Source organism: Sminthopsis crassicaudata, chromosome 6, assembly GCF_048593235.1.
Source record: "Sminthopsis crassicaudata isolate SCR6 chromosome 6, ASM4859323v1, whole genome shotgun sequence".
Lineage (NCBI taxonomy): Eukaryota > Metazoa > Chordata > Mammalia > Dasyuromorphia > Dasyuridae > Sminthopsis > Sminthopsis crassicaudata.
In genome coordinates this window covers 216,749,234-216,893,412 of record NC_133622.1, presented here as the reverse complement: position 1 = coordinate 216,893,412, position 144,179 = coordinate 216,749,234, and the positions used below count along the sequence as shown (strand labels likewise).

The window sequence follows — 144,179 nt, the reverse complement described above, 5'->3', positions numbered from 1 at the left end:
AAAAAATCATTAGTGATTAGGATTTGCTAAAGTTATTTAGCAGCCATTCTTTAACTGAAAGTGATTAGGGCCTACCTTTTTTTTTTTTTTTTTTTTTTTTTTTTAATAAAGCATGCCAATGGCAATACTAAATTTTTAACTATGCCTGAGGATATTTTTCTCTAAAAATGAATTCCAGTAATAGCTATGTATGTGTAAATACACACACACACACACACACACACACACACACGCATATATAATATGTATGTATGTGTCTGTGTATATGCATATATTTACATAAAAATAAATAAAGATGCTCACTATTTGGGAGAGCAAAAAGAATGCAAGTGAGAAATATGTTTTTTGACAATTTCAAAACAATTTTATATGACTTGAGTCTTTCATCATTAGTGTAAACACTAAGTAACAGTAGTCTGGTTTTGTGCAACCTGAAGATCCAAATGTGTTTAAAAGATACCATCATGATTTGATTTTATTTTGCTATTTTTCAAATTAGCTTTGTTAAAGTACTTTGTTTACATTTAATATTGATATTGCAGCATTTAATAGAAAAGATGGTGATGACTTAACTAAATAGAATATGAGCATGACTTGGTGTGGATTTAAAAAGAATACATGTTGTCAATATTTTATTATGTGGGAAAATCATTTGAAACATCAACTACTCTTTAATAATTGTATTTCCTGAATAAATGTATGTTTATGACTTTTCTAACTTAAATATTTTATGTTGTCTTTTATTCTGTCAAAAAAGTTTGGCAGATTACACTTTATCTTCAAAGTCTTCAAGGGAAGGATTTTTCATTGGAAAGAACAAAACAAAAATGGCTGACAATTTGCTGATAATCCAAGATAAATAAGGATAATAAGAGTACCTAGCTGCCCTTAAGTCATCTGTTCCAGAGGAACTACATCCTTATATACTAAAAGAATCACTTTAAGCAATGGTATATGAAGAATCCAGGAAAACAAGCATTTTGATATTGGGAAAAAAAAATGTAATAGAATCTGCAAACCATAAGCAATAGAACTTCATAGAGAAATTCTAGAACCAGACATTAATAAGTAAGTGATTACTCATCATGTAGATGCAGAACTGGAAATGTTTAGCTTGGCGAAAATAAGACTTGGAGACATAAGCGTGTATTAAGCATTTACCTCGTGCCACGTACCATGTTAAACACTGAGGAATACAAAAAAAAGAAGCAAAAGACAGTTAAGGAGCTTACAATCTAATAGGGGAGACAAGATGCAACAAAATTTTTCAAAGCAAGCTATACACAAAATGAATAGAAAATAACTAACAGAAGACACCAGAATTAGAGGATTTGGGGAAAACTTTACAAAAGAAAGCCAGGGAGGTCAGTAGTTGGAGTGGAGGAGGAAGAGCATTCCAGGCACGGAATAGCCAGAGAATGCCGGGAGTTGAGAGATGGAGTGCCTTGCTTTTGGAACAGGTAAGGGACCAGTGTCACCAGACTGAAGAATGTGTTGGGGAATGAGGTGGTGTAAGAAGACAGGAAGGCTTTAAATGCCAAACAGCATCTTGTACTTGAATTAGGACTTAGACCTCTTTATTAGCCGGGTGGAGGATAGATTAGAGTTAAGGAGATGAGCCAGGTAGGCTGGACAGTAGTCTGGGTGTGAGGTGATGAGAGCCCAAACCAGGGCAGTGTCAGAGCTATGAGACTCTGCAAAGGTCATCTCCAGGGAGGCAAGAGAACATGGAGAGTCCAGGATAACTCCAGAGGGACTGGAAGGATGGTGGTGTCCGCTTGAGGAACCTAGGGAAAGTAGGAAGGGGGAGGCAGAATGACCTCTCTGGTGTGCTGTAATGAGGATTCCTATTCAAGTAGGAAGGCCTCTGGGATTCCTCCCAACTTAACCACCTGTGATTCTGATTCAGGAATTGTTACAGAAAGGCGATTCTAGGTTCTCAGAGACTGCCAACAGCATAGGTTTGGGGAGATCCTCCTTAGCTTGAAAAGTTTCCGTTATGGACCCAGGTACAAACTGGTCTAGCTAAGGTTGGAGTCGGCTTATGATATTGGGGTCAGCTGTGAGGTGATGAATTTACAAACCACAGCAGTTCTTGAAGACCACCCGGTGAATGAATAAATGTAAAAGCATTTACAAAATGTTTGCTATATACAAAGCATTATGCTTAATACTCGGGGAGAAACAACACAAATGGGAAGTTTCATTTTTGGTTTAGATGGGATGAGAGCTACAAAGCAGAGAATAATGGTGATATTAGTGATAATTCAGATCACAGGGGCTGTAATCTGTATGAGGGGGTCCATCTCATACTAAAATCAGATCCTTGAATTTTGTTTTTAAATGCCCAGCAAATTATATTTATTTATTACAAACAAATTTAAAGTCAAGTCTCAGAAACTCAATTTTTTAATATGATTCAACAAATGAACATTTGAATAAGAATTAGTTGAAACATTTTCTCTCATATGAAAACTTTTATTGTTTTAATAACGTTAAATCACCTACTAAAGTCCCACTTATGCTTATTGCACAAACATGATCCTCTAGTTCTTGAAAGAGCTAGTGGCTCATTGATTGGTATTCTGGACCTGAAGTGAAAGAACTGGGTTCAACTCCTGCTTCATATGCTAACTGTGCGATCCCGGACAAGTCATTTAACCTCTGTCTCAAGTTGCCCCAGCTTTTAAAATGGGAAGCATAAAAGCACCCGCCACCATGGGTGATTGGGAGGCTCAAATGATATAAAACTTGTAAGGTGCTTAGAACCATGCCTGGCATATAGTAGGCATTTAATCTGGTTCATTTCTTGTAAAAACCGTGTCATTGGAGCATAAAGTGTGACAGGCCTTCCTACCACGCTAGCAAAACTTCAGATACAAAACCAGACTCAAAAGAGATGATCACAACAATGTTAGCCACCAGGTAGTGAGTTTTTTAGATAAAACAACTCAGATACTGACTCCTAAGGCATAGAGTTCCCATCATCCTTATCAATGGCAGGAATTTCTGCAAAGGCAAAGCCACAAAATTCCTAGATTGTTTGCTGGAAATAGTTGCTAATAAGTATCAGTTAGTGAATGTCTGAGTTAGCACTGGAACCCATGGCTTTCTGCCAAATCCAACATTCCATCATTCCATCATTCATTTGTTGCTTCTCATGAAGGAGCAAATGTAGACAAGTAATAATTTAGTTAATAAAAGCATTCTTCTAAAATTCATTTTTTAATTTTTATAAACCTAATTCCTAAAACTAATTTTTCAGGAGTTCAGGTTGTATGAATAAGATTTATCCTCAATCATTTTTGTAAAGGGAGCTATAACCCTTTTGAAGGATTTATACATTTTGAAGGAATTTATATTCTCAGCATGTAGCATAATTTCCTATACTGAATAGGTAAGTGATAAACGCTTATTGATTGATGAATTAGGTATGTTGCTAGAAGTTTTTACACACAATGAAAGTTGTATATGTAATCAGGCAGTTTGCCTTTAAAGTGCAAAATATTTTATAAAATAGCCTTGGGTTTGTTTTCTGCGCGTTGATTTTTACAAAGTTTTGTTTAAAATTTGTTATTTCCATGTTTGAAATAAATTTATACAGTTAAATTCCAAATTGCACACTATCTTTGCTTCTTTGTGAAATGAAAGTTTAGAAGTCAAAGTCAAAGGTCCAGCAGACTTTAGTCAAAATGATTTTAAGAGTGTCATCTTCCACAACTATAGAACTCACCAAGGAGTAGTGATCGTTAAGTTGGTAGGGAGCACCTGTATAGTGTCTCACTGTGCAGGAACTCAGTGTTCATCTGTGGTCACACTGAAGCACAGCAGGATCTGAAATGGCCAATTCTATATGCCATATTTTAGAGAATTTACTGGGCGGTTGGAGGAGGAACTATAGTCCTTCCCACTCTTGAGTACAGTTACAGAGAAAGCGGTTAGATTTGGAGGGGGGGAGGAGGGAGATTTCAATTCTATACAAGGAAGAACTTCATAAGAATTGTCTCCCCTTCATATTTCTTAACAGGGCACATGATGGACATAGTTTTAACATCCAACAAAAATAACCCTAACATGTTTATAAAAGAAAGACTCTTAGAGATAAAAATGTTCACAGGTGGTTCATCTGTAACAATAGAAAGTTAAAAAATGATATTTTAATGATTGGGAAATATCTAGATAAATTGTAATTTTTCTTTTTTAAAATATTATTTTTCCCAATTACATGTAAAAACAAGTTTTGACTTTTTTTTTTTTTTTTTTGAGTTTTAAATTTTCTCTCCCCTCTCTGATGTGGTAAGCAATTTGACAAGGTTACACATGTTCAGTCATGGAAAATATATTACTGTATTAATCATGTTGTGAAAGAAGACACAAACACAAAAGAAAACCATGAAAAAAATAAAGTGAGAAATAGTATACATTGATCTGCATTGAAATTCCATCAGTTGTTTCTCTGGAAGTGGGTAGGATTTTCATCATGAGTCTTTTGGAAATGTCTCAGATCATTGTATTGATGAGAATAAGTCATTCAAAGACAATCATTCTGTAAAATTGCTGTTACTGTGTACAATATTCACCTGGTTCTGTTCACCAGTTCACAAGAAAACAAGCATTGACTTGCTATTCAACACTAAAAAATTAACAAAACTTTTAAAATATATAGTCGAAAATCAAAAGGAGACAAAGTTAAACAATTTTAATTTTACAAAAATGGAATACATTTTATTTTGCTTGGTATCTTATTCCTCATTTCTCATTTTGTGTAATCATATTTTTCTACAATTATATTGAAGATGATTTTAAAATTTCAAAATAATATGACAGTCTACAAGAACTGAAAACTACGTGCATCAAGAGTTGTGTGGGAGCAGATGTCATTTCAGACCAGGTTAAGTCAGAAAGTTAGCTAAGAGATGGCATTTGAAGCTGACTCAAAGTGAAAGGGAATAAAGTAGCCAGGGCTTCAGATACAGAAAAGTATAGGGCAAATGTGGAGGACGTCAAGTTATCATTTTTGGTCAGTAGACAAAAGTACCAGAGAGAAGCAGTATGACACTAAGGCTATCAATTATCATCGATAGAATGGTAATAGATTTTAGAGGTGTTTATTATAGTTCTCTTTACCTTCTATATGAAAGTGTTGAATTGATAGTCAAAAAGACCCAAATTTTATTCTTGAGACAATTTGTGGCTGTGTTCCCTGGGAGAAGCATCTACTTTCTGCCTCAGTTTCCTCACCTGCAATAAAGGTGTTAAGAGTCAGTGGTCTCTTAAGCATCTACAAGCCTATAAAATTCTCTGGACTCTGGTTTATCAGTCACAAGAAGCTCTAAAAATGTAAGGGCATGGTGATTTACTGAGCTGCACCAAGTCCAGCTGTTCTCACCTTACTTGTCCTGAGCCAGATAGACACATAGCTACCGTTTGATTATATAACCTTTTAAAGTATACATTTCATGGTAAGGCTTTCATGACCTCACTTGTCTAACTACACTACTATATATTGCTTGTTATGTTATTGATGCTTTTTGTAGAATGGAAAAGAAAAAACAGCATTTGCAATCTGTGAGGCTTAACTTGCAGCCAGCTTAGAACAAAGGGAAATTCAGAAAGGTCCCTATTGCATCCTTTGTCCCTTTGGTATTATGATTTAAGTGCAAGTGTTTTTAAAAAATAGCTTTAAGTGTTCCAAGCCAAAGCCTGAATAACTATAGCAGTGTTAATTCTTATCTACTGAAGGGATGTATTTTGAAAACTGCTTAACTTTAGAAACAAACTTTCAATTGATCACAATTTTGCCAGAACTATTCTCCAGTGTCTTATGGAGTGAAGTTGTTTTTTGTTTTAATTTTAATTTCTGGTTTGTTTAGTCTCTCTCATGCCCAATAAGAGGAATTCAATATAATTCTGCCCAAATTAAGAGGATTGTCTTTAGATACTCTTTATCTTTGGCATTTATCTTTGGCCCTCACTTCAGTGGAGGATAACTGTGGGGATGGAGTACCCTTTAATTTTGATTATTTAAACTTTGGTAAATAAATATAAATCTAAGATAATTTAATGGTTAACAGGAAAACTCCATAATTATCTTTCTGCCTATGGCTACATCTGTTATTTGACATGAATTTTTTTAAGCACGCAGTGCTTATGTTAGTATATAGAACATCATTTATATGTTTCAAAAACTTACATTTATGTTGAAAGTCTGTTCCAATTTTTAGTACTTTAAGAAATGTTTTGAAGTAATTTGTACAATGTACCTCATGGCAAAAGTGCAAATTAGACACAAATATGTGGTTAGTCTGTGAGAAGCTCAGGGGTTCCAGAGGTTGCCTTGGATCCAGGAAAACCTGTATTCAACAGTATCTTATTGCTTATATGTATTATATTGCTTATGACACATCTGGCTATTTATTGGCTCCTATTGTGTGGCATTAAGCTTTGTGGCATATAAGTCATTCTGAAATTTCAAAATAATGCCAAAGTATGCAATAAAGCTTTAAACAATATATTCAATGGGTGACTTGTAGTAGAAGCAACCATCTATAACCTAATGAAGTCACTTAGTGCTCTAGACCATGGCTTCTTAAACTTTTTCCACTAGTGCCCCATTTCACCCAAGAAGCTTTTACATGACCTCCAGGCATATCAGTATATAAAACAGGTATACAAATCAAATATTTACTGATAATATATCATAATTTCATAACCCCCTATTCAGCTATGAAACCCTATGTGGGGTCTTGAACCACAGTTTAAACTCTAGGACTCTAAGTGACAAAGCTCTGCATTGGCAGAAAGAATCTCCCCCTTCCTCTATCAATGGAATTGCAGGCCCAGTCCCTATTTGTATAGTACATCGTTTTAGATTTTTGTTTTTGTATTTCTAGCACCTAATAGTGCCTGACACATCAAATAATCAATAAAGATTAGGCACTTACTACTTGGCAGGCACTATTCTGGGGATAAAAAGAGGCACAAAACAGTCCCTGCCCTCCAGGAACTTACAATCTAATGGGGCATACACACAGCACCCCATTTAATAAATGGTGACTAAGTGACTAGATAATAGAGGAACCACCTATGAGACTGTATTTATGAACCTACTTCTGGAAATGTCTGATGATATGGAATGAAGGAACCTGGGTCACTAGTTCAGAACCTGCCGGTAATCCCATGACTATTTTCTTCCTGTTTACTGTGTGTTAAAAAGAGACATTTTGGTTGGCTCCTAAGGCAGAATTGCCTCAAAGGATTCTAATGACATGTCCTTGACCTTGGTCTTTTTTCTCTCCTGGCTGTGTTTGAGGAAACAGCTGTTGTAAGCCTCCAATATGGAGAGAGCATTAATGGCCTAGCTTCCCATTTTGTTCAACATAAAGCCAGGAGCATATGTCCCTGCTCTTCCTTCTGTCCCTGCTGCATCTATTCTTTACCATTCTTAGTTGAAAGATTGTTGAAATAGAAAAGACTTGGGTACAGCCTTGCAAGCTTTGAAAGTTTGGGAGCTAGTGACAGTTTGGGGGAAGCTAACCCCTGTCCATCGGCACAGTCCAAAACAGTAGATTTATCCTGAAATCCAGATGCTGGATCTTACAAACAAGGGAGCAACTCTGTTCATTTGACTACACCAAAATTGGAAGTGAATTTGATAGAATGACTATTCTATAGTTTTTAAGGTGAGACCATTGTTCCTAGGAATTGAGAATGGTTTAAGGGAATGTTTTATGTTAATGTTCTTTCTAGATCAGTAAGAATCCCTTTGTCAAAGTGAATTGACATTAGTTAAATGATTCTGGAGTGCTCATCACTGGAAGATATCAATGATGTAAGGGAGATAAAAACTATACCTATTGATTGATTTTTAAGGAAAACACACCAGAATGGGCACTCAAGCACAGAGTATTAGAAAGACTACCTTAAAACCCTAAGAAGAAGATATAGCTAATATAGCTCTATAGACCCAAATCATCAGTATCCTCAAGATTTCAAATTAGGATCTTTCCAGAGTACATCTGGGCTACATTTGATTAGAAAGAGCATTGCAATTCAAATCAAAATAGCTCGTTAGCTGTGGATGTTGGGCAACAATAAACTGTAATTGCCAGATGTGTGTGTATGTGTATAAGCCATATGTTTATATTTGTGTATATATATGTGTATATGCAGCATATATATGTATATATATATAGTATATGTCTATATGTGTCTATATTTGTATATACATGTGCGTATATATACAGACATACATATAACATAGTGTTTTTAGGTTTGAGAAATATTTATATTCCTTATCTCATAGCCTTATAAAATAGATTAAGTTGTTTGGTTTTTACTTAATCTGTTTTTTAATCTATTTTAAGAGCTTTCTGTGAGAAAACAACCCCTGAAGCTTCTTTGCACTTTATCATCTTTAGAAAATCCACCTGGAGCAGCAAGAGATTAATAGCCCTTCATAGGATTACACAGTCAGTAAATATCACAGGGATCTAAAGTCATCTGTTTCTGCCTCTAAAGCCAGGTCTCTCTCTCTTACACCAGGACTCCTTTGGATGAGGTAGATATCACAGATTTTATTACTCCTATTTTACAGATGAAGAAAAGGCTGGACATGATGAGAAGTAAGTGGATATTTGGGCCTGTTTCTCCTGATTGAAAGTTGAGTATACTTTTCACTGTCCCATAACGTCATTTTAAAATGGAGATAAGATGTCAGAGCTGTAATTGGTGTTTGTAGGGCAGCTAGATGGTACAGTGGATAGAGCTGCAGGTCTTGGAGACATTACTTTAAAAAAGAAACAAGTATAGTTGTTGAAAGAAGAGTTAATTTCTAGTCTCCGGAGCTGTATCACATTGAGCAAGTCACTTACCATTTGCCTCAGTTTCCTCATCTGTCAAATGAACTGGAGAAGGAAATGGCAAATGACTTCAGTATCTTTGCCAGGGAAACCCAAATGGGGTGATGAAAAATTGGACATGAGTGAAAATGACTGAATAACGATAACAGTATCAACAGTTATTTCACCTGGGATCCAGTTCCTTCATCTGTACAATGAAGGGATTATATTCCACGATCACTCCATTCTAAATTGTGACCCTGTCCTTTGTGTATTTTATGTGAGGTTGGAACATCATACTGTGATGTTTTAAAAAAATTTCCGAGAGACATAATTTCTGGATAATTTAATCAGTTTATTAATAATGCCAGCATTTTAATAAAAGGTTGGTCATTTTGTCATCTCTCTTAAACTAAAGGCTCCTAATGCAGTGGGCTCACAATTCATACATTCTTCAAAGAGTAGGTATTCCGAGGGTAGCAATCAATTCTGACTGGTTAACAATTAATGAGAAAATGAGTGTTCCAATGGGAAAGTGGGCTGTACTACAATAAGGATCTTGGAGTATGATTTGGGTCACCCAAATTTTGGTCAAAGAGACTTAGCAATGTCCATACCCTCTGTCTGACAAAAGTAAGACCCCACATTTTCCCAAACCTGTCTGAGAAAACATAATAAGCAAAAATGATCCATCAGACTAAATTTATCATTTCTTTTACTGTGTTTGATAGATCTCAGTCATCCTGGCTAGGTAAATCTTTTAGAAAAATTTGCCACTAGTCGATTTCCAGATGAGGGAATAGAAAAGGAAAAGAACCTTTATTCTAGTACAATATTAGTTATTAAATATGAGAGAAATAATCTTTTCACAGTACTTTAAAGGAATCCACAGGCAAGGTCACTAGAAACATAAACAGTGAAAATAAGACCACAGGGTAGCTAGATAGTATAGTGAATAGAGCACTGGCCCTGAAATCAGAAGCACCTGAGTTCAAATCTGGTCTCGTACACTTATTAGATGTGGCCCCAACTGCCTTGCCAAGAAAGAAAGAAACAGAAAAAGGAAATAATACAGGCCTACAAATACCAGACTGAAGATCCTATAGATAGCTTTAAGGGGTGTTAAGTCATCAACTTCACATTTCCACCCCCTTCCCATTTTACAGAAACTGAGACCCAGAGGTAAGTAGCTTCCCCAAGGTTACATAAAAGACTACAATCCCAAATTTTGCTATTCCAAAGGCTCTCACATCTAGATAGAGAAAGGACTTGAAGTGTTTCATAAATTTGCAAGATGGAAGTCAGAAGACAATATTATATAAATGGTGCATAATATCTAGTGGATTCCCACTCAGGAAGATCTTCCTTGGTATCCTGCTTTATAGTTGTGTGAAATCAGAGTTCAGGGACATACAAATCAATATTGGTATCAAAGTTGGCAATATTAACTGCATCAAATGCACATAGGATAATTTGTGTACTGAGATAACATCACAGCAAAATGCAATAAAAATGTCCTAATATTTTGATAACCTTTAAAATGTCATAATCAAAAGGGATTCAGTGAGAAATATGGTTCTAAAATCTATTGAGTCATCTGTACTTTTTTGTATCAAGGTTATAAAATTTATTTTTGAAGGATACATTTGCACCTTAATTTTCATCAACAGAAGTAATCAAGAAACTAAATTTTTCTCTTAGGTGGTTATTAATCCCTTTAAAATTGGGGAAAGAGTTTACTATTTTTAGATGGATCATTCAAGGGCCCCTTGCTATGGTATGTTTACTGCCCTAACTACTTCAAGGGAAATAATCCTTCTGGTACTGATCAGAAAGAGGGAAGCAGGGCATTGTTTCAGAATTAATAGTGAAAGAAATATGATAAAGGTTTTTCTTTCAGATTAATAAAGACACTTCAGACTAGGATGGTTTTTAAAAGGTTTTTAAATATGTCTTAAAGAGGAAGAGAGTTTAACTTTTCACATCCTTAAAATTACAAAGAATAAGCAGGTCTAAAGCAATGATGTCAATCTCACACAGAAATGGGGGTAGCTAGGGGATGCCATAGTTCAGAGTCTGGGTCTTAGAATCAGGAGGACTCATCATCATGAGGTCAAATCCAGCCTCAGACCCTTCATTACCTGTCTGTGGGCCTCAGTTTCCTTGTCTATAAAATGAGCATTCCAGTATAATTGCCAAGAAAACTCCAGATGGGGTCACTTAGTCTGATGTGACCAAACAACAACAAACATAGAAAGAACCTTGCTAGCTTCACGTTGACTTAGGAAACCAAACATTAATTAACATTATCTATGTCATATTGTATTTTTATTTTGTTAAATTTTTTCCAGTTACATTTTAATCGGTTTTGGGCTGCTGGGTGGTGCGTTTGACACCTCTGATTTAAAAATGGAACCTCACCAAAAATAAATAAAATAAATAGTAAAAACAAATTTATAATCTTTTAAATCACAAAATAGCTTTTTAAAACATGTTTGTAGATTATGTGTTCAAAGGTATATAATCTGTGTGTAAATTATTTTTTCTCTTGCCACTTGGATCCAACCAGAAAATAATTTTTGTGGCTTTGTGTTTGGCCCTCTCCGGACTCAGGCCCTGGGAACATATGAATTTGACTCATATCTGGTTTTGTTCTAGACACAGGTAATTGTGATGTGATAGCCCTTGGAGTAACAAGGCTTGGGATTGTAACAAAAATCTTGGGAGCTGTATCTCTCTCAATTTAGGAAGAGAGGAAGCTAATGTGAGATCAGGATTGGAGGGTGGTGTTTTTTCTCCCAGAATGAACTCAGGAATTTTTGAGAAGTTCTCAAGAGCTGAAAAAGAAGAGGTGGCCAGGCTTCTCCAGACATAGGAGCAGCAACTAAACTGTAAAAGTAGCAATATCTGCAATTCTCCTTCTCAAACCTAAGTCTTCATAGGCCTTCTCTAAAGAGATAAGCAGAGAAGTTGACGAGTATAATTCTTCATTTTGTATCATGGACACTTAACTCTGGTAGCTGAATCTTTGAATCATGGTACAAGCATAGGCTTTTGTTTTGATTATAGCTACAAATAGGAACAAAGGAAAAGTTGAGTGATGCTTTATAAAAATTAACTAGTTAAGTGAAATTAAATTTTAAGTTCTGTCTCAATGCACAAGAAACTGAAAAATTCAATTATCAATAGTCAGTTGAACATTTCTTAATAGATTCAGGAATAAAACAAGAATGCCTTCTTCCCCATTATTATTTTATCCCCAAAAGCTTGAGATTGAAATTAGACAAGAGAAAGAAACCAAAAGCATAAATATACTCTAAGAGAAGACAAAACTATCCTTATTTTCAATTTTCATGATTATTTACTTAGAAAAATCCTAGAACAGCAAAGAAAGTTAACAGAGACAATAGTTTCAATAAGTAGTACCAAGATACAAAATAAGTTTACAATACATTTCAACATCACAGTAACAAACATTCATAGTCCTCAGGAGTTTATGACCAGAATATCAGTAAATGAAAAATAGGTATTCATTTCCTATCTCCCTCCTGAATGAAAGGAGCTATGGTTTTTTGTTTTGTTTTGTTTTGTTTTGAATTAAATAATGAATCTTTCAGTAGTAGCAAGATTGTTCCTTATAATTCATGGAAGTCTGATTACATTTTGATATATTTTAAGGAAGAGTATTGATTAAAAACAAAAATCCTTCTTAACCCACCAAAGTATAAATACTCCTCTCCTTTTCACTGGACAGTGTGTTATGAAATACAAAAATATCTTTTTCCTCACCTTTGCATATGTCACCACTAAGTGGTGCTAAAACGCTGCATTTTCCAAAGTCCTCTAGTTGTTTCTGCCAACCCATATCTCATTTTAAAATCATTTGTTTTTACAAGTTCTGACTCTATTTTAAAGAATTTTAAACTGAATAAAAGTAAGGAAATTAATCTCTCCTCCCTTCCTTTCTCCCTCTCTACTTCATCCTATCAATATATTGCATGTGTTTCCTAAAATATGTTTTGCCATTCAGTTTACTAAACACTTGTATTAACCACCAATTGTGTGAAACTCATTATATACATCTGAGAATATGAAAATGAAGTAGAATTTAGAATTTACTGCTAACGATCTGAATTCTCTATGAACATACTTAGCTGTACAGGAAACCAAGTTGGTATAGTAGATTAAAAATACTGAACTTGAAAATAGGAAGGTCTAAGTTCAAATCCTGCTTCAGATATTTGCTAGTTGTGTAAGAGTGGGCAAGTTACTGAGCCTCTCTCGACCTCAATTTCCTCATCTGTAAAGTAGGGATAATAATAACATTAATAAAAAATATATGTGAAGGATTTAGGAAATCTTAAAGAGCCAGTTAAACAGTGGTTGCTATTGTGTTGTGTTTTGTTCCTTTTTCCAAATGAGGATCAGCAACGGATGAGATAATGAGCAGGTGTTTTTGGCCAGAGTAATTCATCAAACTTTGTACTAAGATGTAGAGGAGTCGTTAATTGGTGGCAGGAAGTACCTGTGATAATGAGATAACAAAGTGTTTAGCCACCATTTTACAAAGACCAGAAAATTAAGTTGAATGCTCAATGACAATAACCATGAATTATGACTTCTTTGTGTTTGTGTGTGGGTGTGTATATACATATATATATGTATATATATACATACATATATGTGTGTGCATGTATGTATATATATATATATGTGCATATGTATATAACAGTAATAAACATTCATAGTCTCCAGGAGTTTATGACCAGAACATCAGTAAACTTAAAATAGATATTCATTTTTTCTTCCCTCTCAAAATAAAGAAGAAATTATGACAGTTTGTAACAGGAAAACTTTTAAAAAGGAAAAAAAAATTATCTTTTTTGCCTTTTATTTTTTCACTTCGAGATATTTCTACTCAGTGCACTGAATTGAAGAATCTGTGGTTCGGACACATAGACTTGCAGAACTGATACATTTGAGAGTTAAAAAGGAATTCAGAAATCACATTGTCCAACTGCCTTGCTGTATTGATTGAGGGAATAAATCATATAATTTCTCTGAGTCTTAATTTCCAAATAAGGGGTAATAATAATTAAAGGAGAAGCTTTGCATAGAAGACAAAGAGCTAGATTTAAAGTTTAGGGAGAACTGGAAAAGATCCTGGAAAAGTGATTGTGAGCAAATCATTTAAACCCTCAGTGATTCCTGGGCATTTTCTAAGATTAAAAGTTAATAGAGAGGGTGCTGATCTGGATGTGTAGAAGAAGTTGCTATACTGATAAAATCATTGGTGAATTCAAAAAATAAAAATGCTAAAAATAAAATTAAAAATGCTAAAAATAAAAATATGTTGGGGCTGCTGGGTGGTATAGTGGAGAGAGGATTGGACCTGGATTGAGGAAGACTCCTTTTCATGAGATCAAATCCAGTCTCAGTCATTGGTTAGCTGTGTGACCTTGAGCAAAAAAATTAATCCTGTCTGCCTTAGTTTCCTTATCTGTAAAATGAGCTGGAGAAGGGAATGACAAACTACTCCAGTATATTTGCCAAGAAAATCCCAAAATGGGGTCACAGAGAAACAGACATGACTGAAAAATGACTTAACAACAATAAATGTTTAAAATATAAATACTTTATAGATAAAAATACTCTACTTCCATATAATCTGGATGATTGTGAAGAAATCCCTTTATAAATGATAAAGCCTCCACAAAACCATAGAACTAGAACAAGAATTCCAAGGTGATTTTGCCTATCTCCCTCATTTTTATTGATGAGGAAACTGAGGCTGAAAGAGGTAAAGATAGATAGATAGTCTCTGCTCTCTAGGAGCTTACACTGTAATATTGGAAGACTAAATACGGAAGGGTGCTGAAAGAGGGATGTAAGGGTAGAGGAAGAAAATGTATCAATGAGAGGAGGAGGCTTCAAGGCTGGAGAAGTTTTCCAGAAGAAGTAAATGGAAAAATGATGGTAAAGTCTTCAGTTATGAGCTGAGCTAAAGGAGGGAGTAGGAAAGTTTGTTAGAACGTTTTGTCATATGTCAAAATAGAATTTGCTTCTCTGTACCTTCTACTACAGTTCATAGTTTTACTCCTAGCACCCTGTGGAATAAGTCTGACTTCTGAAAGTCTTTCCTGATTCCCCTCAGTTGCTAGTGTTCCCACCTCTACCCCTCACTCACATATATGGGGTGTTCCAGAAGGACTAGCACTTCTGGTGCTCTTTTCAGGACTGTTCATCTACTTTTGATGTCTACCTGGTACTCAACTCTCACCTGTGGCTCCAAGAAACTGTTGTAGCATGAGCAAGGTCCATATTCCAGTAAAACTGCTTTGGCAGATGAGCTAAACCAGGATGAGAGTAACTGAGAAGTCTCAAACCCTTCAGTGAGTTAGGGGAATGTCTGCTCCAAGCAAGCATGGGAAACTGTTCCCCAGTAGAATCTGCACATGAGAACCATTTGTTCTATTCAGGCAGCTGAAGCAGACATTGGAGGGCTTTGAGCTTGGTCAGAGTAGGACACCAAGGTCATCCACTACATCCTGAGCCATCACCAGTCTTCCTTAATTTTTGTCTTGTCATTGCACTTTGATAACTCTGAAATGGATAGCGAGACTGATGATTTTGGGCAATTCTGCCTCACTTAAATTCAAGTTAAGCCTTCACCCCTTGAAATCATTGCAACTGAGGGGAATCAGGAAAGACAAACAATGGCAGTATCTCTTTTCCTCCCCAATCTCTTGGTCAGGGGTTCTAGAGTCAGGGGTCTGGAATTAAATCTAGTTTCTGATACTTTACTAGCTGTGTCAGCCATTCTTAAAGACAGAACCCTGAACCCTGAACCCTGAATCAAAAAAAAAAACTAAAAATAAAAATAAAGGTAGGGGAGAAGAATAAGAAGAATGTGAATAATCAATCGGTTCTGGGATGTATTAACAATATTACTCAAAGTGCTGAAAATCTGTATTAATGAATTATATTCTTCTAAAGCCAGAGCTATAATTTGTCTAGTCAAGTATCTGGCATGGCAAACAGAGCTTCTCTGGGCATTGCTTTCATGAAAATCCTAGAGACAAGGCTATGAAGAAAGATCCAAAAAAAAAAAAAAAATGGTGGAAGCTTTAAGATAGGCCAGATAGAACAAATCCATGCTGTTTTTTCTGTTGTTCAGTCTGTGAGCTCCTTTTATCTCCTTTAGTGTCACAGTGCCTAACACATAGTAACTGAGATGTCTGACTCTCAGACATCCTTCCTTCTCTCAGTTCTGCTTCTGATTCCTAGATTTTTTCATTAGAGGTCTCCTATGGTACTTTCTTTTGCCCTCTACCCCCAATCCCTTACAGTTTCCTTTTATTAGAATATTAGAATAATTAGAATGTGAATGTGAAAGTAAGTTTTTGGCTAGTAGGGACTTATCTTTTTGCGTTTTTATTTTATTTTCAGCACTTAGCTTAGTGCTAAGAACATTATAGGCTCTTAATAAATGGTTATTTTTTATTGACTTGTTGAATGAGTTATTCCAAAGTGGAATGGACTATCTTGAGAGATTCTGGGTAAGCCCCTTAGTGAAGGGATTTGAACAAAGGCTGGGTGAAGGATTATCAGTGATATTATTAGATCCTTTGTCAAGTACAAAGGCCCTTCTAACTCTGTGTTTCTCCAACTCTAAGCCTGATTTTTTTTCTTTGCCTATTTTCCAAGGTGACTTTGGAATTTTCAGATACATTGGTGACTATCTTTTCTTTTTAAAGATACATCTTTAATGACTTAAATATCTCAGAATCGTTTGAACCCAAAGCTATTCTCCAGAACTTTAGGTTTGGGTAGGGAATATTGAGATAGATATGTGGTATAGATCAAATCTAGCTTCAAATACTAGTTGAATAACTTCTGTTTGCCTTTGTTTTTTCATTTGTAAAATGGGGAGAATAATCGCACATACCTCCCAGGATTGTTGGGATGATAGAATGAGATTACATGAGTCAATCACTTAGCAAACTCTAAAGTACTATGTAAATATTGACTATTAGTATTACCTTCAAAATATATCACATATCCCGAGGGCATTAGTTAAATGCAATAGCCATTAAATTAGGTGTCATATACTGCTTGCTAAAAGTTATTTCTGTATCAAAATACATCATGGCAGGACTTAGTAGACTATTGTACAAGTTTTGCTCAGGGTTCTATCTCTAAAATTTAGACTGACACAATTCAAAGACTTTCCTCTGGTTGAAAAAAAAATATTTTATTGAATGTTCTTTTCTTTTGCTTACTGACATTTCTCAGTGATATTTCTACAGCCCCATCCATTCAAATCTTCCTTTCAACAAAATGGAGTCAAGTGAAAGAAATTAACATATTAGAAATGTCCAAAAATATATGCCTAGGGGCAGCTAGAGGCCCAGTGGATAGAGTACCAGCCCTCAAGTCAGGAGTTCAAATCAGACCTCAAACACTTAAAACTTCTTAGCTGGGTGACCCTGGGCAAGTCACTTAACCCCAATTGCCTCAGGGGAAAAAAAGTATGCCTAATTCTAAATCCATAGGCCTCCACCTGTTTCTGCCCAGAGGCAGGAGATTTCACAGTGAGTTATCTGAAGTCATGACTCTTACTTACACTGATCAAATAGGAAGTCTTCCATCATTGTTTTTCTTTTTGTTATGGTCATTCTATAAATTGTTTTCTTGGCTCTGCTTAGTTTGCTTTATGTAAATTCATGCAAGCCTTCCTCAAATTTCTCTGAATTCTTTCTATTTGTTATTTCTTTCAGTGCAAGAATATTACCTTTTATTTATATACTATAACTTGCTAAGCCATTTTACAGTTGGTGTGGGTCCACTTTCCTTCCAGGTCTTTGCCTTTACAAAAAATAAAAAATACTGTTATTAATTTGTATTCATTTTTATTTCTATGGGACATTGTCTACTGCCTTTGACCTCTTTGAGGGTGAATGTTTAATAGTGATATCAAATCTAATCTTAGATGTTTATTAGCTGTGTAATCTTGGGCAACAAAGTACTATCATTGAAATTAGAGTGTGTATAGTCTACTAGCTTTTTTTTTTTTTTTTTTTTTTTTTTAAGCATAATTTGAAACTTTCCTAGAAGAGTTAAACTAATTCATAGCTTTGCCAACAGGACAGATATATCACTGTCTGTTTTACCATAATGCTTCTAGTATTTACACAAGACTAACTTTTTCTTTGATATTTTGGTTCAAGTGAATTCCCAGGAGCCCAGCCTTCCCTCCTGGGGCCTTGTCTCCTATTTTTTTTTTTTTTCCCTTGAATCTTGATTATAATCTGTTTCCGTTTGAAATGACCTATGAATTCTAAAAACTTTATTTTTTAGTTAGGTGACTTACCTGTTCCTAATACGGAGTTTTTGAAGTGAACTCTGAGAAGAGTAATGTGGCTTGTTCATTACCTGGTTTTGTTAAGCAGTGAAAAGAACTAACGGGCAAAATAATAATAATAATGATAACAACAATAATAAACAAGATTAGAAAGAGTTAGAGATAAAAAGGAAGCCACTTCAGAATCATCACGCCTTGCCCCAGGTGAGTCTCAATCACTGGTTGGGGTCACTGAGGGTTGTTAAAGATCTACAGAAAAATGAAAGTTTCCCAACTTCCTCCCCAACACATGATGCTTATAGGAGTTCTATTAGCTAGGTTTAATCTAAGAAGGATTGCCACAGCAGTAACATGGGGGTCATACTTCCTCCTACTAGCAATAAATTAACTATCCATCCGCTAATTACTGGTTTTGAAGAGGAGTTTTTTGCTGATTTCATCTTCACAATCTGCTCAAATTCCTGGGAAAAAAGGGAGGTGAACACTCTGGGACAGGTTATAATATATAGCTGAAAGGTGAAATGATATTTTCATTATTATTTGTCTGTAATTTTTGATTTTTGGGGAAATGTTTTTATTGTATTGGAAATAATCATTCCTTTAAGTGGATTTTATAGTGATAAGGATTAGATTTGTGATTTTAGTGATAGAATTCCCAGATGAGAAAACTCTTTTATCAATATAGGCTGAAACTTTCTCTGCTGCACAACCTTAGAGAGGGCCTTCATCTCTGGCAGTTAAGACTTTCCCAGGATCACACAGAGCTTTATACAGAGTCTGGCACATAGTAGGTGCATAATAAATGCTTGTTGACTTGAAATAGTCAGTATACAGATTAAAATAAAGCAAGATGTCTGATTTTCTAAATTGAGGTTACTAATACTTTATCAATTAGAAGTTCACCGAGTGCTTGTTGGTGTCCATAGGAACACTTCCTTTGGGAGGTAAAATAATAATCATCAAAGTTAACTGCACATTAGTTACAAATGAAAAATCTGTGGGTGTCAATCACACCAGATATTCACTCCCTCTAGCTCCTGCTTGTGTCATTCTCAACATGATCATTATAATGTTGATTACATCTTCAGGTAACAGGTCTGATGGTTAATATTCTACTACTAACCTCAATTTATATTTTTCATAGTCCCTATGGAATCAAATGATATAGAAATAATTCTGGGGTAAAAATAATGAAATCTAGTCACCTGGGGAGGGCCAGATCTAATTTAAATATTTGAGTTGAGCTGTATATGTTTAACATATATTGATTGCTTGTCTGGGGGAGGAAGCAGGGGAAAGGAGGAAGAAAAAATTTGAAACACAAGGTTTTGCAGAGGTGAGTACTGAAAGATATTTGTGCATGTTTTTAAAAAAATAAAAAGCTATTATTAAAAACTTTTTTTAAAGAAAGAATGATCAAATAAGAAAAACAGCTAAGGACTCTGAATTTCTTCTTCCCCTCTTTTGCACCCCACTCAAGATAACTTCTTACTGGCTTAGCTATAGCATACTCCTTGCCATGATTTTCCATTTCTCCACCTACCTGTTTTTCCTAAGATTTCTGGCTCTTACCAAAGGAATCAGAATTTTAAATTGTTCCAATAGTGCTACAATTGAATTTCAAAAGTCAGTATGCCCTACAAAAATTTCCTCTAGCTTAAAACAATGAGCATCAGTCTAAATCTTGCATAAATCTAATACTTAACTTTCTCTTTAAAGTATTTTTTTTTTAATTTAGGGCCCTCAACAGATGTTAATAAAATATAAGCAAGTTTATGTAGATCTCTCCTGCAGACTTCCATGAAAACCGTAACAAGAAAAGACCAAAAAGGTAGCTACCTGGGTTTTTTAAAAATTTATTTGTTTGGTTTTATTTTTTAGAGACTCACCCTGATTCATTTCAGTCAGTGATTTCTTTCAGACCTGTGTATTTTTCTGGCTGGACCCTTCTAATCAGAACTCTGTAATTCTCACTGTTCATAGGGCATCTTAACCGAAACTTATATCCCATTTGTCAAATCTACCTTTAATGCAAGGGTAGAGTAAAGACACATAAACAATGGAACAATTATGAGAAACAGTACAAGTTTAGCACAGAGAACAGCTTGTGGCTTTGCCATCTGAAACATGTGTTTGTAGTACTTCACTGCACTGCTGAGATGGCAAAGGATTTGGCTTGATCTCTTGGGCTTGGTAGTTTCTGGGTCACATTTGAGTCCAGGAACTTTTTAAAGGGCTAGTTGCAAGTGTGAATCTTTTTTTTTTTTTTTTTTTTTTCCTCATTAATGTTCTTCTGATCTTTCATCCTAAATCTATTTTAGGAATTTCCTATACCAGGAGTACTTAATTTGTGTGTGTGTCAGATCCCTTTCACAGTCTAACGAAGCCTATGGACCCTTTCTCTGAATAATGTTTTAAGTGCATAAAATGGAATACATAGGATATAAAGAGGATCAATTATATTGAAATAGTTATACAAAAAAATTCAAAGATTCTATGTTAAGAACCACTCTTTCATAACCAATTTATCAAGTCTGAATAACTATTTCCTTAAAAAATGATCAACTAAGATTTAGAACAGAAGGGACCTTAGATGTTGTCTAGTTCAACCCTTTTTTCTCTACAAATGAAGAAACTTGAGTATCAGAAAGGATAAGACACTTGCTAAGACGCAGGACCCAGAAAAATGCCTGGCACATAATAACCACTCAGTAAGTGCTTGAGGAATTCAAGTGAATTGAATTTTTCATAGTATCCTAATCTTTTTTAAATGGTAAATGGGTAAAAATCTAGAGGCCTAAACTGGAAATTTGACCTTCAACATTGCATTCACATGACTTATTCAAAAATAGTAAATATCAGGCATATCACAGCTATCTACAAAATAGAGATTTCTGGGTGTCAGGGACTGTTTTGTTGTTGTTGTTGTTGTTTTGTTTTGTTTTGTTTTTGTGCCTGACATATAGTAGATATGTTAACAAATACATGTTGGTTGATCAATCGATTTTCAACATTTCATCTTTTATTTATAATGGACAATCTCCTGACTAATTTAGTTAACATAGTATTTTCCATCCTACAAAGGAAAGGAGACTAACCATTCCTTGACCATCCCTGAGAAGCATGGTACTGAATAGGGAGAGCACTGGATTTGGAACAAGAGCACCAGGAATAGAATTCTAGTTTTTTTTTTTTTTTTGCAATGCAATTAAATTGAAGTTGGCTCTCTCCTTCTCAACTCCCATTAAAGTTAAGGAATATATTGAATTTAGAATTTAAAAGAAAATGTTAAACTAAGAATCATAAAACTGAGGTAAGAAAAGGGGATCTTGGAGAGCACGTAGAAGGAAAGGAGCTGTTTAATTTCCCCCCCTTTAAACGGGAAGCCCCCTCCCATGGAACATAGTAGGGGCTTAATAAATGCTTGTTGAATGAGTTTGTATCTCCTGCTCTCTCCTCCCACTAAAATTTCCTCTCTCTGTGTCTTTTGCTCTCAAGGTTCCTCTCTATTAAAAGATCATAAAAAGGAAATGGGGATAATTCATTCCGAGTATAGCTGCTTCTTGATCTGCAGATTAAAAAGGGAAATAATATATGATGAAACATGGCTAGATGTCAGGATCAGAGATGAAGAGCTAGAAGGGACTGCGGTTGTGTGCTGGTCCAGCCTCCCCCACCAGAATTTTACAGAAGGGAAAACTGAGGAAAATTAAGGAATTTGCCCAAGGTCGTCCAGGTGGTCTGCTGTAGAAATGGGATTCTGATTCCAAAAGCTCTCCAGTTGGCAGGACACTCAAGATGTGACTTCGGGACTTTTCTCGGGGGCCAAAGACTGCTCGTAGTCGACTAAAAAAAACCAAAAAACAAATCAGAGTTTTTAGCCACCGCGACATCTCTTTGTCAAGTCCCAGCCAGCCCAGGTCCCTTTGCACTTTTTTATATACGTGGGAAGGAGACAATTCTAACCTAACTGAGGGCAGAAGGGACAGGCTTTTTACCTTTCAATCCCTCACTTCAGCCTGCTCCGATTTCAGTGGAGAGTGTCGGGGCAGGAAGAAGAGATAAACCGGGCAGGGAAGGGAGAGCTTTCAAGCTGGTCTTTCGTCCACCAGCGCAGCGGCCTCTCAACCTGCCCCACAAACCAGCCAAGTCAGGGATTTTTGCCTCTTCCCCGCCCCCTTTCCCCCCACTACCTTGTCACTCACACCCAGGGGACACGCCCCCAAAGCCTTGCCCGCCTCCTCCCCCTCCACGCAGCCAATGGAGACTCGCTTCGGTCCATATTAATGAGCTCGAGCCGTCGCCGCGCCAATAGCGCTCGGGGACGAGGGCTCGTTTTGCATGTACCTAAGTGATTTGCATAACTCCGCGGTCTGGGGCTCGAGAGCCGGAGCGTGCAACCCTAGAAGGGAAAGGGAGGCCCGCGGCGGCTGCAGCGCGCCTCGGAGCGGGGGCTGTGCGATCGAGAGCCGCGAGCAGGGGCTGAGACGGGGGTGGGGCGGCCCGGGCGCGGGCGGAATGGCCGAGCGGCCCGCTCCGCAACCCTGAGGGGCGGCGGCGGCGCCGAGCGAGGAGGGCCGAGGGAGCTGCCGACTGCCATGGCCGAGCCCCGGCCGGGCTGCGCGTCGCCGCTGCCGGCTCGCCGGGGTCCCTGCTGAGCCGGGGAGGCAGCGCTGAGGGGCGAGCCGCTTCTGCCCATCCATGGAGCTGCAGCCGCCGCGGGCAGCCAGACACAGCGCCAGCGCCGCGAGCGGCTGCGCCCGGGGCTAGGAGTGCGGAGAGAGAGCCCGGCCGGCCCGGCCCGGCCCCACCGCGGAGCGCCCGGGCGAGAGCAGGGGGCGCAGCGCGACGTGAAGGCGGAGAAGGCGGACGCGGAGCCGCGGGAGCCGCAGGAGCCGCAGCCCGGGCTGCCGGGCGCCCGCCCCGGGCCGCAGAGCGAGGCGCTGCGCTCGGGCGCGCCGCGGCGGCGATGCCGTGCCTCGGCTTGCTCTGCTTCTTGGCTCTGGGCTGGGGCTGCTCGGCCGGGCCCAGCGGCGCATCCCCGCCGCCCTGCCCGGCTCCTTGCCGCTGCGACGGAGACCGCGGAGTGGACTGCACCGGCAGAGGGCTGACGGCCGTGCCCGACGGACTGAGCGCCTTCACCCACTCCCTGTGAGTCCCCCGCCCGGCCGGGAGGGAGCGCAGCCCCAGGGCCCAGCGCCCCGAACTTCCGAGGCTGCCAAGGGCTTCCCCGGGGAGAGCCGGGAGCGGGTCCCGGGCCGGGAAGGGCCGGCGGTGGAGCGAAGGAGGAAGGGAGGGAGGGGAGAAAAGGAAGGGGGAGGGAGGGGAGAAAAGGAGAGAGAAGAGGAAGGGACGGAGGAGAGAGGGAAGGAAAAAGGAAGGAGGGAGGAGAGGAAAGAGGGAGAGAGGGAAGAGATGGGGGAAGGGGAAAGAGTGAAAGGAAGGGAGGGAAAAGGAGAGGAGAAAAAAGGAGGGGAGGAAAGAGGAGGGTAGAAGGGAAGGAAGGAAAAAGGAAGGAGGGAGAGGAGGAAAGAAGGAGAGAGAGAAGAGATGGGGAAGGGGAAAGAGTGAAGGGGAGGGAAAAGGAGAGGAAACGAAGAAGGAAAGAGGGGAGAGGAGAGAGGAAAGAGGAGGGTAGAAGGGAAGGAAGGAAAAAGGAAGGAGGGAGAGGAGGAAAGAAGGAGAGAGAGAAGAGATGGGGAAGGGGAAAGAGTGAAGGGGAGGGAAAAGGAGAGGAAACGAAGAAGGAAAGAGGGGAGAGGAGAGAGGAAAGAGGAGGGTAGAAGGGAAGGAAGGAAAAAGGAAGGAAAAAGAGGAGGAAAGGACACAAGAGAGATGGAAAAAGGAGAATAGAAGGGAGAGAAGAGAAGGAAGGAAAGAGAAGGGAGAGAAGGGTGAAGAGGAAGGAAACTGGAAAGGGAAGGGAGAAGAAAGAAAAGGAAGGAAAGGAGAGGAAAGGAGAGAATAAAGGGAGGAGGAGGGAAGGAAAGAAAAAGGGAGGAAGCAAGGAAAAAAGCAAGGAGTGAAGGATGGGAAAAGGAACAAAAGAGGAAGGGAGGAAAGAAAGAAAGACAGCCGGCAAGGGTGGAGGAAGGGCGAAGGGGCCGGCGGTGCTGGGCCTCTGCCATGGAGGGTTCTTGAGCTCTGGTGATGTGTGTGCCTTGCATTTTCCTGTGTCTCTGCACGTGGAGGGAGGAAACACCTGTGATTCCCTCCCCTCCCCCCTGAAGTTGGCAGTTCGATCAGATCCAGTCCAGAACAGATCCCTCCCTGCAGCCCTCCTGTAAAACCAGGGTCTTCTGAGGAAGGGAGGAGGATTGAGGGGATTGCTTTTGACTTTTAAAGAGGGACGGTTGATCTCTTGGAGGCTCAGGTGTCAGGAAACCTCAACTACAGTTTTGGGTGGTGCATGATAAGTTACATTGTATCTTCTTTCCCCATACATTTCAGCAGCTTATTGCCAGCTGACCTTGTTGATCCATGGACTTGACTGGAGAGGGGTCCTGTGTCAATAACGAAGCTACAAAGAAGCCCATTAAGGGCCCAAACCCTCAGTTTAGAAAAAAAGAAAGTTGGAAATAAGTAGGTGTCCCAAGCACTGGGCTTCTGTCACTTACACAGAATATCCTGAGTGCAGATCCTGTTCTGTGTCTGCTGAGTCAGCTGTGGAGTGATGACTTGAGGTCTGGGGGAATTGGAGACAGATCATGCATCTGACCCTAAAGCTGTGTCTCTGGGTCACTCCTTTATCCTTCTGAGCTTCGAGTAAATAAATCGTTAGGACCTGTTTACATAGATGAATGCGGTTGGGGTGGATGGAGAACTGGTTAGTCAAAGAGAAACATTTATTATACTCAGCCGCTAAGTGCTGGATTCAAATCCATAACTGAGCTAGTTGGAATGTTAATCCCAGATCCTTCCTTCTCTTCTCATCATTATAGTGTGCATCTAATAAATGATTAACTTAAGAGAATTAGAGGGAATGTAAGGATGTCTGGAAAACTGTTTGGAAAGCTCTTGTCTCCAAGAGGGATGAGGTTTTGTTGTTGTTGTTGTTGTTTGTCAGACAAATGATGGAGAGGGCTTCTTGTGTCCTATAGATAGGATTTCTAATGAGTAGAAAAATAGAGAGTTGTTATCAGTATGTTCCATACCGTTGCAGACCACCTCGGGCTTTGCCATTATGGTTAGCTTTTTTTTTTTCCCCCCTACTTCACTTCCCCTCTTGGTAATTGTGCCTTTGTAAGTATTTTACTTTTAATTATTCATGTAGTATGCCTTCTAATATTAATCCAAGCAATGCTGCCTTTGAATCTAGTGTTGAACAGTTTTATTCCCTAATAAAAGACCCTGAGATTTTTTTATTAGGTTAGGTAAGCTTTTGGTTGGAGTGAAGGGATCATAGGATCATGGATTTTTAAATGCAAAGGATTAATTTGGAGGTGATCACATCTCACCTCTCATTTTACAGGTGAAGAAATCAAGGGCTAGAAAGGGAAGTGAATGTGTCCAACAAGGTAATAGAGGTAGAAAGGGCCTACTTCAAAAGCCCTCTGATGAAAAAAACTATACTAACATAGGGAAAAGAACAAAACATTTCATCAATGGGAAATAGAAAGTAGCTTGAATTTAAACCTCAACTTTTTCATCTGAAAAATGAAAAGCTTGGAATAAATGGTCTCAAAAGTCTCTTTTGGCTCCATAGTTATGATCCTCTGGTTTTGTGTTTGTACATGTACTTTACATTAAAGAGAAAGTAATAGATGTACCCTAGCAGCTTTTTTGAGGAGCTCAGACTGGGTCTAGTTTGGTTGGCCCTCTCTGTTGATTAGATCCAATAGTAGACATTTCCTCTAAAGACATCTCATCTCTTACCATTAAAAAACAATGATGTTAAAGGGCCAAACTGAGAACAGAACTATATATTTTAAAGCTTATTCTGAGTATGAGCAGTTCTACAGAATTGAGGTTACCTTTACTTAACAGATTGGCTTAAAAGATTGAATTTTGAGGTTTTCTATTGGTTTGGGGAACTGGCAGGAAACCCACTCCATCAATGAAAATGCATAACTGTAATTTGTAGTCTTAAAGCATTGCTTAGGGCCTAAGTGATTTATACATAGTGACATAATTCCCATGGGCTAGTAGGCTTTGAATTCCAGTGTCCCCGAGTTCAAGGCTAGCCATTTATTTACAATTCTATATGAGAGGGACTGATACCATTTCTATATCATGCCTCTTAGAAAAATTTAATCTGACTTCTGTCTTTGTGATTCCATATTGTTCAAGAGTCTGCTGAGGTAACTAAGTAGCTGAAAACACCTGTAAAATATTTGCAAATTTAGTGCATAAATAAAGCCTTCCTTAAAATTCTCTTTTCCTCTTTTTGTCTTCCCCTCTTCCCAAAATAGTAAGAGCAGATTTCTATGATATTAACAATAATATATGGCACGTAAACATTTCTCTGTTTTTTTTTTTTAAGTCAGAAATGTTTAAATGCATATAATAGTGATTTCTGAGTTCCTTGAGCTCATCAGCTAAATAGCTCTGAGCTGGAAGGAAGCTCAGAGGCTGTATGCTCAGTCATAGGATCATGGAGTTTTAATTGAAAGGAGAGTGTGGTTCAATGGTTAGAGAACATGACTTGTAATCCAGAAGACCTGAAATTCAGATCTGGCCTCAGACACTGAGTAGATAGATGTACAACCCGGGCAAGTCTCTTCACCATCAATTGCCTCAGTTTCCCAATCTGTAAAACGGGGATAATAATATCACCTGCTTCTCTGGGTTGTTATGAAGATCAGGTGAATGACATGTAACGTACCCATTATTTATAATGTCCCAGTTACAGAAATTTGAGAAAATTAAGAGTTGGAGGGAGTTAGGTATTCCAGGAAGTGGGGAGGTGAGGAATTGAAGAGTTTCCCTCAGGGGACTGCTCACATGCCCAGGGCTCACAGGCAGAGCATGAAACATGTCCTGTGGGGAGCAGCAAATAGGGGGCTCTGCTGGAGTGGAGTGTGTGAGGAGTCAGGAAGATGAAGTCCATCACAGTCAGCTTGATTGGAACTTGACTGAATATGGAAGATAATTTCCTTTTGTTCAAGAATGAATTAGGAAATCTGTCATGGAAAACTGGAATAGGAATGTTTGAAGAATCCAGGGAACTATTGTTGATTTGGGTTTGTTTTCTGTGGGCATATTTTTATAACTGGAAAATAAGGTTGCTAGTGATCTGGTGATCAGAATACCGTGTAAACAATTTTCTAATAGGCTTTATTTAGATTAAAAGCATCTAATATGTGCCCTGAATTTATCTTGCACTTTTTTCTTCTCTCTTCCTTCCTTCCCTCCCAAATTTTTTTCAGAATTTGTTAGTGGCCTTTTCTGATAATACCATTTTCTACCTGTGTGGCTTTCAGGGCAAATACTTTTGTTTCTGTAAATGAGAGGTTTAGACATCATTAGGGGTTTGTATGGGTTATGGAACCCTTCTTAGAATAACATTTTTCAGTGCAGAAAATAAATAAGAGGATAATACAAGAAAGCAAATATATTGAAATGCAGCTATTAAAAGTATTTTTTAAAAATTGTGAACTTATTCTGGTTGAGAACTAGATCTTTAAGGTGCTTTATAGCCAGTCTGTGATCTTTGATCCCTCTATTTCAGACCTTCCCTCTCAAAATCTTCCTCAAGGTATTGGGAGAGGGGGAAGTACTGGCAAAGTAGAGAGGGATGTTTTATTCAATACTTTTTCTCTTCTGACAGATCATCTGAAAGCCTTTTATCTTTCTAGTATCACTTGTTCCCTTGTAGAAGGTGATAATTAACTTCACAATCTGTGCCTTTTTGTTTATATTGATTTTTATAGCCAATTAATCAGCAAGAATTTAAAAAGTAAATAGTATGTTATTTTTCTCCAGTTACAGGTAAAGATAATTCTCAACATTCACTTTTTGGATAAGATTTTTGAGTTTCTAATTTCTCCCCCTTCCTCCCTCCCATTCCTCTCTCCCCAAGACAGCAAGTAATTTGATATAGGCTATACATGTGCAATCATGTAAATATATTTTTACATTAGTCATGAAAAAGCAAATATTTTAAAGGTTTATTACATGTCAGGCACTATGCTAAATTCCATAGCTACAGAGAAAGGCAAAAAAGGTAAGTTCCTAAGGAATTTAAATTCTAATATTGTCTCCAGGTATAATTTTGGGAATTGCAAGATTAGTTTAGCACTCTGTCCTCTGCTTGTTTCCTTTGTCTTGCTGACAGCATTTAGATTTTCCCTTTGCAGATGTACTTGACTCTAAGCAAATATATTATGTGAAAATCCAGATTTATGCCAATAAAAAGTGCACTGAAAGTGCTTATTTTTTTTCCAAAAGGATCCATTCTTTAAATAGATGACTAATCTTTGGTAAAATATTAATTATTTATTATACTTTAATCATTAACATCTAAATTATTAAGTATTAATTTATTATTAATATTAAGATATTTAGTAAACTATTAAATAAAAAAAACCAAAGTACTTATTTTGGGGATAATTTTCTTATTAGTAAAGTGAAGTCTGCATATAAAGTATTGTGACCATGCTATTAACATATCATTAAATATCACTGAAGTGGATCTGTCTTCCCTGTTTTTGTGAACTTCTCTACCATAATGCAGATTACCAGCCATTCTCATATTCTTTTTCCATGTTTGTCTGAAGGGGTCCACCCAAAGGTTTGGGGGCCTTTTTCAATGACTCTTGAGTTCCTAAAGATAGAAGTGGAGCAGAAGGGCCAAGCTGTGCAGTGTTTACCCTTTATTTTTACCATGTGATCAGAGATTAAAATGATTTGGTCACGATCATGCAGCTCATATGAACCAGAGGCAGGATTGGATCCAAGTCTAATTGACTCTTGACACCAGCTTTCTTTCTATTTATGCTGTTTTCTTTTACTTTTAAAACTTTTTTTTTCTTTTTCTTTTTTTTTTTTTTTTTTGGTCATCTTTGTGAGGATGGAAAGTGTTCTCATTGGAAAACCTGACTTGTCAATGACCAATAAAATATTGGTATGTAAATCATCCACTTTCCTTTCAAGAAGAGTGGAAGGAGCTCTAGAGTATCCTAAAGACTTCTGTAGCCAAACTAATATCTAAGAACTTTTTCCGTTTTCATGGACAACGTGAGTCTTGTGTAGACATTGGATTGGATTTTTCAGGTTTAAAGAGCATGAAGTAGTGGGGAGGGCACCAGAGACCCACCTGGGTCACTGGGTGACTTTGGTGGAGTCATTTTCCATTGTCTGGAGATCTGGTTGAATTCCAAGGACTTTGAAGGTCCTTTCTCACTTTGAAACATTATATTTCTATGAGACATGGAGTTAATAAACAGGAGAGTCTCTGTGGTTAAGAGATTGCTGTACTCATTGAAAAGTTTTTTCAATGACTTTTGTTTTTGTAGTGTTTACTATGGGGGAAATGACCTATTTCCTCCCTTCATTTGTCAGCTATGGAAGTGTGTATTTTCAACTACTCATTCATGGATCTTATTATCCAGTGACTAACTCTAGTTCATGAAAGTAGCCTAAAATCTGTTGGTGTACCTTTGTTAAAGATTAAACTGCCAGATGTGCCTTTGGCTCTGGAATATATAACTTACAGCTCTCTTGATAAGAGAGAATTTTTTTTTTTTCTTTTTAAAGAAGCTGGATTTTTTTTTTTTTTTAACTCAAACTTGTAATTTCAGAGGGAAAGAACTTTTTCAATACAGATGAGCATCTGGCATTGTCTTCCCATTTTTGAAAACTTCCTAGACCTCCAAGAGATGAAGTAAGTCCAGAATCATGCTATCCAAGATGGTATTAAAGGGAAAAGCTAGATCTTAAAAAAATCCCTTGAGTGTGGCCACCTATCAGACCAGGGCCTCCAACTGCAGCTGTGGTCTGAGATTTAGATCTTGGTAGTTCTAAAGTCCACTTTTCTAGAAATAAAAAGTTATCCAATTTTATTGCTGCTTTCTCTCGCTTTTTAAGTTTTTTTTTTTTGTTTTTTTGGTCAATAAGATGAAATCTTTTAATTTTTTTGTTTTTGAGAATGGACAAATATTGGAAAGCCAGTCATGCCAATGAAAGAAGAAACGATATTTAGCAAATTAGCACCCATCACACAAACTACTATGTCAGCTCTGTTCTGACAAATCTTTTGTGCTCTCTCTACCTGATTGTCAAACTACTGGAGGCCATGTATGAATCTGCAAACTGTCCTATGCAGAATGATCTTAGAATAACCTGGGGTGGGGGAGGGAGAAGAGAGATTTTTGTTGCTTGGGTTAAGTATTGAGAATCATCAGCTTTCTAGAAACTTTAATAAGAGTCATGGTCTATTCAATAAATAACCATTTAAATAGCAAGAGGTAATTATATAGTGTGCTTCATTGGTTCTGTTCAGGTGCAGGGAGAAAAAAAAAAGATTTTAATTGAAACCCTGTTAGAAACTGATGACAAAGCTGAGATTTTTCTTTTTTTTTTTTTTTTTTTGTGTGTGTGTGTGGTATGAGGTCAGTTGGGCTTCTGGTTATGAGTTAATGACTTTGAGTCTCAAATTTTAGTTGTCTGTGTTTACTTGTGGTATAACACAAACTAACTAGCTTAACAGATAACCAGGGGCAGGTAGGCCTTGAGAAGTGGATAAAATTCTGGCCTGGGAGTTAGAAAGACCTGAATTCAGATCCTAACTTGAACACTTATAGCTGTCTGACCCTGAACAAATCACTTAATTCCATCTGCCTCTGTTTCCTCAACTGTAAAATGGAGATAATACTATTTTGCAGAGGCATTCTGAGGTGCTTAGTACTGTGCCAGGGCATCTACTAGGTGCTTAATACTTGGTAATAGCTGCTTAATCAATGCTTATTTCCTTCCTTGTCCTCCCTTTTAAGCAGATAGTATTTCTTTTGCATCACAAGAACCCAATCATGTAGGGCTAATATCTTCCTATTTTATAGATAAGAAAATTCAGGCTCTAAGAAGTTGTGATTTGCTCCAAGGGTACAGAACCACCCATTGAGGTCTTCTTGACTCCCAAATTCAGTGATTTACTCACTGTTAAGTCTGATTCTCATCTGTCCTGCTCTGCATTGTGGGTGTGAGTGACTTTCAGGGCAATTCTCCAGAAAATCCTAGAAGCAAGAAGTAAAACAGAATGTCTCCTTCCTTTTTTTTTTTCCCCAAGGAAGACTTTTCTGTCTTGTGTTCCTAGGGGCCAGCACATATGAAAATAACTGCCTAAATAACCTTCTGAGGAGATGTAATCAGTGCCCACTGCAGGAGGCAGCTGCCACAAGATGGATGGGCAGGAGGGCTACAGAGGTCTGGTTTTGATTCCTCCCTTAGGCACATATGCTTTGTGATCGTGGCCGAGGAGTTTGTCTGCCTCGTGTTTCATGTTTCATCATGGAGATGATACTACTCAGAGTGCCTGCTCCATACAATATTAGGAGACTCAGTGATATTTCTTATTGAAAGTTGCTTTCAGTGTTTGCAGAGTGCTACATGAATGCTGGCTGAAGGTATTCTAGAACCCACAGTGGTCTACTGTCTGGGTGAGAGAGAAAAGAGCAGGGAGAAAATATCAAATGACAATAGATTTGAACTCAGGTCCTTCTGACTTCAGGGCCGGTGCATCACCTAGCTGCCCCCAAATCTCTCTTCAGACACCAACTATGTGAAGGGGAAAGTCATTTTCCATGAGTAGCTTTGCCAAAAGAGCCTCCAAAATGGGGTCATAAAAGGTTGGACAGAACTGAAGCAGCTGAACAACAATTATGACAAAAATGGACTTAATGATAGCACTTACCTCTCAGGTGTGTTGTGAACATCCAATAAGATAGCAAATGGAAAGTATTCTGCAAGTCCAGAATGGTACATAAATGCTCTTATTATGATTACATAAGGAGATTTTGAATATTTTGATTTAATTTGTAAAATTATTTGTGATTTTTTTAGCTGGGTCTTTTTTAAAAAATATCTTCAGTGCTTAGCACAGTGTTTGACACATACCATTTAATAAAGATTTTGCATTCATTCATTCTTGTACATAGTTGGTGCTTAATAAATGTTTATTGATTGATTGACAGTAGAAATTAAATAGTTATCCTAGGCCATCAGGGAGAGTTTTTATTTAAAAAGTTGAGCAATTTGGTGTCACTTGAAAACAAAACTTGAGCCATTAAAAAACAAAACAAAACTATAACCTTGGTCATATGTTTGAACTTGATGCACAGTACTTGAGTGAGTTGCTTGTAGTTAGCTGCCCCAACCCCTGCTTCCTTATTTAAAAAGTTTTCTATTTGGGGAAATTTACTTTAATAAGAGTATCTGAAGAAGGACATAAATTTGGCCTGGAGACAGCTGCTTTACCTTGGAGCGGTATTAGGCACTGCTAAAGAATGTGGCCAGCTCGCCTTCAGAACTTCCTTCTCTCTTCCCTCCCCCTCTGCTCCGCTGGAACGTTCCGATGGGTAACTTCCAGCATAAACCACTGTGTAATTTAGAACAAGTGACAACATCTATAACCAAACTGGGAAGCCTGCTGAGAATTTCTTTAATGTGTAGCTAGATGGAGTTTATAATTCTCATTTTTTAAGAGTTGGGCGGGCAGGTCCGTGCACTTCCAGATGGCATTTTCTTCTCTAAAGCCTGGAAGGTACCTGTTTTGTCTTGAGTCATTTTACCTGTCTTTCCCTTCCCAAGAAGTCCTTGAAGGAACAGCCAGGATATGCTAAATGGACTTCAGATAGAGCCTGGATTTCTACATCATTCTGGATTTTTTTTTTTTTTTTTTTTTTTTTTTTTGGATATACATTATGGCAATGACAAGAACTGAATGAGACGTCAAGGTTAATAAGTCAGTAGGTCTAAAGCTCAACCTCAGATACCATGTAGTCTGACTCTATCTAGCATTTGGAAAAAATGTCCTCTTAGTTGTCGAGGGAGGCCTAGTGATTGTCTTGAGGTAACATTAAGTAATAAGTCAGTCAGGATTTAAACCCAGGATTTTTGCTTCTAAAGTTAGTATTCTTTAAACTGTCACATGGCTGTATAATTCATAGGCCACCTACATGCCAGTACATGACTACTGTAGTCCCAGGTGGAAGAGATCTTAGAGATCATTTAGGCTGAACATCTCATTTTACAAGATAAGGAGATTGGACCCAGAAGGTTTAGGTGATTTGTCTGCTTCATAAATGGGTGGTGAATTGAATTGCCCAAGGTCACATATAAGTGGCAGGTGACTAGGCTGGAATTGAACTTGTATTCCCAGTCCAGGAAAGGAATATGAATTTACATAACAGCTACTATGGACCAAACTCTGTGCTCTGAGATCGACAGACCTTGCAAGATAGGTCATGTTTGAATTATTCCCATTTCGCTTTTGAGAAAACTGAGACAAGCAGAAGTTAGGAGATTTGCTTACTAAAGTCACATTTGGCCTAAAATCAGCGTCTGAGGCAGTATCCTACTCTGCTCTTCCTGACTTCAGGCTCGTTCCACATCACCTGGCTTCTTTAGGGGTATCTGCAGAAAGTGAGACACTGCTCTTTCTTGGTCTTGGGCCATGAAGTCCCTCCTAACGGCTAAGCTTTATTCACAGTGGTTCATTTTAAACCCAATCATACTCTAATATCATTTAATCATTTCTGGGAGCTTTATAATAATCTAATTTGTGACTTTTCACCACCTCTCTAAGGCTTCTCCTGATTCCCCTTGCTACTACTACTTTGCCCCACTCCTTGTTCTATGTATTTGCTATATATATGTACTTGTACATGTTTTCCCCTAAGAGAATATAAGCTCCTTGCAGGTAAGAACTATCTCATTTTGTCTCAAAATTTCCAGTATGTGTGTGTGTACATACACATATATACACATATATATGTGCATGTATACACTCATATGTATCTCAAAGAATCTGGCTTTTAGCAATCCCTAAGTACTTATTGTTTTTAAAATTTTGTTAATTTTCATTGCTCCCTCTTGGATCCTTTTCAAATTCTCTGTTATATTTTTTTAGACAAGTTCCAGACCAAACTTGACTGATATTATGTAGGAACATCACTATGCCTTTAAAACAGAGAATACAAAAATGAATTTAGAGATTCAGAGGTCAACCAACTCTGCTGCTTTTTTTGTGTGTGACCTGAGAGATAAGGGTGGTTTTATATGTTTAGGTAAAGTGTGTAATTTCAACATGTAAAAACCGTTTTTTAGCTTGCAGGTGTTTGAAAGCAAATGGAGGCCAGCCATGGTTGTGATCCTTGATCAAGGGCTGACCTAGAATTTAGAATAGAATTTAGATCTGAAGGTTAGAGGTCTAGTTCAACCTCTTTTTTGAGAAATGAAGAAGCTGAGGACCAGAGAAGTTATAAAAGTTATACTGTTTGTAATAGAGTTGAGATTTGAACCCAAATCATTTGACCAGTCATGAACTGGTAAGACACAGAGAGAAATTGACTTGTCTGAAGTCATTCAGGATTAGAACTCAGGATTCATAATGCAGCATATTTCCCAGTGTAATATATTGCCCTAATTGTTTTTACCTCAGTAATGGCTTTCTTTTCAATCCAGACATTAATCAGGATGGATGAATGAATGGAACAAGATTTATCAGTTAAGAGTCATGCACAAAACTCTGGGATACAGATAGGAAAGCAAGACAGGATGCTATGTGTGAAATATTTTGCTAGACTGGGGGCCAGAAAAAGTACCTGCCCTCAAAAAACTTAACTTCTCCTGTGGCTTTAAAAAACACAGTTTTTCCTATTGTGGACACCCAAGTAGCTCATTTCTAAGCCCTTAATAAGGAAAAGCTTTCTAAGCATTTGAGTTACCCAGAAATACAGAGGTTATTCCATCACCCTTGATGGAAGCCTTTAGTTCTGCCAACATGTATTAGATGCCCACATGTACAAAGCTAGGTAGCCCTTGAGGATAAAAACAACCACCTCAAACACCACCATAAATAGTCCTTGCCTTTAAGGAATAGATACGTGTCCAGACACAGATGTCCAAAGTCCATTGTTGGAAGGGAAATCCTTCTGGGTTAGCCAGGCTGACCTCTGGGGGCCCTTTCTGAGACAGAATATGTTCTTTACCATGTAGGTTCTTTCTTTTGTTTAATAGTATTCTTTTCTAATTAAATGTAAAGATAGTTTTCAACATTCATTATTTTGTAAGACTTTGAGTCCCAGATTTTTTTCTCCCTCTCTTCTATACCTCCCCTTCCCCAAAACAGCAAGAAATCTGATATAGGTCACATTCAGCTTTTCCTCATCTGAAAAATGAAATTATTTGATAAGATATCTGACTTTGGGCCTGGAGTCTTCCTGACTCCTGAGTTCAAAAGTAGCCTCACACGTTCCCTAACTGTACACCTCTGGGTAAGTCATTTAACCCAGTTTGCTTCCGTTTTCTCAGGTAAAATGGGCATCATAATAGCACCTGTCTCCCAGGTTGTTGTGAGGATCAAATGAGGTAATAATTGTAAAGGGCTTTGCACAGTGCCGCACATAGTAAGTACTATATAAATGTTATCTTTTTATTACTGCTGTTGTTCTCTTGTGAAGTAATCATCAAAGATGCTATCTATCATTACTACTAGTGTTCTCTTGTGAAGTAATGATCAAAGAAAGTTATATTTTCCTTTTTCTTGATGAGTGTGTGAAGATCAAAGTGAAAGCCCATTCTGATCTGATATCTCATTTTCTTTGGTCATGAGAAAATTTAGATTAGTCTCTCAGCTATCATTCTGAAAATTATATTTAGGTCCTTTAAGAAACAAATTAACAAAGCATGGTTTTTGTACCTATTTTGTATCTATGGTTTTTGTAACCATTAATGATATTGGGTCATTCATCAAACATAGACTTGAAGTTACTTTCTATCTCAGGTGGCGGGGGGCCAGTGAGACCAGTCTGCTGGGGTGCCAGGTGAAAAAAGGCCAGGCTGTTTGGTATGTCTCTTGGTTTCAGGATGATACTTCTATAATCTTTAGACCTGCTTGATTTTCTATTTTCTGGCCCTAAATTTCAGTGTATTTAAAGAATGATTAACTCTTTCTTTTTGGGGGAACCTCTCCTTTTCCTCCAGAGTAGTACAGTATTGTTGCTGTTCAGTAGTTTGTCACATCTGACTCTTTGTGAGCACATTTGTGTTTTCTTGTCAAAGGTATTGGAGTAATTTTCCATTTCTTTCTTCAGCTCATTTTACAGATGAGAAAATTGAGGCAAATCGGGTTAAGTGATGTCCAAGGTCACATAGTAAGTATTTGAGGCCACAATTGAACTCAGGAACAGAAATCTCCCTTATCTGCAGGAAGCACTCTATCCACTGAGCCACCTAATGCATCATTATTTCTGATTTCTTTTTTAGTAATGAAAGGAGGCACTCTGAAAGTAGATGAGAAACACTTTGATTTGTAAATTCAATAAAGTTCTTAGGTTCTTCCCCATGACTTTATTAGGGACAGAGCATTTTGGGTTGCTTTAAATCTTAACAATAATAAGGTCTCTAAACGTTTTTCCAATGCATTTTATTGGTATTTTATATCTAGATTTCCATTCTGTTTGAAGAATCGCTTACTATTTTGTGTCAGAGTAGAATCTCACACTTTAAAAAAATCACTTTAAAGAAGAAATTTTTACTGGCAAAATCAGTCTTATAACAAATAAAAAAAATGGCGTGGTATTTTTGGTATTTACATGAAAAGCTTCCCAGAAAGTTTTGAAAGTGTGAATTTTGGTACAGATATGATTTTAAAATACCCCATAAATCCAGCCCAACCCGTAGCAAATGTAGCAGCGTTTAGAACCTGTTTAGACTGGCCGAGTGTTTCAAATACAGTTGTGCATTTTTATGTCCTTGTTCTGTTTAAAAAAAAAAAAAAATGTTTTGAGATTTTTTCCTCATTACCATCTTGACATCTGCCCAGTTCCACATGAATAGCTTGACCCAGTCCCTCAGCGGGGAAACTGCTGTAGCCTTGCTTTCAATAGCCGTGTTGCTGACAAAGAAAACATATGGAATATTTCATTCCTGTCTTTCGCAAACAGAGTGTGAGGCAGGAAGGGCAGACAGCGGAAGGCTCCGTCCATTCGGCATGCTCTGCTCCATTGGCAAGATTCGTCGGCTAACCACAGGGCTTACTGTTAGTAATCAAAACGCTTTCTTGCAAAAATCCCATTATGTGACGTTGCATGTTTGTGTTGGTGGGAGGAAATCTTGCTTTTTGAACAGATCAATTTCAAATATCGATTGGAATCGTTTTATAGTGAGGTTTGTTTCCATGGTCCTGTTCCTCAGCTAATGATAGATTTTACCAACGGGGATTTTTCCCCTGCAGTACATTTGGACACCAATCTTCTGTGTTTGAAGTGGATATTTATCTGGCAGCTCCACAAGATGGGAACACAGATGTTGGGTTCCCAGTGGAACATGCCTAGGGGACTGTATGCCTTCATGTTTATCTTCTCCTTGTCAGTCCACAGAATGAGACTAATTGATCATCTTCATATCCCAGCAAGGCACCCATGGCTTTGGCCTTCTAAAGTTTCTGTTGTGGGCTCTATCTATCAGTGTTGAGCTCTGCTTCTCTTCCCGTGTAGTCAGCAATTGCTTATAGAAGGGTATTTGGTTTGTGTCCAGGAAAAGTGGGCATTGGAGCCAACAGCCTAGAGAGCGGGGCACAGGCATATTGGAAAAGGCAAGACTCTTGGGGGCATCGGAATGGACAGCAAGCTGTGTGCCGCTTTCTCCGTGCTTTCTGTCTCCCAGAGGGTGTTATGAAGAAAAACACTTTTTAAACTCTGAATGGCCTTATTAACATATTATTTATTTTTTCTTCTTTCACTGATTTTTGAATAATTTGGATTTTTTGAGCTTTTTTTTTGTTTGCTTTTCAAGATAACTAGCTTTGTTTTCCCTCTGTTTTTCTGCCTCTTTGAAATGATGCCTCAGCAAATGGAACCCAGGGCAACAAAGAAAGGAGAAAGATAACTTTTAAGCAGAAAAAGCAGTGATGTGAATTTCTCAAGCACCTCTCTTATCCCTATGTCTTTGGCCCTAAGGTCCTGCTTATGTGTATATGTGAGGGCAGTCGAGTAGTAGATCTCTTAAGGCCCCTTTCAGAAAAGCTTGAAATCTGACATCCAGTAAGTATACCCCTATTTATATCTCCATGTGTATGTATGCATCTCATGTTTATGTAGACCATACATGCACGCACATATATGAATTAGCCTTGCATATAGTTGCCATTGACTTTATATAATCCTCTTCCTTTAAGATGCAGCTCACACAGCACCTTTGGAGAGAAGCCTTTCTCTATCCCCAAACTGCAAAGAGAAATCTCCCAGATTACTTTGTATCGAACTCTTGTGTATATATTTGCTATGATTCGTTTTATGTCATTTAAAAAAAATAAGTATTTTTCTTCTCTATTAAAATGTAAGCTCACTGTGAATAGAAAGTGTTTCTGGTTTTTTATACTTATATTCCCTCTCCAGCACCCTTAGGGCAGAGAACTATTGGTGGTGGTTTTTGTTTCAACTCTTAGTATCTCTAAGACCTTGCACAGAATTGGCATGGGGAATGCTTGTGTATGTATATGTGCAGATTTACTTATTTCCAGACAAGAGAATTTGTTGCTGTGACCCCATTTGGATTTTCTTGGCAGAGAGATGGAATGGTTTGCCATTTCCAGTTCATTTTATAGATTTGGAAACTGAGGCAGATAGGGTTAAGTGACTTCTTCAGGGTCAGGCAGGTAGTACATGTTTGAGACCAAATTTGTACTCAGGAAGACGAATCTTCTTGACTTCAGGTTCTGCATTTTGTCCATACACAATGACTGCCTTACTTATTTCAGTTTTGGAGAAATGCTCATAGGATTTACAGATTGAGAGACATCCTGAGGGCATTGTCCTTTTGCTTCCTTACTTAATGATTTATGCTTCCTTGATGTGAGATCCTACATCACAATTTACTTTGTGATTGTGTTTCTAATGAAGAAACTTTGCTTATAGAAGAGACTTTTGCTTCATTAGTTTGGTTTCTTTGGTTGCTGTGGTCATTATACTGCAATATTCTTTGTTAAGGTTGGACTTTTTCTAGAGTTTCTATTTGGTGTAATATGTTGTTGATATACGAAGAATACTATTTGTGACATTCTCTTAATTTGCTTTTCTTTTTTTTCTGAGCCCTAACCCAGCTTTCATATTTAAAATAAAAGTAAATATAGAGATCTAAATATACAATCACACATATAGATAGATAAGCATAGAAAATAATTTAGGGGAAGAGAGAAAAGAAAAGAGAATGTAGTAGGCAAGATTTCCTGAAAGAAGTGGCTTTTCAGTAAAAACCTGGAAGGAACGGAAGGGTTCTGAGAATTGAAACAGGAGGAGGGATAAAGCATATGCAGTTTTAACTTTCCTCCTCTAGGTCCAGGAGAATCTCATTTTAGGTCACCATTTAAAGAGAAAATACCCAGTCATTTCTGGATCTACCTGTGACCCACTCATCCTGGAAACTGACCCTGCCCTTGGAACTCAGTAAAGTAGTTAAGCAAAGACAGTTAAGTGGCTAGAAGGGGCAGCCACCATCTTTCTGCTGAAAGGAGGGATTTTAGGCCTTATCTATCTCTGGAAACATTACCGATGCAGTGGTTTCTTGATCTGGCTTCCTTTTTTTAATCCATCTTTTCCTTTGAATTGTTGTGGTTGATGTATATATTGCGCTGGCTCTGTTCTTTTACTCTTCATCCATCCATTCATTCCACTCGCCTTTTGTTTGTCTGAATTCCTCACATTTGCAATTTCTTACTACACAAGAATTTCCCATTAAATTCCCATAATGATCATTTCCCAATTGGTGGGCACACACTTTGTTCCCAATTCTTTGGTACCACAGAAACTGTAGTTATGTGTATATGGATATTTGAACATATATTGGATCTTTCTTAATGTCTGACGTTGTTTGATATATGTCCAGTACTAGGATCAATGGGTCAAAGGGTATGAACAGTTTTGTCACTTTTCTCACACAATTCCATTTGTTTTTCCAAGATAGTTGGGGCAATTTACAGCTCCGCCAATGATGTTTTTGTGTGTCTGTCTCCCATGGTTTCTCCAACTAGCAGTGACATTCTCTACCCCTGGCTTTTTTCTGTGATTTTTGCAGTTTTCAGGTGTCAGATGAAACCTTAGAGTTACTTAAATTTTCATTTCCCTTACATTTGATGATTGACTTTGACTTGATTGATTGATGATTGAGTGACTTTTCATCAGAGAGCAATGATAATGTGCAGTTCTCTTGACCATTCCTTTTTAACTGAAGCTCTCAGTAAGACGCCTGAAAGTTCGGATTTTTACCAGCTTGAAGTTATTTGGAAGTCTGACTCTGCATCATGGTCCTAGAGCCATAAAGCATTTCAAAGGTCATCCCGACCTACACCAGTTTACGAACTCAACTTTCCTAAGCCAGGGGGTGCAGAGAGGGCTGCTGGTGGTGGTGGGACTCAGCAAATGGTGCAGATCTATTAGAGACTGGTCCCAAAAGGCAAGCTTTTCAGGTAGGTGGGGGAAGACATGGGCTTTTGGTCTACCTGGTCCTCAATTAAAGGGAAAGGGGAACAATGCTGGATTTGGCATCAGAGGACCCAGGTTCAAATCCCAACTCAACAGCTGTTGTAAATTCACTTTTGGTAAGTCACTTTTCAGTTCTAACTCAGCAGTTCCTTATCTATAAAACAATGGAGTGGGACTAGAACAGTGTGATAGAGCTGAATCCCTAGAGCCACAGATTTACTTAGAAAATCACATTATTTAGATTGTTTTGCACTTTTATTTATTTTGTTAAATATTTCCCATCTGGGAGCTCATTATCCCTGAGAAACTTCCAGGTGGTGCCTGTGTTCCCATGTCACATTTAAGAAGGTGAGTTTTGAGGAGCAGAGCTTTAGAATTGTAAGGAATATTTGAGGTCATCTAGTGATTTCCCCTTCCCTCCCCCATTATACAGTTGGGGAAATAGGCCTTGAGAGGCTAAATGGAAGATTCTCTTAGGTTTGTCTTGACTTTATGGGTTTCAGTTTCCTCATCTGTGAAATGAAAGGCTTGGGTTAGGAGCGCCCCTGGATACCCTTCCCTTCACCACCGCCCCCTTCCTCTCAGTTAATACATTTGGGAATCCATTCCCCCTGACTCACTTGCATGGGAGCTGAAGTATCAGTCAGGTTGGCTCCCTCACCTACCTTCTGTTTGTTAGAGCTGGGGTTTCAATAATGCATTTCTCTTAAGGTAAACCTTCGAAATGAAAAATAAAAGGAAAGTATGTAGAACAGCGATTTCCATATAGCTTCTCCCTTTCCACTCCCTGGAATTTTGTGCTGCTCCCTCTGAAGATATTTTCATAGGGAAGTCAACATAAAAATGAATCACTAATGAGTGTTCCATATTCCAGTTTATGTTCTCTTACGTGTTTCATTTAATCAACTTTGTATTAACTTAGTAGGGCTTTTTAGAGAGTTTTAACACTTGTTTGAGCCTGTGGACTAATGTTAAATAAATTGTTAATATTTTACAGACTTGGTGTGTTTCTTTGGGGGTGGGGATGAGGGGGGTGGAATGGTCAGGGTTCTTTCTGTCCAAAAGAGCTTTAAGGGAAAGAAGTCATGTCTCTCCCAAGGGCAAACATACTGGCAGCCTAGTGTTGGTGTTGAATATACAAGCAATAGTAAACCTCCAGCTTGACAATCATTGACTTTGGGATTTTTATAGTCAATAGATTCCCGGAAACATTTTAGTTTTTAATTTTCAACCTTGTGATATGTTTAGTCGTTGACAGAGTGGGTGAAGAGACAGCCTGGCCCAGTGGAAAGAATGCCAGACTTGGGGACAAGAATACCTGGGTTCAGATCCTCCCTCCAGTGCTTTGCAGCTAGCTGTGCGCTCAGGGACCAACCCCTGGACATTTCTGAGTCTCTAATGTTTGGATTACAGTCCTCCTGAGGCGGAAGTGAGACACTGCCTCTAAAGCTCTTTGTCAGTCTCTCAAGGCTGCAGAGAGGCCAGTTGTTATTCTGAAAGAGTCGCAGTGGTCCAGCTTCTCAGGGAGTACGTTGTGCATGTGGTATTGGTGTTTTCACAGGTGTCCGGATTGGAGGTGGGGGGAGCCCCTCTTCAGTACCAGACAAGGTACTGTCCTGTACCACTGGGAAAGGAGGTTGAATCTGGAGCTAGAGACTCGGCATGGACAAATCGATTTAGGCCTCAACTTCTCTTATTGTTAATAGAAGTCTGAGGTGGGACCCGATGACCTTGAGACCCTTCAAGCTTTTAATGTGGATTCTGTGGTCCCAGACAATGCTGAACCCATACGGTGATGGGCCCTCAATAGGTACTTGTTAGCTGTGCCCATCTCACTTGACCTCTGCAAATAACTAACGTGACCTAATTTAATCCATTCCTTGAGGGGATAGTAATATTGATCTTGGCATTCAGTAGCAGAAGGAAGAGAGGAGAAAAAAAAAGAAGAGGAGGAAAAGAAGGAAAATAAATGCTTGTTTATTATTATTTTTTTAAACAGATGAAGCCATTGAATCTCCTTCTTGTGTCTTCAGCTATTTATCTCCCATTTTATCCTGCATGTGGCTTGTTACTTTCCATGTTGTCTCTCCCCTCTGTGAACTTCTTGAAAGCAGGGATTGTCTTTGGCCTTTCATTATACCTCTGGTGCTCAACAAATTGCCTCGATGTGCTAGTAGGTGCTTTTTGAATGACTGAAGCTCCAGGGAAACTGAGCCTTTCCCCCCTTTCAGAAGCCAACTAGATGGCACGCTCCCATTCCAGCTGTTTGCTGGATACTCCTCCAGCCCTACCCCTGCCATCCTCCATCAGTTCATGTTTTAAAATTAGAGATCTCCATCTAATCCTTTTGGGCTCTCTCTCTCCTCTGAAAAGCCAAGTTCTTTTTATTTAATGCTTCCATTAGCTCTCCTGAAGTTTGTGATAGCTCACAAAAGCACAATAATAAATACTTCTTTGGGTTCCTATGTTTGGCAAAAAGTCTCAAAGCTTCACAATGTAAATCCTCTTAGTCTCCGGTTTGGATCTTCACCGTGAGTACTTTGGAACTTAACTTTGGAAAACTTCCATCTCATAAGAGTCATCATTTGGATGCTGGGCACTCTCTACGGACTGGGAAGGATGAGGAATGTGTGACCTCCTCCTATGAATGTGTAGCTAGCTGAGTGGTATTTTTTACCTTGGATGGTTTCAGTATATTTCCCCTAATTACTGGTTTAACCAATTTCTAACCTCCTGCCCAAAGTACTCACCTTTTTATGAGGCCTGTGGCTGAGTGAATGAAGTTTTGGGGGTCTCCTTTCTGCCTTTGGGCACCCATGCTCTCGATGGCCCACAACCTTAATTTCCTTTCAGGAATCCTATAGACCCAGCCTTCCACCATTTACACTCCACTGCTTCTCTGTTAACCTCAGCTGCTGTGATCGAGCATGCACAGACTTAATTATTCCTTTCTGGCCTAGTAAGAGATTTCCTTCCAATAATTGCTTTCGTTAGCCCTTTCCACTCTGTTAAAGGTGGAGTTTGTTTGGAGAAACCTCCTCCCTTGCTTGGTAAGAGACTCCCCCCAAACCAGGCAGTGCCTGAAGCTGTCTCCCTGCAGAAACATAATTTGTACCTTTGAACAAAGGGTGCAGGGCAGCCACAGCACTGGAAGGCCTATTCTTGGCTGGCCCAGAATTAGAAGGTTGGGACTGCATTCTCTGCAGCCCTCAGGAGAAAAGTCATTTGGACTTGCTGAAGCATCAGTATAATCGAAGCAGGGATTCTTCTCCACCAGTCCATGGACCACACTTTCCCCCCCCTCCAAATATAGGTATCCACTTCAGAGGGCTTATGAACTTGGAGGATAAAACATATCTTTATTTAATGTTTCCTTCGATTATGAATTTTTAAAAAATTATTCTTAGAAGGGGCTCATAGTTTTTACCAAGACTTGACAAGAGTCCAATGGGGTCCACAAAAATGGGGAAGAACTCCTTCTCTAGATCTTGAAGGGAGCAGAGAGGTCATTTCATCCAGGATCCCCCGTCTGATATTTTACAGATGAGGAAACTAAAGCTCATGCACATAACTTGCTAACTCAACTCAGCTGGTAACCTTAAATCCTAAAACATTCCTGGGTCTCTCTATATTGCTTTGATAACATATGTTATCATGAGGAAATGCGACATAAATTCAGTTGCAAGAGAGTAAGAGATCTCTGCTATGTTAAACAGTGTAGTTCCATAAAATGTACTTCATAAAACAGAGAAACTTACCCAGTCTTAGTCTTTGTGGACCAGGAGAGAGGTTTTGTCTTCTTTCATTTTTACTGTGGATCTAGTTATGTGTCAGCTCTTCAGGGAAGGCCTTGAGAGGCCAGGGTAGGGATAATAAAACCTATATTGCAAAGAGTAAAGGCCATAATTTTTCAGTAGTTGCTTATATTTAGAAAAATTTTGGGTCCCAAGTTCAAGTGTGGAGTTGAAAATTTCTGCAGGAGCCTGGTGCCAGTAGAGATTCCATACAAGGCTTTTGTTTCCAGCTCTGTGGGGTGTGTGTGTGTGTATGTAAACTCTGAACCAATTTTCCAGTGTTATTTGAATTCTTCAGAATATCTGTGATATTAATATGTTAATTTGTGGGCCTTCTTCTTAGGACCCTTCACACCAAAATCAAATTCCATTCCTGTTGCCCAGCCTTCCAGTGGTGACCCTTTTTGAATGTATCTACACTGGTCTTTGGATAAAAGACCCATAGTTCTAAGACTTGAGAGGTTTGTTAGTTCTAGAAAAATTACAAAAAGGACAGAATCTTTTCTCTCAAGGAATTTCTGTTCTGTTGGGGAAATAATTCTAGACAATGGATTACCAGTTCACCAAAGTAGAACCTTTCCATGTTACTCTTTAGTTATGATTTATGTTCTCTCTTAGTGGACTCCGAATTTAATACTTTGTGATTATTAGTCATTTTTCATTGGGTTTTCTTGACAGAGATATTAGAGTGGTTTGCTGTTTCCTTCTCCAGATGGAGAAACTGAGGCAAACGGGACTTGCCAGAGTCCCATACCTAGGAATTGTCTGAGACTGGGCTTGAATAGCACTGCAGGACTCCAGGCCTTGCCCTCTATCTGCTGTATCACCTAAGCTTAGCACTTCTGGTAAGGTGGGGAAAAGGTGAGAAGGTATAGGACACTACACTTGGGAGGCAAGAAGATCTGGGTTAAAATCCTACCTTGGCTAGCTGTTAGCCGTGTAACCTTGGGCCATGTTGATGTCTCCGAGGGAAATTGGACTTTTCCAACTGTATCTTAAGATTCTCTGTTATAATAATTTTAGAAAATTCTGAAAAACAAATTTACAGGTGCCTGCCTTTTCCCATGGACCTGTGATTCAGTAGACTGGTACTCAGAATCGACTATCACCTGTCAGTTCTTCTGGCAAGTAAAGAATATTTTGTAAGGGGACTCCCAGTACTTGGGATCCATTGTTCTAGCTCCATTGGGGATAGAAAGAAAAAATACAACTAATCTCTTTTCCTCAAGGAGCTTGCATGCTATTGAAAACTTTGGCAAAACCTGCTGGAGTTTCCCAGGCCACCCCCATCACCTCTAAAACTTATTGAGGTGTGAGAGGACTTTGGGGGAGTCTATTTTTCAATATTCTGTTTTTGTTTTATTTTTTAAACTTGGACTGATTATGTCATCTTTCAGAAATTAATTAAAAACACTTAAGTTTATGGCGATATAGCCAAAGGTTCCCTTTGTTAAAGGTTTGGCCCTAATAAACAATTCAGATACTTTGGTTCTCAGGTGTTACATTCTCTGCACATTTTTAAAGAGTCTTAAATATTCAAATAAGATTTTCACTTTCCTTTTCCTAGTTTCAGGTGACTTTTACCTTGACAGTAGTCTTTTGCCACAAATATCAAAAAACAACATTTCAGCTAAAATCCATGTTAACTCAGTGTAACTACACAGCTCTACCAATGAAATCTTAAAACTCAATAGATAGAGTGATGTGTGAATCATTTTATAGACATCTCATAAATATTGGAACTGTCAACATTGAAAGACCACTCTTGTAAATGAAGGCAAGAAAAGATATTTTTAGGAAACCCTTGATTTATTATTCTATTACAACTGTTTGTGTTAGATTTTATGTTGATTTAAGGAACATTCTTTCTTGCAGACATCATTGGAAAACACAGAAAAGGATGCAGAATGTTTAAAAAAAAAAAGGTTTTGGGTTGCTGTTTTTTTGGCTTTAATATCTTTAAAATACATTCTTTAAAAGCATGTTGCTATCCTTTCCAGAGGGTTCATATGATTTCATATTTCATAATGACTTTGCCACCTAAGACTCAAAATAACTATTTATATTTAGTAATTCCTAGTTTTTATTTTGTACTCCATTTTGGGGGAGAGTCAGGATATGATAGTTGATAGTGGTAGTCACTTTTTCACAATTACTGTATTTAAAAAGTATTGGTCTTGGAAACTGAGAACTCCCCGGAGCCATGAGATGTGGACCTGGGGCTGATTTAAAAGAGGCATATTTACATGGCCTCACAGATAAAGAAGGAATTCATAAGTAAAATTAGAAGTAATGTAAGAAAACATGCTTCACACCACCATCCCTTTCACCCTGTCCACAATTTCCTCTTTTGATTTAGTGTCTTGGAGCAGAGCCAGACTTGTATATGTTAAAAACTTTTAAATACATGGGATTGGAAGCAACTGTAAAGGTCATTTTGTCCAGTCTTATCTTTTTTATAGTTGAGAAAATTGAATCCTTTTAAAAAAATTTCAATCAATGGTATTTTATGTTTCTAGTCACATATAAGGATGTTTTCTTTTGAATGGGTAACTCCATTTTAAAATTATTTTTAATTTTAATAGCATTTTCCCAAATACATGCAAGGATCGTTTTCAACATTCATCTTTGCAAAACCTTGTGTTCGAAAATTTTCTCCCTCTCTTCCCCAGTACCCATTCCCCAAGGCAACAAGCATTCCAATATAGGTTAAATATATGAGGTTCTTTTAAACATATTTCCATATTTGTCATACGGCACCAAAAAAAAAAAAAAACAACACCAAAACCAAACAAACAAACAAAAAAAACAAACCATCAAAAGGGGAAAAACATAATAAAGGAAAAAAACCTTAGCAAACAAAAACAAAAAATTGAAAATTCTATGTTTTGATCCACCCAACATTCATCTTTTAAGATTTTGAATTCTAAAATATCTCTCTCTCTCTTCTCTCTCTCTCTCTCTCTCTCTCTCTCTCTCTCTCTCTCTCTCTCTCTCTCTCTCTCTCTCTCTCTCTTTCTCTCTCTCTCTCTTTTCTTTCTCCCTCCCTTTTTTTCTCCTTCTTCCTCCCCAACACAGGAAAAAAAAAAGCCCACGAGAAAAGAACCCCCCCCCCAAAGTGAAAAATAGTATGCTTCCATTGGCTTTCTCTCTCCATCATTCTCTCTATGGATGCAAATAGCATTTTCTGTCCCAGGCACTGTATTGCTAAGTCTATCATAGTCGTTATCACCTCATCTTATTATTACTGTGTACAATATTCTCTTGGTTCTGCTCACTTCACTCAGCATCAGTTCATGGAAATCTTTCCAGACTTTTCTGAAATTAGACTGGTCATTATTTCTTACAGAACAATAATATTCCATTATATTCATAAACCATAACTTATTCAGCCATTCTCCAGGCAACCAAGACAATATAGTCACTGTCCTCAAATAGTTTATACTTTTCTCCAGGTTATAAAACATGTCTCTAAGTAAACAACATAAAATATATGATCCAAGCAAATATAACATAATTTTTGTGAGAAGGGATTAGGTCCTCACCACTAGGAAGGAAGATTAGCACTCCTTGAGGGAAACTGGATGGCTATTTTTAGGAAGTACGTTGTCAGTTATAGGAAGAACTAAAGCATGGGGTTCAAGACCTCTTTGGCAATCTTGCAGAAAGACTGTGAATAGACTCAAAGTACAATATCAGAAAATTATGAAACAAACTCATGAATCCCTGGATTAGCTTGTCAGTGAAAGAGCATTTATTAAGCACCCACTATGTGACACACTAAGATACAAAGAAAAAAATGAAATATACTCAAGGAACTGAAAATTTCTGGGGAAGAAAACCTACACATATAACTAAATAAATAAATGCAAGCAAAGTAAACGCTAAGTCATTTCTAAGGTTGGATACTCAGAGCAAGATGGGTTAGAAAAAGTTTCATGTAAAAGATGGCCTGTGAGCCAAAACCTTGGAAGGGAGGGGGAGATTCTGAGAGTAGGAAATGAAGCTGGAGTGCATTCCAGGGATTGGGAATGTAGAAATAAATGGATGATCATTTTTAAAGGCCTTATCGTTTGCCAGGGACTGTGCAAACATAAGCAAGATTGTTCTTGGCTTCGAGGAGCTTACATTCGAAAGGGGAAAGGGGAAACTCAAAGGAAGTTGGAAGAGAATGACATTCTAGGGTGACACGAAGGATTAGAAAGAATTTTATGGGTGTAAGGGAAGAGGAAGTGGGCCAGTTTGTCTAAATCCTAGAGTTTGTGAAGGGGAGTCCAGGAACAAGTTGAGGAAAGTTAAATCTGGAGGTGAGACTGAAATGGCTTAAATGCCAAATTAGAATTTCTATAAGATTTTTGAGGGCCTTCCAACTTGGTGGTTCTGGAATTCTACACCCAGGGTCACACAATTTTGTGGAACCAAATAGAATTAGCCTCTGGTTCTCTTCCATCTCATTGCTTTTTTTTTTTTTTTCCTTACCACACCAGTGCTTTTTAACATAACTCTACTGGAAGTATCTAATTAAAATCTAACTTTGACAATGATTTTTCCCCCTTCAGAATATAAAATATCAGCATTTTGCACGTCTACTAGATTTAACTAGATTACTAACACTTTGAGGTGAGAGACTGAGCCAGCTCATCCTTGCATTGCAGAAAGACCGTTGACCTATAGTGGGCTAAATATTTGTTATGTGGGTGCCCTGAAGATAGTCTGGAAATTATGATGGTGGTATTTTGACTGCAGCGTCCTATCTCTTGGTCCTTTTATAGAGACTGCCCCTGTGTCCTCACACAGAGAACAGGCACATTTCCAAGAAGATAAGAGGACCACATTCTGCTTGATGGATTGGATTGACAGATTGGAAGTAACTCCCCCAGAATGATGGCTTTGTTAAATTGTGTTCTCAGAGCACCCTACCTGACCCTCTCTTTGGTGGGTTGTGGTCACATTAAGCTGTCACTCGGAGTATTTTTGAGAAAGGATGGGAAGGAGAAGTTATTTTTGAGTCTAGATATTTCCAGCCAAGCTTGAAGATTATATTTCAAGGCATTAAAAAAATTATCAATTGACCTTAATGTACCAATTAGAAACTGAGCCTTCAAAATACAATGAAGATTATTTTGTTTTGTTTTTTTCTTTAAGTAAGAAAACTCTCCAAAAAGAAAACCTCTTTTCTTAGAAGTATAGTAAATGAGAAGCAAAAACTTTTGAGCCAGGGACTGGGAAAAACCCTCACAAATACCATGAAATTTATGCAAAATTGCATGTGGGAAATGGTTCAGACTGTTTGGGTCACAGGGAAATTTTACCTTTAGACACTGACAATGGGATAGAGACCATATTTTAGAATTGTCCTAAGCCAGACTGCCTCATTTCATCCAGCATTTAGGACACCACCCGACAACGGGACCATCTTTTCAAGCCCTTTGCTTCCGATCTGGAGGTGATAAGCTTTTCTATAATTTCGGGCTACCCTAGTCGCTATTTTAACTTTGGAGGCTGCAAACATTGTTGTCCAGAGGCAAATGTCTGAAGGGTGCCTCTCCCTGTTGCCGCTGCTTGCATCCCCAGGCCTCCTGCCCTCCCCTCTCCCCTCCTACATCCCTTCAGCTTCCACTTGTCCTAGGCCGCAATAGAAAGACTTCCCCCCTCCCCCTTTGTTACTGATGATAATATTTAAGCTCTAAAATTTTAACAGTATTTCAGTGGTAAATAATGGAAATTGTGTATTCTGCTTAATGGGTTTCAGAAAATCCCTGGCTACTTTTTTCCCCCCTTTAAATACAAGAAAACAGGCGTGTAATGCCCCATTGAGAAAAGCCTGTGGGGGTGCTTTGTACAGGTCTTAATTAAGGGCTTTGAAAGCCCAAACAAAAGGCAAAAGGAAAATGCTACAGCGTTATTGTTATTGCAGCCCATTGGCTCTGCTGAGCTGGCCTGGCCATTGGTGCCCCTCTGTCCATTCTGAAACTGAATGACACTTTTGTTCGTGGTTAACAGAGGTGAAAGAAACCAATTATGGGGCTGTCTCTCTCCATGGAGCAGCTGCAGTTGGGTTTAACTGCAGGCAAATATGGCCTTTTCTACCCCAAGGATGTTGGGAGGACAGTTTATTTTTGTCCAAGCTATATGTGGAAAACCCAAATCTGCCTGGCCGCAGTTAGGAATGTGGGCTGAGACTTATTGGGGAAAGAAGGGGCTTTAATAACCTGCCTGGCTGCTCCACATTTGTGTCTAGTGTTTGAGGCCATTTGTACAGATTCTGAAAAGGTTTTCATCAGTTAATTAACAAGCATTTATTAAGCACATCCTATTTCCCAGGCATTCTGGGAGTACTGGTGAAAACAGGCCCTGCTCTTAAGGAGCTTCTGTTTAGTTAGGGGAGATGCATGGGCACGTTATATAGAGAGACACAAAACAGATACGAGGTGATTATTTTTGGATAGCGGAGAGACACTAGCCCTGGTTGGATGAGGAAAGGGAGATTGTGGTATTTTGGACCTAGAATATCTCGTCTATGAGTCTAGATATCAAAGACAAGGTATTCTGAGAGGCATTGGTGAGGAGAGCATATTTCCGGTGTGCAGGGCAGCCACTTGCAAAGGCATGGAGGTGGGAATCAAGAGATGGAGTGCTGTGTGTGAGGAACAGTAAAGCATGAGTCAGTTAGCTGAACTAGAGTCTATGTGGAGGTGAAGTGTGTGGAGTAAAGGTGGAAAGATAGTTCGGGCCATGCTGGGCAGAGGAGTTTTTATTTGATTCGGCTGTAAGAGGAAACCATTGAAGTTTATCTAGTGACATGGCCATCCCCATAGCTTAGGAATAAGACTCTGGCAACTTTGTGAAGGATGAATTGAAGTAAGTGATTGAGTCTCGAGTCAGAGAGAGCATTTAGGAGACTGTTGTCATGATCCAGGCAAAAGGTGGCAAGAGAGTCTTGTCTTGGAGAGGGGAAAAGGAGGGAAAGGCACCGATTTGATGAGGTTTACTTTGAAATCTTTGCTTTAAAAAACCAAAACAAAAGGAAAAAATAACCCAACAATATTATTTGTTCTGTAAACATCTCTTAAGTGACTGCCATCTCCATATTTATCTGTTCATCTTTTTCCTTCTGACAGCTTTTAAAAGACCCCCTCTTTCACCTTTTCAGAATTACTGGAATGATTGTGAATGCCAGCTCCCATTTACATAGTGTTTTACTGCTTACAAAGCACATTGGAATTTATTCTTGGGACTCAAGAGTGGTGGATTGCAGTGGTTCACAAACTTTTCTGGTATGTCAGACCCCCTCCCCCTTCAGACCACCTACCCACTTGTTTTCACTCGCCACTGCTCAGGGATTGGGAGAATGCTACAACCGAATGAATGGTCCAGTGTCCCTGAGTCTGCACTATGGCCTGGCCACCCTTAGTGTTGAGTGAATATATAGTTGTGGAATGATACAGGAGAAAGATGCAGGCCAGTTTCACCTGAGCAGCTGCCACACTGGGTGCAGCTGGTTCGTCCTGCTTTTGGCTCCTTTTCACTTCATAAAGCAAGAAACTGAGGCAAAAACTGGGCTAAAAGGGGCAACTGAGGCAAAAAAGTTCCAGGAAACTTAGGAGGAATGATAATAATAATTGACATTTATTTTTATTGTTGGGCTTGTGATTTCATCACTTGAGGAGCCTACCTCGTAGGGAAATGATCCTTCAGTGGACATCAGCTGCTGCTCTGAAACGTGGAGCCTGGAGATACCAAGAGCCCAGATTTCCTGATGGAGTTAGAAGGTCTTAAAGACTTGGAAGCCAGCTTTCATCATCAGAACCAGGCTGCCTCTGCCAAGGTTAGGTAGCAGTTTAAAGTTCAAAAAGCACTTTGTGCAAATCCCATTGGAATCTTGTGTCAGCTTGGTGAATGTACTGTAAGTGTTGTACCCACTTTGTGGATAAAATAAAGGAATCCTTGGCCGCAGTGACTGGGCTGACTCGGTTCCTAAACATTTGGAAGTGGGATTTGAACCCAGGGCTTCCAGATGTTCCTTCTGACACAAGAGGAGAAGATGGGAGGAAGATCAGATCAGAGATGTCTTTATTTTTGTTCCCCCTTTGCTGGGTGCTGGGTTAGGTTTAGAAAGCAGAGTTGCATGCAGAATTTTAGGACAGTGGGCAGGTTGGTTACTGCCAAGTCTTTTGGACTACTAATGACTTGCCATCAGTAAAGCTCTCCAGCATTAGTTAGAGTCCCTTGGTTCTGTGGCTGGGGTTATGGGAGCTGGGTTCAAATAGTGACTCTATTCTTTACTAGGTGGTTGATTTGAAGCAGATCACCTTGATTCTCCTGGTTCCTATTTCTTTTTATGTAAAATGAGAGCATGTTTAAAAAAAACAACAACAAAAAAACAAGCAAACAAACAATAAACCTTTTTAATCACTAACTCTGTGATGTTAATGAACCCAAATATTATCCATGTGCTAACAGGTATGTTTTGTAGGATCTGTCCTCTCACATCTCAGCCCACTTCTGGATCCTCACTTTTCCAGCCTCTAGTTAAGATTAAATATAAAAGATATTTGGGAATGAAAACCTTGCAAAGTGAGAATTATTAGATTATCAAAAATTTGCCTGAAAAATTTTGTACCCTTGTGTCAAGGGAACTACATGGCTTTTGCGTGCCAAAAAAGATGGCTCAGTCACCTACTACAACACAGAGGACTTTCTTGGTAATTTGGGGAAATGATAAAAAATCCAAATTACTCTTTTAAGATACTAACAACTTTGCCATGAAGTTTTGTACATTGGCTTCATTGTTTTTCCCTAGCTCCCTTCTCCAACACATTCTCTTTTCACCTTAAACAATTTCTGCTACAAATTCAAGTACTCGTTAAATGTCTGCATCCTCTCATGCTCTATTGTTCATATAGGGCTTTTGTTCTACATTTTCAATGAGACTGATAGATTGCAAAATTGCAAGTCATGGGGTCATGGGACCCTGTTCTCATTCACCTCTGAAATATCTTCTTTAGATGTGAGGAAATGTGCTCTGCATGTATGTATAAATATTATAAATGTTTAATATGTATGTATATGTACATATGTGTGTATAAACACATCCTATCCTGTAAAAATCAGATAATTTGGCTTTTATGGAACTTGTTATCTGAAAATAACTTTTTTTTTCCCTGAGGCTGGGGTTAAGTGACTTGCCCAGGGTCACACAACTAGGAAGTGTTAAGTGTCTGAGACCAGATATGAACTCGGGTCCTCCTGAATTCAAGGCTGGTGCTCGATCCACTGCGCCACCTAACTACCTCTAATAACTAATTTTTTAAAAAAATGTCATGACACCTAAATCATGATTAAATGAACCTCATGTGGTAGAAAAAGGAAATTATTAGCTGAGATGGCTGCTAAATCTGAAGATGAAACTTTAAGCCCCAGAGAAACTAAACTTCTGTTATCATGTCTCTAATCATCTGTGTGGTCCTTAACTTCTGTGGGCCTCAGTTGCTGCATTCATCTGTAAAATAATTTTATATAATGCTTTAAAGTTTGTAAAAATACATAACAAATATTTCCTTATTTTATTTTCACAGTAACCATGGCAGATAGATACTGACATTACTCTCATTTTACAGATGAGGAAACTGAGGCAGACAGAAGTTAAGTGATTTGACCAGGGTCACCCATCTCGTAAGGGTCTGAGGCCACATTCGAATTCAAGTCTTGCTAACTCCGAGTTCCGTTCTCTTCTATACTGCTTTGCTGCTTCTATACATGCTTGAGAGGTTTGGGAAAGATCCTTGCTTATGGAGTCAGAAAACTTGAATTCAAATCCCTGCTTTTCTCCTCTCTGCATTCTGGTCTTGAACAAGTCACTAAAATGAATTCAGAAAGGTTCTCTGAAAGAGCTCCTATTTATATAGGACTTTTAGTTTTGCCAAGTGCTTTCCCTGTGAACTAAGTCTCAGGTCCGTGCAGAGGTTGGGCAAGATTATTTTCTGTTCTAAATCTCTGATTCTTCCATCTCTCTTGAAAATTCTTGACTTAAAATTATCTTTCTGTTTTTAAGATTGTTTTATGACACACTCAAAAAAATTTCTACTGCATTTAGTTGATGGTATGAAAAGTTTTGTTGACCAATTATTGACCCCATATTAAACTATTGAAAAAGGGATGAAGGATGTTGGTAAATAACCTCTATCAAACAATAAATAATAGAATGGGAAGAAGACATTGAAAAATTTCCCATCAATTCTCATCATTCATCAGGTATTTTTTCCTACAAGCTACTCGATGATTAATGGTTTTCCTCCATTTTTAAGATTCTCTTCTTCAAGAATCCTACCAGGTGCATAGTAGACTATGTAGACATTGAAGTGATGTAGGATTATTCCTATCCAGTTTCACATAATGGGGGAGAGGGGGAGGGAGATTTGGAATTTGGAAAATTGGAAGGGAAAAGAGAATTTGGTTTTGGCATACAGGTGTGAAGTATTCAACTCTACTTTAAGAAAACACAGTTGAAAATAATTGAAAAAGGCCAAATTGGAAATCAGCGATTCACATTAAAAATAATTCATTCCAGTTCATTTAAGAGTGAGTGCCCTAGCAAATTCAGAAGTGTTGGTTTGTTAACTACTTGTTTAAAAAGGGAGAAACTGCAGCATTAGGAGAAAATTCCAAATGAGGATTGGTCTGAAATAAAAATAAAGTTATAGGATCATTGATCTAGATCTGGAGGGGCCCTGCAGGTCATCTATTCTAAACTCTTCAGTAGAACAAATCAGGTATATTGAATAATGCCCAGGAGACTAAACTCTATTCCATTGCATCTTTAGAAAGTGAAGTGAAGATTTCCAGATCGTAACACTAGTACTCTCACTTAATTTTTCTTTTCCTGACAACTATTGTCTTATTTTTCTTGTCTTTTGTAGGTAGCAAAACTCCTTGTCTAAAATAGATGTCTCCATTAATTTTCTCCTCTCACTCTTCTTAACCAATTACAGCCAGGCTTCTGACATTATCCTTCCACCAAATCTGATCTCTAAGATCAGGTTACTAATGATCTCTTAGATGGCAAACCCAATGGCCTTTTTTTCTATCCTCATTTTCTTTGGCCTCTCCACAACCTTTGACACTGTTGCCCACTCTTTTCTCCTCAGTACTCTTTACTCTCTAGGTTTTTGGGACACTACTCTTTCCTGGTTCTCCTCTTCCCTATCTGACTGTCCTTCTGAGTCCTTTGCTGGATCCTCTCCAGATCATACCAACCAGCTGCAGATATTCCTCTGGACCTCCTTCTCTTCTCTCTCAACTATTATACTTGGTGATTCTGTCAGCTCCAATAGGTTTATTTACTATCTCTATACGAGGATTCTCAGATCATGCCCCGTGTCTCTGCTAACCTCCAATCTTGCATTCCTGGCTACCTTTCAGACACCTTTAATTCAGCCTATCCAAAAATAAACTCATTATCTTTTCCCCTAATCCCTAACTTCCTCCTACCTTCTCTGTTACTGCAAAGGATTCTAATGGGTCCCAGATCCCTTTGTATCCAAGACCTAGAAATCATCCTGGACTCCTCACTAGTCATATCTAAGCTATTGCCATGGGCTGCTGATTACACTTTTGTAATCTCTTTCAAATCTGCGCCCTTCTAGCCTTTGCCCCTGCCCTGTTGCAGACCCCTCATCCTTCACATGTGGCCTATGGCAGTAGCTGCTTGTGAGTCTGTCTGCCTCAAGTCTCTCTTCACTCCAATCTGTTCTCTCTTCAGCCAGTAATGGGATTTTCCCAGAGTGCCAATTTGGCAATATCACCCACCTCTTCAGTAAATTCCACTATGTTTCTTTTGCCTGCAGGATCAAGTATAAGATGCTCTGTTTGGCAAAGCCCTTCATAGCCTAGTGCCTGCCTACTTTTTTAGTCTTTTTACTCTTTAGTCCAGTGACACTGGCCTAGACATTCAGTGAACAAGATTTCTCCAAGTATTCTCTGGCTGTCCGCATGTTCTCCTTCCTTATTTCTACTTACTGACTTCCCTAGCTTCCCTAAGTCCCAACTAAAATCCCTTCTTTTCTTGAAGCCTTCCCCAACCCCTCTTAATTTTAGTGTCTTCCCTTTATATACAGTTTGCTTTTGAATATTTGTTTGTCTCTTTTCTCCCACTAAATTGTAAACTCAATAAGGACAAGAACTGTTTTTTGCCTCTTTTTGTATTCCCAGCACTTAATCCAGTGACTTCATATAGTAGGCACTTAATAAATAAATGTTGGGGGCAGCTAGATGGCGCAGCCCTAAATTCAGGAGGACCGAGTTCAAATCTGATCTCAGACCCTTAACACTTCCTAGCTGTATGACCCTGGGCAAGTCACTTAACTCCAGTCTCAGGGAAAAAAATAAATAAATGTTTAGATCTTGAAAGTTTTTCACATAGTCCACACTGATAGCACTGCTGCTCTCTCCATTATAAAAAGGATGGATTCTGCATTTTAAAACTTTTTAGAGGGAATATTGGAACCTGATGCTTATCTATAAAAATAATCACTTTATCTTAAATTTAACTTGTTTTTAAAACATTTTAGAAAAAGCACTGTATAGAAACACGGTGTATGTGTGTGCTCGAACACGGGTATGCACATGTGCACACACATAATCACTGCCAAGAGTTCCTTTGTCATTTATTTTAACACTGTGAAATAGCAGTCTGCCTTTGGTTTACCCACCATACATGGATAATTATGATTCCCCTTAAAAATAGGAATTTGTTACTTTCTTAAAATTGCCAAAAAAAATAGGCTCCTTGGGTATTTTTAAGACAGCGATTACCAAGATACAGAAAGGATTTTAAAATAAAAAAATGACTGTGTATATTTGGATTGACTGACATGTTTACATTGGGTGTTCTGGAGGAGCTGTCTAAGTGACTGCTGGCACTATGGGACTAGGGTTTTCTCCTTCCTCCCGTAAATCTCAGGCTGATCCTGACTAGTAATCTCATATTGCCTTCTAAATATTGGGTGGGTCAACAAGGAGACTGAAATAAAATGGACAAAAATGATTGAAATGTAAAGTAGCCAGTTAACCCCAGCCACGGAAACTGGTTTTTCTATGGAATGAAAAGTATGGCTTATATATAGAAAAAATGATGGACACCTCCATTGTCCAAAACTGGGGGGAGGGCTTAAAATACACTGAATTTGAAGGTTTGAGCCCCTTAATATTATTGGAACTGTATTGATACCTTTGGCCAAAGTAAAAAAGATACGGAGCTATATCATAATTGGACTACCATGAAGTAGATTCTAATTATTGAAGTCTTAGTGATCTTCAGAAATGTCTCTCCTATTAACATTTTCTTTATTTTCATAGGATTATAAGTTTAGGGCAAGTGGGGCCATCTAGTTCAACCTTATTATTCTATAGTTGAGGAAACTGAGTCCCAAAATTGTGCTGAAGGTCATGTAAGTAGTAGCACTTTGTGCAGCAGCTGCTGGGAGGTTCAGCTTCCCAATTTTGTCTTACATTGACAGGTCTTCCACAAAGAGGGCCTGATTATTCCTCCTCTCCACGTTGCAGGGGTAATTGTAAGTTGCCAGTGATTTCTAGTTCTGCAGTGCGCTCCCTAAAATCAGTTAACCAATTGAGATTAATTAGCTTTTTCAAAGGGATTTTTACTGAGAAGGTACTGCAGTTAGAAACATTCCTCCCTTCCCCCCCAATCAGGGCCTAGCTCTCCCCTTAAATATGTATAACAAGGGCTCTGTGGGAAGCCGCCTGAGACATAGGGCAGACTCCCCACTCCTGATGAGCAGAAGTACTTTCCTCCCTTTGCAGAGGCCTCCAGAAGTTCTCCTGCTGCACTGCTCTTTGTTGGGCCCCAGGATCAGTCTTGTGACTGATCCAATTTACAAAAATCTGTTAAGTACCTGCTGTGTGCCCGGCTGCCCTTCGTTCTCCCATCTCTTTCTCTCTCTGTCTCTCTCTCTGTCTCTGTCTGTCTGTCTGTCTCTCTCTCTCTCTCCTCTCTCTCTCTCTCTGTCTCTCTCTCTCTGTGTCTCTCTCTCCTCTCTCTCTCTCTCTCTGTCTCTCTGTCTCTGTCTCTCTCTCTCTCTCTCTCTCTCTCTCTCTCTCTCTCTCTCTCTCTCTCTCTCTCTCTCTCTGTCTCTCTGTCTCTCTCTCTGTCTGTCTCTCTCTCTGTCTGTCTCTCTCTTTCACCCCCCCCCCCAAGGACTCATGTCTAATTATTGACAAATCAAGGATTCTTCTGATTCCAGATTTAGTGAGTTCAGAATTAGGTGCTATAAGTAGACTTGGGGTAAATAAACATTTCTAAAGATTAAGCAATCTTAAAAGATTGGCAGAGTAAAGATAAAAATAGTAATCATGTTAGACAAATGAGATGCAGAGGAAGAATATAATATATAATATATATAGTCATTAGAGAGGGGAGAAGGGCTCATAAGTTCTGAAAACCTACTCACAGTGGGAATGGGTTGAGTAGCCAACACTACATCTATAAGGGTATATATAGTACCCTCTAAATTCTACTAAAAAAAATAAGGAGGAAGGGATAGCTAGATGGGGTAGCAAAGGATGAAGGAAGAAGACAAGGGAGTGATCCCTGGATGGGAGGAGGTTCAGTAATAGTAAGCCAAGTTATGGAGCAGAGTCAGCAGGGATAAGAAAGGCGCGTGTATGTGGGGTCTGTGTGTGTTTGAGTATATGTGTACATCTACATATCTGTACATAAATATATCTTTTCTTAACTATAACCTACTTGGGGATGATGGGGGGAACGAAAGGGGGAGAAGGAATAAATTAAATAAGGTATGCAACGGAAAATAAAAGAACAATTTATAAGGAAGAAAAAATAGGCACTTGTGAATATAATTTCTTCTAATATATGTATGCTTTTTTAAAGTTGGTATTTGTTGTCATGTATTTTGAATCCTCCCTGATGTTCTGCTGGACACATGATAATACTCTCTTTTTTTGTTTGTTTCATTTTGTTTTGTATTACTTTTCTGTTTTTCTTTTTGCTTATTCTGTTTCTTCAAATAAAATAAATTTTGGGAAAAAAAGATTAGGCCATCTCAAAATGGAATTCCCTCTTCAAGTAGGAACTAGATCCCTTGTCAGATGTGATGGAGAGGTGATCCTCATCTAGGTTCACGTGGAACTGGATGGTCTTTGAATTCCCTTCTAGCTCTTGAGTTTTTGTGATTCTGTGAAATTGATCAATCAAGTGGGGAGGTTTTCCAATGTATTTCTTATTTTCTGCATTGAAATCTTCAGTGACTCCCTTTGCTTTCTATGTAAAGTACCTCTTCCTTGATCTGATATTGATAGTTCAACCCAATCTAGGTTTCAGCCTCTCTTTTTCTTCCTTTTTTCCCCATCAATCCAGGGATTCTCTGTAGCCAGACTAGACTCATGCCTCTCATCTCACACTATCCTTTATGTTTTGAAATGGATGGACCTCTACCCTCTTGCTGCCCCACGGTTTGCTTTCCTTCCCGAAATCCTTCTATCATGTTCAAGTGATACTTCTCACCTGAAGCCTCTTAATCCCTTACCCACATTTCTTATATGTCTCTTTTTGTACTTATCATATCCTCTAATTGTAATGATAAAAGCTGATCTCTTTGTTGTGCCTTAAGGCTTACAAATCCCATAATAGGTATATGTAGTAGGTGATGTTAGTTCCACTTTATAGATAAGAAAACTGAGGTAAAAAAGAAGTTATGAGACTTGGTTATTGAGCATCATAGTTTTCAAACAAGATCTTTCAGCCACCCAAGTCCAGAGCTCTTACTAATAACGTTCTGCCCTAAGTTTGTTCTACTTGTTTGCTCACGTGTCCCGTGTACATAAGTGCCATAATATAAAAAATGGAGGACTTAGATTTGAATTCTAAATCTTTTGCTGACTATATGAGGTAAACTGCTTCTCCTCTTTTGGGCCTTAATTTCTTTATCTGTCAAAAACAACCACCACAGCCGAACTAGATGGTGTTCTGAGTTAGAGCGTTCTTAAACTGTTTCCACTCGGAACTCCTTTTTACCCAAGAAATTTTTACTTGAGTCCAGATATATGAGTATTATAGGTATATAAAATAGATATACAAATCAAATATGTTCTGATAATATATCATGATTTTGTGACCCACCGCCCCATTTAACTGAATTCTTTGAGGCTTCTACAAGCTGAGATTTATTCCCCCCTCTTCCCCAGCACCTTGCAAATAGTAGGCATTCCATAAATGTCTGATTTGGATTGTTTTGACTCTTTGATTTTGAGCTGAATGCTGCCTAGGCTGAAGCTCCTGCCCTAGTCCCTATCCCAGTCCACCTGACTTTTCCTTCTATCCACCCCTCTGGAACTTGTCAAATATTATCAATCTGTCCTTCTGATTTGACCTGTTTTCACCTTATAGAAGTTATTTTATATTTTCTTTTCGTTGTATACATTATTTCTCCCAAGTTGAATGTAAGTTCCTTGAGGGAAAGAATGGTTTTGGTTTTTTGCCTTTGTTCCCTCTGCACTTAGTAGAGTGTCTGGCCCATAGAGGTACTTAATAAATGCTTGTGAGGGGCAGCTAGATGGGGCAGTGGATAGAGCACCAGCCCTGAATTCAGGAGGACCCGAGTTCAAATCTGGTCTCAGACACTTAACACTTTCTAGCTGTGTGACTCTGGGCAAGTCACTTAACCCCAGCCTCAGGGGAAAATAAATAAATAAGTCCTTGTGAAATTGGGAGTGGAAAGTAGGTTATATGTGTAGAAATATATTTTTATTGACCACCTATCATAATAGTAGGTTCATAATTACAAACAAGAAATGTGAAATCGTTTGATAGATTTTGTGTAAGAAGGCAGGGAAATAGAGAACTTATTTTAGAAAGATTTGGGTATAAAAAATTAATATAATCCTCTAAGTGTCACCAGGTAGCTTTTCTTTCTTCTCGTGTGTTCAAACACAGGATAAATGTAGTTGTTGAAAACTTGCATGATCCTCTCTGGATATGTTGTGTGCAAAACAAAGATTAGACTATCTTGTTGGCCAGTCTTCCCCTCTCCCATCTTCCAGCTGTCCTAGGCCAGTGCGTGGCATATAGGCTGTTCTCAGTAAATGGTGATTTCTTCCAGTGAATGAATGGAAAACTCCACTGGCTGGAATGCTTCATTTCTCAAGGGTTCTAGATAGCTGAGGTTTATTATCTTCCTTTTGACTACAGCCTACCTGTGTGTCATGGCTTAATTGCTGGCATGTCGTGGCCCATGCTAATTTAAAGTAATAGCTTTCCTTGTAATCATGATATTGTTCTCCTTAGATCTTGGTGCTGCTTTGACTAACAGTTGATTATTAATGGTGCATTAGAGTTAATTGCTGTATCTGAAGAAGAGTTTGGAAAACAAGTTAGGTTAAAAACTGACAACTGGGACAGAATCGGGTTGAAAGAGAATTTACAGGGTTATTGGTACTAGCCGGCTCATAAGTTGTCCTGCATTGTCTTAGTAGCTGTTCACCTATTGGCCAAAGCAGAAAGCACTACCCGATCATCTGAGTGGTTTATTAAGCATTTGTTAAACACCCTTAATATGTGCCAGATACTATGGATGTGCTAAGTGCTGAGGATATAAAGCTAAGAAAAAGCACAATTCTGATGCTCAAGTAGATCCCTATAATGGAGAAGACAATATCCAAGTAACTATGCCTGTGCAAGCTATAGATGATTTATATCTATGTCTATAGCTATATAGTAAATGGCAGGTAGTCTCAGAAGAATAAGAGCAGAAATCTTCTGTAAAAAGTAGATTTTAAGCTGAGCTTTAAAGGAAGAGGCTAGGAGGCAGAGAGGAGCAGTGAAAGCCTTTCTGGGATGGAGATGGAAATGAGGAACAATAATTAGGCCAGTGTAGCCTGGATCTTAAGGTGTCTGCAGGGCAGAGAAGTGTAAAAAAGACTGGAAAGGTGGGGAGAGGCCCAGGGACTTTATATTGATATTCTTTAAGGAATCTAGAGCACCTGGAGTTTATTTTTTAATTAAAGCCCTATTATGTGCCTGGTGCTGTGTTGAGGAAACACATAGAAGATCACATTGAGGGGCAGCTGATTGGAGAATGGATGTGGATGGAGAGGGACTTGAGGCAGGGAGACCGGTTAGAAAGCTACTGCTTTAGTAGTTTGGGTGGGAGATGATAAGGGCTCAAGTTAGGTGTTGGGAGAGCAGAAATGACAACATTTTCAACAGATTGGATATTCTTTGTGAGTGAGATTGAGGAATCTAGAATGACATCAAGGAGATAAGCCTGGGGTCAGGGAGGAGAGTTTTGCCTGTAACAGTAATAGCAAAGTTAGGAAGCTGGGGAGATTTTGGGAAATGATTGATTTCTCTTTGATTTGTGCTGAGTTTGAGATGTCCAAAAAGTGGCATAGTGGCAAAGGTAGCATGCCTTGTAATCCCTAAGACCTGAGTTCAAATGTGACCCAGATGCTTATGTGGTAGGCAAGCCGCTTAACTTCATTCTGCCTCAATTTCCTTAATTGTAAAATGTGATTCATAACAGTATCTATCTCCCAGAGTTATTGTGAGAATCAAATATTAAAACAAAATGTTTGGCACTCTGCAAAACTTAAAGCATTATTGAAATTCTACTATTACTAGGGGCTATCAATAAGTATTTATTCAGTATTAACTATTCTCCAGGCAAGACCCCTTTTGTGGATACAGAGATCTTGTCTGCTGTAGATCAGAGGTCATGAATGGCTTTAGGGATCATCTGGACCAGACTCCACAAGAGGCAGAGAGCCAGGGCTATCTAGCTTGAACTAGTTTTGAGGGGCTGATTGTTATATTTTCTATGGAGGCATTAATACTTTGGAAATTAGCAAGCTACAAATCAAGGCTTGATTTATTTATTGATTTCTAGACCTAAGAAATAAATGCAGATGAAACTTAAAAGTGTGTCCTGGCTACATTTGTTTCCTGTAGAATCACTTGTTAAGCATTTGCAGATACATAGATAGATTGTTACCTGCCCACAGGTACAAAGTAGTAGGTGGCAAAACAATTCATTCGGAATGGCAGGAGCAAGCTTGAATGACTGATTCTCCAAAAGGAGTAACTAACTTTGATTTTTGTCATTATGATGTTCTGTTATTGAATTTCTTGACAGATCTTCCTCATATCACTACACTACTCCAATTGGCTTGATGACTATGTTGACTTTTTCAAGTGGCTAAAGAAAATTGTTTTGAGGACTTATGATAATTTTTTTTTAAATTTTTGATATGATTGTAGATATTTTGGGTTTCACAAAATAAGAGTAGGGAAACTACTTAGTAGAGTTGGGTCTGATTTTACTATAACTCTTAACTATACACAGATACATTTTTCTGATTAATAACATCTATAATAACTTGGCTTGGGAAAAGCTATAGTGAATTGGGACTCATTCCTAAAAGTATATGCCATTGTGAATGTTTGAAGTGGAACAGAAATGATCTCAAATCCTTGTGTAATGGTTTTGATTTATTACTTGAAGGATACATAGTGATTTTTTAAATCCTCCCAATGGTTTTTGCATATTTGGGGGTTTATTTCACGGAGTGTTTCAAAGTTGCTCTTAGCCAAAACCTTCATGCCACATGGCCTTCACAGAATTGAGTGCTTGCAAAACCTGCATGAGAGACTGTTTTAAATCCCAGGAAATACACTTCCCTGAAAGCCTTTACCTATTGGTGTCAGGCCTGGAGGTATATATTGCCTCATTGTCTAGAATTTTCTTCTTTCTGCAGCAATGAGAAGGTGCCAGAGCTTTTATATCTTGTAAATCAAAGTTCCTTTGCCCAGGCTGATTTATTGAATGTGTAAATAATACTTTACCCGGACATGCGTTTTCCACATTTGGCAGTGAAGGAGATTGACTAGAGTTAAGGAAGTTTGTTACTGGGTCTCCATTAAAAAAAACAAAAAAACAAAAAAAGCCACATCATTTTACTTCTTGAAAAAGTATTGGTTTTGGCAAGGTGATTTATAGAAGAAAGAGCTTGTTCCTTTCAGTCACACTTGTCATGATCTTATCACAAAAGATTTAGAAAAATTTAGGGCTCACTCAGCAGTCTCAGAGCCCAAGAGGTGGTTATGGGACAGTGGGAACAATGAATAAATAGATGGTGTGATGATGATGATTTCAGCTTTCTCCATCCCCTAACAAATGTCAGCAGTCTCTGTCTGCTTGCATAGATGCTTAGTCTTGAAGCTCAATCAAACTATTGCCAGAGTATGAATGGGGAAAGAAAAAGACTTGAAAATTCACAGAACTTGATCTTCTTCTTATACTTGGGCTTCTAAAGAATTTAGCACTGTTGATTAATCAAAAAAGTAATCCCTGGTTATCTCCATTTTACAGAAGAGGAAACTGAAATTCAGAAAAAGTTGAAATCATTCACCAAGCATTTGTTGAGTGCTTCTTATGTGCCAGGAATTGCTAGGATAGATGGCAAAAACACTGACCCTACTCTACAGAAACTCCTGCTCCAATGTAGAATGCAAACAGTTCTATACAGAGAAGATATTACAATACAAATTGGAGGTAATCTTGGAGGAAAGGCACTAGATTTGTAGTTAGAATTTGAGCAGAGCTGTGAAGAAATCCAGCAAAACTTTAGAGGGAGAGATGAAGAGGGAGACCATCCAGATAAAACAAGAATCAGCCAGTTCAGAAGCATGTCTGAAGAAAAGCATAGTCTACCTAGATATTATGTTCATGGAGAGGATTAAAATGTCCTGCAAAGAAAGGAGACTTGTTATGAAGGGTTTTAAAAGTCATCCAGAGGATTTTATGTTTGATCCTGGAAGTAATAGAAAGCTTTTGGAATTTGAGTGGGTGGGAGGGGATGTGTGACATGGTTGGGTTTGCACTTTTGGAAAATGACTTCAGCATCTGAGTGAGGATGGATTGAAGCAGATAGAGATGAGATGAAATTATTTGTTCAGTCATTTTTTAGTCCTTGTGCAAGGATCAAGGAGAAAAGCATGAAGCATTATTTTTCTACAGTAAAATTTGTGGCCATAATGGAATATAAAATTGTTAGCTCACTGGACTAGCTATTTGGGCTGGATTTCTATATGAATGGTGATTTGAATGAAGAGAGTTTCTATAGATGACACTTCTCACAATGCTTGTTGATTTCCAAATGATTGTTGAAAAGGAGCTTCTTTTGGTGGAGTTGTGAACTGATTCAACAATTCTGGAGAGCAATTAGGAACCATGCCAAAAGGGCTATCAAACTGTGCGTGCCCTTTGATCCGATAATATCTTGTCTTGTTGTCATGCTTCATTTTTGAAGAGAACCAAAATGGACATCACTATGTTAGAGTCAAGTTACAGTGTGTCTAACTGTGGCTGATCAGAACAATATGGGCTCTGAGTGCTCTGCCACAGGTCGGGCACAAATAGTCCCTATGAACATTTGGAGTAGCTTCTGTAATTTTATCTATTTCATGTTCCTTTGGGCTAATTCAATTCTGCTTTGTTCATAGAACACAGCACCTTCTCTGATGAGAGCATGGCATGCTGGGCTGTCATTTCCCAGTGTCTCCCTTGTCATAGAATGGATTCTAAAGTTCTTAAGATAGATCTTGAAAGTGTCCATGTATTGCTTTTTCTGACCACCTTGTGAGTGCTTGCCCAGTGTGACTTCCCTATTAAACTTTTTTTTTTTTGGCAAGCATAATCTGGCATTCTAAAAGTGTGGCCAGCCCAATGGAGTTTGGATGCTTGGAAGTTTAGTTTGAGAAAGGACCCCAGTGTCTGGGATCTTATCCTGCCAGGTGATCTTCAGAATCCTCCTAAGATAATTGAAATGGAAGAGATTCAGTTTCCTGGCATGGCACTGGCAGCCTGTTCAGGTTTGGTAGTCAGTCTAATACCTCCCTTTTCCCACACTTGCCTTTGGAGCCTCCCAAACACTGAGTTAGTTCTGGCAGTGCATGTGTCAATCTCATTATCGATGTGGACATCCCTAGAAAGTAGACTGATTAATGAATAGAACCAGCTACACCCAGCGAAAGAACTCTGGGAAATGAGTGTGAACCACTACAGAGAATTCCCAATCCCTCTATTTTTATCCGCCTGCATTTTTAATTTCCTTAAAAGTTAATTGTACATTATTTCAAAGTCCGATTCTTCTTGTGCACAAAATAACTGTATGGCTATGTATACATAAATTATATTTAACCTATACTTTAACATATTTAACATGTATTGGTCTACCTGCCATCTGGGGAAGGAGGAAGGGAGGAGGAGAAAAATTGGATCAAAAGGTTTTGCAATTGTCAATGCTGAAAAATTACCCATGCATATGTCTTGTAAATAAAAAGATATAATAATAATAATAATTTTAAAAAAGAAAGTAGATTGCTAAGGTAAGTGAACTTATCCATAGCATTCACAACTTCATCATTTACTGTAACTAGTTCCACATGTGGATGGTGTGGTGCTGGCTGATAGAGGACCTGCCTTTTATTGGTGTTAATTAGCACTAGCACAATTAGCATACAATTAGCACTAGCAGCAGAGAATTGATCCATACTTTGTGGTATCTCTGCTTTAGAGTCTGCATTGAGTTTATGATCATCTGCAAACAGAAAATCATGTATCAACACTCTCTCCACTTTAGTTTAGGCATGTAACCTTTTAAAGTTGAAGAATTTATAGGTCTATATTCCAAGAACATAAAAAAGGGAAAAGGACCTGTTTCTACAAAAATATTTGTAATAGCTCTTTTTCTGGTGGCAAAGAATTGAAAATCAAAGAAATGCTTATCAATTGTTAAATTGATAAGCTAAAAAGAATTGCTACATCAACTGTGGTATGAAATCTTATTGTGCTATAAGAAATGATAAGCAGGATGGTTGCAGAAAAATCTGGAAAGACTTATGTGAACTTTTGCAAAGTGAAATGAACAGAATCCGGAGAATATTGTAACAGCAATATTGTTTGATGAAGAATTGTGAATGATTTAGGCATTCTCAGCAGTACAATGATCCAAGACAATCCCAAAGGACTAATGGTGATGCATATCATCTACCTCCAGAGAAAGAACTGATATTGTTTGAATACAGACTGAAGCATGCTGTTTTTCAATTTCTTTCATTTTTTCTTGTTTGAAAATTTTTTTTGTACAAAATGAGATTTGGGGGCGGCAGGGAGGGAAGTTCAAGGTTTTAGAGTCAAGAAGTTCCGAGTTCAGATCCTTAACTCCACTATTGTTTAATAGTTACTAGTTTTATTTAAATAAATAATAATAGTTATTATTTAAAGAGTGTAATAGTTTTATTTAAATAAATGCCTAGTAAAATATCTTAAATTTATTCCTGGACATCTTAGATATTTAAATTAATTACCAATAAAGGTCATTTGATATTTTCTAATTAGGGAAGTTTGCAAAAAAAATTTCCCATTTCCCTGCAAGGGTACAATTTACATTAAATTAATTTTTTTCCATTTTGTATTTATTTCTAGAAGACATTGGGTTTTATTAAAAAAACATGCAAAAGTTGCCATTTTCAAAATGTTATGCTATATTTCTGGGTTATTGGGGTTTTTTCCTCCACTTACACTTTTTTTTTTTTACCCCATTCTGCCTAGTGAAGGACACACCCATAAATGTCTCCTAGGCTGGCTTGCTTCACCTAGCACACAGACAATTACAGTGTAAAATACTACCTTTGGAAATGAAGTAATGCGTCTTTCTTAATTGGTGAACTCTTGTAATTTTGAAGGTGGTATGTTTAGTCTCTGTATATCCATACGCTTATTAAGTCTGGTAAATGTGCCTACACTCACAGGAAAAATACCAATCTCCATATGGACTTTCTCAAATACTTACAGCGTGGTTGGGAGGGGGAATGCTAGTTTCTCCTTTGTTGTTGCATTAGATCCTGCTGTTCTATTTCAGAATATTTAATTTATCTGTTTAAAAAAAATGGATTGTGGACTTCAGTTTTATTTCATTTGACCTATGTAATTATCACAGAATCCATGAGAACCTTCCATGGCCTGCTGTGTATAATCTATACTGACCTCCATATGGATAGACTAGACCTGTCATTTTATTGAGAAAGGAAACTTCTAGATGAGACAACTTTCTCTACTGATGCAGGTCACCACCTTTTCAGTCTCTTGGTTCCAGAGACTTTCGGCTCATAGAACTGAGAAGCTACGGAACTAGAATGTGTCAGAGACTGAATGGGAACCTGGTTCCTCCTTGCTCTGGAGTATCCAGTAGTCTATAATGTCTCTGCTATCCTTACATGTTCCTGCATACATCCATTCATACACATATGCATATGTGTGTAGGCCCAGAAAAGGGAGAAGCAGATTCCTGAGGTAATTTTAAGTGGTTCAGCTTCATGGAGAAATGAAAAGATGATGGGACTTAGACCTCAGACTTTGGAAATGCATCTTGACTTTAAAAGTCATTAATAGCAATATTTGAAAAGGTATCAGACAAGAAAGGTCATTCTTGGAAGCAAATGCCCTTTTTTCATAAAATGAAGTATAGTTTTCTCCACTTTCTAGAAAAGAACATTTGTTTTCCTTTCTGTGGAAATGAAGGGGGAAAAAGACATTTCAGGAATGCCTGTGCTTCCAACATCAAAAGGAAATCAGAATTTTTTCCTCCACATATAGCCCTTTGGGTATGTGAAGAGACAAGGCATTTCTTCCTCCTTCCTCCCTCTCCCTCTCCCCTTTTTTCTCCAAATTCTGAGCGATTCCTTCTCAGGCCTTGTGCAGATGATCTCCAGGTTATCTGTGGTGACCAGAACCAAACTGAATTGTACTAATCTGACAGGACAGACGACAAAACTATCACCTTCTTCTAATGTAAAGTAATTCACGTTAAGTTTTTCTGAAAGGAGCAGATGCTGCCATATCCCTTTTGAACCAACACTCTGCTTGCACCTTCTTTTTCAGACCAACTGCTGTTCAGCCATACTTCCATTTTATATTAAGAAAATTGATTTTTGGTTGCATATCACCTTCTTATTGCTGACCCCTCCCCCCATCAAAATGTTTAAATGAGCTTCAGCTTTGTGTTTCCACTTTAGAAATGAATAAAGTTGCATTTTCACAACAATAATTATATAGAGAGTTGAATTTTCTCTGTTCTTCATCAACCCCATACAATGGAATTTACAGGGTGGGAGTTCAGAAAACTACTTAACTGTTTTTAGTCTGTTTTGCATTTTTTTAAAATCTAAAGTTACTTAAGAATTTGTTTCTCATTTTTGGGGGCATTCTGTTTACTTCAGAAAAGCAAGTTTTGGCTTAAGATCAGGAGCAACTGTGTCTGCTTGAGACACAAAGTAACGGTAACCAAGGGGTGTTTATGCCAGCTAGCATGAGAATAATTATTTAGTTAAAAGAAATCCAAAATTGGACATCAGAGACATGGTTGTTGTTTTTTTTAATCTCTAGTTAAAATATGTAGGAACCAAAATAATTTTAAATGATAAAGGTAGTCTTATAGTCGTGATAGGGATCAAAAATTATTGAATAAGTCTTACAAACTCATAGACTTAGAGAGTTCTTTGTGTCTAAGAGCACTTACATGTTTTGTCTGTGGTAAAATAAATAATGGTTCAGAAGCAGGATTTGCTCTCAAGTCTTTCTTGTTCCACATCCAACACCATTATGTCACATTGCCTTTGATTAGGATATTACATCTATGCTGTAACCTAAATCAGTGATTTTCAAACTTATTCGTCTAGGTTCTCTGAACAATTATTCTCCAGAAAACTTTTTTAATGAATTTTGTCTGTCTACTGTATTAGGATAGCTAGGCGGTGTAGTGAATAGAACAGTAGGCCTGGAGTCAAGAAGATGTTCTTCCTGAGTTCAAATCCGGCCTCAGAAATTTAGTAGGTATGTGTCCCTGGACAAGTCACTTCACTTTGTTTGCCTCAGTTTCCTGATCTGTAAAATGAGCTTTAGAAGGCAATGGCAAACCACTCCAGTGTCTCTGCCAATAAAACTCCAAATGGGGTTATGAAGAATCAGATACAACTAAATAACACAATTTACCATATTGGAAATTAAAATGTCTCAGTGTGATTATGAAAATTGATTTCTTGTATCCTTTGAGAGGGTCTCTGTAAGAACAGCTTCCTTCCTGCTTGGTAGCTAGGAGATTATCACTGAGAAGCTGTCAACATGGGTTTTAAATTGGACTAATAATGGAACATTTCCTATCTTTTTCTTGCCAACTGTTAACTTACTTATAACTTACTGTGTCTTTCAGCCAAATTTATTTTTTCTTTACATTGGTAATCTTGGAACTTAGTCTTTCAAAAGTACTCTTTGAAAAGAAAAATCTTCACTGAAAAAATTATCCCCATTCCACAGAGAAAGGATCTGGGGTTTCAGGGGCTTAGAAAGGCCATAAAACACAACAAAATACCTGGTTGAAGCTTGCTGGAAGTCTGGTGAAATACCCCACCACATAAATATCAATTGGGAGAAGGCAGACCTGAAGCAGGAGCTCCTCTGCCCTTAACTGCATTCTAAGCAGGTGCCCATTTGAGATTCTCAGTTTAAGGCTGGTAGGAATCTTAGAAATCTTCTAGTCCAGCACATCTCAAATTGTAGTCCAGATACCCCTGGGGATCCTCAAGACCCTTTTGTGAGATCCACAAGATCAAAACCAGTTTCATTAAAGTGCCAAGACATTTTTATTTCAAATATTGATAGATGTAACCCACATAAATAAAAGCCTTTTGAGAATCTCAGTAATTTTTAAGAATATAAAGGGATCTCTTGGCTTGCTATCCATTTTATAGATAAGGATTGAAATTCAGTGGGAGAAGAATTAAATTTCTTATCTAACATCGGAAGCAGAGGAGTGAGTGACTTTTCCAAAGCTACACAAGTATAAATCAGTCAATAAGCATTTAAGTCCTGTCCTGAGTGCTGTGGATACAAAGACAAAACTAAAAAGCAAATGGTCCTGTCCTCAAGGAGCTTATGTCCTATTGAAAATAACTTGGATTTGGATCCAGAAAACTTGGGTCCAGATCCAGTTCCCTTTTTGTTACATTCAGTTAGTCTGTCAACATTTATTAAGCCTCAACAGGCCAGGCACTGTGTAAAAAGCTTTGATCCTTGTCTCTCTCCCAGAGTGAATTTTCTTGGCTGCCATATTTTAGACACCAATGTCCGTGTACAACTGGTCTGGAAGTGTTGCTTGATTACATCTGGCCCTGGAGAAAGACTCAGAGAGAGGAACAACTCTTGATCTATATCAATGTGTGTTTGCCTCAAACCCAGGGAGTTGCAGATATTAGGGCCTGATTCTCATTTTCAGTGCTGGGGCCTGTTGCTTGTATAATTCAGTGACTTTTTTTAACCTGCCAAATGATATTAAAGATGTAATCAACAATATGGCTGCAGCAATATTATTTTATCTAATACAATTAGGGGGACCTTTATTCAAGTACAGATAACATGGCCTAAATCTCTCTATAGTTAAAATTGAATAATTCCATGGCAGAGGGCCCAGCCTAGGAAAGGATTGAATGGAGCCCATGGTATTACATGCTATTATCTATTGGCAAACAGGTTAAGCTTGCTCAGGGAGCATTTTACAGGATTTTTAAAAGGTGCTTTGTTGAAACACGATGTTCTTCTTTACTCAGTAGACATTTTAGTTTTAGTGAAGTGTGTGTGTGTGTGTGTGTGTGTGTGTGTGTGTGTGTGTGTGTGTTTAAATAAAGCAAGCTGGAGAAAGGAGTTTTATCCATTGACGGAATTTTGGCAGTTTTAATTAAACCACAGTGGTCTTTCCGATTTGTGTTTTTTCATTTCATTGCTGTGGGTATTTTAGATGGTGGCGGTTTTGTCTGATGAGCAGAGAATTGCTGTAGGTTTTCTGATCTCTCTGACCCATCGAAATGTATTGAGAATGATTGGAAGCATCGGGTACCGAACACAATAGGAGAAGTTGAGCGGACTGATGTGATTTGTGGAGAAAAACACTTTCCCAAGTCGTATGAACTGAAACACATAATGGGTCTGGGCCTCTGATGCCAGCTGTGTGAGGAACTCCCATTTTTCATAGGGAAATTCCCTCTACTGATGCAGATCTCTTTGCTTCTTAGCTGCTTAGGGCACTTAAGAGGAGAAGTAAACTGCTGCAGGCTTTCCCCTTGTTGGTTATCTGCAGTTTATCTTGTTTGTAAGGGGCTGTTTGCCTGTTGTTTTTGAGAGCAGGTTTTTTCTTTTTCTTTTTATTCTCAGTACTCAGTATCTGGTATATGATAGTTGTCTGATAAATGTTTGTGGACTGCCTCAATGTGTTAGTGAGACAAGAATTGGACTCGGATGGATAGAGCATTGGTGGGGTAAGAGAACCTGAGTTCAAATCCAGCCTTAGATATTTGACACTCACTAACTGTGTGACCCTGGGCAAGTTACTTAACCCTAATTACCTTGGGGGAAAAATAAAAGAATTGGACTCAGGTCTTCCTGACTCTAAGATCCACTGTGCCAACCTGCCTCTCTAATTTTATATTTTAGGAAATCAGTTAAGTTTCACTTTATCTTATGTCCGGAGGCTTTATTCCATCAGCACAAATGTTTATTGCTTTGATATTACTGTGATGGAAACTTATCCTACCTATTGCTATTCCTTTGGTTCTATTTTAGTAACAATAATAATTTTGTTAATTTGGTGATGATCTGGTATCAAAAAAAATTGATCATGTGATCTTGGATAAAAATACATTGCCTTTTTGGGCCTTAGGTTCTTAATTTTTCAACTGAGATGATTAGGTTGGATGATGTATATTCAAAGTTCTAAAATTTATATAAAATATATAAAGTTCTAAAATTTCTTTTGTTTCCAAAGGACATTTTTTTGTGTGTTCTGAGGCAATTGGGGTTAAGTGACTCACCCAGGGTCTCACAGCTATGAAGTGTTAAGTGTCTGAGGTCACATTTGAACTCAGGTCTTCCTGACTTCAGGGCTGGTGCTCTATTCATTGCATCACCTGGATGCCCCTTAAGGACTTAAAGAACAAACAAACAAACAAAAAAACTTAGCAAATATCCTGTTGAAGTTCTGGGACAAGTCATTTATCTCTGACTCTTATTTAAAAAAATGGGAGGTTAAGCTAAATGACCTCCGAGTTCCAAATTAGCTCTGACTTTCTATAATTTCAAGTTACTTGGGAAGAAAATGAACAGAGGTCGTAGATGACTACTATTATCTGGCTTCAATACAAGTTATTCTCTAGTCTAAGAAATAGGTGAATGAATAGAAAAGATTATGTGTTTGAAGGGTCTGGCCTGAAGTTAGCCTTTTGCTCATCAGGTTCCAATGGCTTGAAATTTCACCAAAAACCAGTGCCAAACTTCTGATTCTAAGAGATGGAAGTGATCCTTGAAGCCATGTAAGAAAGCTCTTTTGTATTCCAGATGGTGGAATAGAGTCCCAGAAAGGGACATAATTGGCATTAAAACTCAAGTCCTTACTTGACCAGCATTGACCTGGCCTGGAAATTAATTATTCATGTTGTTCATGGTAGTTAAATACAGTATATTGGAGGGGAAAGAACAATGGACCTGAAGTTAAGAAGCACTTTGGATTTGATTCTTGCCTTTTACAGCTGCCCTGTTTTATATGTGTAAAAACTTAACTTATAATTTAATTATTATAGATAAATTGGATGATATGTAAAATATGTGAATTTCAGTCATAATATATACATGCACACATACATATTCATAAACATAGCTACTTAGACATAAACTATATGAGTTATTGTTGAATAAATTATATTTATCTGATTTGAAAATAGTATTATAGGATCATAGAGTTGGAAGAGAACTTTGAAGCCATCTAGTTCAACATTCTCATTTTACAGATGAGGAAACTGAGGCTGAGGGAAATCTTATGACTTGACTGAAGTCACACAAATGTCTGTGTCACTTTTTAATCCATATCTATTTCATATTGTATATGATTAACAAATCTGAAGCTTGTGATACTAGACTGGAGGGGTTGTTGGTGGGGAAGAAGACAAGCATTTGTATAGCACCTCCTATGTGCCAGGCACATTTTCCAAATATCTCATTTGATTTGATTGAGTTAAGTTTAGCTCAGTCCCTCCCAAATTGAGAGATTTATTTTGTTGTTGTTGGGAGTTTTGTTTTTCTAGTTGAAATTCTTAATGCTGCTAGTGGTGAAGCCAGGTCTAAAACCCACTCTCAGACACTGGGTAGAGTTCTTATCAGGGGCTCATTATCTCACCCACTCACTCTTTTCTCTGTCACTGCATGTTTCTAACACTTCTATGAAGATAAAATCTTGTGCTTTTTCTTTTTCTTTTCTCTTCTTTTTCCTTCCTTCCTTCCTTCCTTCCTTCCTTCCTTCCTTCCTTCCTTCCTTCCTTCCTTCCTTCCTTCCTTCCTTCCTTCCTTCCTTCCTTCCTTCCTTCCTTCCTTCCTTCCTTCCTTCCTTCCTTCCTTCCTTCCTTCCTTCCTTCCTTCCTTCCTTCCTTCCTTCTTTCTTTCTTTCTTTCCTTATTTTCTTTCCTTATTTTCTTACATGTGGCTAAGTGAAGTTTGAAATCTTGAGGGGAGCAAAGTTTAACCTTTCTTCTATCCTAAGTGTATGAATTCTCTTCTTGCTCTTGCTCTCACTTTCCAGACAAAAACAAACAACAAAAAACTGCTTCTTATGGAGAAGATTGTAAGATGTAATTTACTTTTTATGCTAGAAGAGAAATTTCTCTTCTACAAATAATAGCAACTGGAACATTACTGCTGTTGTCATTGCTCAGATGTTTTGTGAAGGTGAACTGTTTAGTACACCATATGACATTACCTCAATCATTTTAAATGTCCAGAATACTGATTTCTGATTTTATGGCCGTATTTCTTATTTATAATAACCTTCGAACTTTCTTCCTGCAATTGTCTTCACTATATTTTGGTGTATTACTAAATAATCCATTTCTGGTATTTACAGTTCATTGGAAAAACAAACTAAAATGAGATAAGGCTTGTCACTGTTTCAAAGGAAAAAGTGAGAGTGCTATGGTATTGTAATAGAATTTAGAGAATAATTCCATAGAGAGCCTAGTGAGGAATTGAGTGGTGGGCTACATAGTTGACAATTGCACCAATTCTTACCCCTATCTATTTATCATTGGGTTAATTCCTTCTTGGTCTGTCAGGATTCTAAGGCAGTCAAAGGATATGGTCTGATACTTCCTCATAAATTAGTAGAAATACACAATAATTAATTAGCTGAGTTCCCACCTTACTTTAAAAATAGAAAAACCTCTTTTTCCATAAACTTTCACTCATCTCTCAAATAATACTGCCAATATAATTTATTAACAGTGTATCACACATTATAAAGTCATTTAAGTATTTTAACAATGTATCTATCAGCTAAAAGAAATTTCAGTCATATATATGACATACAAGAAATTTTTTTATTTGCATTTTCAACTTCTGAATTATAAACACCAAATAAAAGGGGCATTTTAATATATATAGAATAGAAAAAGCCTGAATCTCTTGTGTGCAGATTTTTTCTTTTTTTAAAAAATATATACTAAATTCACTAGGTAACTTTCAGAATGTCTTTGCTTAATTGTGATTCTTTCTGACCTTCCTATTCTCTTCACACACTTTTTAAAAAAAATGTTTCAATGACTAAATCTTTTTTCCTTCCTTTTTAGTTAGGCTACTTCATTCCCTCTTTTCCCTACCAAGTTTTCCAAAATAGGAAAAAACAACAACAAAAACCCTTTGTAACATATATTTATACTCAAACATAATAACTAATTTTAGGATGTGGTAATTTATGTTTTATTTTGTATCTTCTGTCAGGAAGTAGTAATTGCTTCATTATAGGACACCCCAACATGTGGTTGGTCATTGTATTGATTAGAGTTCTTAAGGCTTTCAAAGTTGTTTTTTTCTTTACATTGTTGCTTTTTTTTTCTTTCTTTCTTTTTTTTTTTTTTTGCATAAATTGTTTTCCTGCTTCTGCTCACTTCTCCTTAGATCAGTTCACACAGGTCTTTTCAGTTTTAGTCAGTCACACTTTAGTTAGTTACTACTAACCATGAATTATAGTTATTGATCTCTCCATGGATACTGGAGAACCATAACCCCTGTTCAATTCTCTGATAATAGAAATTGGTGTCCCTCAAGAATTCTCTGGATTATTTCTTCTTCAAAGAGTAAAAGTTAACATTCAAAAATGTTTATCTTATCTTTCTCAAAGATAGTAATTATTTAACTCATTCAGACTTTTTAGAAAGAAGTTCCCCTAGTTCTTGCTATACTTCATGGAGTCTCATAGTTAAAATTTTACTCTTTCTAGATGATATTAAACTATCTCCAAGATTCTCCTTTTTCCCTCTTAACATATAAAATATCCAAACTCTCTTACTATTATTGATGTCATTCTCATTCTTCTCATTTTATAACTTAATGGGATTCATGGGACAGAGTATCTTCTACTTATTGTTCCTTTTGTGTGTAGTGAGCTATTGCATAGCTGGATAAAATGATCATACATTGTATTTGAATAAAAGAATTGGGATGCCAGCTGAAAGCATTCTTGGAATACCTCCAGTTGCATATAGGATGATGTGAATGATATGTTCTTTCCATATGGTTTTTATTTCTTCTGCTAGGTCTCTGTGTTTTGAGAACTTTTCATTCCATATAATTGGAAAGTTATGAGTCTTTATTGTGGCAGCATCTATTAAAAACATGGTTCTTATATTTTTATGGGCCAGTGTTATGTCTGCACCATTATGAGCAATGGCTTTAACTATGATGATGCTCTGGATACAATAAAGTTTGTTTCTTAATTCTCAGGGATATTTTGATACTTATATTTGTGATTTGGAAATTTATCATCAATTAGTTTCTGGAGGATAGCAAGCTTCTTATGTAAAACTCTAGTTATTTCATAGGATCACATATTTAAAGAAAAGGGACCTCCATGGCTATTGAGTCCACTCTGTTTTAGAGATGAAGCACTGAGACTAAGAGTGGTTAAATGAATTGCCTATAGACCACACAGAGGGTAATGGCTGAAGATAGAATTTGCCACCAAGTCGTCCCAACTTCAAATTCAGCATTCTTTCCATTCTGTCCTGATTGCCCCTGGACTCTGCTATCTTTCTAGGCTAAATAGTAGAAGCTAAATTTTTGAAAACCTGCACTGAAGTTATGTTACATAGTTTGTATTATTTCCTTGTGAAATTTGTTTTCCTTATTAATTCTAGAATCATTAAAGATGTTGTTTAGTGGTTTTTCCAGTTGTACCCAACTCTGTGTGACCCCATTTGGGATTTTCTTGGCAGTGATACTAGAATGGTTTGCCACATCCTTCTCTTCCTCTTTTTACAGTTGAGGAAACTGAGGCAAACAGGATGAAGTGTCACATAGCTAGTAAGTGTCTGAGGCCAAATTTGAACTCAAGAAGATGAGTCTTCCTTGATTTGAGGCTCAGTGTGCCTCCTAATTGCACCCATTAAAGATGACTGTTCTGTTATTTCTGATATAAGACCAGTGAATGATCTGGTCTTATATCATTCTAATAAGTCCAGTTATTGATGTAAACACATCTCTATGGCAGTCATTCATTGCCAGTTTCTTGCTGACAAATATTGATATGTTGCTTGAGTTCATGTAAATGGTGATGATAAAGATTGAAAAGTAACATGGTGATTTTGAAACAGGATGACACCAGTGGCACATATTGGCCATGTAACCACGTGCAGCTTGGTCTCAGTGCCCCCACTAAGCTGCCTGAGGTGATGAAAGGAGTTCCCTTACCAATAACTCAATGCACTAATAAAGCCACAGACTAAAGAAAGTTATTTTTATTATCATACTTCATTTGGAGTGTCAAGAAATTGGAGTGATATCCATTCCATCTGTTGACTATTTGGCCCTTTCTGATTAAATAATTAATGAGTAACTTTTCAGTAATTTCATGAGATTGTTGTCTAGAATACATATACCTTGCTTGGGAGAAATTCTCTTTGAGGAGGGCAGTGTTTTTGAAAATAATATAAATATTGAATGATGATTTCTAAGATTTCAGTGAAATCTGGTCCTTACAATAAGAAGAATTTACAAATAGAGTATGAATAAACATGTCAATAGTAACTAATGGCCTAACACTATACTTTTTTAAATTAAAGCCTTTTATTTACAAAGCATATGCATGGGTAATTTTTCCAACATTGTTCCAAAATTTTCCCTCCTTCCCCTCACCCTCTCCCCCAGCTGGCAGGTAGTCCAACACATGTTAAATATGTTGACATGTTAAATCTAATATATGTATACATATTTATACAGTTGTCTTGCTGCACAAGAAAAATCAGATCAAGAAGGAAGAAAAAGAAAAACTGAGAAAGAAAACACAATGCAAGCAAATAACAACAGAGTGAGAATGTTATGTTGTGGTCCACACTCTGTTCCCATGGTTCTCTCTCTGAGTATAGTATAGATGGCTCTCTTCATCACTGTACAAGTGGAACTGGTTTGAATCATCTCAATGTTGAAGAGGGCCATATCCATCAGAATTGATCATTGGATAATATTGCTGTTGCCGTGTACAATGATCTCCTGGTTTTGTTCATTTCTCTCAGCATCAGTTTATGGAAGTCTCTCCAGGACTCACTGAAATTATCCTGCTGATCATTTCTTACAGAACAATAATATTCCATGACTTTTCATATACCACAATTTATTCAGCCATTCTCCAATTGACAGGCATCCACTCAGTTTCCAGTTTTTTTGCCATTACAAAAGGGGCTGCCACAAACATTTTGTACATGTGGGTCCCTTTCCCTCCTTTAAGATCTCTTTGGGATATGAGCCCAGTAGTAACACTGCTGGATGAAAGATTATGCACAGTTTTATAGCCCTTTGGGCATAGTTCCAAACTGCTCTCCAGAATAGCTGGATCCATTCACAGTTCCACCAGCAATGTATCAGTGTCCCAGTTTTTCCGCATCTGCTCCAACATTCGTCATTACTTTTTCCTGTTATCTTAGCCAATCCGACAGATGTGATATTATACATTTTGTGAAATAACATAAATATTATGGGAATGCCTGCCATCTAGGGGAGGGAGTGGAGGGAAGGAGGAGAAAATTTGGAACAGAAGGGAGTGCAAGGGATAATGTCGTTAAAAATTACCTATGCATATGTGCTGTCAAAAATAAATGTTATAATTATAAAATTAATAATAAAAAAAGAAATAACATAAGATCTCTCACATGAAATCGTCCCATTAAAGAGAATAGTTTAAAGCAAGGGGAATATGTACCTTGGAAAAAAGACCCAATTAAAGGGTCAGTCACTGAATACACAGAACATAATTTCCTAGTCCAGGGAGCAAGACCAAAGGTGACAAAAAAAAAAAAAAAAAAACTAGTATAATTATTTAAATCTTGTTAATAGTATTTTCTTTTCTTTACAAACTTTGGTTTTTATCAAAAAAAATCTTCCTTTAAATATAGCATTGTGACATGTAAAATTATGAAGTCCAGTAAAACAAACAAATATTTTATTGGAACCAAAATCCAGGGCAGAAAAATTTTTATAAAAGAGGGAAAAAAAAGAAAAACAGGGCATTTATTAAGCTAATTCTATTATCCAGGACCATGCTAAAGGATAAAAATAAAAATAAATAAAAACTTTAAAAATGATAGTCTCTGCTGTCAAGGAGTTTATATTTAAATGGGAGAATAATAGTAATAATGATGAAATACTTATATAGTGCTTATCATATGGCAGGCACTGTGCTAAGCTATTTACAACAAACAACTCTGAGAAGTAGGTATGCTATTATTTCCAAAATTGGGCCACATTGAGGTCAAGGGACTTGTCCAAGGTCACACAGCTAGTGTCTTGAAGATGTATTTGAACTCTTCCAGCTCTAGGCATGGATATTCTCTCTATGGTACTATCTACCAACTACATAAAGAAGACAATACATAAAGGGAATGCCAGATTTGGAGCCAGGAACACCTGAGTTTAGATTTCACCCCAGATACTTATTAGCTGCCTGACTCCAGACAAGTCATTTAGTTTCTCTGTGCCTCAGTTTCTGTAAAAGGTGTTAGTGGGGATGGTAATAGCACCTACCTCCCAGAGTGGTTGTGAACAACAGATGAGATAATATGATTGTTATTCTTGTAACTGGTAGGAAAACTTATTTCTTGACTCACTATTTGGGTCACTTTTTAGTGGATGATCACTTTTGTGAAATGGAGGCATGCTTGGAGTCCCCTGGCATATTCCAGTGCGTCATCTGTCTATCTGAACTGATTTAAGCATTTTTATAAATGAAAAACTTGTTTTTAAGTGTTGAGATTGCCAAAAATAATGTTGGGAGCCAGTGATTAAAAAGATGATTCTTGAATAAGCCCTGGAGGATATTAATTGATATGTGTCTTAAGAGGCCTGGCAGTGAAAGGAAAGAGGGCTGCATTTGGCCATGAGGGACTTGGGCTTAATTTTTGGGAAAGTCATTTAAATTTACCCTGCCTCAGTTTTCTCATTTGTGAAATGAGAAATTGACTCGATGACCTGTGGCCTTAAGCTTGCTCAAACGGTTGAGTGTTTCCAGTGCTTTTAGGAGTCTCTTTATCATAGGATCTGCTTCCAAGAGAACTGACATGCTTCTTAAGGAATTTATAGGTGCTTGGGCGTCCCATTTGCAGAAGCTACTTCCAATTCTCTCTTTTTCAGTGGCAAATACTGCCTTTGTTCTCAAAGCCGACTGACTCAAGGAGGGACTTCATGACTTAGACTTAACCTGGTGGTTCTGATATAAATACCTTGACCAAGCTCAGATGCCCTCCCTGTTTTCATGTGGCTGCACATGAAACCCTCACAAGGGAGTGAGAGTGTTTAGAGAAAAGTTCAAATGAAAGGACCCCTGGAGAAGCCCTGTGATGCTTTCCTGACTCCAGTGGTATTTTAGAAGTCCCAGACTTTATCATTGAAGATGTAACCCCCTCCCTCAAGGTTAAAGGACTCTGTTTTGGTAAGGAAAAAGTGACTTGTGACTCTGACAGCAGAGCTGCTTGACAGAATAATTTAATCTTGGAACTCCTCATTGTATCTGGGTGTTCACTTTCTGTACTGTCCGACAGCTTTCCTGGAAAAAGGCAGAAAGAAGATGACCTCTTAAAGCCCCTTTCTGAGCCAAAGAGGTATTTTTCTTCCCTTACAAATCTTGTTCTTCAGCATGGGAGTGGGGAAAGGTGGAAAGACATGAAAACAAATTTAATTCTGATTCAGTCAGTAGCATGTATTAGGTACCTCCTATGTGCCAGGTACTGTGCTGATCACTAGGGACACAAAGAAAGGCAAAAACCCAAAATCTCCCTGCCCTCGAGGAGCTCAAAATTTAATGGGAGAGACCACATGCAAACAAGTATATACAAGCAGCCTCTGTACAAGATAAATAGGAAATAATTAACAGAAGAAGGCACTGGAGGCATTGGGAAAGGCTTCCTGGAGAAACTGGGATTCGGGCTGTGACTTGAAGGAAGCCAGGGAAGCCAAGAGGAAGAGGCCTGGGGAGAGGAGGCTCAGAGCTTAGAGGTGGAGGTCTTCTGGGGAGAACCAGCCAGGAGGCCAGAGGCACCGGATGGCACAGTGTAATGTGTAAGAAGGGTGGAAAAACAGAGAAAAATAAGGAAGAGTTTAGTTTTGAATGTTAAATAGAGGACTTTGTATTTGGTCCTGCTGGTGACAGGGAACCGCTGGATTTGTGTCAAGAGGGCAGTAACAGAGGTGACATTCTGAAAGCAGGTGGTGGGAAGTGAGGAAAGGGTTAATAAACTGTTGAATGGCTCTTTGAAACCGGGGCCCTGGAGTTGCATGTGAGTGGGTTTGTCCCTTTCCGCCTTCGATACAGAGAACTTGAATTGGCCTGCATGCCAGTCATGTGTGCACTTGTTACCTACCTGAATCTGTTAAGGTGAAGACACAACCTACTTTAAACTTTTACCTGGAGGACTTTGTAGAAAATATGACTGTGGTAGAGCGGGGAGGACATGGTTTGGATTTTTTTTTTTTTTTTTTTTTTTTTGGTCAGTTGATCCAGAAGCTTCCCTTACCTGTAGGCCTGAGATTTTATGAAGAACCTTTGAATCCATAGATTTTTAACAGATATTCAAACAGATGGGTGTGTGGGGAGACGGACCCAAGAGTTAGTTGTGGGTAGTCTCATCAGGACTGATTGTCGGTGTTCAGTTGTGTGACCTTGGTGACCCATGGTGCTGTCCATGGGGTGTTTTTGGCAAAGATACCGGAGTGGTTTGCTATTTCCTTCTCCTGTGGATTAAGGCAAACAAAGGTTAAGTGGGACCCACAGCTAGTGTTTAAGGCCAGATTTGAATTCCATTCTTTCTGACACTAAACTTACTGAGCCATCCCATCATCCACCGAGGAGATACTTACCTTCAATAGCCTCCAGACTCACCGAAATCTAGGCAGAGGAAATCCTGTTCGAATTAATTTTTTTTTTAAAACTAGGAAAAGCTCACCTTGATTTATCTTTTTAGATAATTTGGTTCTGAAATATTCTAACAGTCCCCATTCAGCTACCATTGGCATAATGTATATAAAGTTGGGTTGCCCTGGGTTTGAGTTTTATCTTTGACATTAAATATTCATGTAACCACAGACAAGTCATTGGGAGATTCCCCCCCCCCCCCCCCCCGTCTTTGTTTTCTCATTTCTTGTCACGTCCCTGATCCATATGGGAGCTTATAAATACTTGATCACTTTATTTGATTGATTACACACACTGAACAATATTGATTGTTATATATGTATTAGCTCATGTGAGCTAATACACATATAAAGCACATTATCATCTTTGAACCACTAAGTAAATGTCAATGGTAGTTATTGTTATGATTGCTTTTGAAAATGCTTTATGTGCTACATTTCACTAGATGCTTGCAAAATTTATTTTAAAAATAACTAATTCAAGTGTTGTCATTTTACTGATGAGAAAACAACTTCAGATGGAAAAAGTGGCTTCTCCATGGTCACCCAGAGCCACAGAGGGGCTCTCCATTCCAACTCTGATGAATGATCGGGGCTGGAATATATGAATGATCTTCCTCCCATTCTGTACTTGCTAAGTGGTCATGCAGTTAGTTAAATCTAGCATAAACTCATTGAAGGCAGGAACTGTTTTTGTCTCTTAGAACTCTTAGCATCTAGCTCTAGGCCCAGCATATCGTAGGTGCCTAATAAGTGCTCACTGAATTGAATAGAATGATTTCTAAAACAGGATGTCAACTCAGACCCCCTGACTCTATCTAGTTCCAGTTTCCCACCACACCAAAGCTGCCTCAGTTAGTGTTTTCATGTCATCTTAGCACACACTTATGAAATCAGTATAATGCTGTAAATTTAATGTTACATAATTAACCGTCACCTAAACTATATTTTATTTTTTCCTTCTCAGAGACATCAGTATGAATAATATCACTCAGTTACCAGAAGATGCCTTTAAGAACTTTCCTTTTCTGGAAGAATTGTAAGTATCCCTCAAAGATTTCTTTTTCTTTTTGTGGGAAGCTTTCAGGACAGAGACTGACTAATACAAACAGATCAGGAGACAAGTAAATAGCCAAGTTTCAAGCCCAGTAAGAGGGGAAAATTCATGCTCTTCCAAAGATGAAACCAACAGACCATGGATTTTAAGCCGTGTCACTGCCCGAGTTATTTTTGAAAGCCCGGACTTGAAAAATGCTACTTATGTGGACCTTTTTTGCCGTAATTATTTTAACCACGGATATAGTGATGCCCCAAGTTAATTACAGCGTTATCCAGAGATGTTTAGGGAGCTGGTAATTACCATTGTTTCCAAAGGGGTTACTCTACAGCTCCATGCAGCCTCTAGAAGGGGTGCGTTTCACAATCTCCATGCCACAGACTTGGTCCCTCACTCTGGATGGCAGCCATCGGAGGCACCATTGGAAGGAAAATGGAGTGTTCTCTGCCCAGGGTGCCTTTTGGTCATAGAAGGATATTGTATTGGCTGTCACAGTGCTCTGGGCATCTCGGTTCTGCCCAGGCTCTCTTCAGTTTGCCTGTGGGCCCGATATCAACTTCCCACACCTCTGACTGTTAAAGTTGGCTAGGAAGCGTGTATGGGGAGTGGGCAGACAGGGTGCAGGAACATGGAAGGAAGAGGGTGACAGAGGCTGAGGAGGGAAGTGGGCCAGGATTAGATCATGTCAAGAAGTGACTGATAGTGAAACGTGAGACGGGTGTTTAATTTTGGGAAGGGGATGGGACAGTGAAAGAAAGTGTGTATGTTGTGAAGGGGAAGCTACAGGTTGTTGTCACTCAGTTGTGTCTAACCCTTTGTGACCTCGTTTAGGTTTTATTTGGCAGATATACTGGGGTAATTTGCCATTTCTTTCTATAGTTCATGAGGAAGCTGAGGCAAACAGAATGAAAGGATTTGCCCAAGGTTTCACATCTGGTAAATGTTCGAGACTGGATTTGAACTCAGGTCTCCTGACTCTAGACTTGGTACTCTTTTCAACTGCACTACCTTGCTGCCTGAGCTACCAGTACAAACATGACTTTTTTTTCCAGACATTTTCCCTTCCTTGTTCATTTTCTTCTCTCTTTCTTTTCTTTTACCATTTCTGAATTCTATTATTTTAAAAAGCAAAACAAACAAAAAAAATCAACCAAAAGTCAGAATAAAACAATATTAAACTCCAGGGAAAATTGGTGATTTATATTCTGCCTCCTACAAGTAAAGTTTTTAAAAAGTCCTAATTAAACTCAATTTTAACTTTAAAAAAAATCTAAGGTAATTTGTGTTGTGCAACATGTGGAGGAGGTAGGAAAGTGACATTTTGCTGTTGAGAAACCTTAGTGTCAGAACCTTGAGGGACCTACCTTCATGTTACAGAGTGTGTCCTTGCTAGCCCTTACCTTGTGGGGGGAACCTTTCATTCCAGCTGAATTGAAGGCTTCCTACCAAACTTAAACCCATTTGCTAGAACAGGAGCTTGACAGCATTGTTCATAGGTGCCCTGTTCTGTGACTACTATCGAATCCTATAAACTAGGCCATAACTTAATGGAGTTAAAATTTGTATTAATGCTACTGAGGGTTCGTTCTCTCTCCCTCTCTCCCTCTCTCCTTCTCTCTCTCTTTTGTCTTTGTCTCAATCTCTGTCTCTCTCACTCTTCTCTTCCTTTTCTTCCCCTCTCCCTTCCCTTCCTTCCCTCATTTCTCTCTCATTTATATCTCTATTACCAGTAAAAACTTTATTCTCTCACAGTTAAAAATAGAATAGTTTTCTTAAAAAAAAAAAAAAAAAAAAAAAAAAAGCTTAAATCTGTTTCTCACATTTCACATGCAGGTTTTAGATCCTAAACCATCCACTCTTTGTGTCCACAAAGTAGGATTATCCTCTTTTTACAGAGGCAATTAAGTGATAAAAATATAACTGAGGACGTGATCGAATATTGTATAACTAGGATAAGCCTGTGAGGTGTGTTACAGCACCAAGGTGTGAGATGGAGAAACTCTCCTGGCCTTGAGCATGGCTACCGTGTAAGAACCACCTTCCATGATGGATTTGATTGCAGATTATTCTCTGGGGGTATTAGGGAGTGAGGCAGTAGTTGGGGAGTCAGACCTGGTTAATCTTGGCTTTATAGAACTGTACATCTTGGATTTCTTCAAAATCTCAAATTACCTCAGCCTAATTAGTTTTGCCAAGTGGACCTTTTTTAATTGGAACCAAATTGAATTTGCCCAGTAATCCAATGCAGGTGGTTCACGTTCTCCCTTTATTTTGTCCTTCTTTACAGTTAGGAGACTGTCAGAATTAACTGACCTTTTTTTTTTTTTTTTTTTTTCAAATACTGATTTTAAAAGAGTGAGTCGATATTTATTCTAAAAAATATTTGGAAAAATTTTAAAAAATATTCGCAGAATATATTATTTTGAGATTTTTTTTCCTGACTTGGTTTTGCTTGTATAGATGATTGATGGCAAAGAAAGCTAGGTGGCTCAGTGGATAGAAGGCCAGGCTTAGAGTCAGAAAGCCCTGAGATCAATTCCAGCCTCAGATGCTAACTGTGTAACTCTGGACAAGTCACTTAATCTTATTTCTCTCAGTTTCCTCATCTATAAAGTGAATTGGAGAAGGAAGTGAAAAACCACTGTATTTTGGCCAAAAAAAAAAAAGCCTCAAAATGGGGTCACAAAGAGTGTAAGTATTATTATCATAAGATTGTAGGTTTTAAGGAGGAATGGAATTTTGGGGTCCAACCCCTTTCCTTGTATTCCAGAAGAGATATGTGATGGCCAGAGTGGTTACTAGATTCTCCCGAGGTCATGAAGATGTATTAAATGGCAAAAAATTCAGTTAGGTGTCTGGACTGGAGTTAGATGTTCTTTCCACCACCACCAAGACAATAGAAAGCATTTTTTTTTTCAGGTTGAGATATATATTTTTTGAAAAACACTTCCTACATGTATTTCCTGAGATTACCCCAAAAAAGTACTTTTTGTTTTCCTGGAAATTTATGTTTTATTTTGCTATTCCCTTATGATGTCTGTGTGACCATTGCTGTATTTATAAATGGCACAAATGTTCTCTATCTCTTGGTAACCAGAAATCATCTGGAAGTTATTTGGTGGAAGTAACTGTGAAACTGAAATGGGCAGAGTGGGAATGGGGAAAGAAAAACCCGCTAAGGGTTTGGCTGCCACAACTGACTAGGTGCCCTCCCTCCCTTCACAATGGGAAAGGGCTGAACTAGAGCCCTGAATCTGATATGCCAGCTGAGTACGCTTGAAACGTGTGGTTAAGGTAATTTCCCAACCACACCTATGAAGTATTTATAGAGGATTTCCAAATAACCCTAAACCAGGGTGCCATGTAATGGGGCCTGCTGCAGGAGAAACCCCACTTCTGGATCTTTTCAGTGACCCTAACCTGGAATATTGATGCTGCCAGTTGGTTTTACCATTGTGGCTATTCCTGGAGATATCAACATATCAGACTCATTGGTCTGATCTTGTGGGTTACAATATTTATGTTCCTCCCTTTTAAAAAACTGGTATTCTTTTCCTTAGCATCACTATCATTTTCTGATAATTACAGGAACCATTTATATATTTTAATGTTTATAAAATGCTTTACATGTGTAAGTTAATTCACTTGATCTTCACAATTTCCCAATATCTTCTCTCCCCCCCATCCCGCCTCACCCCCCAAAATGGAACCTTATCTTGTAACAAAAAAGTAGTCAAGAAAGACAAATGAATATGTGGCCCACGTTTCAGGTCTGACTCATTCAGCACCTGTTTCTGCCACCTTGACGAAGAGGGAGGCTTGTGTCACTACCAGTCGTTGGAAATCATTGGTTTCCACTTTGTTTTTTTTTCAATTTTATCCATTTCTTTGGTTTTTGTATCAAAGTTTATTCCATTTGTGAACTTCACTAATGTGAGCACTTCTGTCACCATAATAGAACAGAGACAATTGTACATGAGACTGTGAGTCTCTAGCTTGCTGATCTTAAGTAAATTACGAATTCAATGTGTAACATTCAAAGCCTGTGATTCTTTCTGGCCTTCTGCTGTTCTCTTAGTTATATTCACTGGGGTCAAGTGTGAAAGATCCTTGAACTCCCCCCAAATCTCTTGTAGGTCAATATTTTGAACCTCTTTTCAATAATGTACAAGCATTATATTTTGAACACCCCTGAAAAACATGGAGATAGGTATTTAATGTCTGTTGAGTATGTGATTGAAAGGAACATATAAAACACTTGTATAAGTTGCTCACATAAGCCATAACAATAATTTCAAAGATAAGAGATACATATTTATGAAAAGGCAGTGATAAGGTTCCCCTCTCCTGGATTGAGTTGTATTCTAGTTTTAAGTGAGGCTGTGTAGACAATCCAAAACAACTCTCCTAGCAGAGAGAGAGAATTGTCAGAGAAGAGAGTGGTATTTCTACCTTCTGTTCTCACAAAGAAGATAAATAGCCTTATTGTTTCCTACTGTTCCATCTTTCAGGAGAAGGAAAAGGCCAGCCAAGAAGGTTCTCCTTCCACTCCTTTGTGTGCCATAAGAGGGAAGGAAAAGTGGTAGGATAAAAGGAAGAACCCTGCCTCTCTGACAAATGAGAGAGACGGTCAAAGTGACAGAGACTGAAAAAAACAAAATGTCTCAACTTTCTGTTCCTGTACCTACCAGGAAGAGAACAAATTTCCTTAGAATACCTGCTTCTAATCTGATCCCATCACATCCTCATAATCATGCTCCTTCTTGCCCTGATCTATAGTTAGAATCTTCAATTTTTTTTTCTCCTGAGGACTAGAGACAGTATAATACTCTCTTCATTCCAAAGGTTTCTAGATCTGAGGGTTATCAGGATCTTCCCTTTTCCAGAAGGGAAGTCAGTCAAGCATCAAGGGGGTCCTACCTTATTGACAATAGAAAGTGGCTTCATTGCAGTTAAAAAGGCTTGTTGGGACACACTATTCTGGCTGGTGGAGAGTTGGGGAGGGACTAATTATTACATTGCACCGCCTCTCTTCCCCATGTCCTTCCCAGATAGCTAGAAACTAATTTGGTGACTGTTGTAATTATTTTACCACTTAGCAGGCAAGTTCCTAATACAAGTAAAACAAGGCTAACCTTCTTAACACATGACACACCTTTGAATACCCAAAGATAGCTATTATTATCCCCCACTCCCCAAGTCTTCTCTCTAGAAGAGATTTCTCAAGTTCCCTTTCTGTGTAAATACCCTGAAAAATCATAACGTCTCTCTTCTGGACATGTGTCAGTTTATTGGTATCCTTGTTAAAATGTGCTGTTTCAAAGATTAAATTATTCACCAGTTGTGGTCCGATTATAGAGTAGAATATAGTGGAGCGATCACTTTCCTTAATCTGGATCCTGTGTCCCTTTTAAGCCCCAAGACTAAATGAGAATTTTTGCTGCCCTGTCTCACTGCTGTCTCACTGATGTTGAAGTTCAGTTCATTTTAACTGGTTTTTATTGACTGCCTTCTGTCCATGAGGATCCCTAAGCTAGGGGCAGAGAATATAGAGATAACGTGATCCAGGCCCTCCCTAGGAGAGTATGTTCTTGTGACAAACTTCACCATGAACAAGAGTAAGTAAACACACAGTTACTCTAAGAGGAGAAAGCATGAACATCAAGGAAAAGTGTATGTGAAGTGGGTGGGAGAACATCTCAGAGAAGGACTGCCATATGAGGTAATACCTGAACTGAATCTTGAAGGAAGAAAGGACTCTTAAGAGGTAGTTATAAGGTAGTAGACAGAGTGCTGGACCTGGATTTAGGAAGACCTGAGTTAAAACCCTAGCTGTGTTACCCTGGTCATAAGTCACACAATCTCTGTTTGTCTCAGTCTCCTCACTTGTAAAATGAGGATAATAAGTGCACCTATCTTCTAGACTTGTTATAGTAATCAAATGAGATAGTATTTGTAAAACACTTAGCACAGTGCCTGGCCCTCTACAAATACTATTATTGAAATTGTTTTCTTTGTTAACAAAATTAGGGAAGTTTAGAGGAGATATAGATTAGAGGGAATAATGAGGTCTATTTTGGACTTGATGAGTAAGATATGTCTCTAGGACATTCAGCAGAAAGATGATGGTGTGGGAATAATGATAAAGATAAATACTATTGCTATTTCTATAGAACTGAACCCATGAGTCTTTGGAAGACACATTATGGGGCAAGAGATGGATTGTAGTAGGGCAAAGGTGACTGAGGAAGAAGTGGTCAGGTAGGCTGGAGGTGAATAAGGTGAACAGAATACCATCTAGATCAAAGAAAGACTATTCAACCAGGTTAGTGGAGGTCAGGTAGGACAAGGATTTAAAAAGGCCATGTAATAATTTTCTCATTTGTTTTTCATTTGGCGTTTTTGTGGCAAAGATACCGGGATTATTTGCCACTTTCTTCCCCATCTCATTTTACAGAAGAGGAAACAGGCAAACAGGGTGAAGTAGCTTGCCTATTGTCACAAAGCTAGTAAGTGTCTGAGTCTGGATTTGAACTCGGAGCTTTCTGATACCTGACCCTTTACTCTATCTACTTCACCTTCTAGCTGCCCTAATAATAATAATAATAATAATAATAATAATAATAATAAATAGGTTGCATTTATGTAGTGCTTTAAGGTTTGCATAATAATGCTTCATATAAGTAGTCTTAATATGATCTTCACAGCAACTCTGAAAAGTATTAGAGGGCCTTGGTAATCTGAGAGAAAGCAATTGCAGACAAGTGATGAGGTCCACTAAGATTCACAGATCTTTTGCATATGTTCTCTTTCATCTTCCTTCTCCATCTTGTATTTGTGAAATTGATTTTTTGAAACACCAGTGTGGAATCCTGCATTTATCCCTATTATGTTCATCTCATTAAATTCAGCTAAATGTTCTACCCTGTTGAGATCTTTTAAGATTCCATTCCCAAGATTCACCATCCGTCGCTGATGTTTCTACTGTTTTTTCCCTAGCCTCCTTTAAGATTCAGCTCATTTGATGCTGCAGTCCTTCCATCCTGAAATTACTTTGTATATGTTTTCTGTTGATTTATCTGATAAAAATTATTTCTAGTGGAATATAATCTCTTTTATTAGCATTTTTCCCCTCCAGTTATATGTAAAAACAGTTTTAAACATTTATTTTTAAAAACTTTGAGTTCTAGATTCTCCCCTTACTAGCATCCCCCAACAGTGAGAATGTAAGCAGTTTGATAAAGATTATACATGTGTCAAATATAATCTCTGAACAACACAGAGAGTGTTTCGTATCCTCAACCTCTGGCACACAGTAAACACATAAGAAACACTTTTGAATTGGAACTGTATGTGTCATGAATATCATCGTTAATATTAAGACAGGGAAGTTGAAAGAGAAGACTGAAATGCCTTAAACTATCAAGAGAACATTCATTTCTTATTAGGAAATTCTTCATGGAGGAAGCCTGAAAGCTGTTGTTTCTCCAGGACTGAGTATGGGGCTTCACACACAGCATGTGCTTAGTCACCATTTGTTGTGGCTTTTTAGCCAGGCCTTGAAGGAGAGCTTTAGATAGGACTAGAAGATCTTTTGGGAGATGCTAGAAAAGCTGCTTCTCATTGGGTGGAAGCCTCTGTTGCTCTCCTTGGAACTCCTGCCTGACATTCGGGAGCAGTTTCTTCAGAGATGGGGAAGGTAGCTGGGGACCAAGCAGCTTGCAGAGATGGGGTGTGGGGCAAGTGGTTAATGTGTCAGTATTGGGGTTTGGGAATCAAGAACTTAGGGATCATCATCTCATTGAACTCATTCATTTGACATAGGAGGAAACCATAGAGAGCAAATAATTTTCCTGAAATTGCACAAGGAGAAATCAACAAAGCCAGGCTTAGAACCCAGGTCTTTTAACTCCAAACCTCATGTTCTGTCCACTGCATTTGTAGAGCACTGAATCCTGAAGTGGCAGTGTAGCAGAAAGGTCTCTATCCCAGGCGAGCATCCTTAGATATGGGTATCGAGAGAGAGAGAAACAGAGACAGACAGAGAAGTTAGGAGGGAGGGAGAGACAGAGAAAGGGGAAGGCAAATCACACTGATAGGGTTCTAGAAGATCATTTCTGTTAATACAAGGAGTGAGCACCACTTCATGGGCTGGTGTGATTTACTATTCCAGGCTCCCATTTCCCATGATGCCCTGCCTCTTTTGAGGTAGTGTTTTTGAGAAAAGAGATGTGAAATTCTTCAGGATTAGCTGCCAGACTTGTTCAGTGTTCCCAAGGAGAAGTAGCTCTGTTTATACGACTGTTGCTATGATTAAATCCATTCATTACTGAACAAACGTTCCAGATCTTTTAATGAATCTGCCATCACCAGTTTGGCTGAACTTGTAGGAAGAAGTAATTTTCTAAAGGTGGCACAATTCCATAAGAGCCCTAACTTGATATATCATGTCTAATTTGCCGTCCTCTTCTTTGAGATTTTGCTTTTGTTGGTGGTGTTGCTCAGAACCTATGATTTCATTAGTGTGGGGAGCTCCTAGGTTTCTAGAGTCGGGGGACCTTTGGTGATCATGACCTTAGTGGCCTCGGGGAAGGCTCACTCTGTTCTTCAGTGTCTTCATCTAAAAAATGGGGATGTTTGACCTCAGTAGATAGCTGCTTATATCTTTTCCAGTTTTATAATAACTTCTTTAACTGTTTTTTTTTTCTCCATAGTATGAAGTTTGTTTTCTTCTAAAAAGATTTTTTTTTTGTACTTAAGAAATAGCAACCAGGAAAATATTGAGCTGTTGCCTTCATTGGCTTTCTCAACATTTTTTAAAATTGAAATTTGTTGCTATCTTTAGTTTAACATTAAAGCATTATTTCTTCTTTTCTTCTCTTAGGCTTTTTCTCACATACTGAGCCTGCATTGATGTGTCCAGTCCCCTGATTTTATGGCATATACCTTCTAATTTACAATAGGTTTACATTCCATGGAAATGGGTGTATCTATCACTCCACATGTTAGTCCCAAACTAGATGTAAACTCCTGAGAAAAGTGAGTCAGTTTTATACTTTTGTATTTTCCATAGGGTCTAACATGATTTGGGGAACATGATAGGTATGTTCTATAAATATTCATCGAATATAAACATTCATAGATAAACTAGTCTTAAATCCCTTTGCCTTTTTAACAACAACAGCAATAGCCACAGGGCCAGCTAGGTGATGCTGTGGATGAACCAGTGGCCTTGGAGTCAGAGGACCTGAGTTCAAATGCAGCTTCAGACCCTTATTAACTGTAAGACCTTGGGCAAGGCACTTAGCCCTGATTGCTTCCCCAAACTCCAAACAAACCATTAATAGCAGCAACAGCAAGTTTGGCTAAACTTCTTAAGTAGCTTCTCATTTAATTCCCCAAAAAGAATGTAAGCAGTAAATGCTTCATTTTTGTATTGTTTCCCCCATACCTGGTACACAGCAGGCACTTCATATGTGCTCACTGCCTGACTGCTTGAAACCTTGCAAAGTAGGTAGAGTGCCAGTTTACAGAAGATGAAGCTCAGGCTCGGGTAACTTGTCTCTGTTCTCATGATTAGTAAGTGTTCAGAGTTTGGATTTAGGAGCCATATCTTCTTATCTTGAAGTGCTGCTTTTTATTTACTGTTATAAAAGCACTCGCAGGTATTAGCTTGTGTTAATCTTCTGCTTTCTCTTTTATGTGTCGTTTAAAAAAAGTTACAAAGCTTAATCTGTTATTTCCTTTTTCCATTTTTTGGACAAGGTTTGTCTAATTGGCTTTTTGGAATGGATTTGTTTTCTTCTGGAGCATCTGACAAGGTTAGAGGGGCGGAAACTACTTTTCCTTCATTGTTTGGGAGGATTTAAACACACCTACATATAGGGTGGGCCTTCCACCCAACAGAGCAGAGTAACTGGAGCATAGCACTGGCCTGGAAGTGAGGAAGATTCAGGCTTGGGCCAGCTCCAGATGCTGAGCCTTGGTTTCCCCATCTCACAGAGGGATGGGAGGATCAGATTAGTTCAGACTCCCTGGGAGTGGAAGGAGGGTCACTTAGTTAGTCTGTCTGAGGTTTCCTCATTGCCTCATCTCTAAAACAAAAACAAATCCAAAAAACCACCAGGATCACCTTGCACTAACTTCTCGTCTTACTTTTCAGTCCCCCATGAGCGCCAGCTATTATTTTTCTTTTTATTACAATTGTGAGGGAGAAAGTACTCTGGAAACCACAAAGGGCTGTGGAAAAGCCAGTTAAAATGGAGGCCTCTGCTTGCCCTGCCCACCAGACCATTGTCCAGGAGCCTGTACCTGCTCTTTCTAGCTTGTTCAGAGATTAGGCCCCAGGCCTTGCCCTCCTGTCACCGGGGCCAGCCTGGGCCCCGCCTCCCCCAGCCTCAGGTTTCACAGCAGCTGCCGGCAGCCCCTTTCCCAGGCCCCACCAGCCCATGGCTCTGGTCAGCCTTAGCTCACATTCCTCCTCCTCCTAACTCAGCAATAACTCCAGCCAAATGGCGACAATAAAATTGCCACCACGGGCCAGAAGCAGCATCCATCCAGGCCTTCCCCAGATAAGAGACGTCATCCTCGCTCTTTAAAAGTGACTTCCCAAAGGAGGAATTCCTGGGCCCAGCTCGGAGGCAGTGGAAAGCCTCGGGCCTGGCCTCCCGGCTGCATTCAGCAAACATGTCTGAACTTTGTGGAAACAGTCCTTAATCCTGCCTTCTACTGAGGGTGACTCAGGTGGGGTCAGAATATCCCAGTGTCTGGGTTGGGGAAAAAAAATGTTGGAGACCAGCTTCTTTGCCTAATAGAAATGCCCCCTGTGACCAAGAGCAGGGTGGGGGGAGAGGGCTGGAGTTTGGAGACCTCAGCCTGGCGAGCTGATGTTTGTGCAGCAGTGCCTTACAAATGTCACCTCATTAGGTCTTCACAGCAAGAAGCCTGAGAAAGAAGGCTTCCCCTTATCCCTATTGTACAGTTAAGGAAACTGAGGCAAGCCCGCTAAGTGACTTGGCCAGGGTCACACAGACTCCCGAACTCCAGGCCCAGCTTTCTGTCCTTTGTGCCACCTCTCTCAAAAGGTCTTCAGACCCTGAGCCCAAAACTTAACAAGGCTGAGTGACCTTGAACAAATCACCCAACCCTGGAACCTCCATTTCTTCATCTGTAAAATTGGGATGAGAGTACCATGTTGTGTTTAAGAAAGGCTTTTGCCATCTTAAAGGTGTTATAAAGACATGTTATTAATGCTTGAGCAAAAGTAGAGTTTTGTGACTTATTTTGGTTCCATGGGCCTGTCATGGCACCTGAGGAAACCTATGGATCTCCCTTCCCAAATGTTTTTAAATGCATGTAATAAAATGCATTGAGTTAGAATTACATTGGATGTCACAGATGCTCCCTCTGCCCCTTGAATTCTGCCCACAGAGCCATGGTTGCCCCTGCCCTTGAGAAAGCTGGTGGGAGCTGGAGGGCTCCTCCTTCCTCTGCCTCCTCCAGCTCTCCTCAGGCCCCAGGTTCTGGTTTCACTTCCACATTGACTTCATGGATGTTTTATATTGACTTTGGCTTGCACTTTGTTTCCTCTCCATTGAATGTAAGCTCTTTAAGGGAAAGGATGGTTTCCTGTTCTCTTCATGAGTGTGTGGATGCCAGTGGAGCATGAGCGCTGCCCCTTGGTTAGCCCTACCTCATTCACTTCCCATTTCTTTTCTTCTCATTCATGCATTTCTTTAATATTCTCTACCCTGGATCTCATATAATTCCTTGTTTCTATTGTAGTTTGTGTAAACTCACAGTGTTTCCTTGTTACTATAAAGTGTTATATAAATGGGAACTTTTCATTTTAACAGGCCCCTTTAGGGATTTTTTAGTTTGTGTTAAAATGAGCAAAAGAGCCAGTAAGGTTTTTGTTTGTTTGTTTTTAAGTCGCTCTCTGTGCTAGCTGGATTTTGAGCCAGAGACTCTGGCTTCAGGTCCTTGTTCTGGTCATTACTGGGTGTCCTTGGGCATATCATTAACCTCATCCCCCAACTCCACGCCCCGGGCCTAGGTTTTCTCATCTTCAAAAATGAGCTATGGACTTCTAAAATCTAATCCTCCCTTGAACAGAGCCAAGTAATATGCCAATAGTCCTTATTGGAAGACAGAAGAATAATCATCAAATCAACCCCGGGGTTGTACACTAGGTACACACATGAGGAACATATGCAGAACTTGGGAATCAGTTATTTGTCATTTGTTCGACAGCATCAGATAGATTGCCTAGTGCCTCTTTTAAGAAAGCAGATCACAAACGTCCAGTCTTAACCGCATTATATGTAGCGTTTGCATTCTCCTCTTGTTTTCCATTCCTTGATCAGCTTCATATAAGGAAAGAGCCACTGTTAGCTCTCCAGATGCTTCTGGATTTAATGACAGCCAGGACCAAGTCTCCTTCCCTGCTCCTTAATAACATTTGTTTGATGTCGGGCACATCGCCGGACCGGGGCCTTTAGTTTCTTTACCTGTGAAATGAGGAATAGTGAGGTCCCTGGTGTCCAGTACGACACTTTTAACCATGGGAGAAATGAAGGAATTCCATAACACAGCTGTCCCTCCATTTGCAACCGGGACATCTTCGTAGTAGCGCTCCTTTTGCCCAGATTTCAGAGAGAAAGTCTCAATGCAATGATTTGAATCATTTCTGATAATTTGGCCAGTAGTTTCTTGGTGATGGAAAAATAAGCCTTTTACAGATATTACCTCATCTTTCCCACTATTTGTGAAAAGGACAAAGGTGGGGGGTGCAGAGGCAAACATTTTGCTCTATGGGACTCACAGAGCCTTCTCAGTTGACAAGGCTGGATTAGCAGTTGTTCTGCATTTCATCACCCCACCCACACACACCCCTTGCTCAGGGAAACATTTATTGTCCTGTTTACACTGCAGCAGAAATGATCTAGAGACAAGGACAGATTTTAAAAAGTGATTGGGGGAGGGGCGGGATCCCAGTTGATGAAGTTTCAAAGCCCTTTATAATATGTCATGTGATTTCTCTCCTCGGGAGCTTTAGACTCAAGTCTTGTTAGAAGCTACAACCCCTAGCTCTGGAATCAGAGGACCTGGGTTCAAATCCTGCCTCTAACATTCCCTCTGTGATTTTGCACCTAACTTCTCTGACCTCAAGTTTCCTCATCTGCACAAGAGGACTGAATGACTTCTAAAGTCTGAAATCTGTGAGCCTAGAAACAACCAAGAACCCAACACCAGATGCTGGCTTCTTAATCTTTTAGTTTTATTTACAAATAGCTTAGCTAGACCAGGTAGGAAATTCTGGACAAGAATGCAAAATGGCTTCTTGGACAGCAAGGCCCCTGATTCTGAATCAAGACAACAATTTTCTTGGTTTCAGTACACTGAATGAATCCACAAGATTTTAGGAAAGAGTAGAGTTGAAAGCTTCATTGAGATTTGGAGAAGTATTTGAGTTGGCATCTGGATAAAAAGGATTTTGGAGGAAGGAGTTCTGGGACTGACCCTAGTAGTCGTCATTTCTACAATGCTCTGAGGTTTATGAAGCGCTTTACAAAATATGATCTCATCTGATCCTCATTTCAGCCCTTGTGAGGAGGTGCTATTATCACCCCCGATGAACAAATGAAGAAACTGAGCAAAGGTGTGATGTGACTTTCCTGGGGTTACCTGGGTAACATTTCCCTGTGTTGCCTAGGGTACAATACTTTTAAGTACCTGCGCCTGGATCTGAACTCCATTCTCCTTGAGTCGGAGTTTAAAGCTTTACCCCCTGCACAGCCTTACTCCTAACCATCCTCCTAGAGGGGGGCTGGTAGAGTATAAAAGATTTCAACAAATACAGTTTTGTGATAAATTGTATCCTGTGAACTGAAAAGTATCAGAGCCAGCGTTGGGGGGAAGATGAATGAGGGCTAATGTGTCTGTAGAATATAGAATTCAAGTCAAAAGTTTTGAGCTGGTAAAGATCTCGGAGTTCACTCGCCGTGTTCCCCTCATTTTTTACATTTACAGATTTATTATAACTCCATGACAAGTTAGGAAGGTAGGAGGGCCTGTTATAGGTCAGGGCACAGCTAGTGGTGAAGTGGACGGAGAGCTTGACCCGGAGCTGGGAAAACCTGACCAGGTCCTTATTAGCTGTGTTATCCTGGGCAAGCCACTGAAATTGTTTTACTTTTGTCATCTGTAAAATGGGAATAATCATCATCTCTACCTCCCCAGGCCTGTTGGTAGGACCAATTGAAATATTTGTGAGAGTGGCATATAGCAGGCCATTCTTCTGCTCATTCCACTCATCTACTTAGGAAGCCATTAGTTGTGATAATAAATAATGTAGAATTAACTTTTAAAAAGAATATAAGAGAGCGGGAGAAGATCACCTTAACTTACGTGGCTTGGTGGCATCTGGGGGTAAAGAGTGAAGGGAGGCCCCTTCCCCGGTCTCTCCTTCAGTTTCACTCCTAGTCATTGGAATGATATAATGATGACATTCAGTTTGGCTGTTGTTTATAGTGTATGTTATCATTGTATATGTGTTTTTGCTTACTTCATTTTGCTTCTGTTTTATGTTATGGGTCTCCCATTCCTCCCTGTGTTGTGCATATTAGCATTTCTTATGATGTTTTGATTTTCAGGTTCATTCATGTGTCACATTCCTTACTTGATGGCCTTTATTTATACTTAAAGAACAAACACCCCCCCCCCCATTCTCTCTACTTTATGGCATTCTTCCTTGTTCCAGAAAAGTACATGACATGATGATTGTTATCTAGCAGTGTATATAACATTCACCACCAGTCCTCATCTCTGCTAGACAAAGAGAGTTGTTTCATTATCAATCTTATGGAACCGATTCTGGTCAATAATATGCTCTGGCATTGGACAGCTAAACAAGTTTCATTTAAAGAAGGTGAATATAAAATGTAAAAAAGTATTTATTTTTATAAATATATAATATTTAATTATGTATACTAATTACATAATATAAAAATAAAATAATACATACTGTTATAATCTAATTAAACATATATAAAACATTTATAAAAATATAACATAAGCACTTTATAAATTAAAGAATTGTAGTTAAAGCAAAACCAACAATTGGGTCTGGCAGTATATGTAACATTTAGTACTAGTAGTCTCCCACTTCTCTACCTGGAGGAGGTAAGTATTTTATTATCTGTCCTGTTTAATGAGTATTAATCAATAATGTACTCTGGGAATGGGAAACTAGAATGTGGGTCAGATAAAGCAGATGATTATTAAACAGTGTGAATAAGGGTGCTTCTGCTTGTCCTGGCACATATAGGACTATTTGGATTTTGTTGCACATACTTGTCTGTATGTTTTCTTCCCTATTGGAATGTGCACTTCTGGGGAGTGTGGATTGTTTTTGTCTTTGCACTTAGCACAGTGTGTGGCACAGAGTAGGTGCTTAATAATTGCTTCTGGATTGATTGCTTTTTAAAAGCCCTGGAAAATCCTCCCTCCTCCCCTCTTTTTTAGAATTTGTCTTCCATGTTAGAAAGACTTTAAGATGTATGTTTCTCTCTCCATCAGCTATGCTTTAAAAATATCTTTGTGGTTCAGTGCTTGCTCTAATCATATGTTAGGTGGCCATAAATATCTTGAATTCTAACAGGTTGAATTATTATCATCATCACTATTGTTGTTGTTTTTTTCCAGGCGATTGGCTGGCAATGACCTTTCCTTTATCCATCCAAAGGCCTTGTCTGGGTTGAAAGAGCTCAAAGTCCTGTAAGTAATGACATTTTTAGCATTTCACAGCCAGCCCCGTGTTTTCTTTTTGAATGAGTTGGTCTGCTTTCTTCTGGTGCCTTTTAAGGGAGTAAGAGAAGGGAGGACAAGCGGGCCGTTCAAGCACTTTAAACAAGCTTGCCTTCAGATAATCTTTCCTAGAGAGGTACCAAAAGCTAACTTCTTAATTAACCAATAAAAACTCCAAATTACAGTCAAATGTTAATTTTTTAAAATAGCATTTAATGCCTAAAATTAAAACCATAGTCCAAGGGTTAAGTAAGATCTGTAAAACATTCTTCCTCTTTAGGATTTGAGTCATGTCTTCTATTTGGAGACTTAATTAGTAGCAAAGGGGAGATAGCCTCAAAGGACACCAAATGAGTGCTAGCGGACCATTTTCTTTCTTCCTATATTCTATTTACTAAGAGATTTTAGCGTCTGGATGCTGTGCACCACTGTGGTATAGCAGAAAGTAACTGTAATGAGGATGTGTATGTGTTTGGGGGTGGGGGGAATTTTTATTTTGATGTGATTTTATTGGTAAGAGTAAACTCTTGCATGGAAATCCTAATAATCTTTAGGCAATTGCCTGGGGCACCGAGGAGCCAGAGATGGGGCTGGAATAAGCCCTTTCTTTATCTGGAACTATATAACCTCTTGCTTTGCATGTAGCACACTGTAATAAATGCTTATTGAAATTGAATTTGGGCCATATCTTCCCTCAGAGACTGTTTCCTGTTAGGCTGACTTCTCATCCCTTCTGATCAAGCTCTCATTTTTTTCCTCCCTATCCCATCCCAAACAAAAAACGTTTTCCCTTTTGGTGTCCATGCCCCCAGGACTGTCTTCTTTTAAAAAAAAAAAAAAAAAAAAAAAAAAAAAAAAAAAAAAAAGTAATGTGTTAACCCTCCTAGGCAACTATAATGAGCTTCCCACATTCATGTCTTAGAATGACATTAACACAGTCTCTTCCCACCCTAGCCCTAGCCCATAGCAAAAAGACTGTGAGATTGAATCAGCTTTAAGGTGATAGGCTCTGGCCTTTCCCCTTTGATATCTCTCCCCTTGTCAAACCGAGCACAGGTTTTATCTTTTTAAATTCACTTATGAGAAGCAGTGTGGTGTTAGATCTAAGACCAGTCCTGGAATCCACCAAACTACTAGCTTTGTGACCCTGGAAAGTCATTTAATTTACCTGGGCTCTAGAGAGTCTCCTAACATCTCCTAACATCTGGTCACTGATTTAGAATTAAAGGGGATTTTAAGGAGCTTGAATGTACAAGCCTTCATCTAGGTCATCCAGGAAGTACCAGTGATGGAATTTGAACTCATTTTCTGAGTCTTTTCTATTGTATTTTTGCTCCCCCTTCTGCTTCTTTAGTGTCAGAGCTGACCCAAAGTAGAATAGGCCGATTGGGGACATAGAGGCAGAAGGTAACTCAGTGTGTAGAGTGCCGGACTTGCAGTTCCGGAAGACCTGCCTGCATATCCAGCCTGGATATGACCCTGGATAAAGCCCTTAACCTCAACCTCCATCCATTTCCTCAACTGTAAAATATGAATAATATTAGTACCTGCTTCCCAGAGTGGTTATGAGGATTAAATGTTGCAAAAAGTGCTTAGCAAGGCACCCAGCAAATAGTAGGCACTTAATAAATAATGATTCCCTTCCTTTCCCTAGTGGTTTCTTTCTCTTTGAAGGTCTTCAGTTATTTAAGCATTGATTAAGTGCCTATTGCATATATGCAAGGCACTGTATTTGGTTCTGGGGACTAAAAAGATGAGAGCGAAATGGTTCTTGTCTTCAAGAAGCTTATATTCTTCCAGGCCCATACAACATGCATGCGAGAGGGAACATACAAATCTTAAAAGCAGAGGCTGAATTCCAATAGATGTGTGACAGAGAGCCATCTGCACCCAGAGAGGGGACTGTGGGACACTGAGTGTGGATCACAACATAGTATTTTCACTTTTTTGTGGTTTGTTTGCTTTTTTTCTTTCTCATTTTCTTCCATTTTGATCTGATTTTTCTTGTTCAGCAAGATAAAGGTGAAAATATGTTCAGAAGAATTGCATATGTGTAATCTATATTGGATTACTTGCTGTCTGGGGAGAGGGTGGGGGGAAAGGAGGGAAAAAATTTGGAACACAAAGTTTTGCAAGGATCAATGTTGAAAACAATGCATATGTTTTGAAAATAAAAAGCTATTATTAAAAAAAAAAAAAAAGGAAGAGACTGGATGACCATGGGGGTGGAGGTGGAAGAGATGATTCTCACTCAGATCTGCACTGGGGTAGACATTCTCTGAGATGGCCTCTGGTCCTGAGATTCCATCTTCTTTCTGTGTGGTTCAGGTGGGGAAGGATGTTTCTTAACTAATAAAAGTTTTTCTTCCAGGACGCTCCAGAACAATCAGCTAAAAACTGTTCCGAGTGAAGCCATTCGAGGACTGAGCTCTCTACAATCTTTGTAAGTATGCTTTTGTCTTCATGTGAGAACTTTGGAATATTCTAAAGGGAGATTGGAAGCAACTCAGTTATTTTTTTTAGATATTTGGACACAAATAGAGAAATATCAACCCCTTTGTACCTTTGAGAGCTTAGAGTCATGATTGTGAGAGCTAAATGTACACTGGAAATCAGCAAGCTCTACAAATTGGGTCTTAGTTTATAAATTATTTTGTTGTTTCCAGACTTCAGAAAGTGATGGAGAAAATGTTTAAAATGCAGATGAAGCTTAAAAGGGTGTCAGGAATACCTGCCCCCTCCTTGCCCCTCTCACCCATCCATTTCTTTAAACATTTACTAGCAAACCCCAGCTAAAATCCTCCAAAAATACTCCCTAATTAGAATGTTGAATGTAGTTTGATATTTTGTGTGCAGACCCACATTTTAGTTTAGCCCTCTTGTCTTGTTAAAATTTGCATTTTGCCGTTTCCACAGGGCCCTGCTAAGGGGCTGCAGTGCCTTTGTGCTGGGACATAGAGAAGAGTAGGGTACCCACACAGTACGGAGGCATGCAGGTTAGCCAGCCAGCTTGGTTAGGACACGGTCATGGATTTACAGAACTGTGGGAGCCTGGGGTTTGTAGACAGCAGGCACCTAGCTTGCCCCTTCTCTACCAGCTGACCAGCATTATTAATCATGTCCTGAATTCTGGGAATATGAAGGATAAACCAAAAACAACGCTTGCCTTCAGACAGCTTATATTCTACTGATGGAGATATTATGTCAATCAATAAATAAACATTTATTAAGCACTGTCTAAGTGCCTGACACTCTGCTAAGCACTGGGGGCACAAAAAGAAGGAAATGTTAGTCCCTGCCCACAAGGAGTGTACTGTCTGATGGGAGAGACAACAAACCAGCAAATTTCTACAAAGCAAATTCTTTCCAAGATCAACAAAAAATGACTAACAGAAGAAAGAGCGGTTTGGGAGATGGCTTCCTACGTAAGCTGGGGTTTTAGTTGGATTTTAAAAGAAGCCCACGAGGTCTGTAGGCAGTGAAGAGGAAGGGAAACACTCAGGAGTGGCAGGCAGCCAGAACCCATAAGGTACGAGGGGAGCCCTGGTCATGGTGCTGGGGGGTGAGGGAGCATCAGAGTTTGGGGTGCTGGTGCAGGATATGCTTCCTGAAGGAGGTGCTATGGGCTGCTCTGGCTTATTCGGATCATCTGAATCTTTGACTTGGGTATGAGCCCTCTACTTTCTTCTCCAGTGAAGCTCAAAGCTTAACTTTCTAAGCTTTCTCATCATAAGTGCTTTGGGTCTGTTAAACCCGGGCTCTTCTTGACTCTCTCATGTTATGCTTCGTTCTTTCCTCCTTGCCTTTTAAAATTATACCAAGAAAATTTTAAAAGATTTTTTTCCTTCAGTTTTTCATGTTAAAGTGAAAGATTTAGACATTACATGAAATAGAGAAAATTGTTTCTTATTTATATTGTGGTGGATTAAAAATTAATATTTGTTTACTTTATTTTATGCAATCTTGAACAGTTTTAAAAAATTATAAGTAGGTAAACATTTTTTAAATACCCCATGTGTGCATTTTTATTCCATATCTTTATGCAGTAGTGCTGAGTTAGTCCTTTTTTCCTAGCTGGCTTTGGTTTCCTCATTTGTAAAATGAAGTGATTGGTTTTTTTTCCAGTTCTGATATTAGAATTTTAGAGCTGGTAAATAATACAGTTGTGCCACTCCTTTATTTATGCAGACTGATTTATGAAATTACACTGCTATTTTTCCCTCCTTTATGTGCCATTTTGAAATGTTGATTTTTTTTCTCTTGTGATTCTTCAATGACTGTAGTATCAAGAGTTCAGTTTTAGAATCTAAAGGTCATCTAATGTGTCCCCCATCCCTATATTTTATAGAGAAAGAAACTGGGCTGGCTTATTCAAAAATTATCTCTTCATTTGAAGTGAATTAAAAGTATAGACAAAAATTCATGCTTCTGTGCAAACAATGACTTATTGAAAACTATTTTAATTGCACAAATAAAGGGGAGGGGGAGAGAGAGCTTTCCAAGGACAGCCAGTTTGTTATGTCATCGAAGAAATGCTTGCTTTGGCATCAGGGGGCTTGGTTTGAGTTCAGCTCTGTGCCCCTTCCCAGCTCTGTAACCTTGAGCAAGTCCATACATTCCTCTGAACCTCCGTGGCCCATCTCTAAAATAAGCATCGGGCCAGATGACTCCCTTACAGCTATCAGGTTGTCAGAAATCAAACATTAACTTTTACAGCTCCAAAATAAACATATCAGGGCTTCTGGGAAAATAAATGCAAAAAGAAACATTTATTCCTGAGGTATTTATGTATAAGATAATAAAAAATTTACTATCTCCCACATGAATTCAGGGCTATGAGATTGATCTTGTGAACCGGGGTAGGAGGCCATGGAAGGGAGGGGGAGAAAGAGGGAGAGAGTAGTAATTTTGTGTTTTAAAACAGAAATGGACAAAATGGCTGGGACTGAGCTCCTTTTCCAGAAGAGCAGGTTGGATGTATTTTTTTCATGGAGATCAGATTTTCCTTGATCAGTCTGGCTTGCATTGCCAGCAGTTTATCCATGGCGACTTTGCTAGTTCTAGTGTCCACTTCCTAACTTTAGTATGTGTTGGGCAGAGATCTTGTTTGCCCCTCAGTCTTTTTCAGTCATATCCTACTCTCTCTGATCCATTTGGGGATCTCTTGGCAAAGATACTGGAGTGGTTTGCTGTACTTTTCTCTAGCTCATTTTACAAATGAGGAAACTGAGGTGAATATCACTGAGGTGAATGAGGGTCCTCCATCTGATAAGTGCCTGAGGCCAGATTTGAACTCAGGAAGATGAATCCTTCTAACTCTAGGCCTAGCCTTCTATCCATTGTGCCATCCATGTAGCTGCTCCATCCTAAGTCTTTGAGACCAAAAGAATCTGTAGAATAAATTTATTTATTCTATACAATTATTTGACTAATCAAAATAATAAAAAGCCATATAAGCTTGTTGACCTTTGAATAAAATTAATTTGGGTGTTGGGTTGGTTGTTTTATTATTTGAATAAAATTGTTAGTAAGTCTGTGTACGTAGTGTTATTTTAGCCCATTAAAAATAACACTTTCCAGAAAACCATATGCTTTCTCCCCCTCAAAATGATTTTTAACGAGGGCATGCTATGTTTAGCATTCATTTATTCAGTATTTAAATGCTTGCTTTGACATTTTTCCCTTTAGTTTTAGAGTTGATGTGCCAACTTAAAAAAAAAAAAATTCTGGAATGTTTTCATCTATATCTGTATAATTCAGTAGCTGTGGCTGAGAACTGTTCTCTTTGAGGAGGAAAAAGGAATGGTTTTGTTAGCCTAGTGGGTGTAGTTGTCAAGTTAGATACAATTGAAATTCTCTCTCGATGTTTAAAAGGCCTTATCAGCCCTTGACTGGGTTTTAAAATCTGATTTCTAATCCTGAATTATCAGAGAGATTTCCTTGTGGTTTCCAAGAAGTGCTTTGTAGGACCAAAGTTCATTTATTACCTATTGTAACATGAACAGGAGTGGTTAGTTTTAGGAGTACATGCCTGATGGTTGCCTTTCACATTTCATTGTCCATTAGCATTAAGTGAAAGCTGTAAAAATGGAAAGTACTACTTGAAAAGTATATTAAAATAATCTGTCAGAACTGTACATGTTAATATTTTAAATATTTCTTAGTCATAGCTGGAAAAAGTGACCCACAGATGTCCAAATTTGCTTTGGAATAGGGAATTTCAAAAACTCTTCTTGGTTTTTTTTGTTTGTTTGTTTGTTTGTTTGGTTTGTTTGTTTGTTTGTTTTTAGTCTTTCCTACTATTCAGGAAGCATACTAAAGAGAGCTTTGGAAGTAAATTTGGGAAGATCCAGCATGAGACACTTAAAATCGCTGGGTGGTCCTAACTAAGTCTCTGTAATCTTTACCTGCCTCAGTTTCCTCATCTGTAAAATAAGCTATAGAAGGAAATGACAAACCATTCTAGTATCTCTGCCAAGAAAACTCCAAATAGAACCACAAAGAGTAGGACATGATTGAGATGATTCAACAAAATTACAACAAAATGGGGATAATGATAACATCTCCCTCCAAGGATTGTTGTGAGGGTAAAATGGGGTAATATTTACAAAGCATTTTGTATACGTAAAAGAATTCTAGCTATTATTATTGTCATCATCATCAGCACAAATGCTGGATTTGGAATCAAAAGACTAAGATTGAATATTGCCTACTATTTTATTACTTGTGTGGTATTGTAAGTCCCTTCCAATCTGAAATTGATATGATAATCCTGGAAAGTTAGGAGTAATTACATTTATAAAAACCATGTGTGATTTCCATTTTCAGAAGACAATTGGGATAGCAAAGAAGATTTAGTCACAGGTCTTGAGATCTTCATGTTGAATTGTATAGGTATTTATTGAATACGTCTTGTCAGCACTGGACTTAATGATTTATCAATTGGTTGGTCATTTTTACTGTATTCCTACCCTAGGTAAAGGGTTTTACATAACTTTTTTTTTTTTTTTTTTTAATATATAAAACTCTTCCAGGAAGTTGTAAAATTAGGATTACAGATTGGGAACTGCTTGGGGCAATGAGAAATCCAATTATAGTCTTATAAAAGAAAATAAAAGGGGGGAGGGGAAGGATTTGAATGTTGAATGGCCAATCTTTCAGCAAGCAAGTTTTATATCCCAAAATAAAAGATAGATATTCTTTGCACTTGGAGACATAAATGTCAAAATTCCTTTAAGTTGCATAAAATACTCTCTATTCTATAAGACATCTGATGTCCCATAGAATATCCTAAAAGCATCAATTGTAGCATTTTGAGGGTCAAAACTAGTCTTCTAGCTAGAAATGAATATTTAATAGTGCAGGCCTGTGATAGAAAGGCACATAGTGTCTTGTCTCATAGCAATCCCAGAGCACCCTAACCACTTCCTGGCTCCCTTCTTACTGTGCTGGTTCTTAATTTGTGGTATTTGTGTGTCTTGAAGGAAAATTTTCTCCCAGCACAGGATGGATTTTAAGAATGAAGCTGACTTCTCTGCTACTTGGAGTGTTTTTTTTTTTAAAGAGGTACCGTAGGATTCAGAGTCAGAAAAGACTCTACTGTTACTGATGGCAACACTAAGGACTTGCTCAGCAGGTGGGATAGACACAAGTGGCTGTTGGATCCTTGGTGGAGGGCAAAAAGGGATTTTTAGAGTTCCTCTAGACAGTTAGTCCATAGCCTTTCATGAAGTACTTTGGAGGTGCTAGCCCCAGTCCTAGGCATTAGAGATAAAAAATTAAAATGAGAAAGTTCCACCCTTAAGAAGTTTATATTCATTACCTAATAATGATAATAACTGGACTTTAAGGTTTTCACTGCAGTAACATTAGCACCCTGGCCAAGACCTAGACTTGCCTGGGTCTCCTGCCCAATCTGGGCCAGAGGTGGAACCTGGATCCAGGGCTTCAAGCTTCTAAGCTGGCTCCGTCTCCACTAGGGAATGAAGCAGATGAATAAGATCCAGTGACTGTTCTCCTTCCTCTCCCCCATCCGGCCTCAGGCTGGTGACGGTGGTCGAGATGGTGCAGGGGCAAGGTGGTTGGACCAGTTTGGAGGCCTTGGGCTTGCTTTTGAGACCAGGCCAGGAACACAGGAGCAGGGAGCAGGAACTGCGGGACCGTGGGAGCCAAGGGGGCGACGGGAAGCGCCGAGGGCCTGCCTGGAGCTTCCAAGTGTCAGTCTTTCCTAGGCTGAGGTGTGGTGGGAAGCTTCGGTTTGGGCTGTAGGGCTTTTGTTTCAAGTTGCCAATGCTGTTAGTGCTGCTGGTGTTTCTGTCAGAGAAGCTCAGGTTATTGGCAGATCCTGGCTCTCCTACCCAAGTGAAGGAGTAAAGTACAGGTCCTCCTTTGGGCGGGGATTCTTAACTTTGTCTGTGTCACGCACATCTCTGCAAGTCTGGGAGGCCTGTGGACCTTTTCTCAGAATACAGCAATGTTTTGTTTTTTGAGGCAGTCAGGGTTAAGTGACTTGCCTAGGGTCACACAGCTAATAAGTGTCTGGGACCCCATCTGAACTCAGGCCCCTTTCCATCCAGGACCTCTCTCTCTCTCTCTCTCCACTCTATCCACTGCACCACCCAACTATCCCAGAAATATTTTTAAGTGTGCAAAATAAAGAGGATTACAAAGGAAAGCAATTATACTCAAATATAGTTACACAATAGGGAAACCCCCAAGCTGTCTTGCAGGTTAACTCCTGTGAAAGAAGCATGAGGGAGAGAGGAAGTTCCATGAAACTGTATCAGTTTTTTAGCCTCTCCATAAGACTCCCACTTAGAGCCCAACAGGGGGAGTTATGTGAGTTCTTGACTTGGGTGGGGGGAGCGGTTTACAGCATGACTAGCTTAGAGTTTCCTTGGTTAAGGAGGTAAGCATGAGACTGGGGAATCTTTGGAAAGTGGGCACAAATGATGTGTGACTGCCATGGGGTAGCAGACCAAGAACTTGGGGACAGCTTAGAAACCTAGAATTTTAGGACTGGTGGAGGCTTTAGCATCTCTTAGTTCACTTCCGGCAGAATGGCCTGCAGTTGGAAGACTTAATTAATGTCTAATGACTTTTCCAGTTCCAAACTGCCAAGTACTGTTCTAAGAAAGAAAAAAAAACAACAAAAGAAAACATTTAAAACAACCCAAAAGATAGCTTTTTTTTTTTTATGTCACAGAAGCGACCATTTCATCATTTATTATATATCTTCAAATTGATAAATTGTTATTTACTCTGTAGTGCTGTCAACTATATCTGATTGGGTTATATTTTGTAACAAAACTAATCAATGAATTGGCTGTGCTCTGATTATTTCAATTATCGAGATTTTGTACAGTCTGTGACTAGGACTAGGAAGAGATTAATCTTTTCAACCATATTTTGATCAGTTCATAATTGAAGTTTTCCTTGGAATTCTTTGTGACAGTTTAGGATAGTTTTTCCCCCCTTCTTTTTTCTTTTTTTTCCTTCAGTTTTCTTTTTTTCCCTTAAAAAAGATAGCCTTTTATTTTCAAAATTCATGTAAATATAGTTTTCAACATTCACCCTTGCAAAACCTTGTGTTCCAAATTTTTCTCTCTCCCTTCTCCCCTGGACAACAAGTGATGCAGTATATGTTATACATGTGCAATTCTTCTCTACATATTTCCACATTTATCATGGGCAGCTTCATTCTTAAAACATTTTCTGATGTGGGGACAGGTGGGGAACCTGAAGCGAAAATGAGTTAAGATTCTTATTTGCCCACAGTGATCTGGCTGGCTTGTGCCAGAGTTAGGAACAAGGATTCATTTCTGCAAAGAAAGAACTTTCCAGTGACCCTTCTGAAGCTGGGGTTACTAAAGAGAAGAATAGAGAGCATGTTAAAGAGTGACGGTGGCTAGAAATAGCAGAAGGATGGATGCTTAGGGCTTTAAGTTCTGCCCTGAAGAGAAAGGATATTTGAATGGGATGCCAAAAAGGAAAGGTCTTTAGTATAACTCACCTTTATTTTTACAATTGACTAAACTGAGGCCCAGGCAGGGGGTGAAAGATTTCCAAGGTTATGGAGGTAGTAAATAGCAAAGATGGGATTGTGACTTGGATCAACTCTAGACCCAGTGTTCTTTCTAATACACTGGCCACCAATTTTAAAGTTCCCTTTAATTAAACATGTTTATATTTTATATATATATACATATATACACACACACACATCCACAAACATTTATATATATATATGTGTGTATATATAAAAATATACCTATATGTAGGTATATACAGATGTGTACAATACAATTGTGCGTGTACACACACACACACACACACACACACACACACATACATACATATGCTCATTATGTATATAGGCAAAGGATCTGGCTCCTTGAGCTCATTAAATTCTACCAGAAGAAACCTATCGACCTACAGTTCTGCAATTACCCTGGACCCTCTGTAAGTTTCTCCTGATAAACTGGTTCCACCATCCCCTTAAAACATCTTGCAGCATAAAAGAAATTGAATATGGATTGAAGAAGGGAGTCAGCTCATAAGCCTTTTCATCTTCTGGGAGGTGTGGAAAAAAATAGGCAGGCAGTTTCTCGCTGATCTTTGAGGGAGCCCTCAGGCTTTTCTTAAAAAAAAAAAAATTCATTTCTTTGCTGAAATGTTGATCCTCAGTGAAAGCTAAAACTCTTCTCGGATCAGGGTGTGCACACCTGTTTCTCATGGGGCTATGACACCTGCATATCAACTGAGATCTACTGATTAACCCTTTGATGATTCACAGGAGACCACCTTTCTAGAAGTTTTAGTTTTTTTTTTTTTTTTTTGTTTTTTTTTTTAACAAAGGTTACATTTTGTACAGTTTTCGTGTTTAACTTAAAGCAGTGTGTTATATGGGCCAGAATGGTTGCTTTGGAGTTGATAATCCCCAAGTTCTTCAAGACCTGCCTTTGGCACATAAAGACTGGATGATTCTGGGCAATCTGAAGACAGAACATGCTTGGCTAGCTAAGTGGTGATGTGGATAGAGGGCAGAACTTAAGAGTCAGGAATCCTCCCTCAGACACGGACTAGCCAAATGATTGGTGGCAAGTTATTTGACCTCTTTTAAGCCTCAGTTTCCACATTCCACATCAATTTCCAATAAGTTTTTGTGAGACTCTAAAGTGCTAATAATGTGTTCAGATGCATAAAATTTACCTAAGAGTACAAAAGAAACAACCACTGAAAAGGTTATCACCATATTAAAAATAAACAAGCAGATTTAGCTTCTCTGGGAGCAGACATGAGAATGTGTGAAACTATGCCTTTCTTAGCTCCTCACTCCACCTTCTGATTCCCACTTGGGGCCCAAGTAGGGTCTTCTAGGTGGTTCTCTCTGTGGGAGCTTCTGCAGCATAGTTGGCCAAGGAGAGAAGCACAAGACAGAGGTTTCCTTCCTGGTGAACCTCTAGGCCCTCGAGTTTTTGGAACCTCTTGGTGCTTGAGAAACTTCCCATCTTTGCATTTCTTTGTCCTGCAGTCATTTGGGTGTGGTAGCTGAGAGAACTCCCTGACTGAGTCTGGGAGTAAAAAGCCCAAGTTGATCCCCCAGTGTGTCCTGGTCTGTAACCTGAAGCACCCTCTGAAGTCTGGAAGATCCCCCTAGGCTCTGATATCCTGGGATTCTAGGCCATGCACACAGCAGGCTCGCAGGCTATCATTTTCTCTGTGTAGGTGCTGCCTCTGCCAGTGCCCAAGGTCACAGTAGGTGTCACAGACAGCAAACCATTTGAATAGAGTTTCAAAACCTTGTTCCCTGGCCAGCTTTTTTAAACTAGCACTCTTAGAGTTCAATTCTGAGCTTCCTTCTGGTTTTCCTCTTCCTGTTTTTCTTGAGAGAGGGAAGAAGAGCATCAGTTGTCCTGCTGATTGACCATCTGAGAGGAGTCAGCTAAGGGATTGGGGAGGGGAGAGGAGGAGAAGACGGCAATCCTTGAAAAATTCATTGTTGGTAGAACTTGGTTTAATATAATGACATAGGGATTTCTAATCATAGGTCCAGGGAATGGGCTGCAGTTCACCTTTGCATTGTGAAAAATCTGTTTCAAAAAAAAAAAAAAAAAAAAAGGAAGGGGGGGGGGGAATCATATTGAGCCAAATTCAAACTTTACTCTTAAAATGAGATCTTGTTAAATAAGGAAAAAATAAATCAAATCAATAAGCATCTAAGTACCTACTATGTGCTAGGGACTGCACTAAATGTTGAAGATGTAGGAAATAAAAGGAAAAAAACAGCCCTTGTCCCCCAAAATAACATTGATTAAAGGGTGCATTCGAATTTTTTAAAAGTGGCAGAAAATTTCTAACTGATCTTTGAGGAAGTCCTCACCAGCCAGATTTGGGGCAAGAGGAATGGGAAACATACAAAGATTCTAAAGACCTACAAAATTCTGGAAGTCTCAAGTAAAGAAGACAAATTATTCGTAAAGAATCCCTTAAAGATCTTTGGTAGGTGTGTGCTGTTAGTCTAGAATGTGTGGTACACCTAATTTCTCAGAGACTGGGATGAATTCAGGAGCTTATGGGGAAAGAAACGAATCTGAGAGCATTTGCTCCCAGCTCCAAATGCTTGGGAGAGCAACTGTCTTCTTGCTTGGATTTTTTCAAGTCTTTTTTAGATATATAAGGACAAAGTATCAGTCAGTACTTCTTGATCAGTTAATTATTTAAGTGCCTATCATGTGGCAGACACTAGAGAGTTAAAAATATCATCCCTGTCCTCAAGAAGATTACATTCTATCTGAAGAAGAAACATGTAGAAATGTAAAAATACAAACTATATACAAAGTATATAGAGTGGGGAAGGAAAAAGGGGAGATAACATCTTAAGGGAATTCAAGGAAGGACTTCAGTAAGAGGGAGCACCAAACCCTTCAGATAACAGATGCAGAATGGAGGCTCCTCTTGGATTTTTTCAGTCATACGTGGCTGATAGAGCTCCTCTCTTCAATCCCAGCACTCTTTTCCATTGCTTACAAATAGATCCCTCCTTCACTTAAAAGACAAACTTTATACCTGATTGATATTACAGGGACCAGTGGGGAATCTTCCCTTCCCACCCTCTAGTATGCTTTTCACTTCTGTATTTATGATTTCCAGGCTATAATTAAAAATATTAATTTTGCTGGGCTCCAATTTCTTCATCTGTAAAATGAAGCAGTTAAGTTCTTATAGTTGATTCCAACTTTAACATGCAATAAACCAACTTAATATTCTGCCATCATGAGTTCTGGATCCAACAACTCAAGAATGTTTTCTCATGAGATTGGCGGTATCAGTTCAACAACTCTATATGACTCCAGACATTCTGCTAGAATTTGGAATATAAAAATCATAGTACAGTCTAGAGGGCAAAAATCAAGAAAAAAGACTCTTGGTGGCAAAGAGAACTCGCTAAGGACCCAACGATTGCTGTAGCCTTACTTTCTGTCCTCAGAGCTCAGCACTGTGCCTTGGCATTGATTCAGTGCTTCATAAAAATTTGTTGTATTGACATCTTAACATTTTTGTTTCATGGACTCCTTTGGTCATTTTATTCTTTCTCATACTGATGTTTCTAGGTAGATGAAATAAAATCCACAATTTTACAAAGAAAACCAATCATATTGAAATAAAGTTATCTATATATATTTAAATTCACAGATCCCAGGTTAAGACTCCTTTCTCTGAGACTACAAGTTATAGACCATTTGATCCCAGGTTAAGATCCCTTTCTCTGAGACTACAAGTTATACATTATTTGATAATTTACATCAGAGAAAGGCATTTCTCCATGGAGGTGACACCACTGGTCCATAACCACCCTGCAAATGATCCCCCCTAAAAGGCATCTTAGAAACTTAATTCAGATTCATGATTTTCAAAATTTCAAAAATTTCAGTCAATTGACAATTTATCAAGCACCCACTATGTGCCAGGCATTATGCTAAGGTCTGGAAAGATCATTTATTCAAGGTCAAATAGCAACAGATTTTAAATCAGAACCCAGGACTCCTAACTCTTCCAGTTCTGATGCTACATGCATCTGTGGAACATTGTGTCCTCTGCCAGGTGAAACACCAGCTAAGTCTTTTTCTAATAGGTGGATTATTCCATTTGCTCTCTTTGCTTATGTCCCATTTATACTACGACATCAGCCATGGTGGAAAATGTATGTTTGAAGTTGAGATACATTTCCAACTATATAACTGTCTTACTGTGCTCATTTCCCCTTCAAGTAAACCATATATGTCATTTCAGCTTTCTGTCTGTTTTTTTAAAAAGTATTAAATGTTTTCAGGACTTTAAAACAAAGTAAAAAGTGCTAGATTAAAAAAAATTGTTTTGCAACTATGAAGTATGTCTAATTAAAAAAAAAAAAATTTGACATAGCTCCTACTTTTAAAGTAAAACCATGGTGTTGGACCAATAAATCCGCTTAGTGTGGAAGAAGAGAATACTGTGACTAATGGAAACTAACTTGGGCCTTATTTTTTAAAAACAAATTTCTCTTGAAATAGGTGTTACCCAAATTATTAAGGCCATTACAATTTCCGTTCTCAGTTTCAAATTTTTTGAGTTGTGAGACTTGTGTGACTAATTGACTCATTCCTTAACGATTAAAGTGTGTTCTTGAACTTGGCTGTTGTGTTTCTCTGACAGGCGTCTAGATGCCAACCACATTACCTCAGTCCCTGAGGAGAGCTTTGAGGGTCTCGTGCAGTTACGACATCTGTGGCTGGATGACAACAGTCTGAGTGAAGTGCCTGTGCGACCACTCAGCAACCTCCCCTCTCTCCAAGCCCTGACCTTGGCTCTTAACAAGATCACAAGCATCCCTGACTTCGCCTTTACCAACCTTTCAAGTCTGGTGGTTCTGTAAGTACTCGCTACCTTCAGTTTCTTACTGAAGTTGGTTGGAAGAAGGACTCGCCATCCTAAATGGAGAGAGAAAAGTGGGAGGGAAGGGCATCTCTTGGTATTTCCAACTGTAACTACAAAAAGTAATTGGTCTTCTCCGGCATGTTACTGAAGAGACAAAAAGAGATGTGATTATTCTGTTGAACTTCCCTGGTCAGGTCACACACAAAATCATCTCAGTAGGCATTTGTTAGGCCCTTGTGGTGTGAGTAATCATATCTACTTTGGTCTTTGCGATGAACAAGAGAAAGTTAGTCTAAAAGGATACTCCCTTTGGTGAACTTTTGGTGAGAGGGCTGGGCAAGATTCAATCAATAAACATTTATTCATGTGCCAGACATTGCTAAGCAAAGACAAACATAGATGGAGTCTTGATCTACATTGTTAAAGGGAACATCCAGATTGATTAGATGAGATAGCTATGGGAAGAGGTATCTGGAAGATATGGGCATACAAAGACAATAAATCTCTGTCCACACTATGATCTGATAGTCTTCCCAGAGTCATGAGATACGACATGTACCTTGCTGAGAATGTGCACAACAGTGTGAAAAAGGGATCAGGAGTCAGGAAGTTCTTGCAATGGGACTTGCCTTGAATGTGCTTAATTCTGTGAGGTGGGCATGGAGAAGAGCAATGGTATGGAGACAGGAGATGAAATATTGAACTTGGGGCATAGGAATCATGTCACTTTATCTGGAGGACATAGAAAGAAGTAATGAGGTAAATAGATCAACAAAAGTAGCCTGGAAGCATATTATAAAGGGCTTGTCATTTAGGAAGGTCTTTTTGGGAAGTTACTTGGTGCAATTGGATAAGAGTCCTGGGCTTGGAATCAAGAAGACCAATCTTTATGAGTTCAAATTTGGCTTAAATACAATTATTATGTGATCTCTGGGCACGTCCCCTTATGTGCCTCAGTTTCCTCATCTGTAAAATGAGCTGGAGAAGAAAGTGGCAAATCACTCCAGTGTCTCTGCCAAGAAAACCCTAATCTGGGCCGTAAAAAGTCAGACACGGCTAAAAAATAGCTGAACAACAAATTTATCCTTGAAGTAACAAGGAGCCAACTGAAGGCTTTTGAACCAAGGAATGACAAGGCCAGGTTTTGGTTTAGGAAGTTATTTGGACATCCATGAGGTAGATGGGCTAGAGAGAGAAGGGGCTGAAAACCCAGAGGCCATTTTAGGAGGCCAGGGCAAAAAGTTAAAGTGGGAGGGGAGGAGGCCTGAACTGAGAATATCTAACTGATTTTATGACATTATGAGACCTTCTGACCCTGCCATCAGATATACTGTATACATAGATTCAAGCTGAGCCAAATACTATATGACTATGTTTGGTTTGGGTTTTAATGGGGATCACGAGTTTCTTTGTAGCTTTGACTCATTAAAACAAAATGGTATTTGGATTCATTTGGGGTCAGGACTTAGCAAGCTTGTACATTTTGTCCCAGGTATTGGTTTGGGTCCTTACTATCCATACCAGAAGGTAATAGAAATTAAATTCTATTCCAGTGCTTCTGTTATAGACCTTTTTAAAGATCAAACTGCCCCTTTCCCCTGTTTACAAATAATTGGGGGCAAATTAATGAAGATTTTGCAATGGTTTAGATTTATGATTCAGTTAACAGCATTTTCCTTTTATTTAAATAAAAAAGGAATCCAAACAAACTGTGTTGGATTCCCATAAATACTTTAGTGATTAAAATGCCCTTTCCCCTCTTTTATATGGGCAGAGATTTAGAACTGGGCAGTATCTTAGAGGTCAGGTGATAAGGAAACCAGTGCTCACAGACGATTGTCCAAGCTCATGCAGTTAATTTAGTGACAAGAGTCAGGATTCACATCCAGATCCATAGCTTTTTTTTTTTTATTATTATTATCCTATGATACCTCCCTCAATTGAATTTCATTCTATAAAGCAAATATTTATGTGGAAGGCACTGGAGATACAAAGACATACTGGAGAAAGTCCCTACCTTCAAGGAACTTATGTTCTCCTGTATGTGTCCGTAAAGGAGTGCAGTGAGGGCGAGAGGGTCAGGCAGGTGGTTGGGATGCTCAGAGAAGGCTGCTTGTAGGAGGTGGCACCTGAGCTGACCCTAAAGATTCTGACAGAAGCTGATGAGGAGGGAATGCTTTGCAGGCCTGGCCAAAAGCTTGTATGAATACAGAGGATAAAGGGTCAGGTTTAGGGAATAGCTCATAATCTGCAAGTAAATGATATGGTCAGACTTGTGTCATTGTCTCTGCCAAAAAATGCCAAATGGGGTCACTAAGGGTCCTGTGTAATTGAACTGACTGAACAACGATTTAATCACCTGTTAGTTTAGTTTGGTGAACTTTTGGTGAGAGGAGTGGGCAAGATTCAATCAATAAACATTTATTCTTGTGCCAGACATTGCTAAGCAGAGGACAAGCATGGATGGAGTCTTGATCTACATTGTTAAAGGGAACATTCAGATTGATTGGATGTGGGAGCCATTCTTTGTCTTTGAAGTACTTAAAAGAGTTACTGCCTAGAAATATCTATATGTTGTTTTTTATTTTTGCCTCCTCAGGCACCTTCATAACAATAAAATCAAGACCCTGGGCCAACACTGTTTTGATGGATTAGACAATTTGGAAACTTTGTAAGTATATCTTGACTATCTTCTCTTATTGATCGTGATATACATTTTCATGACTTATAAAAGGAAAAATATGTGCTATTGAATCCATAAGTTATTTATAAGTTTTTGATCATTTTGTATCATTTCTGTTTTGACAGTCTTAGGAGTAGGATCAAGAATAATTCAGATTTGTGATTGGAAAAGAAACCTTCCTTCTCTTTGGGGCCATAGTGGGGAGAGGTGGAGATTTGAAAATTTTAATTAGTTGATTTCCTGTTAATTGTTGTTTTATTGAGATTTCAATCTCATGATGTAAGAGAAATGGAACTAGCCTTCATGAAGAAAAAATTAAAATATATTTTTAAAATACAGTGTGTGTAACATTTCTGCAAATGTTATTCTAAAATCATGTCGTTAATTCACTAAAACTCAAACACAGCCTTATGTCTTAAATCCCATTTTGCTTATTGTGAATCCAGCTGTGGAGGCTTGATAATGCTCTTATAGAACTAACTGGTCTCCTTGTCTTTTTTCACTAATGTGACTTTGTAGAATCAGGTAGTAAAGTCGATAAGGCTGACATCATGACCATCCAGAGTGGTACTGTGTCTCTTACAAGGATAATAATCCTGATCTGAATGAGTCCAATAGCTTTGAGTTTCTGCCTTGACTCCTTCTAGTTTCTGAAGCTACTCTAGGTAAACTGAGTCTGGATGGGAAGTCTTTGATGGTAGCTTCCATAGCAAAGAGTACCTCAGTCCTGGAATTTCATGAGGGTTCATTAGGCTTAGTCCTCAGTTTCTCAAATATTGTTTGTACCTGTTTTTCCATGGGAGGGTTTTATGGGGGTTCAGTCACTTCATAGTGACAGATTTTTAAAAAGAAAAAAATCTATAAGTGAGTCTCAGAAAAGTCTTGGCAATTTTTTATTTATAGTTTTGATTCCTCTAACAGTTATCAATGGGTAGTATTTTTGAATGATGTCATGTTTTAGGGCAGGGTCATAACTAATATAATTTTTTTCCAACATTAGAATCAAATTCCAATAGAAATAGATCCCTGTGACAGTATATTGACTTAGAAAATCACAAATTAACAGCATCTGTGTTGTATTTTATTTATTTTGTTAAACATTTCCCAATTACGTTTTAGTCTGATTCAGCCAAGGCTGCGAATGAAAACCTCTGCCTTACTAAGATGTGATTATTGTTCAATCTGGTTTCATCTTCATTTTCACATTCTTTCTAGGGACTTGAATTACAACAATTTGGGAGAATTTCCTCAAGCAATTAAAGCACTGCCAAGTCTGAAGGAACTGTGAGTCCTTTGCTCTCTTCATGTTTCTTTCTTCCATCACTCCCACCATGCTCCCAGCCTGTGTGAAGCGTCAGTTATCTAATTGTGCTAAATGAACCGTGTCATTGAACAACTGAGGAAGCATTTATTAAGTACCTACTACATCCCTACCACTTTACCTTCTGAGACCCTAGTTTTCTGATCTTTCCAATGAGAAGGGTTGGTCTAGATGGCTTCTGAAAATCCTTCTATTCCTGTGTGCCAGACATTGTGAGGGGCACCCGGGGATTTTGATAGTTGCTATACTTGTCCACTGTGATGACTATGAACACCATAAAAACAGAACCCTAAAAATAGAAGTTGTTATGAACAAAGATGTAAAGCAGCAATAGTCAGTGACCTGCACATAGTAGGTACCTAATGTCTTTGGAATCTAATAAGTACTGAGAGAGGGCAATACCCATTGAGGCTTGGAGCAGATTCCATGACAGAGACCTTCATTTAACAACTTTTCTTCTTCTCTTGAACAAAGACATTTGTATATAATTTCATCACCAAATGTGGTGTGTGTGTGTGTGTGTGTGTGCATACATGTGAATATATATACTTTATCGGGGTGTGTGTGTGTGTGTGTATATATATGATTGTATATATATTATATGTGAGTATATATCTATGTATATATTATATGTGTATATATGCTATTATATCTGATTATATATATACTATATGTGAGTATATATTTGTATATAATATATACATATATTATACATATACATATACGTGAGTGTATATACTTTATTAGTAGATGTGTGCATATATCTATATATATATTTATGATTGTATACTATATATGAGTATATATCTGTGTATATACTATAAATGTATATATATGTGAGTGTATATACTGTATTTGTATGTATACATTCATACACATGTATCTCGGTGTGTATATATGTTTGCAGAGAGAGGATGGCAGTTTGATCAAAGGCTTCCTATAGAAAGCAGCACCTGAGTTAAGCTTGAAGGAAGATAAAAATTCCAAGAGATGGCAAAGAATACCTTTACTCCAAGGCCATAGGTCACCCTAGGATCAAAGAGCAATATATACATATACATACATACATACATACATACATACATACATACATATATATATATATATGCACATAGGCATAAATGCTGAGAGATACTTTATTGTAGATTAAACTGTGGCTTTGGAGTTAGGCACAGTGCCTTTTAGTGGGCTAGTAAACCCCAGAAGATGAGATAAAATTTAAAATGTTTTTTTTCTTCCCCTTTTTTAGAGTTTATTTTTTTTATTTGTGATTTTTGTTTCATACTGAGCTAAATAGACTTTTATACTTTTAATTATATTACAGTATATAGTTAAAGTATTTTAAATACTTAAAATAGAGTAGCAAAGATAACTTCATAATAGAATGTGAATTTTAATATAGTTTCTCTCTTTCTTTAGGGGATTTCGTAGTAATTACATTTCAGTAATCCCTAATGGAGCATTTGGTGGAAATCCACTCTTAAAAACCATGTAAGTACTTTGAAAAGCTTTTTTTTTTTTTTTTTTTAAATGTAAAATTATGCTAAGCTACCTCAATCATGCCAGACATCTGGACAGAGAGGGAAATATCAGATAAGTCTTTTGGGTATTTGGCATCTATATGCAGATAGATTTAATGCTGAATGCTTTTATGAACATGTGGAAAATTTACCTTTTCATAATTTTGCAGCCATTTAAATGACAACCCTTTATCTTATGTGGGGAACTCGGCCTTTCACAATCTGTCAGAGCTACATTCTCTGTAAGTAGTCATTAATTAAGGTTTTGATTGTGTGTTTTTGTTAGTCATACCGTTTCTTTTTGTCTGTGTTGCTTGGAATGGGTTTGGACTGACTTGTTTACATGAATACTTGCAGCCAAGTTATCAACATTCCAGGTTTAGTTGGAGGGATTTGGGGCTGATTTTGTTTTTAGTACAGAGATAATTCTATAATTTGACTTAGGATGAGAATAAAATAGATTGCAATGTTCAAATATAAAATATTATCTCCTATAAGAATTTCTTTTATAATTCTCAGCTTCCTTTTTTCCTTTTTTTTTTTTTTTAAAGAGTCATTCGGGGTGCAGGCATGGTACAGGGATTTCCAAACTTGACTGGAACTATCAATTTAGAGAGTTTGTAAGTATGACTCTTTTTAAAGTGAGGGTACATGGATAATTGTGGGGAAAGGGTTGGGCAGCATAAAAATAAGAATGGAAACAGATTGCAAGTTGTCATTGATCATATGAAAACATTTTTCAGTGCCTATATTTCTCAGCCTGGTGCTTAAGGCCTTCTACAACATGGCTCCAACATTCCTACTAGACTTTTTCAAAAACCCCTTCTCTTGAAGCAGACTAATTTAATCACTATTCTTCATACTTTCCACACTCATTTGTTTTGGGTTCCCTCAGTCAGAAATGCAGTATTCTTTGCTTTACTCCTGCCCTGATTCCCCCATTCTCTGCCTTTCCATATTTTTTCCCATTCCCATTGTTTCCATTCCAAGTCCCAGTTCTCTGAAATCTAATATTTAGACCTAGAACTTGTCTCTTTTTCTCTCCTAACTTCATGGCAATTGTTCCTATCATAGGATTCAGATCTTTCTCTTCTTACCACTGCCCTCTGTCTCTTATTTAGTCAGGAAGATACTTACTGTGTGTCCCTCGACAAGTCACTTAGTTTTTCAGAGCAAAAGTTTCCTCATCTGTTAAATGAGGAAGTTGAACTTGACCTCTGATTTGTCTTTCAGCTCTAAATTTGTAATCCTATGAAATGAAAAGGGCATAAATGGTAGTCATGGTAATGGGAAGGAGACAGATGGGATTTTTTTTTAAAAAGCAGAATGGGCAGATCTGAGAAGAGAGCATGGTGTGGTGGAAATTATCATTGGATCTGGAATTAAAGAACCTACATTCAAATCCTAATCCTATTTCTTCTGCTTATTGACCAGATGATGGGCTAAATGTTTATTCCACCTTTTTGTACTTGAATTTTCTCATCTGTAAAGTAAGGCTTTGAATTGTGACTCATTAAGTCATTCCAGCTCAAAATATCCAATTCCTCAGTGATGACATGGGAACTTTGCAAAGAAGGGCCAACCTGGGGATTGAAGGAGGCAAAGAGGATTCCAAAATATTGGGTCTGTTGTGTGGATCACTGAGTATCAAAACAGATCTAGGGAAGGAAGGAGGGAGTGGTCTAAGGTGATGGGTGAACTTTTCTTAAGTGCCTGGATTGAAGAGGAACTCTTTCTCTTGACATTGTTAATGGCATGATTTCCATACATTAATGAATTGGTTTGGCTGTGGATTTGGAAGCCTATGAGAAGAGTTCATTCATCTTGCTCAGCATCTGACTTTAGGCCCTGGGATTGACAGGGCCGATATGCAGAGTGGAATATTTACTTTGTTATATAAAAGTAAAATTCTGTTGATCTCTTTCACTTGTTTGAGCTCTTAATAGTGCATGGTTTTTTTCCCACAGAACCTTGACAGGCACCAAGATAAGCAGTATACCTGATAATTTGTGCCAGGATCGAAAGAAGCTTAAGACTTTGTAAGTTTGGAGTCTTCTATCCTTACCTTTGTTGTCATTGCACATTTGAAAGAAGACCAAGAATTTGGATTATCTTGCGGTGTGCTTTCTGAGTTAATGAAGGGTCATTTTAAGATGGTATTGTTTCTTGATTGGCTCTGCCAATGGAGATGGGCAGAAGGAGGGTTAATCCAATTTGGGGGATGATGTAAAAATAACTTGTATTTGGATTTTGAAATATGTTGGTATCTTGGTTGGAGAATTGACTTCAAATGAATAACTCTTGGGGGTTTTATGGACATATAACTCAGTGTGAGACAACAGGGCATTGGCAGCATAGAGAGCCAGTGAAGATCCTAGACTGCATTAAGAGAGGCATGGTGTCCAAAACAAGGTGTTCACTGTCCATAGAGACACTAAAACATGGTACCTTGAACAAACAGGACAGGTGACAGCAGGTCTGTCACTTCCCTTGTTTTGGATATCAGGCCTCTATTAATGAAGCCCAGTATCCCATTAGAGCAGTAACATGGATAGCTTCTGTCCCCAACTCAGGCACATCTTGGGGAACTTTGGAAGGCCCTTAATTTCTCCATTTTCCAGGCAACTTTGTATAAATTGAAGAAAGTTGCTCATCTGCATAGAGGGAGTTTTTACATCTGGAAATGCCTATAGTATTGAAATCGTAGGTTCAGCCAAAAAAAAAAAATTGGCTTTTTGGAGTGGTTATTAATTAATATAGATGTATTCTATTCTGATCAATCTAAATATCTTAGGGTTCTGGACACCACATTTTAGAAAGTCAATCAGCAAGCATTTACTCAGTTCTTCCTCTCAGTCACATACTTGTTGGAGATACAGGAGGCAAAAATATTCTCTGTCCTCAAGGAGTTCCCATTTTAATGAGGGAGACAGCTTCGACATAACGAGGTACCTAAGAGATCTTACCTGAGCTAGGATGTGGGCAAGCTGAAGCATGTGGAGGTACAGCTGAGGGATGGAAGACTGGGTGAGACTCTGCCTTAGGTGGCTGGTTGAAGCAACTGGGGATTGTTAGGCTGTAGGAAGAGAAGACCCATTGGAAGGTGACCCGTTTGTGGGTTTTTGAAGTGCTGTGTTCTGATTAGCTGTGTTTTGAGTGGTCTCAGAGGAAAGAACTGAGAACAGGGTTGGGGCACGTTCTACTTTGATGTAACCCAAAGTCTACGTCCGATTTGACTTAGAGTTATCCTAAAGTGGTCTGGGAAATCAAAAGGTCTTTACACTAAAACAATCTCAAGTCACTTCTCAAGGGCTACCCAGACAAGGATGACGTGGACTGGATTGAGTGTCTGGGATCCTCTGAAAAAAGGAAATTGCGCTTTGTGGCCATTCCACCTTGCTCATCCTGCCCATTTACTCTTTGCCTTGCTGCCCAGCTCCCACACTTACTTGTATTGATAAACAGAGATGCCCTTTGGGAACTCTTTCTTGGTGTAAGGATGAGTTAAATATTTGGGCTAACATGCCACAGAATAGTCAGCACAAATAAGTCAGATGTCACAAAAAAACCTGTGCTAGGGACGCCAGTTACACACACACACACACACACACACACACACACACACACACACACACACACACACACACTTCTTTCCTTCACCTTCACTCCATGGCTTCCTTCAAGGCTCACATAAAGCCCCACTTTCCACAAGGAAGCCTTTCTGGGTCCCTGCTAATTCTAAGTGCCTGGATCTTCACTTTATCCTGTCGGTAACTCATTTGAACATAGTTGTTTCATGTTGTCTTCCCCATTAGACAGTGAGCTCCTTGAAAGCAGGAACAGTTATTTTTGCTCTTTCTCTGAGGTGCTTAATGAATATTGGGGGACTGAGCAGATAGCTTAGCCATTATTAGAAGGCCTTGTTAATGGAAGAAGCAGTCACATGTCTAAGTAATATGACACTGTTTTTATGGACTTGATACAGAGACTGTATTGGGATGGATTATAATGGGGGATATTGATATCTGATTATCTGCTGAAAAATCAGACTATTTAAAGCCTTGGGGGTTTGGTTTTTTCATATTAAAATGTTTTACAAATGTTAAATATATGCATACTTGAAGATATGTAGCATGTGTATAGTTATAACTATTTTCATATTTGGTGTAATATATGTTTATATAACACATTTTAAAGATGTGTATGTATCAAAATACATATGCTTAGCATTTTCCTTTTAGAAGTTTCTTGCAAATGTTTAGAGGGGAAGAGTGTTAATAAGCCTGCTGTGAGGGTCTATACCATCTCAAGTCTTGGAAAGATCTTTGTTTTTCACATGCAGCACGCTTGCTTGGGAACCTTTTCTGTGGATGCTTTCTTTAAAAGTGCTTTGAATGAGACTCTAAACCAGTCGATTCTTTTCTGTCTTCAGGGACTTGTCTTATAACAATATACAAGAACTTCCGAGTTTCAATGGTTGCAGTGCTTTAGAGGAAATGTAAGTTAATGTTTGCGTTTATTTCTTCTAATAATGACGACTTTTATTTCTGTATTGCTTGGTTGTATACACCATATATGATGTGGGCTCCAAGTAGAATTCCTTCTGTTTTCACATAGTAGGAGCTTCATAAATACTTATTTTTTTTTTTTTTTTAAATTTTTTATTTTATTTTATAATTATAACATTTTTTGACAGTACATATGCATGGGTAATTTTTTACAACATTATCCCTTGCACTTACTTCTATTCAGATTTTTTCCCTTCCTCCCCCAACCCCCTCCCCCTGATGGCAAGCAGTCTTATATATATTAAATATATTACAGTATAATTTAGATACAATATATGTGTGTAGAACCTTATTTTTTTGTTGCACAGGAAGAATTGGATTCAGAAAGTAAAAATAACAGTTTACATTCCCAGTGTTCCTTTTCTGGATGTAGCTGGTTCTGTCCATCATTAATCAATTGGAATTGGATTAGCTCTTCTCTATGTTGAAGAAATCCACTTCCATCAGCATACATCCTCGTACAGTATCATTGTTGAAGTGTATAATGATCTTCTGGTTCTGCTCGTTTCACTCAGCATCAGTTGATGTAAGTCCCTCCAAGCCTCTCTGTATTTCTCCTGTTGGTCATTTCTTATAGAACAGTAATATTCCATAACATTCATATACCATAGTTTACCCAACCATTCTCCAGTTGATGGACATCCATTCATCTTCCAGCTTCTAGCCACTATGAAAAGGGCTGCCACAAACATTTTGGCACATACAGGACCCTTTCCCTTCTCTAGTAGTTCCTTGGGGTATAAGCCCAGTAGTAGTATGGCTGGGTCAAAGGGTATGCACATTTTGATAACTTTTTGGGCATAATTCCAGATTGCTCTCCAGAATGGTTGGATTCTTTCACAACTCCACCAACAATGCATCAGTGTCCCAGTTTTCCCACAGCCCCTCCAACATTCATCGTTATTTGTTCCTGTCATTTTAGCCAATCTGACAGGTGTGTAATGATACCTCAGAGTTGTCTTAATTTGCATTTCTCTGATCAATAGTGATTTGGAACACTCTTTCATATGAGTGGAAATAGTTTTAATTTCATCATCTGAAAATTGTCTGTTCATATCCTTTGACCATTTATCAATTGGAGAATGGCTTGATTTCTTATAAATTAAAGTCAATTCTCTGTATATTTTGGAGATGAGGCCTTTATCAGAACCTTTAACTGTAAAAATTTTTTCCCAATTTGTTACTTCCCTTCTAATCTTGTTTGCATTAGTTTTGTTTGTGCAGAAACTTTTTAATTTGGTGTAATCAAAATGTTCTATTTTGTGATCAATAATGGTCTCTAGTTCTCCCTTGGACACAAACTCCTTCCTCCTCCACAAGTCTGAGAGGTAAACCATCCCATGTTCCTCCAATTTATTTATGATTTCGTTCTTTATGCCTAAATCTTGGACCCATTTTGATCTAATCTTAGTATGTGGTGTTAAATGTGGGTCCATGCCTAGTTTCTGCCATACTAATTTCCAGTTTTCCCAGCAGTTTTTGTTAAATAATGAATTCTTATCCCAAAATTTGGGATCTTTGGGTTTGTCAAAGATTAGATTGCTATTTTTATTCACTATCTTGTCCTGTGAACCTAACCTATGCCACTGATCAACTAGTCTATTTCTTAGCCAATACCAAATGGTTTTGGTGACTGTTGCTTTATAATATAGCTTTAAATCAGGTACACTTAGACCACCTTCCTCTGACTTTTTTTTCATTAGTTCCCTTGCAATTCTCGACCTTTTATTCTTCCATATGAATTTTGTTGTTATTTTTTCTAGGTCATTAAAATAGTTTCTTGGGAGTCTGATTGGTATAGCACTAAATAAATAGATTAGTTTGGGGAGTATTGTCATCTTTATTATATTCGCTCGGCCTATCCAAGAACATTGAATGTCTTTCCAATTATTTAAATCTGACTTTATTTTTGTGGCAAGTGTTTTGTAATTTTGCTCATATAATTCCTGACTCTCCTTTGGTAGATATATTCCCAAATATTTGATACTATCGACTGTTATTTTGAATGGAATTTCTCTTTGTATCTCTTGCTGTTGGATTGTGTTGGTAATGTATAAAAATCCTGAGGATTTATGTGGATTTATTTTGTATCCTGCGACTTTGCTAAAATTCTGAATTATTTCTAATAGCTTTTTAGCAGAGTCTTTGGGGTTCTCTAAGTATACCATCATGTCATCATAAATACTTATTGAATTCATTTTAAGAAGAAATGGTTGAGAAAGGGCTATCATGTTTGTAATTCTTCATCCAGATAGTTCTCGAGGGGCCAAAAGAGCACTCTCCACATCTCTAACTCAAGGAGGGTAAGCAGAGATGATGGGCTTCATTTTCTCTGTCACCCAGGAAATAGTAAGTGGTAGATTTGGGACCCACATTCAGAAGCCCAGGGTTCTTTTTCCTGCATCATGAGAAGTTCAGATTTAAATCTAAAGTACAGAAAAGGAGCCTCCTGTTCCTTGTGTGTTTTTCACCTACTGTGTTTGTCAGGAAATGGAGAGCTACATGGTTTAGAGAGCACCAGCCCTGAAGTCGGAGGACCTGAGTTCAAATGTGGCCTCAGACACTTAACACTTCCTAACTGTGTGGCCCTGGGCAAATCATTTAACTCCACTTATCTCAGGGAAAAAGAAAAGAGAAATTGGACCCGATTCATTTTTTTGTTCCTGACATTGGTACAATTAGAGGTAGACCAAACTGTGTGACCCTGGATGAGTCTCCCCATTTGTAAAATGGGGATGATAAGAGTGCCTGCTTTCTGTGGTTATTGTGAAGATCCAGGCAAAATAAAAGCAACAATATAAATAAAGAGCTTTGCATGCCTTTAATATGTTATATAAAAGCATTCTTACCTTGAAGCTCTGCCACTTACTGACCGGGATCTAGGGCAATGCACTAAAGCTCTGTGGATCTTACTTTTCTCATCTGTAAAATGGGTCGATTAAATGATGGACAGAATCAGCTACATCCAGAAAAGGAACACTGGGAAATGAGTGCAAACTGTGAGCATTTTTTGTTTTTCTCCCCAGATTATTTTTACCTTCTGAATACAATTCTTCCTTTGCAACAACAACAACAACAAAATTCGGTTCTGCACATATATATTGTACCTAGGATATACTATAACATATTTAATATGTATGGGAATGCCTGCCATCTAGGGGAGGGGGTGGAGGGAAGGAGGGGAAAAATTCCCAACAGAAGGGAGTACAAGGGATAATGTTGTAAAAAATTACCTATGCATATGTGCTGTCAAAAAAATGTTATAATTATAAAATTAATAAAAACAACAACAACATTAAATTAGTATTCCAAAAAAAAAAAAAAAAGGGTAGATTAGACTAATAACTTCTAGCTCTAAATTCCTTCCACTCTAAATCTAGGGTGTTAAATCCATAACATTACACATGTCCTGTTTTGAAAAGACTTTGTAAAATGGAACATGCCAGTGATGCAGGTTAGAGACTGAAATTATTGCTACATTCCTCCTTTCATGTAAATGGGTGCATCTGTCGTGGAATTTCTGTGAGATCTTAGATTTTGGTCTGAATGGATTGTAACAATCTTCCAGGACCACCCATTTGTTTTGTAGGGAAGGAAACTCAGGCCTAGATAAATTAAGTGATTTGCCCAAAGTTCATGGTTTGGAAGGAACTGAGGTTCTTAAACTGAGATCATAGAATTAGAGATGACAGCTGGAAAGGACCTTAGAAACCATTGTGTCCTATCTCCTCATTTTGCAGATGAGGAATCTGAGACCCAGAAAACTTAAATAACTTGAATCCAGATCCTCAGACTCTCAGTTCAGGATTTTTTTAAAAACAATTTCATCCAATGCCTATTACTTCCAGGCTTGCTTGATACATATGACTTGAGATGATGGGGTTTGATTAGAGTGAATTAGTATGTGGTTTCTAATTGGCTTCTATGCTTCCCTTCTGTGGTCAGACATCATTGAACGTTGGGATGTGGGGAGTCATTTGTAGAGATTTGTAGAATTGACAGATGTCTGATCCACTCTCTTCATTCAAACCATGACCCCAGAGAGGGGAAGTTCAGTAATTGGCCAAGATCACACAGCTTGCTTAATGAGGTGGTTCCATTTTAGAATCCAGGGGTCCTGAGGAGTAATTTGGTCTGATGGTTTTTCCATGATGCCGTGGGAAGACTGCCACTGCATTCCAGAAGAGCAGCTTCAGTTAGTTTCATGTGCTAATCAGTTTTCCAAACTTACTAAATTTAATTTTAGAAATGAAAATTTATTTTTCTTTCCCCAATATTTCAGTTCATTACAGCATAATCAGATCCATGAAATTAAAGAAAACACCTTCCAAGGACTTACTTCCCTGCGTATTCTGTAAGTCTCTGTATTCTTATTAAAGCCAATCTTTATAAGCCTGTGAATTTATATACTAATTAAGAGGAATTTATATTGTCAGATGAATGCTATTTATAGACATTGCATTCCATTCTATGTGTATATTTTAACTCAGCCTTAAAATTATGAGATTTTAGAAATAATTGACTTGGTTTCTAACATTACTTATTAAATATAAAGAATGTATATATTTTTTCAGCTTCTCTTGTGGTCAAATGCTTTTCAACAATTGTATAATTTTATTAGCATGTGTGAATTCAGCAAAGTGTAACTTTAAAAACATTCTTGGTTGGGAGGGCTTCTGTATAAACAATCCCCAAAGTTTTACTAGGGAGTAATTTGTACTGTTTAGATCGCTAAAAGTGAGTTTGTGTGATGTGCAGCTGGAATATGAAACCAGTGCTGTCATGAACAGAAATGTTCACAAGACAGAATTTTGTCATTCAGATAAACATTTTAAAACCAAGGTGATTTTCTCTAAGCTCAGCATTCCATCTCTTCCTTTGCCTTAGGCTCACAGCTAACTGTGCACCCCCTATAATTCTTATCCTTCCCACCAACCTTTCACTTCCTTCAAGGTCCAATTCATATGTCAGCTTCTATGGGAATTTATTTTTTTAATCATTCCAGTTAGAGCTCAGGTGTTCTCTAAATTACAATGTATTTATTGACATAATCTATAACTTTCAAATACTCCAAAAGGAAGGAAAGCCTTTTCAGAGTAAGAATCATTATTAATTTTGTTTTCATATCCTTGCAGTGTAAATGCTGTGTTGGAATTGAATAGAAACTAAATCATTTTAAAATTTAAAACAGAGAGCTTCCTTGAAAAGTATTTTAAGAAGCAAAACATAATATTGTTTCTAATCTTAAGTTCATGTGGACTCTCGTTATGAATAAAATATGTTTCTACAAGAAACATTTTAGAGATGATATTGAGGGATCATTGAATCAGTCTCCTGCCCTGGCCTGTCAGGTCTGTACTTCTGGTTGGCAAGCATGCTGATCGAGGCGGAAAAAGCAAGGAAAGGGCCTGATTTGGCTGCTGTTGCTTTCATAGTACTGAATGGTAACAGCAGAAATGCTCTTGTTCCTCCACATTTTAAGATTGAACATGAGGAATTTTCCTATTTTCCCAATGGATGAAATAAGGAAGGAACTCTTGTCACATAGTTAAAAATTTTAACAAGTTCAAATTTTCAGCTAATAGGGATCATCAATTCTGTGACTTATGAATTCTGTGGCATCCAGTTTCTATATATAAAAGTATGACTGTTAGAGATATGATTCTTTATTTCCTGCTTGGAAAAAGCATATCTGAATCCCTCTTGGAATGCTATTGTTTGCATGTATATCAATATAGATGTATTGATTGTCCTCTCTCAAAGTCTTATCACTGACCTTTGAGCAAGTAAATATTATAAAACCTATTAATATTCTCAACCTTGTTATGAGCCAGGCTTTCCTTCATCTAGGTAATAGTGCCAAAGGTTATATCGTTTATATTTTTGAACTAGTTCCAACATGATAAGGTTCAGAATATTCTCAACTGTTCTAAAATGGGTCAACTAAAGTCTGCACTGTTTAAACATGTTTCTGAGGGAGAGAGACTGGTACAAAGGGCGTGTTTAACAGAATCTTGAAAAATGTTTAAAAAGAATAGAGTTTTTCTTTCTTATCAGGTTTGTTATATGGCTTGCCTCAGTCTCTAAAGCAGGACAAGGGACGGACACTTTGAGGGTTTTTATGTGAGAAGATTAACACACTATTCTTATAATTACAGAGATCTAAGTAGAAACCAGATCCAGGAAGTTCACAATGGAGCATTCATTAAGCTTGGGTCAATCACTAACCTGTAAGTAGGCAATTTTATATAGTCATAATATACTGTAATACATTAAAATCTGGGACTCTGGTGTCACCCCTGTGGGGCTTTGTCAAAATATTTCCCCTTTTCTTTACTCTTTGTGCTTGGCATGCCTCCCAAATGCGCAAGCTATTTTGGTTCTGATTTTGACAGTACTGCACAATAATTGTTTTTGAGAAAATAGCTGGCTTGGTAGATGTTTATTTGTTGAAGAATTGGATGTTCCAGTTTAAGCCACTAATATTTTATCCTACATTGAATATTTTATCCCACATTTTATCCTACATTATCTATTTGTAGAAGGTTTTTGTGTGACTAACATTATAATATGTTAATCTAAGGTTTAAATTTTTTTTTTAGAGATATCAGTTTCAATGAACTGACTTCATTTCCAACAGAAGGACTGAATGGGTTAAATCAGCTAAAACTGACAGGCAACTTTCATCTGAAAGAAGCCTTAGCAGCAAAGGACTTTGTGAATCTCAGGTATTCTTCTCTTCCCCCTTCACCCACTCCCTACCATTTTTCTTTATTAAGGAGCATGGGATCACAGATACAAAGATGGAATGGCCCAGAGAAGCCTTCAAATTCAAATTTGAATGAGGAACCTAAGGCACAGAAAAGGCGCCTCAGCTGGAGGATCCCACAACTAGAAAGTAGCTGAAGCAAGATTTGAATTTGGGCCTTCCTGACTCCAGGTTTTATCTGCTCTGAATGAAATCCAGACTTTGTTCTGAGTATTAACTTATTCCCCTTCTGGGTACACAAAGAAATTATTTGGCCCTGTTTTCCGGGACTGGAAGTCATGCCTATGAGCATCCATTCCCAGGACAGGTTTGTCTGGTCCCTTTTCTCCTTATTAGGAGACAATGGGATAGGAGATCCTTGCAGTGGATAAAGAGAATGATGCATTAGTTAGGTCAGTGTAGACTGATGCAATGGGAAAAGTTCAGATTTGAATCAAAGACAAGCAGGATTGTGCGGATTATTTATAAAAAGACTTAATAATACCCATAGAATTGTGGGTATAGACAGCAGCATCATCCTTATGGCTGGCACTGTGTAGTGCTTGAAGGTTTTCAAAGGGCTTCAGAAATAATGCCTGACTTGATCTAATTCATACCAACCTAAGTTTTGAAGAGTGACTTTCCTGAGCCTGTCTAGGTTAGACAGGAGTGGGAAGAGCCAGGATTTGGACCCAGGTCCAAAGCTAGGATGTCAGCCCATATTCTCTGACTCACAGACCCATGATTTAGGGGTACAGGATTTCTGAGAAGTCATCAGGATGAAGCCTGGGGACAGAATGATTTACTTGCCCAGATGCCAGAGGCAGTCCCCTGGGTCTAATCTGCTTCCATATGCCCTGATGCCTCTCTGATCTCCCCTTTAACATGTTTTAAATAGAACTTAATTTACAAACTTTGGTTTATACCCCATTTTATAAGAGTGTACTTTAAGAAAGCTGAATGCTCCTCTTTTTCCTGACTGCTGTATCTTGTGGCTCAAGTCTCTGTAAATTTATTAGCAAATGAGTTATTTGTTACCAAGGATTACTGTGGGTCATTCACTTGGCTCTTGCTGGGAATACAAAGATGAACCAAAAAGAAAGACAATTCTTGCCTTTAAGAAGTTTATCTCCCCTTTTAAATGAGGGACATTAACACCTAAAAGGGAGCTGAAGGAAGGGAAAAGAGGAGATCAGGAGAAGGTACCCATGAGACAGCATGGAAGGAAAATGTAGTCAGAGGATGAGTAGGGACAGAAGTGGCTGGCCTGGTTCCTTCCTCCAAATGGAGCTTCTGGAAGGAACTTGCTGCTGAGAGGAGGAGACTGCAGGAATAGCAAGATCTTCCTGGAGGGAGAAGGCATTCTCCAAGGTGGAGAAGGCATCTCTTCAGGCAAGGGAAACTAAGGAAGGAATCCAGGACAGGAGCTTACTCTTTCTACTGCAAATTCCAGCCTCTTTACGACGACTTAATCTTTTTTTTTTTTTTTTTTTTTTGATAATAGCTTTTTATTTTTGAAATGCATGCAAAGATAGTTTTTAACATTCACCTTTGCAAAACCTACAATAATTTAATCTTCAAAAAATTGGATGGGATTTAAAAAATTATGGTGATGAGCTTGTGCAGACTTAACCAGGCTGGTCCTTGGACAGCAGGCCTACAGCCTGTCCCCAGGTTCAAACTTGAAGTTTTTCTAGCTTGGTGTAGCACCCCCTGCCAGTGTTTGTGCTCTGTGGGGACAGTTTTTGAGAACTCAGAGTTGCCTTCAACCAGTATGAGGCAAGCAAGATGACATTGATGAAAGCATGAACACTTTGTACACACCCCCACACACCCCTAGAGAACGTTATTGGTTTAACATAGATTTCTAAAGCTCTTGTTTGATTTTGATTTAGGTCTTTATCTGTGCCGTATGCTTACCAGTGCTGTGCGTTTTGGGGATGTGATTCTTACACAAACTCAAACCCAGATGATGCCGGCCTTCCAGACCACAGCGTTTCCTCCAATCAGGAAAAAGGCAAGTGCTTTTTAAAACTTGAGGAAAACCTAAGGGAGCAGCTGTTTCTTTTACTGTTATTGGCAAGTGAAAGGTGACTTTTTATTTGTGTTAATATTGTCGTATTTGTGCTAATATATAGATGAATACAAAAAATAATAATGCTAAAAGATGCATCCTAAAGCAGGGGTAGGACTCTCAGTGAGATTTAATGTGAATTCTTATTTAAGAAAACTTTGGATTGTCATGTATAAGCATATATTTTTATGATTATTCACCTTGGTCAGAAATGTGATTGTATGTTGTATTCTCTGATATAGCTGATCCCGCAGATCTCACAGGCAGAACTGAGAAAGAAGAACACAGCCAGACAATTATCCACTGTACTCCTGCAACAGGTAGGATTGGCGATTTTGCTGATTGTTGGTTTTATTTCAAAGTGGTAGGTATATCTCCTTCAAACCTTCTGGGAGTTCTGAAACAAGGATCTCTCCCTGCAGTTAGTGGGAGAGAGAATGGATGGAGCAATTCAGGAGGTTCCAAGAATGTATTAAGCACTTAGAAACTTCTCTGTCTATTGAAAAAGGAAAAACAAATCAATGTCATCAGTATACCAGATTAGAAAGAAAGAGTGTTTGGGATTTTTTGTTTTTATTTTTTAACAAGAACATTTAAAATTTCCTAGAATTCAGCAGCTGTGTCACCCTGGAGTCTTGGAGTTCTAAGTCAGTAAATCCACAAACATTTATTTAAAGGCTTACTGTATTCCAGACCCTTTGCCTAATCTTTTTATAAATATTCTCTCATTTGGTCCTTATAGTGACCTTTAGAGGTAGGTGCTATTAATATCCTTATTTTTTAGTTGAGGAAATTGAGAGGGACTGAGATTAGTGGCTTATCCCAGGTCTCACCAGCTAGTAAACATTAGAAGGTAGATTTGAACTCAAGTTCTCCTGACTCCAGGCCTGGCACTCTCTCCATTAAGCCACCTGGCTGCCTAGTAAAGCTTAACTATGCCATCAGATTTTTGGGACACTTTGTTTAATAGCTCACATTTCTCTGAAATTTTTATAGTTTACAAGTTGCCTTCTTCATAACCATCCTGTAAAGGCAGCAAGTATAAATATTAATTTTCTCATTTTATAAAAAAAAAAAAAGAAATTGAAGCTTTTGAGGAAAAATGAGAATTCCCATCTAGTAAGTTGGGATCTGAATTCTGGTCTCCTTGGTTAATCAATAAGCATTTATAAAGTTGCCCATGATTTGTCAGTGCTAGATACAACTCTGACCCTGTCCTCAAGGAACTTCCATTCTGATGGAGACAAAGTCCATCACTCCAAGGCCCAGATTCTTTAATCCTCTGGCCTCTTTGAGGATGTGGGATTGGAGTTTTTAACCTTTCTCTGTATCCCAGCATAGTACTTGACACATAATAATAATTCCTTAATAAATGGTGATTGATTGACTGACTTAGAATTCCTGGATTCTAGGGGGACACAGTTGCTGGATTTTAAAAGTTCTCATTTTTAAAAAAACCAAACCAAACCAAAAAGAAAAATTCCTCCCTCCTCTGTTATTCACTGTTTACATTGATTAAAAAAATAGAGGAAGGAAGTAAGCTACAAGCACCTATGTTAATGTCCGACTTTGATTCCTAGAGAGGAAGGGCCGCAAGTGAAAAGTAATTTGAAATTTTACTTTGAAAGGAAAGATGAAATAAAATGTAGCTGATAGAATGTGTTTGATATACGCTAGATCTGTTTGATGGTACAGTAGTGTAGCCCGAGGCCTTGAGTTCAGCACAGAGAATCAAAACCACTGACTTTTAGGTAGGGCTTTTTTTGTGACTCATTGGGACCCCAGGGCAGTGGGGAGAACAACCACCTCCAGATTTGGAAGCAGGGCTGTGCTCACCGCTGAACTCTGAAACACACTCTGAAGTTTGATTTTGGGAAGGGAGGGAGAACCTCATTTCTCTAACTGCTGGAAGATGGAAGCACCAGCCCCCGGATAAGCAAGAGTGTGATCTTTTTGCTGTCACAGCTACTGACTTGCATCCCCAGAGTTTCTTTTGGTTTAATGACCAGCTGCTCCCTTCTGTCCTGGGAGAGTGAGGCAGTTCTCCCCCGTCCCAGAAGGGGCTGACAGGCAGAATGCCTGCAGGCTGCCTGGGGGAAGCCCTTTTCCTCAGCCCCCTTCCACCCACTGATAGCTGGTTAGTCACTTGCCTGAGGTTCCCCATCTTAGAGGGTGGTCTGGGCTATAGCTGTGAGTGTCCTTTCCTCTTCCCCTGTGGGGCTGTGGCTTTACAGGGTATAACATAAACAGAGATTATTTCCAATTTCCTCAACTATAAAAAACTAGTTCATAAAATTGACCTACCCCATGCTCATACCACATCTGCCGTCATCTTCCTGATTATTTCCCTGCTTGTCCACACTATACGTCTCTGTATTCTTTGTGGCACCCGGCATTGGGCCTGACGTTTAGTCCAGGCCCTGTGAGTATCTGTTGAATGAATGAGAATACAAAGCGTCCTGCAAATTTACGTAATGTATTTCACTTTGTGCATTAGTCCTCGCCAAAGTCTACAAGAAGCAGCCCACAGAGCTCTTACATTTACAGTCACCATAAGCTCGGCAGTTATTTTATTTGTTGATCTATGGAACAAATTTCCTCATTTTCGCTGAAAATTTATTTTTCCTGTCGGTTGGGAACAAGGATAGAGTTGAAGGGATCCAGTCCTTTAATGTGGAATGGTTGATGGCCTATGGAGCTCTGGCCCCGAACTTCAGTTGTTTCTATGAAGGGAGCTTTTCAGAGTGGGAGTCTGGACTGCTTATGGCACTTAGCAAGGCAGGCTTCCTAACGGTTCACATGTGGAGAGAGAACACTTCAGAACGTGTCTCAGGGCGAACCTGAAGCTCAGTGTTTTCTGTCAGATAGCTCCAATGTGGGGTGTCTGCTCATGCTTGCTTTTTAAGCAACTACAGTGTGCCATAACTAATTAGGTCTCTTGGACAAGTGTATTAATGCAAAACGAGGCACAATTGAGCACATTCTTGCATTCCGCAAACTCTTGAGTGGCACCCCATTATAGTGGGAAGATTGCTCTGGGATCTCGCCCAAGTTATTTAACTGTCTTAGGTCTGTTTCCCACCAGGAAGGAGAAAATGAGAATTACTTGTCTTAGGAAGTTGTGAGTCTCAAATGAAATAATGGAAGTGAAAGTCCTTACAAAGCAAACAAACAAAAAAATCTTTTTTCTAACTTAAACCCCAAGGAGAATTGAGCCTTTTACAATACAGAGTAGAAAGGGAAAAGAGAAAGGTGGGAGCAGTTAGATGGTGCACTGATCCTGGAGTCAAGAGGACCTGAGTTCTAATCCAGCCTCAGACACTTAACACTTACTAGCTGTGTGACTCCAATTAATCTTAACCCCAATTTCCTCCTCAAAAAAAAGAGAGAGAAGGATATATGGAGCTGCTGCAGATCTCAATTATTTCTGTCCTCCTTTTCCTTTTAAGTGCATGGCTTTTTCTGTCCTCCTTTTCCTTTTAAGTGCATGACTTTCAAAGCTGTCCTTCTTTCTGGCCTCCCTTCTGTTCTTTCTCAGAATTTTCTTTTTCTTCTCTTTTTTTCCCCTCCCTATCTTGTCTATAATCTTCTATCTCTCCTCCCTCACTCCCCCAACCATTGGAGAAGAAAGAGAAAACCCTTCTAGCACATATACATAGTCAAGCAAAACACATTTCCACATTTTCAGGCTTCAAAAATATATGTCTCATTCTGCTCCTGATGTCCTTCATATCTCTGCCAGGAGCAGGAGGGAGTGTGCTTCATCATTGGTCCTGGAATCATGGTTGATCATGCAGATATCGGAATTTTAATTTCAGAGTTGTTTGCCTTTACAGATTATTAATGCATAAATTGCATTCCTAGTTCTGTTCTTTTCACTTCTGATGCAAGTCAGTCCATAAAAGGCCTCACAGGTGTCTCTGAAACCATTTTATCTCTTTTTAAGACATAGTTTTTAATTCCATTATATTAGTGTACCTTAATTTGTCCCCAATAGATGGATATCTCTCTGGTTTCTTTGCTACTACCAAAAACAAAACAAAACAAAACTTCTCTAAGTGTTTTTCTACATATGGGGCCTTATGAAAACACTTTGAAGGACATAATTATATCATAGATAAGTATAATGAGACTTTAAACATCATTGATGACCTTAGCAGTTCTTTTAAAGAAAACTTAGAAGAAACTCAAATTAATTATTTCAGATTATTCTAAATTAAATTGTTCTTAGAAATCATCTGATATTAAAGTTAATTTGATAGATCACTTGGGTTCTAGAAGCAGAAAAATGACCATTAGGTTTTATGAAGTATGGCACCTGAAAACACTTTCATTTTTTAAAACTGCTTTTTTTTTTCTTTCTTAGGTGCCTTTAAGCCCTGTGAATATCTCCTGGGGAGCTGGATGATTCGTCTCACCGTGTGGTTTATTTTTTTGGTTGCCTTGTTTTTCAATCTGCTTGTCCTTGTCACGACATTTGCAGCCCGTGCTCCATGGCCTTCCTCCAAGCTGTTCATAGGCCTGATTTCTGTGTCTAACTTACTCACGGGAGTCTATACTGGCATTTTAACTTTCCTGGATGCCGTCTCTTGGGGCAGATTCGCTGACTTTGGGATCTGGTGGGAGACAGGCAATGGCTGTAAAGTTGCTGGCTTCCTTGCAGTGTTTTCGTCAGAAAGCGCCATATTTTTATTGATGCTCGCAGCTGTAGAACGAAGCTTATCCGCCAGGCAGATCCTGAAAAATGGGAAGAGCAACCACCTGCGCCAGTTCCAGGCGGCCGCCGTCTTGGCGTTTCTGTGTGCTGCGGTGGCCGGCTGCTTGCCCCTCTTCCACCGAGGGGAATATTCCGCATCTCCCCTCTGCTTGCCCTTCCCCACTGGCGAAACAGCGTCCTTGGGCTTCACCGTCACCCTTGTGCTCCTGAACTCATTGGCCTTCCTCCTGATGGCCATTATCTACACCAAGCTTTACTGCAACCTGGAGAAGGAGGACCTCTCGGAGCACTCTCAGGCGAGCATGATCAAGCACGTGGCCTGGCTCATCTTCACCAACTGTATCTTTTTTTGCCCCGTGGCGTTTTTCTCATTTGCGCCCCTGATCACCGCCATCTCCGTCAGCCCAGAGATCATGAAATCGGTCACTTTGATCTTTTTCCCGTTGCCCGCCTGCCTGAATCCGGTCCTGTACGTTTTCTTCAACCCTAGATTTAAGGAAGACTGGAAGTCGCTGCGGCGGCACATGGCCAGGAAGAATGGGCCTGTGGCCGTGGCCGTCAGCAGCCAGGCCGGCTGCGTGGCCCAGGACTTCTACTACGACTGCAGCATGTACTCCCATCTGCAGGGGAACCTAACCGTGTGCGACTGCTGTGAGTCCTTCCTCCTCACAAAGCCGGTGGCCTGCAAACACTTGATTAAGTCCCACAGCTGCCCTGCACTGGCCGTGGCGCCCTGCCAGCGGCCTGACGGCTACTGGTCTGACTGTGGGACCCAGTCCGCCCACTCAGACTATGCGGACGAAGAAGACTCGTTCGTCTCCGACAGCTCGGACCAAGTGCAGGCCTGTGGGCGGGCCTGCTTCTACCAGAGCAGGGGCTTCCCTCTGGTCCGCTACGCTTACAACATCCCCCGAGTGAAAGACTGACGACTGTCAGTAAGTTATTCTTTGGTCACCCGCCCCCGTCCCCTTTTACAAAGTAAAAGTACGATTTTTCTCGAGTAAGTGTTGGCTCTTGTGACATTTCATTGAGAAAGCACTTCTGTTCCTGCCTGGGGTCACTAATAAAAAGAGAAGGTGGCAGGCTATTTTCTCCTAGTGTACATTTTTAAAGAACAGGGACCTGGATTGTAAGCAGCAAAGATCCCGTTCCAAGGACTGTCCCTCCTTTTATATGGAAAAACTTTTTAATGCACCCTAATTGTATTTTGCTTCATCTGATTTGCAAGAATCAAACTTCATCACCACTTCCCTGTTAAGCACAAGGTAAAGAACAGCTGTTAATATAAGAGAATTAGTTTAAAATGTGACTTCCTACAGGGGGGAAATTTCTTTGCTACTTTGTATGGCATTTTCATCATTAATCTCAGGACACTGTCGTGCAGAGCCAATAAGGGAATGTCTCCCAGACATAACTGCGAGGGGGTGTAGGCATCAAAACTTGGGTTTATGTTTCAATATTGGATTTAAGAGAATAAGATTTTGTTTAAGAATTGATGAACCCCCAGATTTGTAAAGGCTACTAAATTTAAAATATTAACAGCTGTCAAGATTATGGTGGAATTTGAATGGTTATTTTCTTTTATTAAAAATGGTTTTAATGAAATTTTGTCCTTCATATTTTGAGATAGTTCAGCTCCTTCTACAAGAACAATTTAAAGGACTAAAGTTTAATAGAATTAATTGGTTTAAAATGAGTGAAATGGGATTTTTTTTTTTTGGTACCAAAACTGTGCCAGAAGATCCATTTGTTTTTCCAAAACAAAACTTTCATAACATCGTGGGCTCTACACATATTTTTCAATTTGCATGGCATGGTTTCTGTTTATATGTTGATTTATACTGAAATCAAAGTAGACTTGGGGGGAATGAATAGATTTAATTGGAAGAAACTCAAGACTAAATATGATTTGAAGTACTTAAACAGATAGTTCCCAGGATACTGAGTTCTCTCTATACCTAAGGTGCTATCCAGAACTTGCATTATTTTTCTTAGCGTTCTTATAGTTCCCCAAAGTGTGCCTAATTTGTAAACAGAGAGTAGCTTAGGTACTGGGAAGATCTAGTGAGATAAAGTAAGGTAAAGGTATCACTGAGGTTCAAAAAGGCTTTTGTCTTTACAAAAAGAAAAACAAAAAACAATCCCAAATCACCAAGTTTTAGTCAGTGGGCCTGTAGTTCAAAGCCTTGTGAAGTCTCGTAACCAATCCCGGCTGTCCAATTCGTGTTTTGAACAATAGGCTAAATCAGTAGCCAACCCACTGCCATTACCAGTTATTCTGGAAATATGAAAAAAAAAATTTAAGCTAGATTGCAGTTTTAAAGTTTAAACTGTACATACTGTGCATATAATGAATTTTTATCTTTGTATGTAAATTATTTGATAGAACATATGATGGGAAATGTGGCTTCAGTTCATTTTGTTAATTAAAGCTACCTCCTAAGCAATAGTGGCTGCCAGTAGCAGAATGTTAAATTGTGGTTTCTATCCTTTTTTTTTTTTTTTTTTGCATTGTAAATAATCTTGGTTGTACATTGTCAATGTAATAAAAAAACAACAACAACAGAATCTTTGTATATCAAAATCATGTAGTTTGTACAAAAAATATGGGAGGGATTTATTTACTGGTCATTGTGTAAGGACAACCATTCACAAGTTTTAAAAATTGCTGTTTGTATATTTACACATCTCCTAAATATTAAATATTACATGAGTAAAGAATGCCTTGTTAAAATGTTTTACATTTCTTTAAAGCTTGGAAAACATTTTTCTCAAAACTTATTTTTTTTCCTTTTTTAAAAACTTTTTTATTTTTCCAAATACATGCAAAGATAGTTTTTAGCATTCCCCTTACTTAAACCTTGTGTTTCACACTTTTCTTCCCCCCCCCCCGCCCCGCCTCCCAGAGTAAGCCATCCAATATAGGTTGAATATGTGCAATTCTTCTAAACATATTTCCATATTTGTCATGCTGTGCAAGAAACATCAGATCAAAAGTTGAAAGAAAAAAAAAGCCCCAAGTAAACAAAAAACAACAAAAGTGAAAATAATATTCTTTGATTCACTTTTAGTCTCCATAGTTCTCTCTTTGGATGCAGATAGGTCTCTTGAAAGAAAGAAAGGAAGAGAGAAAAAGAAGAAAGAAAGAAGGGAGGGAGGAAGGAAGAAAGTGAAAAGAAGAGAAAGAAAAATGAAAAAAGTAGACACTTCATTGCTTGAAAAGCTGCCTCACTTCACCTGTGTGAATAGCTCCTGTACTGGATAGCATCAGACACTCTTTACCTACAAGGTCTCATGAGTTGCTGTGGCCAAAGAAATTGGCCAAATGGAAGCCAGACTTCTGATGACAAAACTCTCCAAACTTAACTAGGCTGGGTTTTGTAAAGCAGATATACACTCCACTGGCTCAAAACTTTCTTTTTTAAAATAATTTTTATACAGGTAGGTGATCTCTATATGAGGAAAATCGAAGTTAGAAACCTGACCCCTTACCAGCTGTATGACATTGGACAAAGAGGGATTCACTTTTCTCAACCCAAGTTTATCTATAAAATAGGAAAAATGGTATCTCCTGCTTCTTAGGGTTCTTGTGACAATTAAACAAGATAACATATGGAAAATACTTTTTATATCTTAAAGCTAAAGCAGCACATAAATTCTAGCCAAAATATTTCAAACATTCAAATTCAACTATTATAACGAGGAAAGTAGGTAGGCAAAATGAACCAATGTGGTGATAGTGTCTGACTATCTCTGGTTAATACAAATAAGGAATCTCCTGAAATGGTTGCATTATCTAAAGTTCTCACTGTTTATTTCCATTGGACTGTAGCCAATTATCATATTTTGCATATTATATCTTAAGATACCTAGGTGATTCATTAATTGCAGTATCGTTATTTGCATCCAACATACAATGAATTTGTTTTTAACATTTTATCAACGTTTCTTTTTTACATCATATCCCTCTCATCACAAAACATTGCCTGGCAAAACAAGCCATTTATCACGTCTAACAATACACCTCATTTCACAGCTGTAATCTACCACCTCTTTCCCAAGGAGGAGGAGGCATTCCTAACCCTCAGTCACCAGGAGTCAAGTGTGGTTACTGTATTAATGAGAATTCAGATGTGTTTCAGTGTTTCATTTCTATTATTAACTGTGGTCTTTGTGTAAATTGTGTTCTTGGTTCTGCTTTTTTTTTTTTTCCCCCTGCAGTATTTAATACAAGTTTCTCTGAATTTTTATAGTTATTTTTTATGGTACTAATGTCTTATTTCTATCCACTTTGTTGAATTGTTCCCCAAGTGGAATAGGGCTTGCTCTAGACTTTGTGCTTGCTTGTGACTTTCTGAGAAGCAAGGGTCTCTCCTCAGCTCACAGCATCAAAACAGGGGCGTGTTGTGGATTTTTCCAGTTTGCTGAGAATGCTTGAAGATTTGGCTTTGCTTTCCTGTATTTCTTCAGAGTTATACAAGTTCCCAGACTGAGATCATTTTGCTTTGCGTTTCTGATTTATGTATTTATTGTATTTAGATAATTTCTAATCAGAGCCAGGACAAAGCATTTGGAGTGCCAAGGTTTGAAAAAGGTTTCCCAGTGTTTAAAAGTTGTGCCCCCTGAGTGTTATTGTCTGCTGTCCAATCTACACTGTATCACATACAACTTATGATAAAACATATTGTGAAGAGCAGAAGAAACATGCTATTTTTTTCCCATATAATAGGAAAAAAATAGAGTTGTAGATACTCCAGGACTTCAAAAGCACTGTGAAATTTCATCATTGTGGGTCCTCTGCATGGATAAGGGTTGAAATCCTTTCACACCAGATTAGAAAAGAATTGTTGAGTTTCTCTTGATTATTGTGCTTGAGGCATCTGCCTAGCTGCTTTAGCCCTAGTTTTGGCTCTGTTTCCATCTAACTGCTTCTTTGTTTAATTTTTGCTATACACGCTAATGATTGCATAATTCTATTTTTTTTTGGTCCAGATTACTTTTTATTTTTTTACATAAAAGTTAAAAATCCAAATAAGTGAAGTAAAGTAACACTTCAGCCAAACATGTATTAAATGCCTTTTATGTGCCAGGCACTGTTAAGTCAACAAACATTTATTAAGCCTTCATTCTGTTCTGGTTGTTGGGCTAAGACCTGGAGGTAGAAAGGCAAAAACACAATCTCTATACTCAAAAAAGTTCACATCCTTTTTTTTTTTTAATTAAAATTTTATTTTAAAATAAAGATCAATTTTCTTACTTCTCCCTTCCCCATGCGAGAAAACAAGAAAAACAAAATATTTGTTACATGCATGTAGTATAATTGAGCAAAGCATTTCTTATCACCTGTGTTAAAAAAAAAAAAAAAATATGTTCTCTGAGCCCATCACCTCTGTCAGGAGATGGGCAACAAGTTTCATCACGAAGAGTTATGATAGATCATTATGTTGATCAGAGTTCCCTGTTTATGTATATATATATATATATATACATATATATATATATATATGCATGTTTATTTATATATGCATGTTTATCTATATATGCATGTTTATTTATA

At 38.4% G+C, this 144,179-nt stretch overlaps 2 protein-coding genes across 2 annotated transcripts in view; both read left to right on the top strand.

The window, feature by feature from the left end:
* LIN7C (lin-7 homolog C, crumbs cell polarity complex component) overlaps nucleotides 1–724 on the top strand; it is a 14,067-nt gene extending 13,343 nt beyond the window's left edge. Inside the window, exon 5 of the mRNA XM_074275616.1 lies at nucleotides 1–724. This exon is cut by the window's left edge and continues 2,915 nt beyond it. The gene's annotated coding sequence lies outside the window, so the exon portion shown is untranslated.
* A 21,980-nt stretch (nucleotides 725–22,704) lies between these two features.
* LGR4 (leucine rich repeat containing G protein-coupled receptor 4) lies at nucleotides 22,705–141,343 on the top strand. Its single transcript, XM_074274982.1, has 18 exons — nucleotides 22,705–23,355; nucleotides 84,179–84,250; nucleotides 99,974–100,045; nucleotides 102,447–102,518; nucleotides 114,770–114,985; nucleotides 117,591–117,662; nucleotides 118,890–118,958; nucleotides 120,415–120,486; nucleotides 120,686–120,757; nucleotides 121,067–121,135; nucleotides 122,483–122,554; nucleotides 124,948–125,013; nucleotides 129,366–129,437; nucleotides 131,242–131,313; nucleotides 131,686–131,811; nucleotides 133,727–133,848; nucleotides 134,148–134,225; nucleotides 138,272–141,343. The coding sequence occupies exons 1-18, from the start codon at nucleotides 23,174–23,176 to the stop codon at nucleotides 139,546–139,548; spliced, it is 2,853 nt and encodes a 950-aa protein (XP_074131083.1). The 5' UTR covers nucleotides 22,705–23,173; the 3' UTR covers nucleotides 139,549–141,343.
* The last annotated feature ends 2,836 nt before the right edge of the window (nucleotides 141,344–144,179 follow it).

Bases quoted from the DNA above. Each gene is read 5' to 3' on its own strand.
- LGR4 (XM_074274982.1), top strand. From the start codon at position 23,174: ATGCCGTGCCTCGGCTTGCTCTGCTTCTTGGCTCTGGGCTGGGGCTGC. The intron at 120,758-121,066 runs GTAAGTAGTCAT...TTTTTTTTAAAG, and splicing joins CTGTCAGAGCTACATTCTCT to AGTCATTCGGGGTGCAGGCA. The intron at 131,314-131,685 runs GTAAGTAGGCAA...TTTTTTTTTTAG, and splicing joins CTTGGGTCAATCACTAACCT to AGATATCAGTTTCAATGAAC.